This window comes from Zonotrichia leucophrys, chromosome 8 (assembly GCF_028769735.1).
Source record: "Zonotrichia leucophrys gambelii isolate GWCS_2022_RI chromosome 8, RI_Zleu_2.0, whole genome shotgun sequence".
NCBI lineage: Eukaryota > Metazoa > Chordata > Aves > Passeriformes > Passerellidae > Zonotrichia > Zonotrichia leucophrys.
In genome coordinates, this window is record NC_088178.1 from 29103606 (window position 1) to 29238856 (window position 135251).

Here is a 135251-nt window from a genome sequence, read left to right on the forward strand (position 1 = left end):
TCTGCTGTGTTGGGTCTGGTTCCCACATCCTGGAGCAGCTCCCTAGGGATTGCTCCTGCAGGGAGGGAGCACTGGGAACCCCAGCAGGAGCCGGCTCTGCCTGCAGGGCTCTGCAGTCAATGAGTTTGGGTTGTGCAGGAAAAGGTGAAACCTGTTCTGTGGGTTCCCTCACCACCAGCAGCATCCCGGGGCTTTGGGAGCACAAGGACAATTGGGCTCATTCCCTGGAGTTAGTTTATTAAAAAATGTCTATTTGTAGTGTTGACCTTGTGATGGGGTGCAGGAATGGGGTGACTTGGAAATCCTCGGAGCTCCAAATGCAGCTCTGGCTGCGACCTTGATTTTATAATTAATTATGTAACAAGGTTCAGATATGAAGTTTTCAAACATGTAGCTACATTAGAAACAAAATACTTTTTTTAAACTCTGGTTTAGCCAGGATATTGAAAAAACCACTTGGCTAAACCTTTGTGTCCGACACTGGTGAATCTAATAAAATAAAGTAAAATATAATATGAAAATGACCACTGCCAAGCGTGAATTTGGCTGCTTTGCCTCTTACTTGGACCCAGGGAAGATTTTCCAGCAGAAGTCCAGAAGTTTCAGCATGATGGAAAGAAAATATCCTTGACGTTCAGGTAGCAAAGGCTGCTTCAGCAATGGAAATACAAGGTAACAATTAGGGCAGCTTTGAGAGGCATCCTTTGGGTGTGGATTGCTTTGGCTAAACCAGGATTCTCAGGAATATTGGCTAAAAATAAAATAAAAGTAAAAATAAAAAATAGGCCAGGATTTTCAGGAATATTGACTAAAACTAAAATAAAAGTAAAAATAGGCTCATAAATCACCTAAATGAACAAAAGCTGATACAGTTTTTGCATAGGAAGAATTATACTTCATTTATTAAAATGAAATGAAAGAGTTTTGCTGATGTCCCTCAGAGATGGCAGCAGGTGCTGCTGGGGGGAGCAAATTTCACATCTCAGCTCCCATCCTTGACAAAGTGGGATGAGGAATTGCTGTGGGCACCAGCACCTGGGAGAAGTCAAAAAAAAATCAACCATTAGAGCAGACAGAAACCACATTTCAAGGAAATGGGATATGATTATAGTAAATAATACGTTGTATGAATGCTTGGAGGAATTGCTAACTCCTGGAATTCACTGCTACAGGACACAAGTGGCTCTGGTAGGACTCTTGAAAATGTAACTGTGCCATTGTGTCTCTACAGGCCAGATTTATTTAAACATTATCTACACCTGCACAATTATTAAGTGTTAATTAATGAAGAGTAAATCTGGAGGGTGTGTGTTTTGTGTGGGCCTGGTGTTTGGCTTCTTGGGCTTGATGATTTCTGGGAATTACCTCCAGGTCCAAAATTTATTCCTTGTTTGAGTTTTTCTAACACAACCTGGTGTTGTAGCTTGGTTCCTGATGGTCAGGAGTGGAGGTGGCACCTGGGGACATGGCTTGGTGTGCTGGGTTAATGGCTGGATTTGATGATCTTGGATGTCTTTTCCAATTTGCTTATTCTGCGATTCTGGATTTTGATGTGCTGCTACACGTTACTGGATGGGCTTGCTGTGTGCTTGTGCACACGGCATCCACACAGCTTTTACAAGGGCACAGTGATGGGACAAGGGGGGAATGTGTTTAAATTGAAGGGGATTAGGTTTAGATTAGAAATCAGGAATAAATTCTTCGCTGTGAGGATGGGCAGGCCCTGGCACTGATGCCCAGAGCAGCTGTGGCTGCCCCTGGATCCCTGGCAGTGCCCAAGGCCAGGCTGGAGCAGCCTGGGACAGTGGGAGGTGTCCCTGCCATGGCAGGGATGGCACTGGATGGGTTTTTAAATCCTTCAACCCAAACCATTCCACGATTCTGTGATTTCCTGCCCCAAAGGAGATGTTTCTCCAGGTATCTCGGCTTGTCGTTTTACCCGTGTCGCTTTCCAGGGGTGCAACAGTGCGTTTGCCGCCGTTCCTTCCATTCATTTATTTGTTTATTGCCCGTGTCAGTTGCACTACAAACATTTCCTCAAGGCTCTCTGCTCCACACGAGGCCGCGCTGGGCGGTGCCGTGGCCGGGGACGGATGGCTTCGGGGTTGCGAAAGGAGACGTCGAACACCGATAAAACAAAATAAATACAACAAAAGGGGAAGAAAAAAAAAAGTTTTAAAAGAGTTTAAGAAGATTTTTAAGAAACCCGAGGAGGCAGAGCGGCGACTGCTGGGAGCACACTCAGGGCCGATGGAAGCCGCCCCGCTCCGGGGGCACGGCGGCCTCCGGGGCGGGGCTGGCGCGGGGGGCCCGGCCCGGCCCCCGCCCGCAGCGCGGCGGCCCCAGACGCCTCCCCCTGCCCGCGGCGCCTCCGCTCGGCCCCGCCGCTCCCGCTCCTCCTCCGCGCCGCAGTTTGCGTCTCTCCGTCTCTCTCCAGCGCCGGGGCCGCGGAGCGCGGGCCCCGCCGAGCGCCGTGAGCGCGGAGCCGGGCGCGGGGCAGCGCCCGCCGCCGTCCCCTGCATGGCGGGCGGGCGCTGAGCGGGGTGAGCGGGGCAGGCGCTGCCCGCGGCCGGCGCTCCCCCAGCATGGCGCGGGGCGGCGGGCGGCTGCAGCCCCGCGCCGCCGCCGCTGCCCCTGCCCGGGGGGACCGGGGGCCGCTCGGCCTCCTGTGCCTGGCGCTGCTGTGCGCGCTGGGCGCCGCCGAGGCGGAGTTCTCCATCCTGGACGAGGCGCAAGTGCTGGCCAGCCAGATGAGGAAACTCGCCACCGAGGAGCTGAGGGTCGTCACCATGCAGGTACGGCCCGGCCCGCGCCTCGCCTGGTTTTCCCTCCTTCCTCCCTTCCTTCCTTCGCTCCCTCCTCCACACGCTCTTCCCGATTCCTGCCTTGCCCTTTCTCTCTCCGTTCCTTTCTTTCTTTCTTCCATCGGTTCTTTTCTTCTTCGCAAACTTTCCCTCCCCCCTGCGCGGGCTGCCCGGCTTCTTCTGGCCCCGTTCCCCTCAGCCCCGGCTTCCCCCGGCCCCGTTCCTCTCAGCCCCGGTTCTCCCAGTCCCGGTCCCGCTCCCTCAGCCCCGGCTCTCTCCGGCCCCTCTCCCCTCGGCCCCGATTCTCTCCGGCCACGGCTCCTCTCAGCCCCGGTTCTCTCCAGCCCCGCTCCCTCAGCCCCGGTTCTCTCCGGCCCCGCTCCCTCAGCCCCGGTTCTCTCCAGCCCCGCTCCCTCATTCCCGGCTCTCTCCGGCCCCGCTTCCCCCGCAGTGCCTCCCGCCCGAAGGCGAGCGGGGCCGTAGCGGCGGGGTACGGGCAGTTTCTTGTTTTATTTGCGATTTACACAATAGGAGCAGCCCAAACCGCCCCCCGCGGTCTCTGAGGGGCTCGGGGCTGAGCTCGCCGTGCCCCGGGGCAGCTCCGGGCGGGGGCTCGGGGCCGAGCCGGTCCCGGCCGAGCATCCCGCGGGCAGGAGTCGGGGTAGCGATGGCTCCCGGCCCCAGAGCGCGGCCGGAGGAGTGTGTTGCGATGCTGGATTCAGGGAAGGCTGTTCTGGCTGCCGGAGTTGTTGCTGTTTGCGGGGCTCTGGTGGGGCTTGCAGGGAGCGCCGGTACCTGCGCTGCAGCCGGCGGCTGCCGACCCTCTCCGGAGAGGGGAAAAGTGAAATCGGATCCCGGGCGGCTTTCAGGGGAAGGTATGGTCAGTAGCAAATGCAGTTTTAAAAGCCTCCCAGATTGAAAAGGAGACACTTTCATAGGATCAGCGGGGGTCTCTACCCAAATGGCCTTTTATCTCCTCTAAACTGGCTGCATTCTCTCACCTCTGGACCATCATTGTGCTGGGCGGCCTCCTAGGGCTCGTTTTGTCCGGGCAAACACTGAGCTGTCTCTTGTCCTTGATGCTGAGAAGACGCGGATTTAAATGACTTCACTTAACAAGGTACATTATTGATGTACTGAATTCAAGGAAGTCCTTTTTTTTCCCCCTTCTGCCGTGCATACGCATGTGTGTATTTCCCCTCAAAAGATATAAGCATAATCCTTTGCTTTGGTGGAGTCTCTGTTAATGCAAATTAAGGCAGTATAATTGCATTGCTAAATCCGTTTCTGGCGTTAAAAAAAATTACAATACGATCACCTCAACGCGTGTTGTATTTGAAAAAGCAGCTCACAGAAATATACATTGTTACAAGAATTAACCGTAGGACGAGCCAGGTTTTCTTTCCAAGAATTGCACCGATGATCCGAGCTTGGGAACAATCTGGATGCCAGTGCACGGAGATGCAAATAATGTTAAAATTCTGTTTACTATTAGTTGGATATTTAAGGCCCTGAAGTAATTTAATGTGGTGGAACTGGTAGTTAAACTGAAACCCTTTTCATACTCAGCTCTATTTTTATATGCTTCATATTTTGACTGTCTCAACTCTCATCACGCTAATGCCCAGCCTGTCCTTTGCTCCCCCCTGGAACATTGTTACAGCTGTTTAAGATTAAAAACCGGTGGGAACAAACCTCCCCTGATTTTAGAAGCTTTTTTTGCTGACCTCCTACAGTAGAATAAAAAATGTTATGACATGTGTCACTGCAGCCCGTGCTTCTCACTTGGTTTTAGGGCTGAAATTTCCAAAGCCTGCTCAGGCAGGGATGGGTGTAGCTGGCACAGAATTCCCCATTTTTTTCTGAGTGTTCAGGGCTGTGGGTGAATGGTGGTGAGTGCCTGGTGCCTGGTGCCACAGTGGGGATGCTTGGGATGGTGCAGACTGGTTGTGTTTGGAGAAAAAACAGAAAAGAAAGTGTGGGATTTGGCAGGAGAGTGAGAACACTTCTGTGCTTTAAAGGGATACAAATCCAAGAGTGTTGTCCTGGTTTGGAGGGTGGCAGGCCCCAAATCAGGACTGGTGAGGGGAAGCCGTGGTGGTGGCAGGAAGGGTTGACATCCAGCCGTTAGTTTTATTTGCTCCATAAACCAGAGAGGAGGAAGTGGCAGGATTGGAGCTTCCCTTGCGTGCTCTCCCCACGCTCTGTCCCTGCCAGCTGTGGCTCTCCACATCTGCACATCTGCTCACAGGCAGGAGGTGCTGGTGTCACCAGAGGGCTGTGCAGGAAGGGCTGGTCTGAGCTGGAGGTGGGCAGGAAGCATCCAATGAGTGCGGGAGCAGGTGGGAATGCTTCAGCAGAGCCAAGGTGAGAGGTTGCTGGGTGTGTTTTGAGTCTGGGAGGAGAGGAAGGTGTGGACAGAGCCTCTGGAGGTGCAGGATGAGCTGGAGACTCCAGAGCGGACACCAGAGGAGCAAGTGGAAGAGGTAAGAGGAGAAGGATGGAATTTGTGAGCCTTAAATGCCTGTGAGAAGGGGCAGGGAGCGATGGAAGCTGTGGGATTTGAAATAAATCAGATTTCTATGGGTGCACTGGCAGTGCTGTGAACCAGCTCCTTCTCTATCGGGTGTCTCCTTCTTGTGGCACCTTCTCCTTCTGCCTGTGCCCCACGGCACTGCCCCAGCAGCAGTGAGGACTGGCTGTTCCTCATCAAATCACATCATTTTGCATTGTTGGGAGGAGTGAGGTGCAGCTGGAAGAGAGGCTGAAGCTACAGGCAGACCGAGGATGAGAGAGGATTCTGGTGGCACACCAGTGTGACAATTGATTTTGGCTCCCACACCCCTGCTTTCTATTTCCAGAGCCTTGCATGAGGGCAGTGTCTGAGTGTCACCTTTGGGGAGTGCTTTGTTTCCTCGCCCATGCAAGTGCTCTGGTTTCATTTAGAAATGTATTCCCTGAATGGTGCTGCCTAGAGCAGCTGAGGATCATGTAGTGTAGGTGACAACTCGTGAGTTGCATCATTTGCTGCATGTGTTGAGCAGGAGCTTAAGGGTTTCTTATTTAAATTTCCAATTAGAATATACATGTTTGTGCCGTACCAGGGATGCCCTTAGTGAGAACGCGTGCGGGGTTCCTGGGTGTCTGCCTCTGTGCTCTTTCTCCAGGAGTGCTTAAATATTGAAAGTTCATCAGTTGTCTGATTTTCTCTGTTGCTCTGATTAATTATTGCTCCCCCTCTGTTTGACAGTTCTGCCGAACCCCCAGTTAATGATGTTAATTAATATTCTGTGTCTTCCCTTTCACATGCTGGAGTGTGAGTGGTGTGTACATACACATCTTTACAGGGGTTTTTGCCCTGAGCAGCAGAGGTGATCTGGTTTTTTCTGCCCAAAGTGATTTCCCAAATCCGGCAGAAACAACCACACCACAATCTCTTCCCTCCCTGTCCCTCCTGCAGGACGGAGGGAGCTGGAGAAGGATTGTGGTTTGTGCTGTACCACAGTCACCTGTAACTGTTCCTTTGTTTTTCAGCAGCCAGAGCCCGTTGGCAGCATCCCTGTGATTCCAGGGAACCCTCCTGGCAGCGGGCTGCATCCTTGGGAGGCACTCCCAGCTCCGTGTCCTTGTCATTCCTCAGCAAATTCAATATCCCATGGCATGGCTTGCCAAGGGCTGCAGCTCTGTCAGTGACCGCTTGTGTGACAGTCCTGTAATGTGTGCTGCTGGGCAGAGCTGGCACTCAGCACTAATTAAAAGTTAAGAGCCCTTTTTTAACTAAAATTATAACTGAATTGGTGGTTGTGGCATGACCTGGGCTGTGGGTGCAGTTTTGCCGTTGCTGTTACCTGGCTTGTCTGATCCCAGCTTCCCTGGCCTGGCTGAAATTACAGGGTAGGTTGTTGCTTGAAACAACTGAAATTCTTTAGCTGGGAGGTGAAGGCAGGAAAAGAATAAATCAGAACTTTTGTGAGCGGTTGGTTTGGTTTTGGTGAGGTTTCACCCTCTGAATCTGCTCTGCGTGAGGTGAGGAATATTTTCTGGTATTGTGGGTCAAGGTAACGTTTCCATCTCCAAAACAGGGATATAATACTTGCAGCCAGAGTTGAAAGGAATAAGAAATGCTTTGAAGATGAAAAGCATTAAATGCCTCTATAACTCTCAAAATGCACGTTGGTGTTTCCAGCCAGACAGTAACAAAAGTTGTAGGCCCAGAGGGCCTCGAATATTTGTGAAGGCAGCTCTGCCATCCTAATCCTTAGCTCCTGCTCTGAGAAGGAAGCACAGCCCCTTCTCATTGTCTGCTACTGATCTTGGGGCCTGGAATTAAAAAAAAAAATGCATTTTGAATCTGAGGAAAAAAAAAAAAAAGAAGTTTGGTCACTTATTTCCCTGTTTATTTTTAATATTAATACCGTGCAAACAATAATATATTAATACATCAGGTGATGCAGTGATGTGTAAAATAACAGCTTAGTACAGGCTTCTCCTGGTTGATTGGCAAGCATATTATTTATTTATTTCTCTCCCTAATAGCTTGTCTGGCCATATGTTTTTCTAGAAGAACAGATTGTGCTCAGACAAGCACAACACGGAGACAGAGACATGTCCAAGGGTTTATATGGGCTGAAAAATCCACATTCCTTGAGGATTTTTGGGTGATGGCAAAGAGTTGGAGTCACCAGAACTGTCCATTTATTCAATCTTTTTGAAAATGAGCGCTGACAGAATGCAGCATTATTTATTTTTTCTAATGGGATTGTCTTCTGGCTAATGGATTTACTGCTTAGAAGAAATAAATCCCATTTTGAGCTGTCCTGCAGACCAGTTTAAATGGCAGAATGGTGATCCCTCCATCTCTGAAATCAGGGGGTTTCACACATTTCTCCACTTCTTTTGATGGCTCTTTATAAATAAATCTGTGGTGACTGCACAGCAAGTGGTGTAAAACCCCACATCCTCCAGCTCTGCAACCTGCACCTTGTGCACTCTCAGCACAAAATCTGCTTATTTATTTTTTCCTGTTATTTTCATCTTGTGAAGCTGAAATACAAAAAGAAAAAAACAACCCATAAGTAAGGAAGGCTGTTAAGTGTTCGATTGTACCTTTTTGCGTTATTTTAATATTATTTGGCAGTAGTAATAATTTCAGAGCAGAAACCAGTGGAGCAAAACCTCATCTGTTTCCCATGATTGTGCCTTAGTTTGAGTCCAGCTACAGCAGCTTTATCCGAGCCTCTCTGACATCCCAAGTTTTTTATCCTTTTCCACACATATTCCTTTTTTTTCCTTACCATGAAACACTTCCAAAAGACAGCGAGAGGTCCTGGTGGAAGGGCAGGACCAAATCTGAATTTTTAATGATGCTTTGAGCCATTTCTTCAAAGGATCAGGGCACCCTCAGTGCCGTGGCATCAGCCAGGGCTGACATTGCACTTCAAAGGCCGGAATGCAGCTGGCCCGGCCCGATAAAAGCTGGGCAGTGCAGCAGCAAGGTGGGCTGGCAGATAATGAGCTGTGCCCCAGCATCCCGGGGACAGCAGGAATCCAAATCCCCCGGGAGGGCACGGGGAGCTCAGCTGTGCCAGCGCTGATAACGCACGGGAGGCTCACAGGGAAATGCACTCGGATTTTTTCTTTGGAGAACTTGGTGCCTGAGAGGCTGCTCTGCTGGCAATGGGGAGAAAAAACCCGAATTTTTGTAGTGAAAAACATTGAGAAATTGTCTTCTTTCAGAGAGGCGAGATGTGTTTGAATTGGAAAAAAAAAAAATTAAGTTTTCTTGTGCGTGTGTGTGCTTCCCAGTTTTTCTATCTATATTTTTACAGAGAGAATTAAGAATAAACAGATTTTTTTTTTTTGTTTGTCAGTTTTTGGGGAGGAATTGGCCAAGAAATGCTCGGAGCCTTGTCAGTTCATTGCTCTCCTGTATGGAACTGCCCAGCTCTAAGGAATTGCCCCAAATTTTGTTTATTTCCATTGCTGAGGCATTCCATAACTGGGACTGGGATTTGAGGCTACCTGAGCTTGGGTCTCTGTGAGCCTGGAAATGGCAACACTTCCTGGGTAAGGGTTGGATCATGGCCCAGGAATGATTTATTTTGATGCATCTGAATAGGAAAATACTAGATTTTTTTACTTTCTAATTTTTTTTTTCTGTAGATGAATAACATAACTTAATAATCGCAATTTTAGTGACTTATCCGATGCATCAGTCTTGGTTTTGTATGTCAAAAATTTTGCTGAGGTTTTGATTAATAGCTCTTGTATTGTAGGTTTAATGCAGAATAAAGTGTAAAAATATAGGGAGCCTGCATTCCTCAATCATCATTTTCCTGTAGCTTGTTGTTGTTCAATACCATGCAGTGTTAATGAAATCTGAAAGGATATCCTTGTGTTCTCTTTTCCATGGAAAGCAGTAGAAAAACACTACTCCTTATGCAATGTCTGTTGTGGAAATTTTCCTTTTCTGATATAAAACATCAGCCAAGTTATTGCTTGAATCTTGTGCATTGTGCAGAAATCTGGATGAAATTATGCGTCTGCATCAGCAGTGAAAATCTGAGCTGACTTTTGCAACAATCCTGGTGCCACAAATCAGGAGCACTCATTCCCAATCCCAGGAAAAGTGTTAATGGAGTCACTGCATCAGCTGCCTCCATGGAGAGCCTCCCGAGGGATTTTGCAGAAGTATATTTGCACAATTGCAATAATTAGTAAAAACAAACTGTTACATCTCCCTTTAGCAGCTTCCCAGCCAGGAGCAGCTGATAAAAACAGCTTTTTGTGGAGCTCTTGGCCTCTGAGCTCACAGATTTGCACAACTTGGACTGTTTGAGTTGAACTCCCTTCCACTTTTTGGATAAAAAACTGTAATTTTCCTTTCAGCTTGTCTGCAGAACTGTCCAGCCAGTGCTCCCTGTCCAGCTTGGACCTTCTCCTGCACATATCCCTGCGATGCTGCAGGAATTTCTGGCTGTACTTTGGCTTGTCACAGGTGGGAATGAGGCCAGGGGGGAAAAAAACCATTTAAAATAGACACATCTGGAAATTGCCGTAAAAGTTTCTAGGAGCTGGAATGCCTTAAACAGAATTTCTGGTGTGTTCACCCAGGTAGGGCTGTTTTGTGCTGTTTTTGGGGGATTTCACACCAAAAGGATTTCACACACATGGAGATAAGTTCAGCTTGGCAGAGGTGATGTGGTGGTGCCACAGCAAAGGGCTGAGGTGACCTCCCTGGCCCTGCTTCTCCCCCTTTCAGCAAAGGAAGAATTAAAAACATTTCATTTTTTCTTTTTTCTGTGTGTCACCTCAGGACTCACACCAGACAAACCCTGGGGAGGTGTTTGCAGGGGTTTTAGGATGAGGGTAGAGAGAAAATTTTGACTCTATGTTTTAGAAGGTTGATTTATTATTTTATGATATATATTACATTAAAAGAAAATGATATATTCAAAGTATACTAAAATAATAGAAGAAAGGATTTTATTAAAAGGCTAGAAAAGAATAGAATGATAATAAAATGTGACTGCTCACAGCTTCAACAGAAGTAACTGTCATTAGTGTCAGGTGGGATTGCTCCAGGGTGGGGTGATGGCTCAGCTCCTGGTGCTTCCCAAAACCTGGCAACTGGGATTGTTCATGATTAATTTGTATTTGAAGAGAAAAATGAGTGATGTGAGGCTTTTTGGGCTGCTGAGGTGTTGGATGTGCTGGAAGCCAGGAGAGCTTTTTGGGAATATCCTACAATGAACAATACCCCACCTTGGGGTGGCCATGGAATTGTGCATTTTGTGGGAGCAGAAGAAAATTCTCCAAAAAGTAAATTTTGCTTTTGGTGGTTGCCTGTCCATGGCAAACCAGCCCAGGGGCAGCTGCTGGTGGGAGGTGGGTACAGGAGGAGATCACATCCAGGATATTTTATTGCCTTGTTCGTGGTCAGTGAATGAACACATTGGTTTTCCTCTTTTCTCCTGTATTGAAATCACGTGGGATTTCTGACTTTTGATAAAGACTAATGGGAGAACAACAAAGGGGAAGGATCTCCCATCATTGCAAGGAGTGTGAAATGAGGAGGAAGAGCCTCTTCCACTGTGGATCCTAAATTGCAGTTTATATTTTGTTACTGGAAGCTAAAAAAACAAAAACAAAACAAACAAAAAAACAAAACCAAACCTCCAAAAAACAAACAAAAAAAAGGCATTTTCCCCCTCTATTCTCTATTTCCAGTTGGCAGCAATCTGGTCAAGCCCTCATGGACAGGTGCATTCCAGAGGGGCCAAACCAACATTTTGGAGACAGGATTTTTGTGTGGTGTGGAAGGCACAGAAGGATAAAAATAGAAGTGTTTTTAATTTGAGGTTAATCCATCTTAAAACTTAGCAGTTTTAACAATGAAAGGATATTTAATTTCAATCAGCTACAGCTGTAGGTAGTTTGACTTCCTTGGGCACATTGTTTGCCCAAGGAATTGTCTGGAATATGAATTTCAGAATTGTCTTGGATCCCTTGTGCCCGTGGCTGTCCAGGGCTGCCAGGTGTGCTGTGGGATTTGTTCACAGCATTTCAGAGGGAAAAATGCAGTTTTTGGAGCAGGCAGGAATAAGCACTGAGGATGCTTGTTTGTCACAGCTGTGGTCATGCAGCTGCCTTTAAACTGTACATTTCAGTCTTTGATCTCTGTGATTAAAATTAGAAATTCTTATTCCTGGCTACACAGTCTCTTGTGTCTTCCTTGAAGGAGGTTTTGGTTTTAAAAATGGAAGTTGATATTTGCATACATTGCAGGAGGAGGATGGGAATTGTGAACTTGTGAGAGTTTTTAGCTTCAGATGAGCTTCACCAAGGTGGAGGTTGCAAACCCAGACCTAATGGCACTACATAGCCAAGCTTCTCATTAGTGCAGGTGGGGAAAACAAGAAGTCTCCTCTTTAATTTTTTATTTTTGACTGAAATGAGGCTATAATTGTAAATGATCCTATTCTGACTCTTCCTTTTGAATCCTGCTGCTGTTATATTTTACAATCCCTAGATCATTTCAGTATCTGCTTTGATGGATGTGCTTGATGGTGTTGAAGTTGTTAAATTCAGTTCATGGTGATGCAGCTGCTCTTGGCAGAGAGGAGCCTCTGCTGTGCTGAGCTCACCACTGGGAACGCAGGATTTTATTCCAAAAGTTGTGTTTGGTTTCTGAAATTTGACATACTGACATACTGGTGATGCTGTATTTCCATTAGAACTGCTGCCTGCAGAGCCAAAATTAAAGCGACCCCAACTAGGCCATGATAGGAGATAACTTGTTTAATAGAAATAAATAGAAATGACCAGTTGTTTATTTTTATTTGGTGTGAAATTCAATCTCATGAATTTTAAAATATCGATTCACTGTGATGTCACATAAATAGAATTTTGCCTCCCCCTTCATTATTTATGTATTTATTCAGCAAGTGGTTGGCTGAAAGTCTAGAAATACATTTTTTTAAAAAAAAGCATATTCTGGTAATTGCAACCTCAGACTTTGAAATGCTGCTTTTTCCTACCTTTCCAAGAATAGAACCTCAGCCTCCAAAAATAAATGAAGCCCAACATCCATCCCCGTGGTGTTCAGAGCTTGGAATGGTGGATTTCTCCTGGAGGAGCAAAGGTGCAGCAGCTGTTTTGGGGAGGGGAGATGTGGGGTGGGGATGGAATGAATGCAGAGCTGCTCTGGGAGGGCCCCTTGGACACCTCAGACCTGCTTGGGGTGTGGGTGTTGTCTGAAAAGTCACAATAAAGAGGAGGAAAAATAAGCAGGGAAAGGGATATAGTGATTAAAATATTTAGTGAGGGCACTTGGCCTCGCTCTGCACAGCTGGGGTGGCCTGGTGGCAGCTCTGGTGTGGCAGGGACCTCCCCAACAGTATTATTTTTATATATATAATTATTTTATATAAATTATTATGTATATAAATTTTATATATATAAATATATAAATTATATATTATTATATAATTATTATTTATAATATATTATTAATTATATATTATATAAATTAATATTATATTATTATATACATTATTATTTTCTATACATTATGTATATAAATTATATATAATTTTTATATATTATCCATATATACATTATTTGTATCTACATTATTATGTATATAAATGATAGAAATAATTTTAACATATTATTTGTATATACATTATTATTATTTATATATACATTGTTACATTTAGTCTATACTATATACATTTGTATATACATTCTTATTATTATTATGTATATACATTCTTATTATATATATACATTATAAGAATGTATATACATTCTTATCTTATTATTATTATACATTCTAATTATTATATACATTCTTCTTATTATTATTACATTTAGTCTATACTATATACATTTGTATATACATTCCAATAGGGAATAATTGTTATTATTCCTATTATTATTATTATTCCAATTATTATTATTCCAGTAGGGAATGGAATAACAGGATGCCACCAGATCCCCTGGAATTTTGTGCTTGGTGGAAGATATCCGTGAGGGGCTTTTGATGGGCATGGAGGGATAGGAGAAGGAGAATGGCTTGAAACTGAGAGAGAGCAGGTTTGGCTGGGATATTTGGAGGGAATTGTTCCCTGTGAGTTCCTGGCACAGGAGCCCAGAGCAGCTGTGGCTGCCCCTGGATCCCTGCAGTGCCCAAGGCCAGGCTGGAGCAACCTGGGACAGGGAAGGTGTCCCTGCCATGGAATGGGATGGGATGGGATGGGATTGAAGGTCCTTCCAACCCAAACCATTCTGGGATTCTCTGTTGCTGCAGGGATGGATGGATGGATGATGGATGGATGGTGGATGGATGATGGATGGATGGTGGATGGATGATGGAGGGATGGATGATGGATGGATGGATGGATGATGGAGGATGGATGGATGATGGAGGGATGATGGATGATGGATGGATGGATGGATGATGGATGGATGGAGGATGATGGAGGGATGGATGGATGATGAGGGATGGATGGAGTGATGGAGGATGGATGGATGGATGGATGGATGGATGATGGATGGATGATGGAGATGGATGATGGATGGATGGATGGATGATGAGATGAGGGATGGATGGATGATGGATGGGTGAGGGATGGATGATGGATGGGATGGATGAGGGATGGATGGATGATGATGGATGGAGTGGAGGATGGATGAGGGATGGTGGAGGGATGGTGATGGATGATGAGGGATGGATGGATGGATGGGATGATGGAGGATGGATGGAGGGATGATGGATGGATGGATGGAGGGATGAGGATGGATGGATGGAGGGATGGATGGATGGATGGATGGGAGGTGATGGATGGAGGATGGAGGGATGATGGTGGATGGAGATGGATGGAGGATGATGGATGGAGGGATGATGGATGATGGATGGATGGAGTGGATGATGGATGGATGGATGGATGGATGATGGATGGATGGATGGATGGATGGATGGATGGATGGATGGATGGATGGATGGATGGATGATGGATGGATGGTGGATGATGGATGGATGGATGGATGGATGGATGATGGATGGATGGATGGATGGATGGATGGATGGAGCACACACCTGATGCTGGTGTGCGTGACAAACCCCAGCAGTTCTGCCACCATCAGCTCTTCCTCCTTGTCCCATGAGGAGCTGCACTGGAGTTTAGCTGCTGCTGGGAGAGGACATTTCAATTTAATCCTGCAATACATTCACAGCCTCTTTGGGATCCTTTTTGGAATCCTTGCTCGGAAATGAAGCTAGAACCAGTGTCAGCATCGGGCCCTGAGTCTAAAGATATATTTAAAATATGGAAACCTTGCTGAGCAAGGCTGTGGTTTGCACAGGCCGGAATGCAAAGCTGGCCCACAGCCACACCCATGCTATGGAGGATTCTCAGCTTCTGCCTTTGCTTTGATGATGTAGAAAGAAAAGATTTTTTTTTTTTTAAGATTCCTTTTTAAAAAACATTTCTTTGGAGGACAGAAGATAGCATTCTCTGTCCCAGAGCTGGCAGGAGTCTGTACCTTCCTTAGTTATTCAGAATCTCAGGAGATGCTGAGCCCCTGTGGGAAAAGGAAAGGGAGGCAAAAGATGGAGAAAGAGGATAAAGTGGCTGTGCACTGCTTTGGTGTTGGTAAGAGCAGGGGTGACAGCTCACCCATTCATCCTGATCCATGGTGTAACAGCAAGATCTGATCTGTTATTTCTGTTATTTATTTCTTTCTATTATTTATTTATTTATTTATTTTCTGTTTCCAACCTGCCAGAGCAGCAATTCCAGCATCCTCAGAGCATCACGTTTGGTGCAGGAGCACTGTCAGGGCTTGAATCCTCTTTTCCATGTTTTCCTAAGCAGTGTGAGGGGCCTGAGTGTCACCAAACAAAGAAATGAAAGCCTTAAAACATCCAAAATCCACCTTCAGCTGGGTCACCAGGCCCTCAGTGTTACTCAGAGGGGCTGTGCAGCATTCCCAGCTCCTCATTGCAAATCCCGGTTTTCCAGCGACAGACTTAAAAATCTCATTGTGCAGCTGAGTTAGTGACTGAGCCCTCACTTTATAATCACTTTATAAAGCGCATGCACATTAGCAGGACGTGTTTAATGGCCACACGGCCCAGATGAAAGGGCCCTTTGTGGCAGGAGCCTTTTGTGCCTTCCCGGATCCCTCAGCAGTTCCTGCCGCGCTTCCCAAGTCTGCCTGACACGGCGGGGCCAGGAAAAGCCCTTGTGGCTTTCAGCTTGAGTGGAGAATAATGGGGAGCAGGATGGCAGGGGGAGGGCTCCGGGCTCTGCATTCCCAATGACCTTCCCGCTCGTGTCCCCACACCTGGGGACACTGCCACACCTTTTCTTTATCTCCCAGGTTCATCTGTAATGGCCATGTACCACAACAGCATTTGATTTATTTAATATTTTTGTTATTTATTATTTTTGCCAACTGAGATTTGATGTTGTCTTTCATCTTCTGTTTAATCTCTCGGCTACGTTTTGTTTCCTGTCTGTAGTTCTTAAAAAAGCTTTTTCTAACCTTACTTTTCATCCTCAGAAAATAAGGCTGCAAGGTCATGGATGTGTGCTGCTTGGCCTGGCAATAATTTTAATGAAAACGAGAATTTAGTGGATATACATTTAGCTTTCCATTAACAAAAAGAGGGAAACTTCAGCAAAAAAAAATCCTGGATTGTCTGATAAAGAAAAAAATCCTGCTTGTTTGTTTTTGCTAATTCACGTGGTGCTTTGTGGGGTCACAGGCAGAGAGAGTTTCAGCTCCTGCAGAAACTTTGGGAAATCCATTCCAGTTTGGAAATTGCTGGGTGTAGTTGAAGTGAGAGAAGATTACGAACAAAAAGAAAAAAAAACCAAATGGTGGAGATGGGGGAACATACATGAGAAAATGCAGGTATTTAATTAAATTAGAAATTGGATAGATGTGATTGGAGAAGGGTTTCCTTCTGGTGCCCACCCTGAGCCATCCCTGGTGGGAAGCTCAGTGTGCAAACACTGTTTGTGTGTGTTCCCTGGAAAATATCCTGGTGAGGAACATCCAGGAGCTGCTTGGGCAGCTCCAGGTATTTGTGTGTGGATTCCACAGTGAACCTCCCCGTGCTCCTTGCCTTGGGCTGCCTGTCTCCATCTCATCCATGTGTTTGCTGTTGGTTTTCCACGCCGGAGATTCCATCATGTGGAGGGAGCCAAAGTTGTTCTGTCTGCCCTGAGCTGGGCATCTGCAGCTTGTGCAAGGGCAGAGCTGTTGGTTGTGGGGTGGCTGAGGGTGGAACCAAGGGCTGGGCTGCACCCAGGTGCCCTCAGAGGGGTTGGGAGGGAATTCAGCTGGGAAATGCTGCCAGGAGAACGTGCATGGCCATGGGGAACAGGAACGGGGTGAGAGGCAGAGGGCTGGGCTCTGTCCGTGTGGGGCTTGGGAGCATTTCTGTCCCAGGATCAACCAAGATGTTCTGCATTGGTGTCATGGAGCTCTGTCCTTGTGGAGCTTGGGAGCATTTCTGCCTCAGGATCAACTGAGATGTTCTGCACTGGTGTCATGGAGCTCTGTCCTTGTGGGGCTTGGGAACATTTCTGTCTCAGATCAACTGAGATGTTCTGCATTGGTGTCATGGAGCTCTGTCCTTGTGGGGCTTGGGAACATTTCTGCCTCAGGATCAACCGAGATGTTCTGCATTGGTGTCATGGAGCTCTGCTCTTCTGGGGCTTGGGAACATTTCTGTCTCAGATCAACCAAGATGTTCTGCACTGGTTTCATGGAGCTCTGCTCTTCTGGGGCTTGGAACATTTCTGTCTCAGATCAACCAAGATGTTCTGCACTGGTGTCATGGAGCTCTGTCCTTGTGGGGCTTGGGAGCATTTCTGTCTCAGGATCAACTGAGATGTTCTGCATTGGTGTCATGGAGCTCTGTCCTTGTGGGGCTTGGGAGCATTTCTGCCCCAGGATCAACTGAGATGTTCTGCATTGGTGTCATGGAGCTCTGTCCTTGTGAGGCTTGGGAGCATTTCTGTCTCAGATCAACTGAGATGTTCTGCATTGGTGTCATGGAGCTCTGCTCTTCTGGGGCTTGGGAGCATTTCTGTCTCAGATCAACTGAGATGTTCTGCACTGGTGTCATGGAGCTCTGTCCTTGTGGGGCTTGGGAGCATTTCTGTCTCAGATCAACTGAGATGTTCTGCATTGGTGTCATGGAGCTCTGTCCTTGTGGGGCTTGGGAGCATTTCTGCCTCAGGATCAACCGAGATGTTCTGCATTGGTGTCGTTGAGCTGAGGGAGAATTTAATCTGAATAATTGGAAGAAGCACTCACGGCCTTTTTGCCAAATGAACTTGTGGTGTTTTCTGTATAAACCAAGTGAGGACCTTCCTAGGTGTGCTCATAAATGGATGTGTGCCAGGTATTCCTCAATCTCCTCTCACAGAAGTCAGATCTGTGTTTTAATTCCTCTCTAAGAGGAATTTATTTGTATTTCCCTCTTTTCCCATCACTTAGATGTGTTTAAGAAATCCATTCTCGGGGAATTTGTGCAAATTTTTTTTCTCTCCCTCTTTTTTTCATCAAAATAGAAGAAAATTATTTTTTTATTTTTAATTACATCTATTTATGACTTATCTTTAGGCCAGAAAGCTCCCTGGTTCATGAACTTTCCTTTTTTTTCTGTTTTAGTTTTCAATGCTGTCCTTAGCTCATTAGCTAGAATCTCCTATATAATTATCTGTAATTTTCTATCCCACTTGCTCATGAAATACTTAGAGAAGCAAACAGTCTGGGGTAGTACTGTGAGCTGGGCTTTTAATTTTAAATTCTTCATTAATTTCACTGCACATTTGCTGCAAGTTTTGTGTTCTGCACGTGATCTTCAGTGTTTTAAGAGAGTGTTGAACATTGAATTGAAATCAGCTCCTGCTTTGTCAGATGAAGATTTCTCATGAAAAATAACATAATTTTCCTTTTCACACAGCTACTGCTTTGCAAGCTGGGATAACAAATACTATTTTTTTTTAATCAGCGAAAAAACCCTTCTATTATTGTTATTGCTATTTTATTTTTGGTGACTGTAAAACTGCAACAGGAAATGACCCCAGCCACAGTTTCCATGACACCCTGTCACTTGAATCCAGTTTTCATGCAGATGAAAGGCCCGAGCAGCCTTTTGATAGTGAGCAGCTAATTGGGTGCCTGATAGAGGCAGGTTCTGCTCTGGGAAAAAAATAAAGGAGCCAAGAAGTGGAACAGCTGTGTTTTGGTACATGTGTGTAATCCCAGATAAAACTCTCCAAGGACAAGGAAATACAGTAATACCCCACAGAAAGGAAAATTAAGAATCTTTGGAAACCTAAATGTGGCTTTTTTTGGGGGGGCAGCTCATACTTAAAATAATAATCTGCTGGAACGAGTGTGGTAATAAATTATGGAGTTGTAAAATCTGAGCAGAGCTTCTTGTTCTGTGAGATGTGGTGCTGGGATTTGTTTTTGTCTGGGCAAGAAAATGGCAATTTGGTCTTTTTTTGTGTGTTTTTTCCTTTGCTCAGTACATTTCTACCCCAAAAAACAAATGGTTGGAGGCTGTTTCCAGCTCTGCTGGTTTCAGATGAGCTGCAGGTCACGGACTCCTCTTCTGCCTCTGTGTGCTCAAAACGGCCCTGTGGAGAGGAAGGTAGAAATGTGTTTTTTTGGTGGAGAAACTGAAATCTGAGCAGCCTCTTCTGGTGGCTGTTGACCTCTGTGGTGAGGGACAATTGTCCATGGTGTGGCAAAGAGGATAAATATTCAAAACAGAGGAAATAAAATGACAGATTATTCTGAGTTGGGGAGGACCCATAAGGATCACCAAGTTCAACTCTTAAGTGAGTGGCTCATGCAGGGATCAGGCCTTGCTGTAGCATGAGGACTTTTTGGTAAATGGTTTGAATCTCAGGGCCTGGCTTTGATTGGAGGGGTAAATCCTGATGGAATCCCCTGAAATCTGAGTTGTGGAAGGAGCTGGGATTGCTGAGGGGTCAGATGATTGTGATTGTTCCTGCTGCAGCACCTGGGGGTGTCACAGAGCTGTGCCTGATGGTTTCTTGTCACCTTGTGTGCGTTACCTTGGTCTTCCTGGGAAATCTGAATTCCTGGGCAGCAAAGTTGTAGGAACAGTTTGAGATGGGGACCTTGCGTGCTCTCCATGTCCCTGTTGGTCCTGGAAGTGTTTCCAGCTCATCAGTGCTATTTCCAAGTGTTGTGTTCTCCTCCTCAAGTTTCCATGTAGAATATTTAATCTCCTTACTTCAGACTAAGTGAAATAATCTGGGTTTTATCTCGGGAGTAATGGAGCAGCCTGGTCTGGTGGGAGCTGTCCCTGCCCATGGCATGGGGTGAACTGGACGAGCTTCAAGGTCTCTTCCACCCCAAACCAGTCTGGGATTCCACAAATATCAAAGAAACCTCCTTTTTTGTTAATTCAGGGGTGTAAAATTAATGTAAAATGAATCTTCACAACAGGTGGAAGAACAGCTGATTAATAAGGGGGTTTGTGTTAAGCTTTGGGTTTTTTTAAAATCAATATCTCAGTTTTCATTGGAGTTTTGTCAGCAGTTGAATATGAACTTTTAATTGTAGGTTAATTATAACCACTCAGATTGGGTGGTGTTGTTTTTTGTGTGTTTGTTTTGGTTTGTCTTTCAGGGCAGTTTTAGTGCCTGATCAGGATAGGCCAAACTCTAAAAACAAAATTAATATTGCAACTTGTTAACTTACAATGGCATTGACATTGTCTCATTGTATCCCCTCTCTCCACAAGGAACACATCAAAATTAATTCAGGAACATTCTTTCCTCCAGTTTCTGCTGCACTTTATGTATTTTTTAGCTTCATTGTGGGAAGTGGGAGTCTCTTGCTCTTTTTTTGATTAGTTAAATGAGAGGATCCAATCACTTTTACGGAAATAGTAGCTTGTGATTAATAATGGTGGAAATTGGGTGTAAATACAAAAATATCCAATTAACATAAGCAATTAGTGATTGCTGAGATTTATCAATCAGAATGCATTCCTAAACTGTCCTGAATTCCAGTAATTCTCATTTATTAACCCCTGATTCGTGTTTGGGAGGATTGGGTTGGCATTCCCCGTTTTTCAGGCGAAAGGATTTGCCTTGCATGGCTCTGAGAATTTTCATAATTTACTTTTTCTTCATGAGAAATTCCATATTCTTTCAATTCATTCTGACTCGGGAATTCTCACCCTTCATTTTCATCCTCTGTGTTTGAGGACGGACATCACTTTTTGGAATGTTTTGAACTTTTTTATCTCCTGATGCTTTTGATTTTGTAGCCTTGTGTTTGTGTCCCTGTTAGGAGTGAAAAACCAGGATAAAAGTCCAGCTGGGGAGGTGAGACAGGAGTTTTGAGCTGTTCCACTGTCTGTCAGTTCCCAGTGCAAAAACTACATTGTGAAAACACACATGGAGATGGAAATTAAAATACAAGTTCCATGCTGAAACAGAGACCTAGATTAATTCCTGGGTATTAGCAATTTACTAAAGTTAAAATTTATTCATTAATTTGTGAAGATAAATTATCACTATCAACGTAATGAAAATTTTTCAGCTCGTTAAGTCTTTTTTTCCCCCCCCTCCCCATCCTGACAATCAAATCCTGCTGCCAGTGCAGGAGTAGCTGTGAGACAACAGGAATATTCATTCCCTGAGCAGCATTAATCCACTTCCATTCTCCATTCAAAGCAGCGTTAATGCCTTTATTTCTCCTTGGAGCCTGAAGTCGCTAATCCCGATCCCAAAGTGGATTATGGTGTCGTTCCTGCGTGTTCAGACAGATGTGCAACACACAGATAATTGCACAGAAAGGCAACAGAAAGGGAATTTCTTTCGTTGCCGAGCTGGAGGTGGTCTCTATCCAGCCTTAAATCCTTAATTCAATTTCAGGTTTGCCACTCAGTCCTGTTGGCCTCGTGCTCAGAACGAGTTCTAATTGGAAAACTGCTTGGACTGATCCATATTTTATGTGCATCGAAGCATCCTCGAGAATTAAATATGAATGCGTGTTAGGAAATGCTGAAATATTATGAAACATCTAATTTCCAGTGCAAATATCTGCCTAGGGATTCTTGAATATCTTTAATGAAGATGACACTACCCATGATCAGCACAAGTGCCTCTCAAATAAGAGAGTTCATGGTAGGAAATCACAGCAGAGATTTGTTTGGAGTAAACGAGCAGCCTTTTCTCCAGAGATTCCAAAATATTTTATTTAGACAAAGTTAAACATGACTGGAGATTAAAAAAGAGGTCAAATCATCCTCTCCTGTTTTGAAAGAGAAATTGGTTTGTGTTCATTTACCAGGAGCAGTGGATTTGCTTCGTAGTTTGTAAACATTTTGTGAAAAAGCAGCTTGTGATAATATTTATAGAGGGAATGAGAAATAATAATTGCCTCTGTCACTGCTTGAATTTTAACAATGTGTGTGCACTTGAGGCCTTTTTGATCTTTTTAATAGGTACAACCCAACTGGCAATGACATCACATCAGGAAAGGAATTAATGCTGCCACTGTCAACTTCCTGGCTTGTTTTTTATTTGAAAAGCTGCTTCCCTGCAGTTTAAATCCCTTTTTTACGGTAGAAATCTGCTCCCACATTCTGTTGGCTGCCCTGTCCTCGTGATGTTGTGCTCTGTTGGCCAGAAATTCCAAGTCTGTGTGGATGGGCAGGGACCCAGGGCTGTGCTTACAGGTTTGTGGCAAGATCTGCTGTGATTTAGGCTGCAGAACATGAATCTGATATCAATTTGAGATATTAATTCCATCCTCCACAGCTGGGATTGTGCACTTCTCAGCCCAGTCTCTTCCTGGATGTGTTTGCACTGGGGAGGTAAAAACAACTCGGAGCAGAGGAAAAAACAATGTGCCAAAAGAGCCCAGGCTGTTTCTAAACATCCTGAAAGCCGCTTTCTTTTTCCTCTTTGCTCTGCAGCTTTTTTGCATTGTGATTTTTGTGATTTCTCTGCCGTGTTTCCCTCAGTCTTTGATCAATAACACTCATAAAAAGCCCAAATGTGCAGTTTTTCCAAGCAGAGCTGAAGCTGCAGGTAGTGCATTTCTCCCTTGGAAACTTGAGGGTACCCAGTGGGAAATCTGGGATAACCCAGCAGAACTCTCCCCCTGCAGTGACCCCAAGGATGTGAGGCTGGGATTTGTGGCAATCTGGAGGCAAAGAGCATCCCTGGCATTGAAATAATTCACAAAGCTCCTCCCCTGCCTAAGGAGGAGATGCCCGAGTGGAAACTGAAAAAATCCTGCATAGGAGCTGAGGGCTTGTGTTTGCACAGGTGAAATGCCTGTAGGGAGATTTTTTGGGGGGCAGTTCTTACAAATTTCAGCTGCTAATTTGAGGCTAATTTCAGACACACAAATCATTCTGGGCTGTTAATGAGAGTTCCTCAAAAGAGCACACTGTGATGTTTAAATTGGAGTTGAGTGTAGCTTCTTGCTGCTTACTGTTTGAAAGGTGAATATATTCCTTATCATTTCAGCACTGCTCATTTTTAGAAGGCTGGGATCATTATATTTATTTAGGATAAATCATATTTCAAAAACTCTTCTCCATCCCTGCTGTGGTGGGACCATCCCAGAGCCAGGACCCCGGAGCCCCCACCCTTGGCTCGTTTGGAAAACAGTGAGGGGGCAGGAATAAAATATATAAAATCAATAAATAATAAAATAAATTTTATTTTTATTGAATAAAATCAAATCCCTGCTTTGCACAACATCTGATGGTTTTTTTGCTCCCAAAGGCTGGATGTAGCAATTCCTGTGGGATGGCTGAGAAAGCACCGAGGCGAGTTCTGCTCCTCTCCTTCATCCTTGCCTTCCCTCATTAAATCTGGAGCTTTCTCTCCTTTTTCTGGGTTGGAATCCACACTGTGCTTGATTAACACTGGAGGTTTTGTTTGAGTTTTGGTTGTTGGTTGTTTTTTTGGGGTTTTTTTTACTCCCCCCTCTTTCATGTAAATGATGTCTTGCTATTTTGCTTGCTTTTTCCCTTTTTTAATTAGAAGAATAAATGCTTGCATTCATGCACAAATTGCTTTGAAGTGCTGTAAGAATTCAATTCATGAGCTTCCTCCAGTCTCAACCTTTAATTTTTTTTTGCACACTGATAACATCTAATGGCTGTGCTCTTTCCAGGAGATTACATTTGTTTTCTGAGGGCTGCTCTGCCTCCTCCTGTGTCCCGAGATAATGAGTTCAACACAGGGAGAAGTTCAGCAGCAGCTCCCAGCGAGCATTCCCAAGGTTTTGGTACTGGGAATTTTTTTGTGCTGGGCCAAAAAAACGAGGGAGGGAGCAGTTCCAGGGGCTGTGGTGACCTCTGGGTGCTGTGGGACAGCTCAGCTCCTTGGAAAAGTGCTTCCTTCCAGGGATTACCTTCTTTGCTTTATTTACCCAGGAATTATTTGCTATTTTGCACCTGCCTGTTGTTTTTTTTTGGCTGCAGGATGCAGTTTGTCAGTGCAGTCAGTGTGTTTAGGGCGTTGGTGGTGATGCCTTGGGATTTTGGCTTTTCTGTTTTTCTGTATTTGTGATCCTGCAGTTCTTTAGTGCACAACTCTAAACTCCATATTCAGTGTGAGTTGTTGCTGCCCCATTTTGGGCAGACACAACAATTCCTCTCCAGGCCTGGCAATCAGGGGCTCCTCACTGCCTCAGGTCCTGAGAGATGGAAACAAAAGTGAGTTGGGGGGAGCAAACTTGGGGTAAATTAATTCATAATCTGAAGCTGTAATTGGGAAATTAACCCCCAAAATGGGGGAGTTAACATGGGCCAAACTGATATATAAAAACCTGTGACCCATGGTCCATTTTGGGTGTAACCCCTGAGGGGCTTTGTCTGCACAAAATGTACCTGAGTTTTCCAAGGAAACAAATTTATAAGAATTGTGCTCTCCTTTGCTCCTTTTACGTCTTGTGCCTGCTCCTCATCTCCCCTCTGAGGCCTGAAATGATCCCATGGGATTTTACCCCCCATAGCTGATACAGAGATGTTAACTGCTTTTGGCCATCAAAATTAAGATCTAACTTGAAGGCCCCTCAATAAATATAATCACATTTTATTCCCTTAGCTTTGTCTGGCCTGTGTTTTTGGGTAGCCCCAAAAAGGCATCAGTGGTTCCAGGTGGAATTGTGGCTCATGGCATGCCAAGCTGTCAGATCCATCACTGTGCTCAATGTCTGAGTTCATTTTTGCCCTGATTTGGGAGCAGAGGGGAAGAGAGCCCATTTCCAGTGCTGGTGGATGAGTAATTCCCTTTTCATTAGCGCTGAAGTGTGGCAAAATGGCGTTTCCTGGAGCCCACAGAGCCTCATGGGGGATTCCAAACCCCGAGGTCAGACCAGTGCAGCTCAAACGGCCTCTCCTCTGCTTCTGCAGGTGTTTGGAGACTGACCCCCCTTTTACATGTGGGGTCACAGCCCTGGGCTGGCCTGGTGTCCCCACAGAGCTGCTGGGGTGGCACCAGGGTGGCTGCGGTGGCACCAGGCCTGCTGAGGCCCTGCTAGGCCAGGACCCCTCTCCTGGTGTGCCTGCGGTCACTCTGGAATGCTGTTTTTTATTTGAAAATAACTTTACACCCAGGGAGTGATTGATAGAATTAATGCAAAGTGGTTTATCTTCTTGAGTTGTTTTTTAAAGTTCTTTTAAATTTCAAGTGAGGGATTCAACCTAAGAGTTTAAAATCGCACAGATTTGCATCCCCTCGTTTCTGCTCAGGAAAGGAAGGGTGGAGATTATATCAAATATAAGTAATATACAAATATTCAAATATACAAATATCATATAAAAATGATGCAGATGAGGTATTTAAGCAGGTGACCTTAAAACTTCTGTACTTATTAATACAACTAATACTGTAAATGAGAACAACCTTGTAGTTTTTATTGCAGACACTGACTCACAGGGAGATAATTATGTCCTGCCAGTCTTTTTAAGGTTACTACTCATAAATTATTTATCTCTTGACAAAAGTGTGGATGTTTTGGTGCAAGAACCTGCACGTGGACTGCAGTTTGTGTTAAAACTTCAAACGTGGGTGTCTCTCCAAGTGCAGGCACTGGGAGACAGCTCCTGTTCAGAGAGGTTGTAGGGAAGGCTTTTGGGACATTTATCCTGTGGATGCTGATGGTTTCCTGCTGAGAGATCCTGAAAAATTATACTCTTGGACATTTAAAGCAAACATTTCTGTAATTAGGTTGCCATCAGCCCATTTATTTCATGCACAGAAGTTCAGCCCTGTGATTTATGATCTTTAAATCCCTGGATTTAAGGTTGTCTGCTTGGGTATTGTTTTTTTAAAGTTCCTGTGCTGCAGCATTTCTTCAAGCAAAATCCTTAATTATGTAAAACTGATGAGGGAACAATCACCTCTCTTGGTGTGTCTGTCCCTTTGTGCTTGGGGATTTTTTCCTGACTTTACTGTAAAATTACAGAATCCTGCCTGGAATGTTGCATCAATTGATCCGTGGTTTTTCTGCAGACTTGCTGGACATTGACTTCATGAGCAAATTGGACAAGCACAGTAATTGCACTTAAAGTGGTATCAAACCCTTCTGGCTCTAGGATTGCAGCTATTTACAAGTCTTGTGCTTCTGCTTAACATTTTCCCAATTTTGAGTCATTTTGACATGAGTTTGAAAGCAAACCAGAAAACTGAAACCCAGAGCTCTCCCAGTAGAATGAAGGCTCTGCTCAATTTTGCTCCTTTGAAATGCTCAATTTTAGGTTCTTTTAAAATGAAAAGGAGCAACAAGATGCAGCAAGGTGAAAAGAGTTCACTAATCAAAATGTTCTCAATCTGAACAAAACCATAGAAATTATTTAAGTTTTACATCCTGGAGGCTGCAATGAGGAGTAAGTGCAGGGAAAAGAAATCCAATGCCATTGAGAAGCCCATCTGCTTTGTATTTTAAGGGTTGGGTAGCATGACTTTCTTTTTTTCTGCCATACACATTGTCAGGAGAATAACCTTAGTCAAGTTACATTGGCTAAATGAATAATCCCTTGAACATGTGGAACTCATTTTCTTGGGGTATTTTCCCCTCTCACCCTTTTTCCCTTCCTCTTCTCTGCTCCCTTGAAAAAGAAGACCAAAAAAAACCTGCTGGTTCCTGATTGCATGTTTTGGCACTTTCTCAGTTTTCCAGAGTTTTCTCTCCTTGCAAATGCCCAGAGTTTTCCAAGGAAACAAATTCATCAGAATTATGTTCTCCTTTGCTCCTTTTCAGTGTTGTGCCCACTCCCCATCTCCCCTCTGAGGCCTGAAATAGGATTTTATCCCCCACAGCTGATATAGAAATGTTAAATGTATATATTTATATATAAATATATAGATGAGATGCTTTTGGCCATCAAAATTAAGATCAAACTTGAACCCCAGTTCTCCTGTGTTGCCCAGAGTATTTTCCAGTGCTGCAGAAATGTGATGAGCTCCTGGTGGAAGGTGGTGGGAGCTTGAGCCTTATAGGGATAAGACTCAAAATTTGGGATAAATCCCAAATAGGGATTCGGTGAGCAATCTTCATGAGATGAAAAAATGGGAAAGGAGATGATGATTTCCCACTTAAAACCTTAAATCTTGGGGAATGTGTGCACTCAGAGGGTGTGTTATGAGCCTGCAATGTTCATTGGTTCTAACTCACATAATTCTCTTTATTAATTAGCATTCTACCCTCTGCTGGTTATTGATTTCTCAGTTCTCATGCTAATTAATCCACATTTTCCAGTATTTTTAGTATATTTTTAGTATATTTTTCCCAGACAGAGAGTTTACAGCACATGCTGATTGTCTTTGTTAGAATCTTCTTTACCTTCTGCTTTCTGCAGCATTTCCTTGGAGGGATGTAAAATCTGCATTTTAGGTGTCCAGTTCTCAGCCTCATTGAAGCTCATCAGGGTTAGTTCAGCAAAACTTCAAATTGTGCAATTTTCCAATCAAACTCCAACAATATGAGTTTGAGAAGAAAGGTAGCTACCTGCTGGCTAAAGTGGAAATCACACTAAAGTGGAAATCATGATTAATTAAAACAATTGATTAGAAAAGTGAATTAGAGGCATTAATTAGAAAAATGAATTAGGAAAGTTCTAATTTCCTGGAGCCTGTGAAGGCAGGGACTGAGCTGAGCTCGGCATCACTTTTCTCTCTGGTTTGGGTGTCTGTGGCTGCTCCACAAATCATGTAATGAGAAAGAGCATTAATTAGTTAAATCCCTTCTGTAAACATGTTTTTTTTCAAACCCACAGTAGGAGAAAGGCATTTGTGGGGTGGTGTTGGGATATTCCTTTCAGATCTGTAGCTGCTGCCCTCGGTGCTCCCATCCCTCTGGATTTTCCTTTCCCTGGGTTTTCCTCCAATTCACTCCAGCTTCTTCCACGTCTCACTGGAAATTCCTGGAGGAAAGCACAGAGCATGTCCCTGCTCTCCTGGGAAGGCTCTAGTTAATGTTCCTTGGTTTTAGAAAATGGTAACAAAACAGAACACGAGATGGCTTCAGACACTGCAAAAATAAACTCCACGGGTTTCCCTGAAAACAGCCTCACTGGGTGAGCTCCACCAGGAAAAGGATTTGTTGGGTATTTGTTGGCTCACCACTTTTTCAAACATTAACCTTTCATGTAGGAACCAGACCCTGCTTAGGGGCTGCTTGAAGTTTACAAAGTACCACAGCCCTGCTGAGCCGATTCTGCCTGTGTTTTACACACCTACATTTTATTATTCTGTGTAACTTCTTTAATATTATTGATTTTTGTCATGGAGTCCTTACCCAAATATGACAGCTAACAGCAGTCCATGCCCTAAACCTGCAGAAAGCTGGGTGTTTTGGGGTTTTTTTGTGGTTTTTTTGGTTTTTTAAATGGCTTGTATGCATGGTGAAGCGGCTTCAGTATATTTACAGCTCATTGGCTATTTTACTAATCCTGTGTTTGTTTTCCCTCATTCTCTTTGTCTCAAAAAAATGTTATTTTTGTTGTCAGGGAGATGGATTCGTGTCTTGTCTGGCAAGTAAAGTGATGTGCAAATGGTTGAGTGCTCTGCAGAGCAGTTGGTGCCTGTGTTTGGTTGGGGCCTTGGAGATTTGGGGGTGGTGGATTTTCTGTTTGTTCTGATGCTGTGCTGACAGTCAGGCTGGGCCTTTTGGAAGTGTTTTTCTCACTGCAGTGCATTTTCATCCTGAGGGAACGAGCCAGTTAACATTTCACTTTTTATGCAGTGCTTGGTGTAGAGTCTTCTCCCAGATTTAAAACAGAGTTGCCTTCAGTTTCAAATAAATAAAAGTCTCTCAAGTAAGGAGTTTTTAGGATGCCACAGAGGTGAATTCGAGCTTATCTCTGGCTTGGTGGGAAACCTGACTCCATCCTGCCCTGAGATGGGGTTTGGGTGCTGGGCCCATCCATCACTGTCAGACCCCACCTGTGCCAGGCATTGGATGCTGGTGGCCCAAATCTTCCCTGCCCCAGCCCCCTGCCCTGAATTCCTCATTCCTGCCTGATTCCTCTCTCCTGTCAAATACTTGTCCTGCTGTCCAAAGCTAAAAGCAGGCAGCTGGAGTCATTAAAGGGAATATGGAGGTACCACAGAACAATTCCCTAGGAAACTGCAGGTACTTTGATCCAGCCAGGTACTTCAAGAACTTGGGAAGGCTAGAGTGGAATTTGGGAATTTGTGTTTGGAAAAGAAACCTCAACTTCCTCAGGGCCCCATCCAGGGCTCCCTGCAGGCTCACAGGGCCACATCTCCTGGTTTTCCTGAGGAGCTCTCATGGATCCCTGGTGTGATCTCTGCAGATACCTGGGTTTTCTCAGTCCAGGCTTGTGTTTGTGTGGCCAGGCAGGAGGGCTGGGCAGGGTTAGGAGCAGCAGTGATGTGCCCAGGATTTGGGTGTTGCCAGAGGCCCAGGGATGGTTCAGGGCAGGGTTAGGAGCAGCAGTGATGTGCCCAGGATTTGGGTGTTGCCACAGGCCCCAAGGATGGTTCAGGGCAGGGTTAGGAGCAGGAATGATGTGCCCAGGTGTTGCCAAGGCCGGGTGTTGCCAGAGGCCCAGGGATGGTTCAGGGCAGGGTTAGGAGCAGGAATGATGTGCCCAGGATTTGGGTGTTGCCACAGGCCCAGGGATGGTTCAGGGCAGGGTTAGGAGCAGGAATGGTGTGCCCAGGATTTGGATGTTGCCACAGGCCCCAAGGATGGTTCAGGGCAGGGTTAGGAGCAGGAATGATGTGCCCAGGATTTGGGTGTTGCCACAGGCCCAGGGATGGTTCAGGGCAGGGTTAGGAGCAGCAATGATGTGCCCAGGATTTGGATGTTGCCACAGGCCCAGGGATGGTTCAGGGCAGGGTTAGGAGCAGGAATGATGTGCCCAGGATTTGGGTGTTGCCAGAGACCCTGGGGATGGTTCAGGGCAGGGTTAGGAGCAGCAGTGATGTGCCCAGGATTTGGGTGTTGCCACAGGCCCAGGGATGGTTCAGGGCAGGGTTAGGAGCAGCAGTGATGTGCCCAGGATTTGGGTGTTGCCACAGGCCCAGGGATGGTTCAGGGCAGGGTTAGGAGCAGGAATGATGTGCAGGATTGGGTGTTGCCACAGGCCCAGGATGGTTAGGGCAGGTTAGAGCAGCAATGATGTGCCCAGGATTGGTGCTGCCACAGGCCCAGGGATGGTTCAGGGCAGGGTTAGGAGCAGCAGTGATGTGCCCAGGGTTTGCACAGGCATGTTGCCACAGGCCCAGGGATGGTTCAGGGCAGGGTTAGGAGCAGGAATGATGTGCCCAGGATTTGGGTGTTGCCACAGGCCCAGGGATGGTTCAGGGCTTTGTGCTCAGCCCCTGGGAGCTGCACTGAGCCTAAACCTGAGCAGAGAGCTGCAGGTGCAGCCAGGCAGGTGCTGTGGCTCTCCAGTGTCTGAGTAATTCCAAAAGAATCTTTAGGAAGATTATAGTAAGTTTTGAAATAGTACAATTAGAGAATAATCAGGTTTGGATTTTAAGAGACCTTTAACATCATCAAGTCCAGCTGTTGACCCATCCCTGCTGGAACATTAAACCACATCTCCCAGATCCAGAACTCCTCAGGGATGGGGACTCCGGACCTCCCTGAGCAACCTATCCCAATGCCTGACCCCAAAAACAATGGAAAAACTTGTCTAGTATCCAACTTCAATCTCCTGTCTCAGTTTAAGGCTGTTTCCACTTGTCCTCTTGCTGTTGTGGAAAGTGTCAGGATAAATGAAACTCTCCAACACTGTTTTCTTAGTATTGGAAGGTAGACATTGCTTCAGACACAGCACTGGGATAATTCCACCAGGATGTAAAAATAAAGGGGTTTTCCCCAGTTAATTACTGCATGCAAAGGCAAATGAAGGAAAATAAGGTGGCATTTGAGGGCTTGAGGATGTGTGTGCTGGGATTTTGGGAGTGGAGATATTCCATGGTTGGGGGAGGAGCAGCTCAAGGGAAAAGGCTGAACCAGGGAAAGGGATGGATCCTGATCCAGAGGAGAGGCTGGAAGGTGATCCAGAGGAAGGGCTGGATGCTGAATGAGGGGAAAGGCTGGGTGCTGATCCAGATGCTGAGCTGGGGAAGGGCTGGGTGCTGATCCAGAGCAAAGGCTGGATACTGAATGAGGGGAAAAGCTGGGTGCTGATCCAGATGCTGAATGAGGGGAAGGGCTGGGTGCTGATCCAGAGAAAGGGAAGGCTGAATACTGAATGAGGGAAAAGACTGGATGCTGATCCTGAGGAAGGGCTGGGTGCTGATCCAGAGCAAAGACTGGATGCTGATCCAGATGCTGATCCAGATGCTGATCCAGCACAGCCTTCCCACATTGGAAGGGTGAGTGCTGATGGGTTATGGCAATAATGCCGGGCCAGCGTCTCATTAAACACGTGTGGGATTGTTCTGTGAGGGAGCTGAGCCTGCTGCCATCTGCTCCACAGAGCCAGTTCAGCAAGAGGGGTGGGGAGAATAAAGTACAGATGCTAATGTGCTGTGTAAACTGCAGGGCAAGTTCTCCTAAATATTTAGACTGTTTTCCTGAGGTTGTGTGTGGGGCTGACTTTCTCTCTGCTCTGTGAAGTTCCCTCCACTTCATTTGAGGTTGCCACTTCGCTCTGATTGTCTGGCTAAAGTTAGGGCACTTTTAAGTCAGTGAAATTAGCTTAAAGATGTTTTTTCCCCCTAGGGTGGGATTGTGCCCAGGAATTCTTGAATAGGGAGCAGATATCCTGAGTAGGGACTGGACCCAGGCAGGGGCTGAGCAGTTCATGTGTAGCCTCGGGGCTGGATTCTCAATCCTTACTCGATTTTTACTGTTGGTTTACTCATTATGTGTGTTTAGTTTGACTGAGGAATTCCTGCTCCCCCCTCTCAGCCATGCACGGTGCTTTTAATTAAAACAACAGAATATACCAGAGCGTTTTAAAGAAATGAACTAATTTAAAATCAAGCAAAATAGGTTAAAAACCAAGCCAAATAAATTCCTGCTGGCATCGTGACTCTTACATAACCATGGGCGATGTTCCCTGGCATTATTTTGCTAGTTCATAAATGGGCTACATGTGAAAAGGGTGGAAGAAGGTCAGCTTTGTGTTAGGGACAGAAAGCTCCATTCTCAGGAGCTGACAGTTGATTTCCTCCTCGTTCCTTTTGATGTCTGCACACTAAACGCTGCGTGGACAGAAAAATTCAATTCATTTAAAACATTTTGCATCAAAATGACATGCTTTAATGTATTTCCTTCTGATGTTTAAGTTATCTTTTCATCTCATGAGGGAGGGAAGAAAAAAGCCAACATGTTTGTAGTTAAAGTACCCAAGCAGAACTTTAAACAAAGGTCTCGATGAAGTCTCGATGTACAGGCAGCTTTTAAGAGTAGAAACCTTTTTTTCCCTCTCCCCTGCCCCCCTTTCTTGGCTCTCTGAGCCTTGTAAGCCAAGGAGATTTATTGCTGCCCTTCCAAATGCTTCTTCAGAATGGAGAGTTCACATTTTTGAAATTCCTCAAGTCCTCAGGAGGGAGAGGGATAAGGGCAAGTGATGATGGGGAGCACACCAAAGGACTTTCCAGGCTGGTTTTGCTGCCTGCGACTGTGCTGGGAGGGAATCAGCTGAACCTGCATCAAAAGAACTCCTGGAGCTGTGGACTCCAAGAGTTGTCAGGGAGATGAATTTGGATGAAATTGGAACTTTTTAGTGATTGCAGTTGTTAGTGCTGATAATGCAGTCCAGGGTGTTTTGGAATCCCTGTCCTTGGCCAGATGTAGCCACGTGTGTGACTCAGCACTGACAGAACTGGGCTCCATCCCCTCTGTGAACCCCCAGCTCTCCTGGAGAAATGTCTTTGCAGCCTAAATAACCTCCATTTATTGCCATTACAGCTATTGATACCGCTGATTGCTGTTAAGAGAGCAAAGGAATATTTTGGGGATATTGTACATTTTCCACTGTCCCCAAGGGGAAAGCTGCCCTTGGCAGTGGGGAATCTTGGAAAAGAAGCTCAGGTGATCAGGGAAACCTTTTAGTAAAGCTGTTGGTGTAACCCCAAATCTTTCCAGTCTTATTTTTCAGTCTGCAAGCAGACTATAGCAAGGTGTTGAGTGTATTTTCCTCTGTGTCTGTAAGCAGGGATGGCAGCAGGGCTGTCACCTGTCCCCCTGGGAGCTGAGCTTCCCACAGCAGGACACAGCTCTCACTTCTATCTTCTGATAAATCTCTTTTTTTTTTTTTCTATTAATGAGGTTGATCTGATTGTGTTCAATTTGGGTCTCACTTGTCTCTTTTCCACATATTAAATTTGTCTAAGTTTGGCTCCCAGCCTCTCATGTTTTAGTTGGAAAGAAGCATTTTTAAAAGTAGTTATATTGGGTTGAATGTTTAGCAAAAGAAGGGTCATAGTTTGCACGTGGAACTATTTTTAGCACCTTAGGTCAGTTTGGTAAATAAACAGATGTGTGGAAAAAACCCTGTTATGTCTTTGCCTTCCAAAGTCATGCAGATCCCACATGGAACGTGATTCCCTTGGGAAGCCTGGCACTGGGAGGGTCCCCAGGCCCTTCTCTGACCCCATTTCCTCACCCATCACCCCTTGGAGCTGCTTTCCTGGGGCATTTATACAGAAAAGCCTCTCACACTTCCTTTCTGCTTTTTCTTGCAGAGGATATTCAACTCCTTCGTGTACACAGAGAAAATATCAAACGGAGAGAGCGAAGTTCAGCAGGTGAGTCCAAAACCCCTTCACCTCCACTGGCAGAGCCAGCTCAGGGAATTCTTTCTGTCCCAGCCTCAGATCACTGCCAGGAACAGGATGGAAATGGGCATGGGTGCATGTGCTGATGGTGGTGTTGAGAATTCTGCAAAGCTTTTCCATTGCTCGGTGTGGGGCTGTCCCTTGGAAACAAAAGGGCCCTCTTGAAGAAGCTCCCATTAATTGTCAGCCTTTCATGTTGGAAGTGTCTCTTTTTGAATATAAAATTCAAAGTAAACCCATTGATATTATTATGATGTGGAAATATAGGACAGCTACAGCCTGGTGCATCATAGGTGTGCTTGAGGGGTGCTTGTAATTTTATGGGGTTTTACAGGAACACATTTCAACATTTAACACTGAGATACTGCATGGGCAGTTTGCATTTTAATACATGTGTATATTTTTAAAATTAATTTTGGATCAGTTTTCAAACAGATCAAGTAGATCATGTTTCCTTCTTTCAGAAATTAAAGTCCCAATTATGTTTGCGGTAAAGGTGACGGGTTTTGGTCAAAGAAATGGAACAAAGAACCAGCTTTTCTTCCCAGTCTGAGCATGGACTTGCTCAGCCTTCCTAGACCCCTCTCAAACCAGTTTTAATGTTCAGGAAAACCAGAGCTCCTCAGAGTGGGGCTTTCCCTGGGGAAGAGGGAGCTGCAGCTGCAGCCCCTTCCAGCTCCTCAGGGATTCTGCAGCCCCTGCCCGGCTCCTCAGGGATTCTGCAGCCCCTGCCCAGCTCCTCATGGATTCTGCAGCCCCTTCCAGCTCCCTCAGGGATTCTGCAGCCCCTTCCAGCTCCCTCAGGGATTCTGCAGGCCCTGCCCAGCTCCTCAAGGATTCTGCAGCTCCTGCCCGCCCTCAGGGATTCTGCAGCCCCTGCCCGGCCCCTCAGGGATTCTGCAGCCCCTTCCAGCTCCTCAGGGATTCTGCAGCCCCTGCCCAGCTCCCTCAGGGATTCTGCAGCCCCTGCCCGGCTCCCTCAGTGATTCTGCAGACCCTTCCCAGCTCCCTCAGCCTCTCCTGGATCCCCAGACCCTTCCCCAGCTTTTTGGCATGCCCAGGTTGGGTGCTTGCAAGCAGAGGGGCCATGGGAATGTAATTGTCACCTGAGTTTAACAATTTAAATCCCACCCCACGCCAGCATCCCCCAGGATGGGCCCTGTGGCTCTGTGCTGTGTAGGGCAGCATTTCCAGCAGTGTTTCTGGGTGGTCTGTGCGCCACAGAAGGGCCATGTGGGCTGGATCAGACGTATCAGATGGCTTTTGAAAGGCAAAACTGTTTTTGGGAAACCAAGAAACTGGATTAAAACTTCTTTGAAGTCCTGACTACGGATTCTCCGCTGAGGAAAAGACAGTCCTTGTTTCCCAGAGCAGATGTCTGTGTTCATCCCAAGTGGATTTAAAGAGCTGTCCAAACACTGGAGGTGGGGTGATGGATTTGGAGCTGTCAGGGGAGAAAACGGGGCTCTGCTCAAGTGTAATTACTGTGCTTAAAAGCTCTACACTGAAGTGGATGGAAGAATAATTGAGCACTTCTGGTTCATTAATAACCAGATCTTCCAGCCCTAACGAATCCCCAGCAACAGAACCTGAATTTTATAAGAGTGGGACATTGAATGGGATCATCTTGAGCAAAGGCAAACAAATGTAAGCAGATGAAATCCCCTGCCGGAGAAATCTCATTTCTGCTTTGCTCATTCATTAACAGTTTCGTAGCAACTGATATCCAAAGGCAGTTTTATGTCAGCTGGGATTTGGTTTTTTTGGCAGAGCACTGAATTGTTGTGGGGGTGGTGGGTTTTTTGTACCAAACCATGTAAATAATGACTCTCAGTTTATTGAAAAAGTGAAAGATTCCAGCTGTTGGCCTTCAGGCCTAACTGTTCAATACCTTTGGCTTTCTTTGTGCCACACAAGGAGCAGGTTTTCCTCTCAGCATTGAACTGGTTACACTTTTAATGTCTGCAGTTACAGAATTACTGTTGTTTCTGACAGGTAAAACCTTTTCTGCCTGATATAGGTTATTAAAAATGGGATGGCAATGGCCAAAACCGACTTGGATCCCTTCCCTGGGAGTTATTTCAGTATCAGAGAGCTCTCATATGAAATGAGAATGCAGTGCTGTGAGTTAGCGATGTAAATAAAGTGGGACAGGAGGAGTTTTATGAGGGGAAAATGTACATTAGCTGATTTCAAGGAAGTCAGTGTGTGTTCAGTGTCCTGCCAGACATCTGCTTTCCGTGATGTGGAGAGCAGGGATCTGGGCTCCACACAGGAGAGGGGGTGAAATGCTCTCAAACAGGAGTAGATTGACCAGCTTTGAGGAGAAAAGGCTTGAAAAGCTCAGGCCATGCTGCCATTGGGTTGGGTTTTTAGTTTGGTTGGTTTTGGACCGGGCAAAGAAGCCTTTGGGGAGGAAATAGATCTGAAATGTGCTGAAAAAAATTACATTTAGCTGTTGAGCACAGCACGTTCCCTGGCTGTGAAACGTGGTGTGTTCACACACATTAATGAATTGTGAGCCTCACAATAAAAGGCAATTATTGTGTGTTTAATGTACTTCCAGAATGATTCAGGAATTGTGACCTCTCTCTAGGTTTTGCTGTGCATCCTGCTTAACATCTTCCTTGGAATAAGTCTTGGGAGGCTTTGCCAAAGGTACTGGCCAGTAGAAAACCTCAAATGAGTGCTGGTTTCCGTGACAAAATGCACTTTGGAAAGTGGTTTCCTGCATCCTGGTTGCAATAATGAAATATATTCTCAGTGTCGTGCAGAGAAGCAGGAATGGGGGCTTTCCACAAGGGAGAATGGACTTAATGGAAGGAGGAGGGGAGGTTTAGATGGGATTTTGGGGAGAAATTCTGCCATGTGAGGGTGGGGAGGCCACAGAAGCTGTGGATCCCAGTGTGCCAGGCCAGGCTGGAGCAGCCTGGGACAGTGGAAGGTGTCCCTGCCCATGATGGGGTGGAACAGGATGATCCTTGAGGTCCCTCCCAACCCAAACCATTCCAGGATTCCGTGAATGGTTGGAATCCTTTAAAACAGAGGTGTGGGATGCAGCTGGAGATGATTCTGTGATCCTTCCCTGAGCCATGTCCCTGCTCACCTCTGGCTCTTCAGGGTTGGTACAAAACCAGTGGTTTCTTCAAGAGCCACGTAGATGAAAAATAAATAAATAACATTAAAAGTTTTCCAGATTAGGAGCCTGTGGATGCACAGTTGTGATAGAGCAGCAGGATGAATCCCTGGTAGGCGTTGGAGAGAGGGGATTTTTTCCAGATTTTTCTGGTTTACAGAGGGAATTTAAACCTCAAAATTCTAACTCAGCTCTTCCATGTGTAAGCAATCCTTTCCAAGGAGCTTGACAGTGTTAAATCCCTGTCTGTGAGTCCATCCCTGCCTGTCAACCCCACTGATGCATATTTTATATACAGGCTTGGAAACATGAAAAATACCTTGGCTTTCAAGCTGCAGCCAGAAATAAAACCTCACCTTGGAGCTCTGCTTTCCCTCAGAGCTCCCTGCAAAGGGAAGACTTCAGAGCTGTGGAGCTTTGAGGGGGAAGGAGCTTTAAAAAAAAGCTCGAGGGAACGATGCAAATGAGGGAAATGTCTCTGGGAAAATTAGAGGAGCTCAGTGATGTTGTGATGAAAGGTTGTCAGTGGAGATGGTGACAATTGAAGTGCATTACCCAGGGGTGCTGCAGTAATAGAAACAGGTGTTACAGTCCAACCTGTCTGCAAACCCAAGGGCTTTGGCTGCGTGTCAGCTGCCAGAGGAAATCCAGGGAAAACAGGGCTAATGGCTGCATTGTTCACAGAGAGCACTCTCTGCTCATTGTTTTGTTTATTAAAATCAAGGAGAAAACACAGAAATCTGAAAAATGCCCACAGCGGCTTCCCCTTGCTGCTGTTTTTGAGATGAGGCAAAAAGCGCTTTTTGTGGGATAATAATATTTATGTCAATCTCAAGGTATCCAGATTTATTTCAGTCTCCATTAAAATGGGCGAATTGGAGGATTTCTGTGGGAGCAGGAAATGTCTGTCACACTTGGTACCCACCCAGGTGTGGGACACCCCTGCCCCTTTCCTGTGCCTGATTGAGGGCAGGATTTTCCATTTTGCCTTAAAAATACTTCAGCAATTATGTAAGCATGGTTTCAGAGTTCAGCCTTCTGTCCTTTCATTATTTGTTATCTCTCTTTCTCTACTTTGGAGGTTTTGTGGGTCTGGCATCCATCAGCATCCAGCAGCTCTCCAGCTCCAGGCAGGTTAAAAAAAGCAGGCTGTGTGCTGGATAAAAACTTCAGGTTTTTATTTAGAAAGAGGAGAAGGTGATTTAAGCCTGCAGCTTTTCCTGTGACAGGCTCCAGCAGCCGAGTGCATCACCCTGCAAGGGGAATAAAGAAAGTTTGGGAGGGAAGTGAAGCCCAGCTATGGAAGAAAGGTTTGTTTTGTTAGGCTTCATCTGGGTGATGCTTCTCAGTTTGATTAATTAGAACCATTTGTTTCTAGTATTTCATTGGTGGTTTACCCTCAGTTTCTTAGCACAGTTTATTCATTTGAAGAACTTTTCAATGGAAAATTATTTTTGGATGGTCTTGTCCTCGGTGACTTTATTGGGTTTGCTGGTTTTGAAGCGGTCTGGATTGTTGGGAGCATTGTCTTGGTATCAGAGGGCAATATTTTTAGAGTTCTTTAGATTAGACCAAGTGAGATGCTGCAGCTGTGGGCAGGGATGGTGTCTGGAGCTCTGGGAGGTTTCAGATCCCTGGCTGCTGACACGCACTTGACTCCCGCCCCGACCGGGGCTGGATCCCCTTCCAGAAAAATAACGGAGTGACTTTGAGCCATTCGGAGCTTTTTCCATGGGAGACGCACTTTGGGAACAAAGCATTTGCTTTTTGTCAGCTTCTGAAGTACAGGATCTTCTGAAAAACACATTTGTCAGATCTTTAGACTCGGCACAGCAGGGTGAAATTCAAAGGCTGTGGGGTGCTTTTATCGTTCAACCTAGAAGGTGAAAACTCATCAACACCGAACCCTCAGCTTGAGCAGCATTCATTTATCAGAGAGCTGCTCTGATTCCAAACCAGAGGCCTTTTGTTCTGGGGCCCTGTGATGGTTTTATGACTGCTAATGATGCTCAGCAAACTTCAGCTCTCTCCCCTCCTCCTGATTTCAGGTAGGGAAACAAGAGGGAAATCTCAGATTCAAATATCTGGTTTGCCTTGGCATTTCATTTGAGAAGAGAACTTTGTACACACCAAATCTAAATGCTTTGATTTAGGAAACTTGGCCTGTGTTTGTTTGAGAACACAATTTGTGCTGTATGATTGCTGCACCATTCCCCCATCCATGATGGAGTGAGTTTGAAATTCTGGAATTCCTCATGCTGTCATTTAATCTGTGAAGAAAATGAGGATTTCTTTGCAAAATAGCCTGAGTTTTCTGCTACTTTGGATAAAAACAGAGAAGGCAAAACTCCAGAAGTGCCTCTTACCTTGTCCTCATCTCCTCCTACATTTCTGCCACACCAGTTTTTAATGGTGGGTTTTAAACAAATCCAGGAGAATCCACTTCTGAAGAACACATTTGAGGGGTACAGCCAGACACAAAGAAAGCTTACTGGAAAGCAGAGAAAGATCTCCCCAACAGCTTATTATCCTAACGACTGGGAACAATTTAACAGTGCTGGATGCCTAACGTGGAGGAGCCCATTAGCAGTCCTCTGGTGCCTTGGCAATAAATCATTCCACAGAACTAATTAGGTGTAATTCTGCAAGTCATTTGAGCAGGGTCCCATTAAACCTGTGCTCCTTGGAGCCCTGTCACGGTCGCCAGCATTCCCTGGAGCAGGGCAGTGCTGTTATCAGGGAGGCCTCCTGCCCCTCAGAGCCGAGTAAATCATGACAAAAGGGCCTGTTGGTGAGAGTCAGGACAGACATTTGTTAGTGCAGGGATCTGGAGAATCCAGGGCTGTTTGCCAGCACACAAGAGCAGCAGCACTGTTCAATCATCCCTGCAGGGTTTGGGGTGTGCAGGGAGCAGGGGAGAGGAGTGCCACGGATTGAGGAGATGATTTAGCTCTGGAGAAGTTTGCAGAAATGCAAAACAGGATTTCTGATTATCCAACACCTCTGTCTGTTGCTCAAGAGAAGATTCTTTCATTTGGGATGTGTCTGGCTGATTATGAAATATGTAATTGGTTGGTGTGAAAGGGATGCAGAATATGCAGAGCCAAATAAAAAAAATCCTGATCCATTTCATCAATTCCTGCCTTTGATGAAAGAGCAGGAGTGAAAGTCTCAGTAAATGTTCCTTGTGAAACCTGATGCCTCCTGGTAACTGTGTTCGCTGTCACGTTTGCTCCAGGAGCAGGCACAGATTTTCCTTTCCCCTTTTCCCGGGCAGTCATTAGTCAGGCTCGCTGGGAAGTGCCTAACGAAGGGACACAAACGAGCTCTCCTGTCACAGCACAGTCACTCCAGCAGCCTGGGACGTGTCCCAGCAGGCTCAGCCCTTCCCAGTGCCTGGAATCTGCCTGGCATGGAGAGGGCAGAGATGCCACAGGCACCACCAGCCCTCAGATCACGTCAGCTTGGCAGTATTTGCCAGCAAAAAGTCATTAATTTTACTTTTATTTTAATTTTTTGCAGAAGGATTTAAGAAGAAGGGCTGAAGTGCCCAATTTGCTATTTCCAAAGTGAACCATCCTAATTTTTTTAATGGTCTGAGAATTGCATGGGAGTGGCCACAACCTGTTTGTTTTCGCTTTCTGAAAGGAGCAAAATTGGCTCTTTCAAATCCCAGTGTCACCTCTAAACCTTGTCCTGATTTATAAGGAGTCCCTCTGACAACAAAAGGCTTCAGGAGGAATTTCACTGGTGCAAGACTTGTGTCATTATTTTCTTGCTGCTATAGTATAACATCAGTTAGAGACTTTTCAGTTTGTGGCTGAAGCTGTGGATTGTGAGAAGGCACAGTGAGCTCTGGATCGATGGGGAAACCACCCAGGCACTGCTCAGCCTCCCAGGAAAGCAGCAGGGAATGCAGCTGGAAAGCAAAAGCTGGGGTGGTTATTTTGCCCAAATCTCCATGAGAGAAATGGTGAAACACTTCTGCACAGATCCACCTGGTGAGGAGGCTGCTGAGGAACTCATGGCAATATTTGGGGTCATTTGGCTTCCTTGGATCCCGAGGATGCTCCCACCAGTGGGAGATTTGCTGTTGGCTCTTTGCTCCTGGAGCAGTAGCAGTTCTGTACAGTGAAGGCACCTCTAACACCATTATTTGGGCTTTCCTGAAGTGTCCATGTATAGAACTTCAACAAACTCACTCCTGGCCTGGTTTATTCTCCATCACATCCCTGTCAGGCCTTGGAGCAAGCACCTCACTGCCACATCCAGCTGTCAGTTCTTAGTAAAAAGGAAATTTATATAATGGAAATCACACTTCTCACTCATGCAAAACTCTGTTGAAGCACCCACTGCTGGATGGTAAATGTATTTTATTTTCTTGTATGGTCTCCTTGCCGCAGCCGATATTAATTACTTGACTTCTTGCTTGAGCCACAAAAATAAAAACGCAATGAGCAAATCAGAAAAAAATTGTCTTTAACACAGGTTCTAATTGCTTGTTAAAGAATGGGGGAGTTGATTTTAAAAAATTCCTCATGTTTTTTTTTTTTTTCAGTTGGCAAAAAAAATCCGTGAGAAGTTCAACCGCTACCTGGACGTGGTGAACCGGAACAAGCAGGTGGTGGAAGCCTCGTACACTGCCCACCTCACCTCACCCCTGACTGCCATCCAGGACTGCTGCACCATCCCCCCTTCCATGATGGAGTGAGTATGGAATCCTGGAACCCCTCCTGCTGTCTTTTCATCTGCCAAGGAAACTCAGTTTTCTTTGCAAAGTAGCCTGAGTGTTGGGAAGGATGAAAGTTTGACAAGGAAGGCTCACAGGTGCTTGGCAGAAAGATTTTTAAATGTAGAGTCTGAAGAAGGAATAGAGATGGCAGCAAGTTTTGATAGAGAAGAAAAGAATTGCTGAGCCAGCCTCACTGGATAACCAAGGAGGCAAAGGGTGTGTGAGTTAGAAGGGGTTTATATGGCTTAGAGCAAAGGATAAACCCACCCCAAACAAGAAAATGTTTTTACCAAGCAGGAAGAGAGCACAGGCAAACAAGGCAGCAAATGGTGCAAGTAAAAAAAAAGGTCTCAGAATTTTCCACTGCAAGAAAACTGAGAAACAACTTCTAGCTTAAACTGTAATGCACTGACTTTTAATGATTGGAGAACAGTGACATGAATATGGTAATTACAGTAGTTATGATAGGCTGTAGGTAAAAGTTAAGGTATAGATTGGTTCTGCTGTATTAAGATGCTCAGCAAAGAAAAGTAAATAATGCATTGGAACCAAAATTAAAGTATATAATGCATTGTAACCAAATTAAGGTATATAATGCATTGTAACCAAAATTAAAGTATATAATGCATTGTAACCAAAATTAAAGTATATAATGCATTGTAACCAAATTAAGGTATATAATGCATTGTAACCAAAATTAAAGTATAGAATGCATTGTAACCAAATTAAGGTATATAATGCATTGTAACCAAATTAAGGTATATAATGCATTGTAACCAAAATTGAAGGTATATAATGCATTGTAACCAAATTAAGGTATATAATGCATTGTAACCAAATTAAGGTATATAATGCATTGGAACCAAAATTAAAGCATATAATGCATTGTAACCTAAGCTAAAGATCTCCAGGCCTGCCTGCAGCTGGAGCTGCCAGCTGTAGGCACAGCTCTGTCACCCACCACCCTGCACTGCTGTAATGCCTTGGATACAATAAACTGCATTTTGGAGAGCATGGGAGTCCCACATCCCTCATCCAGGCTCTTACTCCTGAGTTTCCTGCTAGTTTGGGTAAAAATGAAGGTGGCAAAACTCCAAAGGTGCCTCTTATCTTGCCCTCATCTTCTTCTACATTTCAGCCACACCAGTGTTTAATGATGGGCTTTAAACAGGAGCTGGGAATCAGCTGGAAGCAGCAAAAGAAAGTTTGTTCACGGTGTTCTGTTCAAAAAGAGTCTGTCTAGATCCAAAACACTGTTTTTGCCCTGAATAACTCTCCTCAAGCTGGTCATGGGACCTTTTCCTGTCCTTTGAAGTAGCCAAAATCACGAGCTGGTCAGTCCATCACATGCTGACTGCACTGTGCTCCACTTTAATCAGGCTGACATGCTGCTGTTTGACAGCAGAGCTTGCATGAAATCGAGTCCATTGCTTGGAAACTGCATTTGTTCATGTTTAATTTGGTTTGGTTTTAAGTCCAGGAGTTTTGAGTAGGCTAAATCCAGGCAGTTGGTTGTCTTTAATAATTTCTGTTGTGCTGCATATTTGCAGAAATTTCTCTGGGTTTTCTAACTGTAAAATGGGTGATAGAAGCCCTGATTTTTCCAATTAAAGAGGAGTCATTTTCTTGAAATCCTGAACATTTTAAACATTTATGCAAACCTTGATTACAGACTGATTTTTACTGTTTATATCTCATTCTGATTTAAACCCATTTGAGAGGGAGGAAGGTAATTTGGGTCACCAGGTGACTCCAAGGGCACAGGTTTGGAATTTCTGTGCAGTTCCTGCTGGACAGGGTGCCTGTGGAAATTGCTGCCCCATCCAGGCTGTTGGCAGGGTGGACAAAAGGGTCAGGAATTCTTTGAGGATGAAAACCTTTCTGCCCTCTGCTCACAAAATCCATGCAGGAACCACCAGGCAGCAGGAACACCTTCCAAGCAAGGGCTGAGGGGAAGGAAAAATGGGATTTATCACCCCCTTGTCAGTGTGGCCTCATTTTTCTTCAAAAAGAGAAGTCTCCTTTTAGTCTGGAACTTTAGTGAATTCCTTTTCACTTTGTCCTCCAAAATTACATAGCTTGGAAGCCCTTCAGAAATTTCTTTACCCGTGGTGAACTTGCATAAGAATTCTTCCCAGTGAAAGGTTTAAAACACAAACAGCTGGCAAAGCAGAAGGGTGAATTTGCTGTTTGCACAGCTCCTCATTCAGGCTCTGCAATGGGATTCTCATCATTTAGTTGCTTGGATCAATAATTAAATAATTCCCAGAAGAGTTTATCAGCTGCAGGATGTTCTGGACCTTGGCAAGGCCTGGTTGAGGCTTATCTGGCCATTGGACACAGTGCTGTGTGTAGGAAATCATCTGCAAGACAAAAAAATATAATGTAAAAATATATTTTCTGTTTGAAACGCCCAAGTTTTAGCTCCAATGAACAAGGCTTTGTTCATTGTCCATTTTGTCTAAATGCTTGTGCCATCATTTCAGTTTTTCTCCTCTTTCTGCCTCTCCCATTTGCTGCTCTTCCTTTCATTTTCCTTCCCTGTGGCGTCACCTTTCTGGGAGATTCCCCATTTTGGTTAAATATCAGGAAAGAAGTTGATTCTCCTGGATATTGTGATCAGATTTTAAATCCTTCCATGTTTAATTTGTGGACTAACTGGGTCTGCACTTGCAGGAAGTTAAACTGGATGTGTTTCTGCTGATAACAGCTTATCCTTGGTGTTTAAAATGTTTAATGTTGGTGTTAAAGCAACGATAATGAAATTTTTTTGGTTAAAGTATTTATTAACTGCAAAGAGGTCACGTGGAAGAAGACCCAGATTTGTCTGTGAAAATCTCTTTTTTTTCCCCATGAGATCCTTTGCCTCAGATTGTGCCTTGGCCTTGTCTGAGTCCTCAGGGCTGTGGTTTTCCTTCTGGAGATTGTGAAATGTTTGTGTTGCAGCTCCTGAACTCTGTGTGTTTTCTTCTTCTGGCTGTTTCCTCATGTGGCCTCTGCATTGAGCAAACATTTGGAGCAAGAACTGTGTCAGAAGTGCATTATCTACATGGTATTTTTAGATATTTTAAAGTATTTTTAGGTATTTTTATGTATTTTTATTTTTGTGTTCTTTTTCTGGCTGTTGCCTCATGGTGGCCTCTTCATTGAGCAAACATTTGGGGCAAGAACAGTGTCAAAAGTGCATTACCTTCAATGTATTATTGGGTATTTTTAGGTAGATTTGAAGGTTTTCCCCAGAGTGTTTAAGGCTCTTTGTCACTTGGTGTTCAGCCTCTTATTGTCCAGCTTATTGATATTGAGTTGGGAATGCTGCAAGTTTGGGTTGGTCTGGGGAAAATTAACTTGGGAAGGATGAACTGTTCTGTAGGGAAAGGATTTTTAAATTGTTATTGTTCCTTTTTTTAATGGATTGCTGACTTCAGTTTGTATTTGTTGTTACCATTAAGAAAATGATCCGTGAGTTTGCTTGCATTTCTCCTGAAAATCCAAGCATTGGTTTGTCGTGTTGCTTGGGATAAGCTGTGAGATTTCCACACCTGGTGGCTATGAATAAATTATAGAAAACAGCACAAGCTGGGTTAGAAAACAAACCTGGCATTTAAATTGGTTGTTTAATGAGCAGTGAGATATGATAGAGAAAGCAATCTTTATTTTATTGCCATTACATGGTGCTGGCTCTTGCAGTGGAGAGCCCAAATGAGTGAGTTCCCATGTGATTCCAGTCTGGATTAAAATTCCCAGCCCGACTGTGCTTTTGGTGGCTGTTTTGTACCCCAAATATTCTGGTTTCACTGGTGTGAGAGCAGCAGCTGTGTCTGTGCCCCCTCCAAGGCAGGGTTGTGCAATGGAGCTACCTTGGTTTGGAAAGCGGTGAAAAGAAATAAATTGGAGCGCGCAAACCCAACTGGATGAGGCAGCACAGTTGGTGGCTATCGAGTGGTTTTGGCAAGGCCTTAATTCAACAAACATTTCCTGATAAAATTACCCTCAGCTGCTCTACCAAAGCCTCTAAATGTGCTTGGGCACAGGGAAATAATCCCACGACTAAATCCATGTGCAGGGGCTGCCAAGAGGGGTGAGCAGGGCAGGAATTGTGTTCCCCTGCTGGAATCCAAAGTGCAGGGAACTCTCAGAACGTTGGGCCTGTAAACCAAAGCTTAGAATCAAACCCAGGATTTGACCTGAGACCAAATTGAGGTGCCAGAAGCGAGAATGTGAACTTATAGTTTAAAGCAGACATGTTAAGCTAAATAAAAGAAAGTTTAGAGTTTTAGAGTTTAAGATATAGAAAAAATAAAAGTATTTGCAAAGGTAACAAGGAGTTTAGAATGCAGCACTGTAGGTTTGCTATGACATGATTGGCTAAGAAAGCTCACAGGAGTCCATAAGACCAAATGTATAAGGATTGGGTCAAAACCATAAATACCCTTGTGGGCAGTGTTTTATTGGTTAATAAACCCTTAAAAGGATTGTGACAGGAGGGCTTGTGACCCTCTGAGCCACGCAGTGAAGATGTGAGCCCAGCTCACCCTCCCTGCCTGTGCAGGAGATAAGAAAAATAAATCCCATCATCTGAAGCAGCTCAGAGGTCCCATCTCTAACTCATCCCAATTCCCCCGTTCCCCTTTGGTTTTTGCTGATCCTTTCTGCAAAGGCCGATGATCTCTGCTGGCATTTTCAGCCCTCCCTAACCAAGCTCTGGGAATGGCACAGGGAGCAGAGCTTCCCAAGCTCTGCCCACGTGGTTGGTGTGGAAATCGGTGCCTGTGTTTGTGTCCCTGGGGTCACACCTGGCACCAGCTCCATTTCCCAGGCACTGGGGGAGAGGCTGCTCCAAACAGAGTTAATCTGGATAAAGTGCTCCGGGCTCTCAGCAAACTGATGGGAGATAAGGAAAATGGATGTCAAGTGAGGTGCATCTTCTAATCCTGGAGGAAATCCCTGCTGGAAAAACAAGCCTTGTGTCCCTCACCACCACAGGCTGCTCCATAAGCCACGAGGAACGGATTTGATGCTGTCTCCAGACATCCCCTATCACGATGGAGCTGGGTGGTGATTTACCAGACAATGTTTTAATTCAAGTGTCTTTCTCTGAAGAGGATGAAAGCCTTTGTGTACAAGTTGGAGTCTCCTGGTTTTTGTGCCTGAAAGGCCTCAGCAGGTATTGAGGGAATCTTGGATCTGGAATGGGCTGATGGAGCAGCAAGAAGGGAGGGAAAGAATAAACAGAATTTATTTATTTATCACAAGTCCTGAGTACCTGCAGTGGGAACTCCTGGGATGTCTGTCAGTTCTGGGAAGTGTCTAAATAGGGATTTAGAAATGAGTTTTGTGAAGCAGATTTAGAAGCATTAGGGGGTTCTACCTCTGCAGGTCTGCATGGTCTGGCTTGGGAGTGATGACTGGAATAACTTCAGTCATAGGGATGTTAATATGCAAATGAAATTACATAAGTTTAACTCATATTTTGGATGGGATGGCAACAGGCAGAGAGGTGGTTTATATTGAATATTTGCAGCTGAAAGGAAATCAGACTCCTTCCACTCTAGGATTAAGTTGGATATGTGGGTAGTGGTTGAGTATTTGTCTCTACCCACTACACAAAATGTCTTTTTCTGGAGAAGTTGTGATCAATGCTCTCTTGTGGGAGACTTCCAGAAGGGGCTTTCTGTAGCTGCAGTTTTCCATTGAAGTTGGTTGTGTTAGTGCCCACAGAGCGCCTGCCAGTGGTTTCTAACACAGCAGTGGCTGCAGTAGGATCACCTTCCAGAAAATAGATTATTCAGATGCATTTGGGAGGAAATGCAGCTCTTCCTGCAGCTTTCCAACAAAAACCAGGTGATGCTTTTAAAGGGACATAAAAAGTCTTCCCTGAACTAACCTTGATCCGGTTTTGAGACCCATCACTCTGATGTGCTCCAGCATTTCAGGTCCTCAGCTCTGGGAGAGAAGGGAAATGCAGTTTCCATGGGATGTGAGCAGCTCCAGGAAGCTGCTCTTGCTCTTTATTTAGCTATGCTGATAAGAGCTTGGGGAATGCATTTATCCAAATTTGTGCAAGGAGCTGGAATGGAGAAATATTTGTTGGTAAAACACCCTACTTGGCAGTGGCGCATTGCAAACATGAATGGAGCTGTTTGGATAAGGGAGTTTACAAACCTCTATTTGAAAATCATTTACTCGCTGGCTGTGATACTGCCTTCAGAAGGGGTCTGGTTTTTTGCTTTTTTTTTTTTTTAACAGATGGTTAAATATTTGCTATTGCAGTTCAATTTTATCACAGCTCTTTCAGTGTTTATCTTTGCTCTCTGGAGCAGTTAAGTGGGAGATAACGGGAATCCATTCAGTTCCTTGACTTACCTGAAGAGCTGCACTTCCAGAGGAGGCCTGGGGGGGCCACAATAAATGAAATTTAACATGTATTTGCTGTTCTGACAGAGTTTCAGGCTGCAGTACAGCCCAGGGGGTTCTAGGAGATGTAGGGACTATGCACAGTCCTGGCATTTGTCCATAAAGTGCAAGCAGGTATTTAGGAAATTTCTCTCCTGTGCTCTTGCTTTTAGTTCTAATGTGGTCAAATTCCTCATGAAAAAATGGGGTTTGGAATAGAAATTCCTCATGAAAAAATGGGGTTTGGAATAGAAATTCCTCATGAAAAAATGGGGTTTGGAATAGAAATTCTTCATGAAAAAATGGGGTTTGGAATAGAAATTCCTCATGAAAAAATGGGGTTTGGAATAGAAATTCCTCATGAAAAAATGGGGTTTGGAATAGAAATTCCTCATGAAAAAATGGGGTTTGGAATAGAAATTCCTCATGAAAAAATGGGGTTTGGAATAGAAATTCCTCATGAAAAAATGGGGTTTGGAATAGAAATTCCTCATGAAAAAATGGGGTTTGGAATAGAAATTCCTCATGACAAAGTGAGGTTGGGAATAGTTTGCGTTCCTGAGTTGAATCCTCCTTCCAATTGTACATTCTCTTTACAGCTGAGAGCAGCTATACTTGGATTTTTCAAGAATGCTTGAAATAATGGGAGCAGCTTTGGTGGCTTGCCAGAAGGAATTGTGTAACTGAGCCATCAGTAGCTTTTTTTCTTTTTTTTCAGTTGAATTTATTCATAAAAACATTGTTTTCCAGCATTCTGTTTAGATGCAGTGGGAACCCTATATTTAAGTATTTATGTAAAATATGAGTTAAAATCTTGCCTTGCAATCAAGCAAACAAGGCCTAGCTGGGAATTTCAAAGGAAACCCTGAATTTTGAGTGAACTTATGTAATTTCATTTGCATATTAATGTCTGCTTGAATTTGTATGAAGGCAGAGAAAAGCAAAAAATGAGTGTTAAAACAACGCGAAGCCCCGAGCAGCTGCTCAAGCGCCGTTTTTATCCACATCTCCCTCGTTTTCCCCCCTAAACTCCAAACACACAAAAGAAGTTGATTTACACTGTAAATTCAGGCCGAGCAAAATCCAATTGGAGCTCACTGGAGCCCCGTTTTGATGTCAGATTCAAAGCTCCTGCAGATTCATTTTATCTCCTGCGCTCGCCCGGCTCCCGCTCGTAAATCCCGCGGAAGGAGAATGGAAATGAGCGCGGCCCGGTGGGAATTTCACGTGTGAAGTTCAAAGCAGTTTGCACATCAGAGGCAGCGTCAATCACGGCGGGCTCCGGGGAGGCAGCCGGGGAGCGTGGGGGCTCCGTGGGGACCCCATCAAAGTGGGAGTGGCGGCTCCGTTGGCTCCCTCGGGACGCGCCTTCCATCCCTTCTTCATTAAAGGGAATCCAGGAGCAGGACGGGGAGAAAGGGGGGTGGGAAAGCTGCCTTGGAAGTGAATCTCTGCCAATGGGTTTTGTTGGCTTTAAATCTGTTTAAAAAACCCACTCAGAGTTACAGCGCGGTCATGTCGGCGTGGGGATTTTGGTGGGGATTTTGGAGGGTTTTCTAAGTGTTGGCGTTCTGGAATATTTTGGGTGAAATCTCAAGAGGATTTTATTGGCCTTGTAGTGCTTCTGGGAAAAGTGGGAGACATTGGGGAAAATCAAGGGAGGCACTGGTGAATATCATGGGAGACACTGGTGAAAATCAAGGGAGACACTGGTGAAAATGAAGGGAGGCACTGGTGGAAATGAAGGGAGACACTGGTGAAAATGAAGGGAGACACTGGTGAAAATGAAGGGAGACACTGGTGAAAATGAAGGGAGACACTGGTGAAAATGAAGGGAGACACTGGTGAAAATCAAGGGAGACATTGGTGAAAATCAAGGGAGGCACTGGTGAAAATGAAGGGAGGCACTGGTGAAAACCAAGGGGAACGCTGGTGAAAATCAAAGGAAGCGCTGGTGAATATTGTGGGAAACACTGGTGAATATCAAGGGAAGCACTGGTAAAAATCAAGGAAGATGCTGGTAAAAATGATGGGAGATAATGGCAAGAATTTAGGGAGACACAGGTGAAAATTAAAGGAAACTCAGGTTAAAATTAATGGAGACGCAGGTAAGAATTTAGGGAGACAATGTGAAAAATTAAGGGAAATACTGCTAAAAATTAAAGGAGATAGTGGTAAGAATTTGGGGAGACACTGGTGAATATCACGGGAGACACTGGTGAAAATCAAGAGAGGCACTGGTGAAAATGAAGGGAAACACTGGTGAAAATCAAAGGAAGCGCTGGTGAATATTGTGGGAAACACTGGTGAATATCAAGGGAAGCACTGGTGAAAACCAAGAGAAACACTGGTAAAAATCAAGGGAGACACTGTTAAAAATGAAGAGAGATAATGGTAAGAATTTAGGGAGACACAGGTGAAAATTAAAGGAAACTCGGGTTAAAATTAATGGAGACACAGGTAAGAATTTAGGGAGACAATATGAAAAATTAAGGGATATACTGGTAAAAATTAATGGAGATAGTGGTAAGAATTCAGGGAGACACTGGTGAATATCATGGGAGACATTGGTGAAAATCAAGGGAGACACTGGTGAAAATCAAGGGAGGCACTGGTGAAAACCAAGGGGAACGCTGGTGAAAATCAAAGGAAGCGCTGGTGAATATTGTGGGAAACACTGGTGAATATCAAGGGAAGCACTGGTGAAAACCAAGAGAAACACTGGTAAAAATCAAGGAAGATGCTGGTAAAAATGAAGGGAGATAGTTGTAAGAATTTAAGGAGACACAGGTGAAAATTAAAGGAAACTCGGGTTAAAATTAATGGAGACGCAGGTAAGAATTTAGGGAGACAATGTGAAAAATTAAGGGAAATACTGCTAAAAATTAAAGGAGATAGTGGTAAGAATTTGGGGAGACACTGGTAAAAATGAAGGGAGATACTGGTGAATATCATGGGAGACACTGGTGAATATCATGGGAGACACTGGTGAAAATCAAGAGAAACACTGGTAAAAATCAAAGGAAGCGCTGGTGAATATTGTGGGAAACACTGGTGAATATCAAGGGAAGCACTGGTAAAAATCAAGGGAGACACTGTTAAAAATGAAGAGAGATAATGGTAAGAATTTAGGGAGACACAGGTGAAAATTAAAGGAAACTCGGGTTAAAATTAATGGAGACGCAGGTAAGAATTTAGGGAGACAATGTGAAAAATAAGGGGAAATACTGCTAAAAATTAAAGGAGATAGTGGTAAGAATTTGGGGAGACACTGGTAAAAATGAAGGGGGATAGTGGTAAGAATTTAGGGAGACACAGGTGAAAATTAAGAGAAACTCAGGTTAAAATTAGTGGAGACACAGGTAAGAATTTAGGGAGACACTGCAAAAAATTAAGGAACATACTGGTAAAAATAAGGGAGATGCTGGTGAAGATTTAGGGATATACTGGTAAAATTTAAGGGAGATACATGTAAGAATTTAGGAAAACACTGGTAAAAATTAAGAGAGGCACTAATAAAAATTAAGGGAGATCCTGGTAAAAAGGGGAGACACAGGTAAGAATTTAGGGAGACACTGGTGAAAATTAAGGGAGGCACTGGTAAAAGTTTTAGGAGACTTTGGTAAATATTGTCTGCTTTGTGCAGAGAAAAGGTGCTGGTCAATGCTTCTCTTCAAATATTAAAATAGAAATATTTTTGGTTTTTTAACTTTTTTTAAAGTGAGCGATGGGAAGGTCTGTACAGTTTGAAACTTGAGGGGAAAATGTGTGAGGTAGGAAAGGTGGAACCAGTATTTACAGCTAAAAATACAAACATGGGTTGGAAAGGCTACTTAGCAGTGCTGGGGTTTTGGTTTTAATTGTGGTTTTAATGGGGAAGATGCTTTTATATATTATATAAAATATATATAATAATATATAATTATATATTAATAATGCACCCTGAATGAACATTAGAAGCACGTGGAAAATTCTCCAGTGGCATTAAAATGATGACAAATATTGCAATGTAGATTTGCCCCAGTGCTGTTCAGCTGTGTTGGGAGCTGCTCTCTCCTCCAGGTCCTTGTGCCATTGAACCAAAACCATTCCATTGCAAGGCACAAAAAGTCAATTTTAAGGCAAAGAGCAGCTGAAAGGAGATTTGAGGCAGGCACCCCACCCAGCCCAGTCTGGGGCAGCCCTTGCTCAAGGCAGGCAGGTCTGGTCTTTCATTTATGGGATGGAAAACAATTTTTCATCTTTTATTTATACTTTTTTTCCTCATTAACTCTATTTCCTTTTTGCTGTAAGAAGGAGGGATGGGATTGGGCTGCAGGAATTTTTGTGTTTCGTTCTTCAGCCGTGCTGCAGATTATTTAGGCATCCACAAATTCATCTTCCTGGTGGGTAACTGACAGGGGCTTCCTGAGAAGAGCTGAGGCCTTGGATGATTTTTGGAGCATGTTGAAGCATTTTAATGCAATAAATGAATAATGTTGGTTGCTAACAAGGCATCCTGTTGCCATCACTAATAGATTTTGATGGGAGCTCTGGGACGATCCGTTTACATCCTGAAAAGTCATTATTTTTCACTGTGGGGTTGTTCCTCAGCCTTGCTCGGAAATATTTCTTTAGGATGGAGATGTTTAATGTGCAGTTTTTTGGGTTTGCCCCAAGACAAACACGGTTTTTGTGGAACCCATCCGTTATCAATCAATCTTAGGCTGGAGATTCCTCAGCCAACAAAATATCAGCAGCAGTTTTGCTGTCTTGGAAAGAGCCGTGATTTTTTTGAACTCTGTGTTACTATGAATAATTACTTACATTGAAACATTAAAAAGCTGTGTTTCCATTGTAAATGCAGGTTCAATAAATCATGTTTGATTGCTGATCCATTGCTGTCCTTCCAGATTTGATGGGAATTTCAGCACCAATCTCTTACTATTAATAATTATTTACACCGAAACATTAAAAAGCTGTTTTTCTATTAAATAAATCATCATTCAATAAATCATGTTTGATTGCTGATCCATTGCTGTCCTTCCAGATTTGATGGGAATTTCAACACAATCTCTTACTATTAATAATTATTTACACTGAAACATTAAAAAGCTGTGTTTGTATTGTAAATGTAGGTTCAATAAATCATGTTTGATTGCTGATCCATTGCTGTCCTTCCAGATTTGATGGGAATTTCAGCACCAATCTCTTACTATTAATAATTATTTACACTGAAACATTAAAAAGCTGTGTTTCCATTGTAAATGTAGGTTCAATAAATCATGTTTGATTGCTGATCCTGTTGTTGTCCTTCCAGATTTGATGGGAATTTCAGCACCAATCTCTTACTATTAATAGTTATTTACACTGAAACATTAAAAAGCTGTTTTTCTATTAAATAAATCGTCATTCAATAAATCATGTTTGATTGCTGATCTTGTTGTTGTCCTTCCAGATTTGATGGGAATTTCAGCACCAATCTCTTACTATTAATAATTATTTACACCAAAACATTAAAAAGCTGTGTTTGTATTGTAAATGTAGGTTCAATAAATCATGTTTGATTGCTGATCTTGTTGTTGTCTTTCCAGATTTGATGGGAATTTCAGCACCAATCTCTTACTATTAATAGTTATTTACACTGAAACATTAAAAAGCTGTGTTTGTATTGTAAATGTAGGTTCAATAAATCATGTTTGATTGCTGATCCTGCTGTTGTCCTTCCAGATTTGATGGGAATTTCAACACCAACGTTTCCAGAACCATCAGCTGCGATCGCCTCTCGACCACTGTCAACAGCAGAGCCTTCAATCCTGGACGTGACTTAAATTCTGGTGAGCAGCTCACTTCTACTTTGGGGCTTTTTTCCTTCTGTTGTAGGGCTTTTTTCCCATTAGACTCCAGCATTTCCTTGGCACAGAGAATTTGCATTGATTGCCATAGCAACAAGCTTTTATTTCTCCTTGCAAGTGTCACACTGCTCTTAATTTGAGATTTCATGATTGAAAGCTGATACCTAAAGTAATGCCCTTAGTCTAAGTACTTTATAAAAATGTCATGAAGATTTTATTCCAGCCTACCGTGGATAATTTTGTTGTGGTTTTTGCACTTTTTATTTCTTCCTTTTTATATTTTTTTTGCAGGGTTTTCTCCTTCCTAGGCCTGTCTGCTTTGGCATCAGCAGTGTCAGCTGCTGCAGGGGCCACACAGGGAAGTTTCTCTGATCTCCTTAGCTGAGTTCAGCCCATGTGAGGCTGCCTTTGCAGTGATATGCAAAAAAAACGACCAAATATGAGGGCATCTTAAAATATTCCCTGTCTTTGTCTTGTCAGGGCATTTTCTCAACACATTTAAGGACTTAGAAATATGCTTAGAACCAAAATACACACGATTTATCCCTGAAAAATTCAGCTTTTGGGCCTCTGCTGCCAGCGAGGTTTTCTTCTTTTTTTTTTGCATCCTAATCAGTGTGGATTAATACAGGGATTTCAGTTGGGTTTAGTCAGACTTTGCCCCAGTTCCATCTGACTTTTCAACTTTTTATGGTGCTCATTGTTGTAAATTAGGGAACGTTAACTGACTTTGTGGATTTCATTTTGGGGAGATGTTGTTTGTTCATTCTTTCGGGGGAATAATGCAGACTTGGGATTTGTTTTATTTTATTTTATTTTCATTTTCAGAGGTCTTTTGGAATAAAATGCTGATTTATTTCATTAACTTGACTGATGAAGTGGCAACCCTGCCATTCCACCCTCACCATCTCGCAACAAACGAGGAGGAAAGAACCCCAAATTTTTATAACCTCCTTTACTGTTTCATTCTTACAGCTTTGCTCTCTGGATTTCTAATGGAATATAAAAATGAGCAGTCCCCAGAGATTGTTTTCCATCCCATCCATGTCATCCCACATCTTGGATGCAGGTGCTGGCCAGGCTGATTTCCTGACAAGCCATGATTTGTGTGGTGCTTTCCATGCTGAAGCCAGGCACTCTTTGTTCACTCTCTGTGATTTGCTGGGCTTTGTTTTACTCATCTCTTTATTAAAAAACCAAACCCAAACGACTCATTAAAATAATGTTTAAATCACATGCAGTTGTTAATTAATCAGAATAATTTTTGAGGGCAAGTTTGGAGTCACTGTTGTAAGAGCAAAGCATACAATGAACCACTCCATGGTGTTTAATTAAATTAAATAAAAATCTTTTGCTACTGCAGAAGTTGGAGGTTAAAAAAGTATTCAAGAAATATTCCTTATTTTTGAGCGATGAAAAGCAAATAAGTTGCAGTTTCTTGTAAACATAATTGAAATTTTTGGTTGGAATTCTCAGAGAAGTAAAGTGAGTGAGTGTTCCGGGTTCCTGCTGTCCTGGCTCAGCAGTGAGGCTCAGGTGCCTCCTCTTCCCTTGCCTCTGGCTTGAAGGATTCCTGATGAAAGGAGAACCTTCAGAAGGTGGCATTGGCAGGAAAGGGCAGGAGAGGGGATTGGGGGAGAGTAAGAGCAGGGATTTATTGACAGCAGACTCTCCTCTGGCTCTCCTTTTACACAAACAGCCTTGGGGGGAGGTTTTGATTAGGGAGGAAATGTCTGTGAGAGAGAAATGGGATGGAAAGAGTGCATTGAGGCAGGAAAATGGGATGGAAATGGTTAATTTGAGGAGCAAAAGTTGGTACTGGGTGCACACCTAGTGAAGAGAGAAGTTTTGTGTAGGTGAGGCCAAGGAATATCCCTGGTCCTTGTTGTGTTTAAAAAAAATTCCCCTAATCCCATAATTTTCTTTCTTCTCTCATAAATATCCTCATGCAGAGCTGGGGAGGAATATCTGTTGCACTTTGGGTTTAGGCTCTACCTCTGCCTCATTTATTTTTATGCTTTAAAAACTGTGGGTCCATCTGGGTGTTCTCATCGTTGTCTTCTTCCTGAATGAGTTTTTCATTTCTCTCTGCACATAAAAGGCAAAATTCCCGTGGGTATCTCCCCTTTTCCCACAGGAGCTCTGCAGTTTAAATAATCCTGCCTATAAAAAGCTCCTGGCAAAACATAAATTTCAGCTCTGCTCGCTCGACCTCGAGCTCAGCTCTGGAAATGTTAATCTTGGCCCAGAGTAAAAAGTGGGATCGGAGTGCTGGAGCTGGAGGTGTTGGAAGGGAACGGAATTTGCACCACAAAGCCGCAGGAACAGAGCCTGGGAGAGCCCTCAGGGACACCAACCCCAAATTCCACCCTGGGCAGGGTGTTAAGAGGGGTGATGGAGCTCATGAAACTTTTAAATCTCTTTTTTTCCATTATTATTGGAAATTTTTTTTTGTTAAAACAAACATTAATCTTAGGGGAGGGAGAAAGAAATAGATGTGTCTCCTCAGCTTTAAAAAATATCACTTTTACCACTGTTTTTTCTTGATATTACGTGGCTTTTTAAATGTTGTTTCATGTCTTGAAAAGATTTTGTTTTATCTTGGTTGGAGTTTTGCATCTGGATTACTTTTAGCCATTACTACAAAAGAGATAAGGGGAAAGTCTTTATTCTCCAGATGGAGACACAGGCTTTGGGCAGTTAGATGAAGAGATCTGTCCTCACCACTCTGAATAGTCCTTTATTTATTAAATCTTCCCCAGAGCCTGTGCATTATGTTATCAGATTCCTTTGGAGGTTTTTTTGCCTTTTGAATAAACAGGGAACCAGTAAATCTTTCTCCTTCTCATCCTTCCAAGTGCTGAAATGTCTGTTCCAAGGCAGGCAGCTTTGGCAGGGCTCTCCTCCCCAGAAATATGCAGAGATGGCACCAATTGCCCAGCAAATTTTGTCTGTTTTACTCGAGGTGTTGATCATTTCAAATCTTAGAATCATAAAATATCTGGAGTTGGAAGGGATCATCCAGAATGTGGAATGTTCCTCAAATTGCTGTATTTTACACTGACTTTTGGCTGAGTTAAAATGGCTGGGAGTTGAGCAGAAGAGTTAAAACTCCTCCTTCCAAATGCTTTTAATGGAGGAATCTGGTCCCATTCCTTGAAATAAAAGGATTTTTAACTTCTTTTCCCTTCAGAGCCCTGAGGATTGAGCAGGGCTCTGTCCTGGCTCGTGCCACCAGCAGAATGTTAATTGTGGCTGAGCTTTTATTCCTGGTGACAACACAGGAGCTGCAGTTGGGTTTGACTTGGGAAATCCTGGATCTGATCTGTCTGGGGACTCAGAGGATGGCTTCACTCGTGCAATAAACACATTTCTTTGTGCTGTTTCTTCACCAGGAGGGTTCTTAATGGAGGGACTGGTCAGAGGAGAGCTGGAAATGAAACTCCCCTGGTTTTTGTGGGCTGGGATCCGAGGTCGGCAGCTCAGCAAATGCAATGCTAAAGAGGAGGGCTGTAAGAAACCCTTTTATAACGAGCAATTATGTTCAGTAGTTCCTTTTTTCCCCCTGACTGTTTGTGCTGTTCTTTGAAGATTAATTAGTTAATGATTTGGCTGTGCTTTGAAGATGTAAAGTGGTATCTAGAAGTGCTAAGTGTTATCATATCGCATTCCCTTTGAAGTTTTATAAACTCTATCACACAGGGCTTTCTTCCTAAAAGTCCTTTTTGCCTTGTGAGATATTTATAATTAGAGAGAGCCATCATTTCAAATGCTGTCATCTTAATATTTCCCAACTTTTCCAGCAGGATTTGGGGTCAGATTTTGCTGCAGGAGAAGTGGAGGGGACAGAGTGACCTGGCAATGCCACCTCATGGGCAGCTGGCCACTTTTATTCATAATCTGTGTCCAGAACTAAGGAACCAGCTTTTTATTTGGATGGAATAACCTGTCCAGGGGCTGGTTTTCCTGGGAGGAAGAGGTGGGAATAAACTGCAGGCACTGAGGGTGTGGAAAGTTTGGGGTAAGTGAGGTTTAGGTTAAAAAAATTCATCTACTGTGTGTCCTGGCAAGGAGCAAGAATTGAGGAAATATCTGCAGGGCATTCTTGCAGCTTGAGTGGATGGAAAATAAGAATGTGTTTAAAGAGAAAAAGTCTGGATTTTTCAGCCATGGCTTATCTGCAGGGAGATTGTGTGCTGTGGTCATAGGAAAATGAAAAAAAAGGGGGAAAAAGCAGAGTTTGGATAAAATTGGTGCTCCCTGGGGAGGGTGTTATTGAGCTAACACTCGCTGGAGGAAACATGAGCACAACTGTGTGAAAAGGAAGAACAGCAGAGCTTGAGTTTCAAAACCAATTGTTTTATGGGGAAAATGAATACTTCTAAATCCACATACTCTCGTGGGGAAATAAATACAGCTCGTGGCTTTGCAGGAATGAGAAGTTTATCTTTAATATAGCAAGGATTAAAAAAAGCAAAGCCTTTAAATTATAAACTCCCTTTATTTTAATGTTGTTGGTAAAATGAGACTGGACAAGTTGTTTGGTCCAGGCTTTAACTGGGTGTTCACATGTCAGCTTCGAAATTACATTTTTCAAGTTCTGTAACTCAAAACAAAAACTCCAGCACCAGAAATTCAGCCTCTTTATACAAAACAACTTCACCCTCAGAAGGATGAAATCCTGGTGGCTGGGCATAAAAAGAATGATTTAAATGTTTTATAGTCTCAAGGCCCTTCTGCCTGCAGGAGGAAGCAGCAGCTCAGAGAAAAAAAATAGATTTTGGAGGGGAATGAGGAATCTCTGGCAGTCCCTGGTCCATCCAGGCAGGGAATTGTTCTCATGAGAAGCTGCATTTTTGCATTTTTGCACAGAGCTCAGCAGTCCCAGCCCAGCATCCCAGTGGGATTTGTAGGCTCTGTGGGAAGTGTGAAATACTGTGGCAAAGAGGAGTGGGGAAAGCCCAGGACAGCGGTTTTTGCAGGGTAATTACACTGGGCTGGATGTGGAGAGAACATCCAGCCACAGCCAGACTGGGAAACCTGAGTAAGTGCTAAAGTGTGGAGGATGTGGAGCTCAGGCTGCCCTCTCTGTGGGTATTTGGGTGTAGAGTGTCTGGCTAAGGCTTGAATGTGCCCTGCAGTCCTTTCCAACCCAAATATTGGCATATTTGATAATGAGGGAGATGAAACTGGCCTATTTTCAGTGCCAGTCCTGAGGGAATGCTGGAGGGAAATGCTGAGCAAAAGGTGAAGCACTGGAAATCAGAGCCCCCCTCTGCCAGTTCTTTGAGTTCTGCAATCAAAGAACATGAAAGGAGAAATGGCAAAGAAATATTTTCTTTTTTTCATGCATTTTAAGCCTGTGCGATCCACTTTACTTGCTTGGTAAAAACTAAAGATTTGAAAAATCCACATTTTGTTTTCAGTCTGCTGCAAGCAGAGAGGGTGCTCAGCCCTGAGTGGGAAATAATCCTGTTCCTGCTGTGGTGCCTCATATGCCAAAGATATCCCATTCCCTCTCTCCTGAGAGCATTTCCCTTTTGTTTTAAAGGACTTAGAGCTGCCTGGGATCAGTGGTGTGGCAAAATTGGTGATTCCATGGATGAACATCAGTCCAGGCTGGAGGGAGAGCAGACAGGGTCTGTGGGACATTCCCACTGCGCCATGAGGCAGAAATCCCAATGTCTGTGGGATCTGTTCTTCCTAATGTCCATGGGATCTGTTCTTCCTAATGTCCATAGGATCTGTTCCCAGTGTCCATGGGATCTGTTCCTTCCCAGTGCCCATGGGATCTTTCCTTTCGTTGGTTATGAAGCTGTGAGCACCAAACCTGTTGAATATCTTGGAATTATTCCACTAAAAAGACCAGGATTTTTTGACATGAAGGCTTTTTCCTTTGTGGAAAGGATGTTGACAAGGTATTTATTATTACATGGAGATGTAGGGTGTATATATTATATATAATTGCCTTAATCTCTTCCTTCCTCACTCTGGCCTTGCCTTCCAGGACCTGGGGGTACTTCAGAGATTCAGGAACTGTCATCACATGTTAAACACAATCTATCCAATCCAGTGTTGAATTTCTTGAGCTGTCTGCAGACCAGTGAAGTTTCCCCAGTGTGTTTTCCCCATCCTAAGCAGAGCAGTTTGTGTTTCAGGTTGGGTTGTTCTTCTCCAAACTCCACCAGGGAGGCTCTGAGTAACAAACCTCTGAGTCTGGGCTGCCTTTGTAACTCTGCTTCTCTCTCCCTTTCCACCCTGCAGTCCTTGCTGACAACCTGAAGTCTAACCCGGGGATCAAGTGGCAATATTTCAGCTCAGAAGAAGGGATTTTCACCGTGTTCCCAGCCCACAAGTTCCGGTGCAAGGGCAGCTACGAACACCGCAGCAGGTGGGATCTGCCTCCTTCCAATTTCCTGGGAAAAGCACTCACACCGGGTTCCTCAGGCCCTGATTTCACTCACTCCTGTCCTTTGCCAAGCTGCCAACCTTCATAGAGTAATTTCTAATGGAGTCCCATGGGCTTTCTTAGGGCTGTTCTTTAAAGCACCACTTTCCACTTCTAAGGAACTAAACTAAAATTCCAAACAGGTTCCTCACCTCTCCCAAATTAAGTCAGCTGTAAACAGCAGCGACTTGGAAGTTGTAGGTCAGCCTGCAGGCAAAATCTGACTGATAATTTGACTCATGCCTGACCCCTGTTAATAAAGCAGTGAGCAGACATTCTGCTGATTTGTGCATCACTTGGGGAGGGAGGGGAGGGATCAGAGACTGGGAAGGGCACATAGGTAGGAGCATTTTCCTCCAGGTTCAGGTGGCACATCGTGGATAGCAGGGAAGCAGCAGTGAAAATTTCTTTCCACTAAAAGAAAAGAGTAAAAATAAAGCATCAGGTGGCAGGGTGGTGGCAAGATTTCCTGCACAGGGATTTCTGTTGTCTAAGCCAAGAATTTGAGGTCCAGTATTTTTCCCTGCTTTTTCTGTCAGTACCATGGGATTGATGCAGGCTCGAGGGTGGGAAGGTGCAGTGGCTTTAATGTCTCTGGTCATACATTAATTAATTGTACAAGTTAATCAGTCTGTGCAGGAGAAGCAGCAGCACATCCAGGGACCTTTTGGGGACACTAAGGAGGGTTTGGTTTTCTGTCAGGGTTGAGCAATCAAAAGTTGACTGATGGTATCTTCAGTGTGCCATCAAAGCACAGAGTTCTGAGCTTGACTGACTTTTCTGGGGCCTTGGAAAGGTGAGGGCTGAGGAGGTGAGAGCTGGGGGTGCCCAGTCCTGCTCAGAATTCGACACTAAAACCATCAGTGGTTGTATCCAAATCACTTGTCTGGGTCATAGTTCCTCCATGGCTAAATCAGGGGTCTCTTTTTGCTAATATTTACTTCAGAGGGTAGTTTGGGTGAATTAATTAGTTAATGCTTCAGTGCTTTGAAGATCAAAGGCCGTGTTTCAGTTGCAGGTATTAATCCAGGCTGGAGCTGCAGGCTGTTTTACAGTGGAGAACTGATTTGTGCCAGTTGTTTACTGCAGTGCCTTGTGTCAAATCTTCCCTTTCCTTTTAATAAGATTTCTGTGTCTGCCTTTGATATAACGAAATTTAGATCCCAAAACTCTCCCTTGACTGTAACTGGTTTTGTGTCTGGACTAAAGAGGAAAGAGAAACTTGCCATTTTATTTTAATCCTTCCTCCACGCTGAGCATCCTCCTAATTTATTCCAGGTTGAAACCTTGGCGTGAGAGCTTGTGAACTCTTTCACACCTCTCTCAATATTGAGCTGGATCTGCAAACAAGATTTTTGGTGTCAGCACAGACACATGGCAGCACTGAGAGTCCCCACTGGTGCTAGCTCACTTTGGGATGTGAAACTGGGCAGATCCAAGGGCTTGTGCAGCATGACCCGGGTGAGAGTCATCCCAGGGCACCCTGCCTTGGCCAGGGGCCTTCTTAGAGCAGCCCAAACACCCTGGGCTGATCATCTCCCTGCAGCTGCACAGGTTTTTACTTGTCTCGGCCCCAGCACATCCCCACCGTTGCTCCCAGTTCACGTGTGGGTGAAGTTCCCAGCAGCCAGGATTTACCTGGAGCATTTCTTGCTTCATTCACACCTTGCTGTGAACTGCTGCAGTGATCCCAAACGCTGCTGCTGTGTAAGCAGCAGGGTTAATTCCTGAAAGCTCTTGCTGTGACAGAGAGAGAAGAACCTGGTTAAAAAAATTCAGAAACTGAGGGGTATTTCTGCATGCTCAGATTCTCAGCTGGCCTTTCCTGGTACAAGTCTGATAAGGGAAAAAAATTCCTGTTATAATTCATTGTTTCTTTCTGTTTGCTTGCTTGGGTGTTCTAATTCCTGCCTGTTTCCACTGTGAGCACTGCAGTGGGGATGCAGGGTGCTGATGGTGATGATGATGGTGGTGGTTTGGGTGTTGTCCCTCCTCAGGCCCGTCTACGTCTCCACCGTTCGCCCTCAGTCCAAGCACATCGTGGTGATCGTGGACCACGGGGCCTCTGTCACAGAGACTCAGCTCCAGATTGCCAAGGATGCTGCCCAGGTCATCCTCAGCTCCATAGATGAGCACGACAAGGTGAGATTTTTCCAGACAAACCCTGCTTTTCTTGGGTTTTCAGCTCTCACCCAAAGTGGGGTTTCCAGGCTCCAGCAGATCTGGGAGCTGCCCCTGAGGGGTAACAGAGCCTTGAGTTCACTCTTTCAGCTGCAGGGGAAACATTTGGGGTCTGCAGGCTGGGAAAAAAGTGAAATCCCACTGATCTAAGGCAAAATCTTGTACCTGAGCAATCCCTAAAGGCTCCTCCATCTCAGCACATATTTCAGTGGTGGTCAACAGGAAGAAGAACCATGCTCCAAACATGATTCTTTCTCACATCCTAAACTGCTTTGAGCAACTCATTTCACCTCTGAGCCTCTCTTTTTGTCTTGTGAAAGTGGAAATTATTTATTCTCCTGCAGTACTGGTGTGAGCTGAAGCATAATTAGTGTTTGGAAGATTCATGGATAATTATGGTACCAGCAAAGGGCTGAGAAATCTGGGTTTGATTTCTTGCTCTGTCCCTGGTACTCATTTGACAGTGAAAAAGTCACTTAAACTGTATTTTTTCCATTACAGGCAACTGTGGACTCATAAAGTGGTTCTGTAAAAAGTCTGCAGTTTGGTCTTTTAGTAACTCTCTACTGGTGAGAGCTTCATCAGTCTCTCTGCTTGGGTTTTCTTTTGTGAGCAGGAGGAGTTTCAGTTAAATCAAATTGAAGAAAACTGATGATAATCTTTGCCTTAAGTCTTCTCATGAATAGTATGAGAAAACCACTTGTAACATGGTGCTTTTAAAGAGATTTAGTATGGTAAAGTAATCTCACAGTTCAGCAGGATTAATAGCACTTAAATTCAAGTGTCAGAAGGGTTTGTGTGAATACAGAGAATACATTTATACACCTATTCCTTGGTCAGTAGCTCAGTGGTTATAGAACCTGTTACACAGGTATCTAATTACTGCTTAATTCTGGAGCTGTCTTGCCTCAGCCATGCTTCCTAATGAAGTTTGTCACTCAATTAATGAGTCTGGTGTGTTAGATGTCATTAAGGCATAGAGGTAGCACTTGCATTAACTTACTTACAGGAAAAGCTGATGTCAGAGTCGCCTTGCTTTGACTGAAACATTAAAACAGCAAAAAGCTTTGGAGGGGTTGTTTTTTTTTTTTTTTAATTTCTCTGTGCACTCAGCTTCTCTCTGGGCTCTCCAGGCTTTCCTGGCAATGCTCTCTGCTGATTCCCTGTCAGCTCTCCCTGGCCCACTCAGGCTCTGCCCAGAGCAGTGCATTGACCATGGTGAGGGAGCAGAGTGAAGCTGACTCTGCTGAGAAACAAAGACCCAAATCTCTTTTCCTTGAACTCCACATAATCCTTTTGAAATCTGACAGCTTTATGCCTCAAGCATTTCTTTTCCAACAATGCAGTTTTAAAGCCACGGAATCTCCTCCGTTGGCTTCTCCAGTGTTGTGTGTCTGGGTGTGTAAAGATGATGCAAAGATGTGTGTTGTGCTCTCCATGCAGGACAACAGGACTCCAGGACAGCTAATCAATGCCATTAAGCAGAAGCCCCTTCATTGTTTACATTAAGCTCTATTTATACATTCTAACACTACTGCACAAACAATCACACATTTCTTGATTGGTGTCTCTACCTTGTCCACATGCTCTGCATGCACTTCTCAGGATATGTGATTGCTTACAGTCCAGTGCTTCAAGGCCCTCCTTTATCTAATTCTCGTGGTCTTGGCATTTTGTTTCTCAGCCTCTTCTTTCTTAACATAGCGCAGTTTTTGTCTTAGTAACCTTGAGAACCCCTGAGGCTTCTGATAAGAATAACTAAAAAACAGTTTGGCTGGAGCACACTGTGGCCTGGGCTGTTCAAACACATTGCTCCACTTCCAGGGGAGGTGATCCCATGGAACCTTTTCCTCATGGAATCTGTTCCCCATGGAACCCCTTCCCCACGGAATCTCTCTCTTCCCCATGGAGCCCCCTCCCCACGGAGTCTGTTCCCGGCAGATCTCGGTGCTGACGGTGGCGGACGCGGTGCGCACGTGCTCCCTGGACCAGTGCTACAAGACCTTCCTGTCCCCTGCCACCAGCGAGACCAAGAGGAAGATGTCCACCTTTGTCAGCAGCATCAAGGCGTCCGACAGCTCCACGCAGCACGCCCTGGGCTTCCAGAAGGCTTTCCAGCTCCTGCGGAACACCAACAACGGCACCCGGCTCCAAGGAAGTAAGGCCGCCTCTCGTGCAGGCCAGGCTGTTCCAGGCCTTGCCATGTTTGCTCATTTCACAGCCTCACTTTGGCAGAGCCAAGGGAGTGCAGTGTGTTCAGTAGGAACAGAAACGTGCTCCATCCCCATTTTTGTTTTAAGGAGCGTTTCCTTGGGCTGCAGTCCTCGTGAGGGCTGTTGGATGTGTCCATCTCCACGTGAGGGGCTGTGGGATATGTCCATCTCCATGTGAGGCTGTGGGATGTGTCCATCTCCACGTGAGGGGCTGTGGGATGTGTCCATTCTCCATGAGGGGCTGTGGGATGTGTCCATCTCCATGTGAGGGGCTGTGGGATGTGTCCATCTCCATGAGGGGCTGTTGGATTTGTCCATTCTCTGTGATGGTGTTCACAGGGGTCCCAGGATGAGGAAAGAGATGAGGATCTGACTCCATGTTTCAGAAGGCTGATTTATTATTTTATGATATATATTACATTAAAACTGTACTCAAAGAATAGAAGAAAGGATTTCATCAGAAGGCTTGAAAACAATAGGAATGGAACGATAATAAAATCTTGTGACTGACCACACAGTCTGAGCCAGCTGGACTGTGATTGGCCATTAATTAGAAACATCCACAGGAGACCAATCACAGATGCACCTGTTGCATCCCACAGCAGCAGATAACCATTGTTTGCATTTTGTTCCTGAGGCCTCTCAGCCTCTCAGGAGAAAAAAATCCTAAGGAAAGGATTTTTCATAAAATGTGTCTGTGACAATTCTCCACGTGAGGGGCTGTGGGATATGTCCATTCTCATTTGTGTCTCTTGCTGCCTTGCCTTTCTTTTGAATGGAAAGAGGAGAATGCAGGATGGATCAGCATGATAGCTCAGTTATTTCCTCAATCTGTATGAGGGAGCCTTTCCAGGAAAACTGCAGGTGTGCAGGTTCATTTAATGAGTGCTGGCACATTTGCATAGGGATGATGTGCATTACTGGAATCCTGGGGAAGTGGATCCCCTTGCTTCCCAGGGAAATGAGGCTTTGAGAATACCAATTATGGGTGATGTTTTGTGGAACACAAAGCTGTCCTGGCTAAATTTCCCTTCACCTCACAATAACCCCCCTGAACTCTGTGTACTCATTATGAGCTTTATCCTTCCCCTTCCCAAGACTGGGGTTTTTCTGGGTGTTCTTTGCAGTGAGGATGTGGTGAAAGACATGAAAAGATGGATGTGCAATTGGGTGGCAGATTTGCTTGCCAGGAAGCTGTGGAAGGCAAATCCTGTGCCCTGGGTGCTCCTTGGGTTTGAGTAACGCTGGCAGTGCCAGGGCAGGGTGGAGGGAGCAGCCCATCTCCATCAGGACACTCGGATTATGCAACTTCATTTCCACCCCTGGCCCTGTGCCTGCTCCAGTGAGAGCAGAGCCTGCAGCGTCCCAAAGGGCTCCAGCTCAGAGGCTGTGAGAGCCAGAGAGAGAGGAAAAGGCCAGGAGCTGAAGTGCTTTGGAAAGAATGAGGAAATACCCCCATTCCACGTGACTTTATGGAATGGTGCTTTTGCTACCAAAGGCTCAGCCAATTCCTGAGCTTCAGGCCATTGGCACAGGGAGATTTCGTGTGACTGGACAAGGGTAAGGTTGGCACGGGCAGGATTTTACCATCCTCTGGCAAAATGATGGCAGGGGAGCAACTCCAGCAAATGCAGAATGAACAGTGCAGGGCTGCTGCAGCTGGCTGGGATAAGATGAATTTGTCACCAGGATTTATTCCAAGAACATCAGCTGAGGAGTCTTGGAGCATCCTCCTGCATTTCCCCATTCCTGGAAGTGCCCAAGGCCAGCTTGGACAGGGCTTGGAGCACCAGGGATGGTGGGAGCTGTCCCTGCCCATGGCAGGGGTGGGATGAGATGAGCTTTAAGGTCCCTCCCAGCCCAAACCATTCCAGGATTCCATGTTTTTATGTTTGGCACTGTTTTATGTTTAGAAGTTTTGACATATTCATTTTTCACTAGGTTTCATATCAAGCAACTATTTTGGGGCACAAGCACAGAAAGTTAAAATGCAAATGCTTTGGATTTAGGTTTTCTCTCCATGTGGAAGATTGTGAACGTGTTTATGATGAATTTCAGAATTCCTGGGGTGAGACACAATAGGTTTGAGAAGAGGATGTTTATAAAACATGTCTCATTTTCTTGTAAATAGTCTTTTCATCTTTTAAAAAAAGAAAAACAAACCTAGCAAAAAAAAAAAAAAAATCCTTCATTTCACTGTTAATTTTCTAACATCCTGTTCCCAGAGAACAATGTGTGGGTGTGTCAGGGAAGCTGTTGAGATACAGCCTCAGTCCCAAATTCACACTGGCACAGCCAGAAGGGAACTGCTGGTGTGAGAGGGGAGAATTGTGGTGTTCAACACACCTGGATTTTCTGCTTCAGGTCCTACTGCAGTCCTGCTCAGCACATCCTCATCCCACAGGGTGACAGGATGCTCCAAAAGCTGCCTGCTCTGGTCCCTTTTGCAGATTTAGGACTGGCTCTTGTTGCACCATTTAGGCTGCAGCACCATGCCTGGCTGCAGATAAAATATCTCTGCTGTAGCCTAGGAAACACAGCAACAATTTTCCTAAAACCCCACCCAAAGATGCTTTTATACCTGGCTTTGCTTTTATTCCTACTTTTAGCCCTTACAGAAAACTATGGTAGAAATTCCCCCAAATTAACAGCACCTCCTGTTTGTGTCAAAATCTGATTCTGGCTGAAATTCTGGTCAAGCCATGAGGACAAAATGTGCAAGTCAAAGCATTGATACCTGTTTAATAAATCAGTACAGCAAATCCACCAAAAATCCAGGTGAAACAAGAAAGTTGGGACGTGACCACGTCAGCCCAGTGCTCTGCATTTCCTGTGGGTGATTTTGATCTGTATGTTCATTATAAACACAAACCACTCTCAGTGCTGAGATAAATGTGATGGAACAGGTTGGGGAGTCAGCACAGGGCTGTGGATTGTTGTGTTCAAAGGCTTTGGGGCAGGAGCATCCTCAGCCTGAAAAACGTGTTCTAGGGAAAGCGTGAGGGGCCAGGCCACATTGCAGAGAATGCCCAGAATTCCCAAGCTTTCTGCTCTGCCCTGCTCCATGGAGGGTGTCCTGTGCAGCCCCATGCCTTGGGATTGCAGGGCGGAAGGAGAACAGAGGGGCAGGAGATGAAAAGTGCAGGTTTTGACCTTGTGGAGCCTTTTCCATGGAATTGGAGCAGCTGCTGGATCTGTGTGCTCCTGCCTGGAGGCAGCCAAGCTCCTCACCTGGAGTTGAGAAGGATCCAGAGAGACCTTGGTGCCTAAGGAGAGCTGGAGAGGGACTGGGGACAGGGATGGAGGGACAGCACACAGGGAATGGCTCCCAGTGCCAGAGGGCAGGGATGGATGGGATGTTGGGAATTGGGAATTGTTCCTGGCAGGGTGGGGACAGGCTGGGATGGAATTCCCAGATTTGCTGTGGCAGCCCCTGGATCCCTGGCACTGCCCAAGGCCAGGCTGGACAGGGCTTGGAGCAGCCTGGGATGGTGAAAGATGGGACTGGATGGGGTTTAAGGTCCCTTCCATCCCAAACCATTCCAAAGCCAGAAGGTGCCTGTGGGGTTTGCTCAGGAGAGCAAGCCCCGTGCTCCTGGGTGGCCAACAGGAGTTTGGTGAGTGCCAAGAGTGAAACTTGAACCCCAAAGGCTGGAATCCATGTGGCTGCAGCGTGTTCATCCCCTGGAGGGGCTGTGGGTGCCTGGGAGAAGCTGCTGTGAGCAGATTCCAGGGCTCTCAGCACAAGAGTTAAATCCTGATGCACTTTGTGCTGTGATTGTGTTTCAGATACTGACATGGTCATCATTTATCTCTCGGCTGGGATCACATCAAAAGAGTCCTCAGAAGATGATAAAAAAGCCACTCTGCGTGTCATCAACGAGGAGAACAGCTTCCTCAATAACTCAGTGATGATCCTCACTTATGCCCTCATGAATGGTGAGAGATGCTTCTGATTTCCAGGCCATAAAATTCCCTTCCTGGCACAGCACAGCTCCTTTATTAAACTCATCCCAGGGTAATTCCAGGCCTTACTGGGAGCAGTTTGTTCATGGATTTTTGGCACATTTAATCCAGAAGCTGCATCCAGATGTTGTTACTTTGGTGTTTATAGCTGTGCCACTCTATCTTTGTGTATCCCAGTGCAGTTGCAGGGATATAAAATATACTGGCCTGGATTGTCCAGGCTGAGGTAAATTTGTTAATTATTGCAACGGCAAACCTTCCTGGGGGCGTCCAGGGGCAGCAAGCTGGGACTAAGTGTGACTTCATCAGCCAGGGAGGGTGAATGGGAGATCAAACCAGCTTTGGTAACCTGGGAACCAACCTGAGAGTGGAGTTAAACATGAAGATCACCCACCCATTTTCCAAAAAAGCATTTTCAGCACGAAGGCAGTTTGTTGTATTACTGAAAATAGCCCAGGAAATGAATGCTCAACCCAATGTATGATTTGGTTGTAAATTTAAATGTTCATTTGAGACTGGGGCGTGCAAAAGGCTTTGATTTGTGTGCAGAGGTTGAGCCTGGGACGAGAGTGAAGTGTGAAACTGGAATGGTTCAGCTGGAGAACAAAGGCTGTTATCTGCAGGGCTGAGGATTGCTCCTGGTCCTGCCTGTGGGCGAGCCACCCTGGAGAACAAAGAGCTGTCCTGTGGATTTATGGGGCACACTGCTCTTTGCTCCCCGGGCTTTGTTTAAAGGGGGGATGTGAACAGCATGGCAAATCTTTTGCACTGTGCAACAGCAGGGGAAAGGCAATCTCTTTAAATTTGGTGTTAGTAATTAATTTTCCTCAAACCAACCTTTAAGCACTTAAATAAGAATATGGAATTTTCAGTGCTGCGATACAGAGCGTGGATCATTCCTTTGGAGCAGGGGGCAGGAGCCTGGATGGGAATGGAGCTGTTGGACCAGTTTGCCTGTGTTTTGTGTCCCTGCAGAGGGGGTGACGGGGCTGAAGGAGCTGGCCTTCCTGCGGGACCTGGCTGAGCAGAACTCGGCCAAGTACGGCGTGCCCGACCGCAGCGCCCTGCCCGTCACCAAGGGCAGCATGATGGTCCTCAACCAGCTCAGCAACCTGGAGACCACCGTGGGCAGGTTCTACACCAACCTGCCCAACAGGATGATTGATGAGGCCGTGTTCAGCCTGCCCTTCTCGGATGAGATGGGGGATGGTGAGTGCTGCCCTTGGCTTTGGGGTGAAACCATCAGAGATCGGGTTCTCTTTGCTTTCATGTCCCCAGATACCCAGATACATGTAATCTGTGTCATAGCTGAGATGGAGGCAGTACAAATACACTCCATTTTCAGAAGGCTTCAAACTGGTTTTTTTTATACATTCTTACAAAACTCAGATGTTTACCCTTCACTCATTGGTCACAAGAGACAAGCAAAGTGCTCATTGGAATAGTTGCAGGATTCTCTTATTTATCCTTCTCTCTCTTGGTTTCTATGCCAACAACCTTGGTAGGAAATTCTTTCAGGGGTGAACATGGATCCTCTCACCAAACTTCTCTCTGGCTCTCAGAAGTCACTGTAAAACCTCTTCCACAATCCTGCAAGATTTTGGTTCTAGGTGTGTTCCCAAGCCTTGTTGTCTGTAGCATTTTCATCTGCAGAAGGTTTAGTTGTGAAAAAAGTGCTAACAAGACATGGAGTCAACAGATTTAGTTTGGATTCTTGTGGTGGAATTTGTTCCTCTGCATGAGTACACAGGAACAAATAATCCATAATTTAATCTGTGGAGAGAAACAACTCATCCCAGCTGTTGCTTTACAAGGACAAAGTCATTTCCTTCTACTTCCATCTTATTTTTTAATGGCCTTAAATTCTGTTAAAGGAGAGAATACTCTGTTGGCTTTTCACACAAATTTATTTTATATCTATAAGGAATCCACTTGGAGACTGACAACCTCTCAAAAATCAGTTGTGGTGTGTGTTCTAATAAATTGATGAATAAATTGATGTGTTCTAATAAATTAATGAATATACTTCAGGTCACTATCAGGAACACAGGTTAATTAGAGAGAATTGCTGACAACAGAAACCCTGCTGAGCTTCCCTGGCCATATTCCAGCAGGGAATAGATACAAAATTTAATTGTGTAGCATCTCAAAATGCTCTGTTTCCTCTCAAAATAATGAACCAGATGAATTTTCTGATGGTCTGTGGTGTTTCTCTCCCTCCAAGGCCTGATAATGACTGTCAGTAAACCCTGCTACTTTGGGAACCTCCTGCTGGGAATTGTTGGAGTAGATGTCAACCTTGCCTATATCTTGGAAGATGTCACCTATTACCAGGACTCCCTGGGATCCTACACCTTCCTCATTGATAATAAAGGTAATTTTGACTCACATCATCTCCTCTAGTCCCACTGAGCTCGTGAGCCACCAATTCTGAATTCTCACATTTCTGAGTAATGAATGATAATATTTATTAAAAATTAATTTGCATATTGGTGGTTAGTTCTGCCTGAATGTTGCTGGAGATTTTAGGTGGATCCATGACTTGAAAACTTCTGTCCTGGGGTTCTGATTTGGAAACTCTTGCTGCGGGGATTTCCTACACCTGTGACAGTCCGAGGTTTTCTGGGAAAGAGGGAAAACTGCTGTTAATGTGTGTGCCCAGCTCTTTCCCTCTGATCCAGCCTATTGTATTGCTGAATTTTTCAAGCTGCTTTTCATTTGCAACCCCTTTGATGACGAGGTTGTTTGGTCACTTGCCAAAATTCTATGTAATTACTGTATATTTGTTTTTCCCTCTAAAATGCCTCTCCTGGGCTCAGTTTTGTAATGCATCCCACGTTTGGGGCTGTGTGTTTGTTTTTCAGGGTACACTCTGATGCACCCCTCCCTGACCAGGCCCTACCTGCTGTCTGAGCCTCCCCTGCACACAGACATCATCCACTACGAGAACATTCCCAAGTTCGAGCTGGTGCGCCAGAACATCCTCAGGTAAGGACTGGATGCAGCACTGGGAGTATTTCTGGATTAATTTAAGAATATGTAAGGTAAAATTCCTTTTCCTACAATATCTGGATACTTGGATGGATTTTTTTCCCCCCATTAACAATTCTGGTTTGATTTTTCCTCCCAACTTTTTTCAGTTGTCGTTTGTTATGTGGTGTTTCCCAGCTGATCTGGGGAATATTCCTGCTAATCTCTCTCTTCCCTGTCAGGAAGATTTCCCACTGTTTGGTCTGGGTTTTTTCTTTATCCTTTGCCTATTCTGAGAATTTTCAAGCTCAAAATGTGAGGGTGCATAAGTGCATTTGCAGCACACACACAGGCTTCCCTTCACCAAGCACAAATAACAGTTAATTCCTTCAATTCTTATGATAATTGTAGAAACACACAATAGAAGGATTTTGCTGAAGTCCTAACAGTTTTGCTCAGTGTTTAATAAACCGCTGGGTGTTTTATCTGCCCCTGCAGCATCCCCTTGGGCAGCCAGATCATCACAGTTCCTGTGAACTCCTCGCTGTCCTGGCACGTCAACAAGCTGAGGGAAATTGGGAAAGAAGCCTACAATGTCAGCTATGCCTGGAAAATGGTGAGGACAGCAAGTGTGGGGTGGCACAGGGGGAATTCATGAATTCATGGCTCTGCTGCTGTCCCTCCTTCAGTCTGGGAATGTCTGATCACTCATCTCAGCCCTGGGGTTAAAATGGAATCTGAGGTTAAACATAATCCAGGCGAATTCACCGATGCCAGCAGGAATTTGTGCCAACAAACTCAAGAAGGCACTTGTGGATCATTTCACATTATTAAGTTAAATCCAACCTAAAGGATTAAGCTGAGCAGTTTTAAGAGATTAAATCTCTTAAAATCTGTCATTGTTTAACAGAAATTCACATAGGAAGGTGTCTGGAGTTGATTTTCTAAGATTGTAACAATGCATTTAATACCAAACTCCCTTTGCAGAGCAGCTGGGACACTCCAAGGTTTGCTGCTCTGGTGTAATTTAGAGTCCTTAAAACACCCAAACGAGTAAAACATGTGGCACATGCAGCACACAATTGAGAGTGGAAATAATAAAATCTTGCATTTGACAGTTAATTTGTCTGTACTCTCCATAAAGGTAACACCAGTGTGTGTCCAGCAACTGGAAATCTGCAACCTCTCCTCTGTTAGTGACAAAACATAACCATGAAACAGTGTTAGAATTAGAAATTATTGCTAATTGAGCAACAAAATGAAAGTCTTGTTTGGTTTTCAGGAAAAAAAATTACAGTGTTTTAATTTTCTGTGTTAACTGTGGCAAAGTTTATTTTGTAGAACTCAGTGGTTCTGAGACAGAAATTCTGTTCACCCCCCTCACTTTGGTTCTGTTTGGTGACTGGCTGGTGTTTTGCAGGTGCAGGACACGTCCTTCATCCTGTGTGTGGTGGTGATCCAGCCAGAAATTCCCGTGAAGCAGCTGAAGAACCTCAACAGCGTCCCCAGCAGCAAGCTGCTCTACCACAGGCTGGACCTGCTGGGCCAGCCCAACGCCTGCCTGCACTTCAAGCAGCTGGCCACCCTGGGTAGGGCTCTGCCAGCCTGGCCTGGCCCCCTCAGCTGGGAAACACCTCCAGGAGCCACTCCCAGCTGTGCCCGATCCCCACCCTGTCCCCAGCCCAGAGCTCTGAGTGCCACCTCCAGGGATGGGCACCCGAACCCCCCTGGGCAGTTCCACCCTTTCCATGAGGAAATTCCTGCTGGTGCCCACTCTGAGCTCCCCTGGCACAGTCACAGCCCCTGTGTGTTTCTGTGGAGTGTGGCAGCTCAAAGTGAAGCTCTTCTCACAAAACATGGGAAATACTCTTCCCTTGAGAAGGTTTTCTTTCCAAGGCTGGTGCTCTGATCAGCTTTTGCCTTCTCACAGCTCTCCTTGGTCACTGTGGCCTGCTCAGTGCTGGGCTCCAGGATCACAGCAGAGCCTGAGCTGGGTCCCACAGGGATTGTGGAGCTCTGCAGGGAAGGGCCCACCGAGGGGGTGAATCCAGAACTTTGCTGCCATCAGCACCAGGTTTTAACCAACAGATTCACTTCCTGCAGGACGAATGAGTGAGGGGCTGCTCAGAGTAGGGGATGAATGCCCTGGGGGTCCTGCAGGGTGCCTGGCAGTGCAGTGGGAGCAGGGAGGTTTCTCACCAAGCTCAACCCAGATCCTCTCCTGGCTCTGAAGCACCTCCCTGAGCAGTCCCAGAGTAGGATGAAGTCCCAGCCAGGTGTGCAGGGCTCTGCTGCTCTTTTGCCCTGGATTTGTGGGATTTTTCCACTGCCAGAAGCAGTGAATGCCTTCAGAGGCAGAGGTTGGGCCTGCTGGGGACAAGGAGAGCTTCAGTGCTCTGATGTTTGCAGACCCTCCTCACCTGTTCAAAACTCTCAGGTTTTGGTAGGCTAAAGTGGTTCTGCTCTTCCTGACTGATTTCAGACATTGCTGGGAAAAAGGGGGAATCTCCATGGCAGTTCCAGTGCCTGGGAAGGATGGAGAACTTAAAACCCAGAAATATCCCAAGAACAGAGGGGTTTTACATAAACATCCTGCACTGCAAGCTGTCATATTTAGGTATAGCCTTGGGAGGTCCCTCAAATCTGTACTGTAAGAAATTCTGAATTAAATACTTCTGCTTGTAGCAGGGTTTGAAGGTCTCATGGTGAATAAGTGACACAATTGTGGATTTTTCTTAGCTCTTTGGAGCCCTGCAGAATAGCTCAGTGAGATCAGACTGGAGGAGGGACCTGACAAACCTGTGGAAATTGCTTTGCCAGTTGTTTAAAACACAGGGATTTTTTTGTTGTTGTTGTTTAATGTGCTGCCTAATCTTGATTATCTTATATCCAGAAAGATACAAATGGAGAATATCCCAAAAATGCAGTACTAAGCTGTCAAGTGGAAAAACTTCATGCAAAGCAAAATCAGAATATTTGCTCTGGGAAGCAGATGAGGGGCTGGAGTAGAAGTTGGGAAGTGGGGACTGCAGCACATGTGTGGGGATGTGTTTGAGAGGAATGTGACTAAAAGCAGAACACTTCACATTCTGCACTGCAGCTTCTCCTCTGGACACCATTCCACACAGGGAATTTGGCTTCCACGGGTCACATCCTCAGAAAAGATCTTCTCAACCCTCAGCCCTGCATCATCATAATCACTTCTCTTTTTTAAAAAGGAAAAGCTGTCTGGTTTTGCAGATTTTGCATGATGAAAGTTTGCTTTTGAGTTTGTTCTGAAAGCCACTCCAGACAGCTGCACTTTTATTGGGGAGCTCCTCTTCTGCACTTGGGATTCTCCAGATGTTCATTCTCTGGAACTGAAAATGCTCATTTTCATTTTCCTCTGGGATATCTAACCTAAACAGGGTTACTTAATTTCTTCTTAAGCCCATCATCTTTTCTTGAGGGAAAACAGCTTCTGTAATCTCACAGAAAGCAGTAATTCAGAATTATTGAGGCTTTGGGAACAAAGGCATTAAATACCAAATGACACATGGAGATCAGAGGAGGGGGCTGATGCTGTGGCTTCTGTGTTTCGAGGCAAGAAAGGGAGGAATTAATGTTCAGCCTTAGTTTAGGATGAAACTCTGCTGGGAAGTGCTCTGGGTTGGGTGGAAAAATGGATGTTTGCCCTCCCTCCCAGTCCAGAGTGTCCTGCAGGAGCTGGGGGTTGTAGTTGAGATGGAGACAATACAAATACACTCCATTTCCAGAAGGCTTCAAACTGTTTTTATTATAGTATGAATGCTTTTTATACATTCTTACAAAACTCGTAAGTTTACAATTTACTCATTGTTCACGAGAGACAAACAAAGTGCTCATTGGAATAGTTGCAGGTTTCTCTTATTTATCCTTCTTTCTTTCTGGGTTTCTATGTCAACAACCTTGGTAGAAAATTCTTTCAGAGGTGAACATGGATCTTCTTACCAAACTTCCCTCTGGCTCACAGAAGTCACAGTGAAACCTGTTCCACATTTGGGCACTTTGTGTGCTGAGCTGTGGGAGAGCAGCAGGGTCATTTCTGCCCCGAGGGCAGCAGGACAGGGCCCCTCCCATGGTACAAACTGCCACACGTGCAGCTCCCCACGCTGACATTCCTGGTGTTTGGTGTTTGCAGAGAGCCCCACGGTGATGCTGTCTGCAGGCAGCTTCTCCTCCCCCTACGAGCACCTGAGCCAGCCCGAGACCAAGCGGATGGTGGAGCACTACACGGCCTACCTGAGCGACAACACGCGCCTCATCGCCAACCCCGGCCTCAAGGTGGGCACAGCAATCCCACCTGGGGCTGCTCTGCCAGCCCCACATCCAGCACTTTGCACTGGGAGGGACCTTAAAGCCCATCCCATCCATCCCATCCCATCCCATCCCATCCATCCCATCCCATCCCATCCCATCCCATCCCATCCCATCCCATCCATCCACCATCCGCACTCCATCCCATCCCATCCCATCCCATCCCATCCCATCCCATCCCATCCCATCCCATCCATCCCATCCCATCCCATCCCATCCATCCCACCAATCCCATCCCATCCCATCCACCCATCCCATCCCATCCCATCCCACCCACTCATCCATCATCCACCATCCACATCCCATCCCACCCATCCCATCCCATCCCATCCCATCCATCCCATCCCATCCCATCCCATCCCACTATCCCATCCCACCCCATCCATCCCATCCATCCCATCCCATCCCATCCCATCCCATCCCATCCACTCCATCCCATCCCATCCATCCATCCACCACCCATCCCATCCATCCCATCCCATCCCATCCCATCCCACCCATCCCATCCCATCCCATCCCATCCATCCATCCCACCCATCCCATCCCACCATCCCATCCCATCCCATCCCATCCCATCCCATCCCATCCCATCCCATCCCATCCCACTCCCATCCCATCCCATCCCATCCCATCCCTCCATCCCATCCCATCCACCCATCCATCCCATCCATCCCACCCATCCCATCCATCCCATCCCATCCATCCCATCCCATCCCATCCCATCCCATCCCATCCCATCCCATCCCATCCCATCCCATCCCCATCCCATCCCATCCCATCCCATCCCATCCCATCCCATCCCCATCCCATCCCATCCCACCCATCCCATCCATCCATCCCATCCCATCCCATCCCATCCCCATCCCCATCCCATCCCATCCCATCCCATCCCACCCATCCCATCCCATCCATCCCATCCATCCCATCCCATCCCATCCCATCCATCCCATCCCATCCCATCCCATCCATCCCATCCCATCCATCCCATCCATCCCATCCCATCCCATCCCATCCCATCCCACCCATCCCATCCCATCCCATCCCATCCCATCCATCCATCCCATCCCATCCCATCCATCCCATCCCATCCCATCCCATCCCATCCCATCCCATCCCATCCCATCCCATCCCATCCCATCCCATCCCTGCCATGGCCAGCACCTTCCACTAGCCCACGGTGCTCCTGATGCCTTGGGATTTTGGCTTTTCTATTTTTCTGTATTTGTGATCCTGCAGTTCTTTAGTGCACAACTCTAAATCCCATATTCAGCATGAGCTGCTGCTGCCCCATTTTGGGCAGACACAACAATTCCTCTCCAGGCCTGGCAATCAGGGGCTCCTCACTGCCTCAGGCCCCAGAGAGGGAAACAAAAATCAATTGAGGGGAGCAAACTTGGGGTGAATGACTTCATTACCTGAAGCTGAAATTGGGAGATTAACCCCCAATATGCAAATGGACCAAACTTATAAAAATATGAAAAATGTGACCCATGGTCCATTTTTGGCTGTAGCCCCTGGGGGGGCTCTGTCTGCCCAAGATGTACCTGAAGGCCCTGAGAAATGGAAACAAAAGTGAATTAGGGGGAGCAAACTTGGGGTAAATTACTTCATTACCTGAAGCTGTAACTGGGAGATTAACCCCCAATACACAAATGGGCCAAACTTATAAAAGTGTGAAAATTTCTGTCCCGTGGTCCATTTTGGGTGTAGCCTCTGGGGGCTTTGCCCAAAATGTACCTGAAGGCCCCTCAATAAACAGAACTGCTTTTTATTCCCCTGATTTTGTCTGCCCTGTGTTTTTAGGTAAGCCCCAAAATAAGCATCACTCCAGCCTGGCCTTGGGCACTTCTAGGCATCCAGGGATAGCCACAGCTTCTCTTGACAACCTCACCCTCCCAGCCTGGAATTCCTTCCCAACATCTGATCTAACAGTGGAGAGAGGAGGGGGCAGAACTTTGCTGAAACAAACCCTTGAAAAGTTAAAACCACGTTAAGCTCTTAGCAGAAACACCTTGGTGTTCCTAAGCATACAACTGAGAAATCTCTATTTTCTGTGCGAGCAGCACAATATTTATATTTACTCCAAGTTAAGCAAAGCCACAGAGACAACACCCCCAACATTTCACTCTAATAATCTGCTTGGAATGTGTGGTGTGAGAAGCCTTGAACCAAGTAATTGAGCCGGGATGATCCCCGGTGGCTCTGGGGGAAGCTTTTATTATCTTGCCATGCAAGTGCTGCAGGAACCCTGCCAGCTCTGCCTTTGTTTTGCAGTTCTCTGTCAGGAATGAAGTGATGGCAACCAGTCACGGCACGGATGAATGGATGACCCAGATGGAGATCAGCGGCCTCAACAGTTACATTGTCAGGCGTTACATAGCAACCCCCAATGGGGTGCTGCGCATCTACCCCGGCTCCCTCATGGACAAAGCGTTTGATCCCACCAGGAGACAATGGTCAGTTTTTAGGGTCCCTTCAGCAAAGCTTTGAATCGTCTCCCAGGGCAAGGAGGGAAATGTTTAGAGTTGATTTTGTGGAGTTGATTTCGTTTTTGGAGTTGGTTTCGTAGCCTGAGGGTTGTTTGTTGTTTTGTTTTTTTTAAATTTAGTTAAAAGTGTTTTCAGCATGGGGAAGAAACTCAGAGCCTAAACACAGTTCAAACTTTTTTTGGTTCTAATTTCAGGCCTTTTTATTTTGTGGTGTAGCTGGTGTTTCATAGCCCAGCTATGGCAGATGGGGACATAAATATTCAGAAAATGAGCATCCCCTTCAGGGATTAGCTAACTCAGGAGAGTTTGAGCTCCTTGGGCCCTTTTTGGTTGTTCCTATCTGAGCCTTTTTGTTTGTTTACTGTGGCTTTCCTCACTGCTTTCAAGGAGGGATTAATTGTGCAGCAGCATCTGATTTGGGCAGAGGGCTGGGGACATTCCAGCTGGGAGCAGCTCTGGGTGTGCTCCGAAGGCTGGGATCCCTGGAAGGAGCCAGCCAGGTGCTGCCACACTGGGAAAGGCACAGATCCCAGCCCTGTGGCTCTGCAGGGCTCCTGGCAGCTCTCCTGCCCCGTTGCCCTGAGATTTGGAGTGTTTTGGGAAGAAGGTGCAAGTGGGAATAAAGCAGAATTGGGTTAAGCTGCTTGTAGGTCGGTGCTCTGGCTAGGGAGAAGCAAAGCGGTCACTTTTTCTTACAGAAAAGTGTTGCCAAAAGTTTTATCAACTTTCCCATGACAGTTTTACCAACTCTGCTATGACTGTGACTTATTTTATGCTGATGGAAGTTTTAAGAGGTTGTAATTTATACTCACTGTCTGATATTTCTGAATTTTCTTGCCTCACTTCTGTTTTTTCTCCTCAGTTTGCAATGTAATCATTTTGCCAGGGTTGAGTTTGAGACTCTGCTGGCACCAAGTCCTGCATTGTTCTGGGGGAAAATGTCTGAAATTACATTAAATGTGTTCTGTGCAGAAGTAAACTGAGCTTTTTTAATGCAGCTGGATCTACTGGGGGACCATTTACTGAGCCAGTCTGGGTTAGTTTGGAGTCCCAGTTGTATTTAGGTACTTGTTTGATATTAAAAACCAATAATTTGGTGCCTGTTGTTCACAGTGGCCAAAATTCACAGTGTTATTTTGGGAAAGTCAAGGATTCTGTCTTGAACTTACAGACTTTGGCACGGATTGTGAGCATTTCTTTTGGCTTCCCTCAGGTACCTGCATGCAGTGGCCAATCCAGGACTCATCACCTTCACTGGGCCCTACCTGGACGTGGGAGGGGCTGGCTATGTGGTGACCATCAGCCACACTGTCCATTCCTCCAGGTGAGGGGCTCTGGGCCTTTGGGGCAGGCAGGAGGGCTCTGAGTTACCAGAGCTGGGTGGCTCTGGGTGCGTAAGAACTGAAAACCAGAGCTGCTCCTAAAGTGCTGCTGGTGAAATGTCATCTGAAAAAAATGGGGCATTGAAACGCTGGGAGAAATCCAATGTATAGGAATATGTGAATTCTGTGGCTTCATTGGTAGAGGAGTAATAATATTTTAAAAAAAAGGATTGATTGGTGGGAAAGTGCTCCTGGATGAACACGAGGTGGGATGTCCAAGAACTGGGAGGAGGAGAGGGATTGCTCTCCTGAGGCACTTTGGGAATTGTGTTCCCTCTCTTCTCTGCTGGGAGTTCAATCCTTCTCCATCAGGACTGCCAAGCTCCCCATCTCCTGGGGTCCCCCACATTCCACCTGGGGGGTTTTGAGGAGCAGGGAGTTGTTTGGAAGGGAACTGGAGCCACAAAGGGGGTTAAGGACAGAGCTGTCCCTACTCCAGGAATTGGGGAGCTCCTCTCCTGGGCTTCAGTCCAGCACTTCTGGGCTTCCAAAGCCTGTGGAACTCCAAGAGCCCTTCCAGGATTGCTGGGAGCAGCAGGGCCAGGAGCTGGGCTGGACGATCCCTGTGGGTCCCTTCCAGCTCAGGATATTCCATGGTTCCATGAAATGACTTTTTCCTGGAGGACCAGGCTGTTGCTGTTCCAGCTCCCTCCTGGCCAGGCCCCAGGCTGAGGCCAGGTTTAGGGATGCAGGATGTTTAAAGGAGCCCAGTTTATAAAACATGGACCCAACCTTGCTGTCTGTCCCGAGCTCTCCCAAATTCCCAGAACAGCAGTTGCCTGTTTTTACAGTTTTCACGTGGAGTCTCCTCCAGGCTCCCTCCCCAGCAGCCCCCCAGTACCAGCAGTGCTGCAGTGGGACCCCAAAGGAGCAGGGATCAGGACGTGGCTCCTCACTGTGCCAGAGATTCCCCTGCTCTGGGTGGCATTTCCCAGCTCTGCACCTCTGGCTGTGTGTTCTGGCAGGAGCATTTTCAGCCCCAGCCCCTGCGTGGTGCTTCTCACCCAGGAATTCACTTTGGGGAAACACTTCTGTAAAGGAGAGAAGTGCAATTAATCAAAACTCTGATTTTTATCTAGCGAGGGATGGTTTACTCAGCTCTAAGAACTTAAAGCTCCTGTGGGTTATTAGAACATGATTAAAGAGCAGTTAAACAAAGTTTGGCAGATGTGAGTGTGATTCCTGGGTAAATATGACCTCTGAAGCTCACAGTCACATGTGGTTATAATCCCCAAAGAGGCCTGAGCTCCAAATCCAGAGGGGTGGGGAGGAATCTGTGGAGTTAAGAGGAATTTTGGCATTAGGGACTGCTGGGAGGGTTTAAATACCCACATCAGGGCAGCCAGAGCTGACACCTCTCATTCCCATTTTATGTGGATCTTATTCCTTTTTATGGAGGCTGGGAAGAGAAGATTTATGCCTGATGTGGTTTAATGCAGTTGGCATCAGCAAAGCAGGAGGATTTAATGCTTGAAAATGAAGCTAAAATATTTACAACATCCTAATGGCTTTATGTCTGTTAGGACAGAGCAGAACTTCAGAGCCTGATGCCTTGTCACACATGAAATGTGTCTGTGCTGCTTCACTGCCATCCTTCCCTTCCTCCTCCAGGAAATGTGAACAATAAATCAAATGCAGGTTTTTAAAAATCTGTGTTTATCTGTCTACAAATGAGATTTGACTGCATCTCCAGTGCACCTCTCTGGAAAGCAAACAAACCTGAGCCCAGTAAACAGAGCTGGGTTTCCATGGAGCAGGGGTGGCCAGGGCTGTTTGTGCAGCCCAGCTGGGCCTTGCAGCATCTTCTTTTTTTTTTTTTTTTTTTCTTTTTCTAAACATTTTCATTCCTGTCTTCAGAGACTGAATAAAGGAGAAAAGTGAATTTTGAGGTGTAAGGTGCACATGGGTGCAAGTCCCACACCCCTGAGCTGATCCTTTTGTGTCCTGCAGGGGTGAGAGGGGACTGGTCTGGCTGTGGCCCCTCAGTGCTACTGGGAGCAAACTGGGAGCACTGGGGTGTTAGGAATGGAGGAAGGACACAATGCACACCACCACATCACAGGCTCCTTTTCATAACTCACCCTCAGAAATGTTATTTTCTTCTAATTTTCTGCCTGCCATTCACAATCACTCCCACACTCTGGAGTTTCAGGGGTTTAGCTCAAAGTCTGGCACCTTCACATTCACTCCTCCTGCTGGGGGCTGAGCACAGGGGGTGCAGGTAACTCCTCCAGCTGGGGGAATTGGAAAATACAGGGGCTGCATCCTCTTTGTTTGTGTGGATGGGGAATTTTTAATCCTCATTTCTGTCAGGATTTCAATGTCTGTAGGTGCTGAGGGTGTGTGTAGGGTGGGATCCACTCCTGGGCTTCTCCTGTGCTGGCTGTACAAGGGGTGACTAAAACAGGAATTATTATTATTGCCCTGAATAAGGACTATTTTTGATTATTTATAATATTTATCATTTTCCCTTTCCCCTCACTGCAGTGCTCAGATGTCCTCAGGACACTCCGTGGCCGTGATGGGCATCGACTTCACCCTCAGATATTTCTACAAAGTCCTCATGGACCTGCTGCCAGTTTGTAACCAAGATGGGGGGAACAAAATCAGGTAAAAATAAATAAAATATTTCTTTTCTTTAACCAGAGGTGATTTCCAACTTAATTTCTCCGAGGATTCTCTTACTTTTAGTGTGTGTTCTCTGATTTCCAGTAGAACTTGTGCTTGTCCTTCTCATAAAGATTATGTGGATGTTTTTGTTATTCCAGATCAAACTGCCATCAGCTAAATAAACAATCGGCAGGATTACAAAAGCAGAAGATAACAGATTTGATTTGATTTTTTTGGTTATATTTAGATTTCTTTGAAATTCTGGGTAGAAAAAACATTCCTTATTAAATGAACACACTTCCCAGTTCTCCTGTTTGTTTTAATTTAACCTATTTAGTTCCTGTGAGCGTGTAAGAGTGATACAGGATCTCAGTTATTTTAACTCCGATTATTCAAATACAACTTTGGGATGTTTTTCTCAGAAATCCATAGCACAGCCTAGGCAGAAGAAGCCTGATTTCATCTGGAGTATCCAATTTCAGTCAGACCCCTGGGTATCTTAATTGTTCCTTTTCTGAAAAATCCTGTGGGGGTGGGATAAATTCTGGTTTGGATCTGGAGTAACTTGATAACGTGGTTTGGGCATTGCTGTTGGTTCCTTGTTTGTTTTTAAACCTTAAATTTGGGAAGGGAAGTGGTTTTCTGTCGTCCTCCCAGTTCTTTTCTGGTTTGGGTATTTCTCTATATATTTTATGGCATATAAAAAAAAACAAATCAGGATTTCTGGTTTGGCATCTCTCCCTCCCAGTAAAAAACTGCTGCTGATCAGCAGGGTCAGATGCTTTATTCTGTTCCTGCATTCCCCAAATGAGGAATTTTGAGATACTTTTCAGACCATTCTGATGTAGAAATTGGATCCAACGTTTCCAGTCTCGATATAAACGCAGGTGTTTGGGGTTTTGTAGTGTTATCTCTCCTAAGCTTTTCCTGTCAGGAAAAAGAGCAAACACCACATCTCTACGTGGATTTCTAATGCAAACCCCCCAAAACCTCCAAGTTTGTGCCCCTGAAGAGCACAGAGGCTTCCCCTGCTCGCTGCTCCCCTGAGCTGCTGTGGGTGCCTGACACACACCATGGGAACCCCACTGACAGCTGCTCCAGGATCCAGCTGTGTCCCAGCTGTGCCAGGGCTGTGGCTGCCACCCTGCTGAGCTTTGGGGAACATCAAGAGGGGTTTTAAGCTCCCCCTGTCCCCTCTGTGGCCACCGAGTCCCTGATGTTGGTGCCACCCTGGTCCTGTGCCTTCCCCAGCGCTGCCGTCTGTGGCCATGGAAACAGGAGAGGGGAAAAGGGAAAAAGGGGAAAAGGGATGGATTGAACTGCCTGGATTCTGGATTGAACTGCCTGGATTCTGGACTGGGACACAGCTCCAACGTGGGAAGAGCTGAAAAGGGAGAGGAAAGCTTGGGAGTGCAGCAGGATTGATTTATCCCCCACTCAAATCTAATTCTGAAGGGGGAGGGCATTAAAGGAGAGTGTGAAATCTCTCTTTAATTAGCCACATAGTAAATTAATAAACCATTAAAGCTTTCCAAGTTCATTAGGCTCTGTTCATTTCTGGCTCTCCCCCAATCAGACAATGCACTGATGGCTTTTCCTTTCTGGTTTTAATCAGCTCTGTTTTCAACTCCTTGATGGCCCTGGCTCTCTGGAGCAGTAACAGATGGAAAAGCTTCGGGGAAATACCCAACACATTCTTTAAGGACATTTTGCAGGGAATTTCTTTCATGGCTGCGTTAAATGGAAACCTTTCAAAGCCCTTTAAGACCATGTTTTATTTCACCCCGTTGCCCTGAAGCACAGAGAGGTCTAACAGGAGGCTCTCACTGTGTTTTGGGGCAGGTGCTTCATCATGGAGGACAGGGGGTACCTGGTGGCACACCCAACCCTCATCGACCCCAAGGGCCACGCGCCCGTGGAGCAGCAGCACATCACTCACAAGGTCAGCCTGCTTTCCCTCACCCTATTCCACACCCCTCAGTCTGGGTCTGACTCCAAGGGCATCAAATGCTGCCTTTCCCCCTTAGGAGCCTCTGGTGGCAAACGACATCCTGAACCACCCCAACTTTGTCAAGAAGAACCTCTGCAACAGCTTCAGCGACAGGACCGTGCAGCGCTTCTACAAATTCAACACCAGCCTAGTGGTGAGCGTGGCTTCTCTCTGGTTTGGCTGTTGAGTGGGCTCTGCTTGGGTTGGGTTTCTCCTGGTTGGAAACACAAGTCCCTGCCAGGCTCAGCCTCCAGGGCTGGGAGCCAGCCTGCCTCTGCTCCCCTTCTGCAGACACAAACCAGGCTGCACACCCAGAGTCCCCTGACATCCTGGGGTTATGGATGTGAGCCCTGGCCGAGTGTGCCTGCTGCCTGCAGGGTCTCAGCCAGCACCAGGGGAAGAGGGCAGCTTGCTGTTGCTGGGTGAGGATTTTCCAGCTATGGCTGGGATGTGTTGCTTTGGATCTGAGCTGACCTCTGGCTCCAGCTCTGGCCAGTGTCACACCCTCCTGTCAGGTCTGTAATAACTGATCTTTAGGTGTCCAAATAAATCCATTTACTGGTGAGCATTCCCAGGCTGTCATTTGTGAGACTGAAATCTCTGGGGTCCTGCACACTCTGTGCTCTCCATGGATCCTGTGGGAGCTTCCCATTGTGAGGAGGGGGCTGTAAATAGGGGGTTGTAAATACAGCCTGTATTTAGCCTGTAATAGGCTGTAAATACAGCCCCCTAAACCAGGGGCTGTAATTCCTCACAGAGCCACAGATCCACCCTGCCAAAGTCCCTCCACAGTGACTGCAAAGCTGTTACACTGTGGGAGCAGAATGGAAAATATTTGCAAGTCATGTCAGAATACATTGATTTATGTCAGGTTGGCTTTAAACATTTTCCCCACACTTGAAATGCCAAGTGGGAAGTGTGATGTTGGGAAGGAAATTGTGTAGGACGGAGCAGAAACTTGTAGAAAGGAATCAGGAAGGAGTCTGCAGGAGCTGGGCAGTGCTGGGGTGGCTTTTCCTAAGGCTCAGGAAGTTTCCAGCACATGGTGGTGGCTCCCATCAGAGCCTTAGGGAGGTCACTGAGGGCTGGCACCGTGGGGATAGAGAGCGTGGGGTTAGACTCCTGGGAAGGAGTGAAATGTCACCTCTGCTGCCACATCTCATTTTCACAACTGAGCCAATTCCCTTCTATCTTCAGCAAAGCCTTTTCACCCAGAAGTATCTGGGTAGCAAAACTTACCCACTCCTTAATCAGCCTCTGTGTTGTGAGCGTGGCACTCCCTCACAAAACTCCTGAGGGGAGCCACCACCTCTGGAAGCCGTGGCAGAATCCGTGTCCCCACAGCTCTGTAGGGCTCTGGGGAAGGGAAGAGCCTTCAGCTCCCTAAAACAACATCTGACACCTTGTTCTTTGCCCAGGGTGACCTGACCAACCTGGTGCACGGCAGCCACTGCTCCAAGTACAGGCTGACGAGGATCCCGGGCACCAACGCCTTCGTGGGCATCGTCAACGAGACGTGCGACTCGCTGGCCTTCTGTGCCTGCAGCATGGTGGACAGGCTGTGCCTCAACTGCCACAGGTGACCGTGCTGGATGGGCTGGGACACTGCTGTCCTCAGCCCTGCTCTGGGGCTCAGGGCACTGCCACTTCATCCCTTCATTCAGGGGAAATCAGGGAAAATAGGAGTGCTCTGCCTGTGCTCCTGTGAGAGGTGCAGGGTATCAGAGAGTTTAACCCAGGGGAGTTTGGGTGGGTAATGCTGAAAGACACTGAGAGATTCAGTGGCTCAAGAGCAGTTACTGTGAGTGAGGTATAGAAATTCCCATGATTTTCCATGGACTGGGAGGTTTTCCTTGAGGGGATCCAGGAGGTTCTGCCCACACCACCCTGAGGTGTTTGTGGCACTGCCAGGAAGGATCCCTACATCCAAATGTGAGGCACTCCCTGCTTTTGGGCTTCCAGGGGTGGATCACCCTCAGTCCTGCTGCAGGACAGAGCAATCCCTGTTCCTGCAGAAGGAGCAGAGTCACTGCACAGCCTTTTCCATGGGAACTGCTGCTCCAGAGCTGCAGCACCATGGGGTTAAAATCCCAGAGGTGTCTGATGGGTTTTCCCTGTGCTTTGTGCCCTGCAGGATGGAGCAGAACGAGTGTGAGTGTCCCTGTGAGTGCCCACTGGAGGTGAACGAGTGCACTGGGAACCTGACCAACGCCGAGAGCAGGTGAGAGCCAGCACACTGCAGCAACAAACTCCCTGCTGGCCCTGCTGAGATCCCACAGGCAGGATTTGCAGCACAGTGAAGCAGGTGACATGCAGGAGGTGAAGGTGGTTTGAGTGGACTGTGCTCTGAGTGCCGTGTCCTTTGCTGCCATGCAGGAATCCCAGCTGTGAGGTGCACCAGGAGCCCATGACCTTCACAGCCATCGATCCCAGCCTGCAGGATGCACTCCCCCAGTGCATCAACACCCAGTGCAACCAGAGGACAGAGAGTGGGTAAGGTGGCCTTCCCCACCCCTTGGGATACTCTCTTGTGGAAATAATCCAGTGGAAATAGCTCTGCTTTAAATGTTTCAAAGGAAAAATAGAGAGGAAAAAAGCATGATGCCAGAATGAGGTTCTGTTCCTGGCACTGAGGGCTCATTTTTACTCGTTATGGGCAGCCTCCAAGGACCTGAGATGGGTAAAACACACCAAGCTCTGACCAGGCTGCCCAAATCCTTTCTTCCTTCTTCCAAAGGCTGCAGAGAAAGGCTGGAACTGCAGCCAGACTGTACCACACTGAGAAATGTCTTATTGGAGAAGTCACAAGTAGGATTCTCCATTTGCTCAGGCTGAGTTGTGCAGGAAAATACCAAAGCAGACAGAATTGGAAAAGGGGTGCTGGAAATGCAGCTTCCCTGTGTAACTTCCCTTGTGGTACTCGAGCACTCCCATGGGATTTTTCAGACTAAACTCAAGTACTTGAGGGTTTACAGATGCCTTTGGCCTCCCTCTGTCTCGTGGCTCTAACCCAGAGTGAGCTGTGCAGAGGAGGGGTGTTAAGCTGGAAAGTGACCGTGTCCCACTTGGGTGTTGGCATGCAGGGACTGCTTTGGAGTGCTGGACTGCGAGTGGTGCATGGTGGACAGCGATGGCAAGACCCACCTGGACAAGTCCTACTGTGCCCCTCAGAAGGAATGCTTTGGTGGCATCGTGGGAGCCAAGAGTCCCTATGTGGATGACCTGGGAGCAATAGGTAACTCTGCCCTTCTGAGCTGCTGCTGCCTTCAGCTCTTTGTGTCCCAGAACATGCAGCAGGTTCTGCACACAACATTTACCTCTTAGCCAGTGCTAAATCAGCATAAAGAGTGCACCAGGCAGCAAAGACCTGGTGAACATCCCCTTTTGGAAAATCCTATGTGGAGCTGAGTGTAACTGTGCATTCCTGTATTTCCTCTGAGTTCCTTCTCCTATTCCAAATGAGCACAGTCAGGTATCCAGAAATCTCTGCAGAGCTTCTCCATGTTCCATATTGTTGATTTAACCCTTCCTGCACCTCTCTGAGTTCTTTCTCCTATTCCAAGTGAGCACAGTCAGGCCCAGAAATCCTTGCAGAGCTTCTCCATATTCCATATTGTTGATTTAACCCTTCCTGCACCTCTCTGAGTTCCTTCTATTCCAAGTGAGCACGGTCAAGCACCCAGAAATCCTTGCAGAGCTTCTCTATATTCTGTATTGTTGATTTAACCCTTCCTGTACCCTGAGTTCCTTCTCTTCTCCATATTCCATATTGTTGATTTAACCCTTCCTGCACCTCTCTGAGTTCTTTTTCCTATTCCAAGTGAGCACAGTCAAGCACCCAGAAATCCTTGCAGAGCTTCTCCATGTTCCATATTGTTGATTTAACCCTTCCTGCACCTCTCTGAGTTCTTTCTCCTATTCCAAGTGAGCACAGTCAGGCACACAGAAATCCTTGCAGAGCTTCTCTATATTCTGTATTGTTGATTTAACCCTTCCTGTACCCTTTCTGAGTTCCTTCTCTTCTCCATGTTCCATATTGTTGATTTAACCCTTCCTGCACCTCTCTGAGTTCCTTCTATTCCAAGTGAGCACAGTCAGGCCCAGAAATCCTTGCAGAGCTTCTCCATATTCCATATTGTTGATTTAACCCTTCCTGTACCTCTCTGAGTTCCTTTTCCTATTCCAAGTGAGCACAGTCAGGCACACAGAAATCCTTGCAGAGCTTCTCCATATTCTGTATTGTTGATTTAACCCTTCCTGCACCTCTCTGAGTTCCTTCTATTCCAAGTGAGCACAGTCAGGCCCAGAAATCATTGCAGAGCTCCTCCACGTTCCATATTGTTGATTTAACCCTTCCTGCACCTCTCTGAGTTCCTTCTATTCCAAGTGAGCACGGTCAAGCACCCAGAAATCCTTGCAGAGCTTCTCTATATTCTGTATTGTTGATTTAACCCTTCCTGTACCCTGAGTTCCTTTTCCTATTCCAAGTGAGCACTGTCAGCCCCAGAAATCCTTGATTTAACCCTTCCTGTACCCTGAGTTCCTTCTCTTCTCCATGTTCCATATTGTTGATTTAACCCTTCCTGCACCTCTCTGAGTTCCTTCTATTCCAAGTGAGCACAGTCAGGCCCAGAAATCCTTGCAGAGCTTCTCCATATTCCATATTGTTGATTTAACCCTTCCTGTACCCTTTCTGAGTTCCTTCTCTTCTCCATGTTCCATATTGTTGATTTAACCCTTCCTGCACCTCTCTGAGTTCTTTCTCCTATTCCAAGTGAGCACAGTCAAGCACCCAGAAATCCTTGCAGAGCTCCTCCACGTTCCACGTTGGTTTAACCCCTCCTGCAGAGCACTGACGGTGTTGTTCTCCCTCTGCTTTGTCCCTTTTGCTTCAGGAGATGAGGTGATCACGCTGAACATGATCAAGAGTGCCCCGGTGGGCCCGGTGGCTGGAGGCATCATGGGCTGCATCATGGTGCTGGTGCTGGCCGTGTACGCGTACCGGCACCAGATCCACCGCCGCAGCCACCAGCACATGTCCCCGCTGGCAGCACAGGGTGAGCTCCACCTGGGGCTGGGGATGGAAACAACCCCAGCAGCACCACTAAACCCAAAGGAAAAGCAGTCCCAGAGCTGCCCCCCGGGGTTGTTGCAGTGTTTCCCTGGTTTCAGTCCGGTTGGAGCTGCAGGAGCCGGCCTGGCGCAGGGGCTGTGTCTTGCTGCCCTCTCCTGGGTACAGCCAGAGCTGCTGCTGCTGCCCAGGGAGCCTGCCCAGACCCAGAGGGAGATAAGCTAAGCTTTGCCAGAGCTCAGACACTAATCCCGGCTTTCTGCAGCTCGGCCCAGCAGATCCATCATGTGTTTATTCTGTGCAGCTGCTGGGAGTGACACACTTCTCACCCCCTCTTGCCTGGGGTTTGGCTTGTGTCTTCTTTCACTTGTGTTTCCTGGTTCTGGTCCATGTGATGTTCATGGAATGTCTGTGCTTAGAGAGATGAAACCACTGAAGTCTGAGAGGCAAAACTGTGCTGGGAAAAGGGATACTGGTACAAAGATAAAGATCCAGAGGTGAGCACACCTCCCTGGAAGTGTTCCAGGCCAGGCTGGACAGGGCTTGGAGCAGCCTTGGATAGTGGGAGGTGTCCCTGCCTGTGGCAGGGGCTGGAAAAAGATGGCTTCTAAAGCCCTTTCCAACCCAAACCATTCTGGGAATTTAAGTGTGATTGGAGCTAATTACCTCGATATTTGATCATCCCCCAGCTCTGCTGTAAATCAGAACTTTAAGGAGTCTCTTTCAGGGGAGGTGGGATCCGGCATTTCCTGCCATCCCAGCCCCAACCACGTTGGAGGAAGAGCCCCCCCAGCTCAGACCAGTAACACAAAGTGTTTCCACTCCTGTTCCTGGGGTGGCAGCTGGCAGTAAGGTGGTGCAGAACCTTTCTCTCACCAGCTGTATTTTCTGTTTGTAACTCTGTGTAGAAATGTCAGTGCGTATGTCCAACCTGGAAAACGACAGGGACGAGAGGGACGACGACAGCCATGAGGACAGAGGAATCAGTAAGTACCTAAAAAATGGGAAAAACTGTGAGATTCAATCAGCCATTTGTTTTTTAACGCTCTAGATTTGAATATGTGAGGGAGCCCTGTGCTGATCACCAGTAGAAAATGAAAGAGCAATGTTTTAATTCAGACATTTAGTGCACCTTCAGTCTCATGCTGAAAAATTACATTTTTCACTTTTAAAAGATTATTCTCCATTGGGTGTTGAGGAGTTTTGCCCCTTACAACCCCTTGTCATGAGCACTTCCAGCAATAGCTCTGATCAGCTTAAAAATTGCCACTGTGACAGCACAGGGTAGGGAAAACCCTTCCCCTTTTTTGGCCTTAGAAACCAGAAGCCAAGTCTGGCAAAAATGGTCAGCAAACATGGCACTAAATCCTTTTTGCATTGATTTGGGGTGCCTGTTGTTCTCTGCCATCCAATAAAAATGGCACTTTGCACGATCCTGGTGTGCTGTAAGTTGAGCTGGTGGACCCAAACTCCAGGGGACCTCCAGGTCAGAATGGATCCCTGGCTCTGGGCCCTCACTAAAACAATACTTGAGATCTGAAGCATATCTGAGTTCCATGGCTTGCACCCACTGCCTCTCCACGTCCCTTTTTGTTCCCTTCGGAGCCCTCACACTGTTGCCACGGGACCCCCGGCACCGGCACAGCCCAGCTGAAGGCTCCTGGCTGGATGCTGAGCCGTGTGCAGCCCAGCTCTGTGCTGCAGTGTGGCTGGGCAGTGCCCTGTGCAGCACAGGGCTGCAGGCTGCCGTGCTCTGAGCTGTTTGTGTCTGTCGCAGTCAGCAACACTCGCTTCATCGCGGCCGTCATCGAGCGCCACGCACACAGCCCCGAGCGCCGCCGCCGCTACTGGGGCCGCTCCGGCACCGAGAGCGACCACGGTGAGTGCTGGGCCCTCTGCAGCCTGGGGTTCCTTTCCCTCAGGACACTGGCTCTGGAAGGGCTGGGGGCTCCTTTCCCTCAGTGGGATGGCTCTGGCAGGGCTGGGGGCTCCTTTCCCTCAGCAGGATGGCTCTGGCAGGGCTGGGGCTCCTTTCCCTCAGGGCACTGACTCTGGCAGGGTCTGGGGGCTCCTTTCCCTCAGGACACTGGCTCTGGCAGGGCTGGGGGCTCCTTTCCCTCAGCAGGCTGGCTCTGGCAGGGCTGGGGGCTCCTTTCCCTCAGCAGGATGGCTCTGCAGGCCTGGGGTCTCTTTTCCCTCAGGACACTGACTCTGGCAGAGCTGGGGGCTCCTTTCCCTCAGGACACTGACTCTGACAGGGCTGGGGGCTCCTTTCCCTCAGGACACTGACTCTGACAGGGCTGGGGGCTCCTTTCCCTCAGGGCACTGACTCTGGCAGGCCTGGGGGCTCCTTTCCCTCAGCAGGCTGGCTCTGGCAGGGCTGGGGGCTCCTTTCCCTCAGCAGGATGGCTCTGCAGGGCTGGGGGCTCCTTTCCCTCAGGACACTGACTCTGGGAGGGCTGGGGGCTCCTTTCCCTCAGGACACTGACTCTGGCAGGGCTGGGGCTCCTTTCCCTCAGGGCACGGCTGGGGCTCCTTTCCCTCAGGACACTGGCTCTGGCAGGCCTGGGGGCTCCTTTCCCTCAGTGGGATGGCTCTGCAGGGCTGGGGGCTCCTTTCCCTCAGGACACTGACTCTGGCAGGGCTGGGGGCTCCTTTCCCTCAGGATGCTGGCTCTGGCAGGGCTGGGGGCTCCTTTCCCTCAGGACACTGGCTCTGGCAGGGCTGGGGCTCCTTTCCCTCAGCAGGATGGCTCTGGCAGGGCTGGGGGCTCCTTTCCCTCAGGATGCTGGCTCTGGCAGGGCTGGGGCTCCTTTCCCTCAGCGGGATGGGTCTGCAGGGCTGGGGCTCTTTTCCCTCAGGACGCTCACTCTGGCAGGGCTGGGGGCTCCTTTCCCTCAGCAGCTGGCTCTGGCAGGGCTGGGGCACCTTTCCTCAGGATGCTGGCTCTGGCAGGGCTGGGGGCTCCTTTCCCTCAGGACACTGACTCTGGCAGGGCTGGGGCTCCTTTCCCTCAGGATGCTGGCTCTGCAGGGCTGGGGGCTCCTTTCCCTCAGGACACTGGCTCTGGGAGGCCTGGGGGCTCCTTTCCCTCAGGACACTGGCTCTGGCAGGCCTGGGGGCTCTTTTCCCTCAGCAGGATGGCTCTGGCAGGGCTGGGGGCTCTTTTCCCTCAGGACGCTGGCTCTGGCAGGGCTGGGGGCTCCTTTCCCTCAGTGGGATGGCTCTGCAGGGCTGGGGCTCCTTTCCCTCAGGACACTGACTCTGGCAGGGCTGGGTGCTCCTTTCCCTCAGGACACTGACTCTGGCAGGTCTGGGGCTCCTTTCCCTCAGGACGCTGGCTCTGCATGGCTGGGGGCTCCTTTCCCTCAGGACACTGACTCTGGCAGGTCTGGGGCTCCTTTCCCTCAGGACGCTGGCTCTGGCAGGGCTGGGGGCTCCTTTCCCTCAGCAGGATGGCTCTGGCAGGGCTGGGGGCTCCTTTCCCTCAGGACACTGACTCTGGCAGGCCTGGGGGCTCCTTTCCCTCAGGACACTGACTCTGGCAGGGCTGGGGGCTCCTTTCCCTCAGGACACTGACTCTGGCAGGGCTGGGGGCTCTTCTGCCTCAGGATGCTGGCTCTGGGAGGCCTGGGGGCTCCTTTCCCTCAGGACACTGACTCTGGCAGGGCTGGGGCTCCTTTCCCTCAGCAGGATGGCTCTGCAGGGCTGGGGGCTCCTTTCCCTCAGGACACTGACTCTGGCAGGGCTGGGGGCTCCTTTCCCTCAGGACACTGGCTCTGGCAGGGCTGGGGGCTCCTTTCCCTCAGGACACTGCTCTGGCAGGGCTGGGGGCTCCTTTCCCTCAGTGGGATGGCTCTGCAGGGCTGGGGGCTCCTTTCCCTCAGGATGCTGGCTCTGGCAGGGCTGGGGGCTCTTTTCCCCCAGCAGGCTGCCTCCCTGCAGAAGCAAAGCCAGAGTAAACACTTTGCTCCTTCTGGCTTTGCTGTTGGGCAGTTCTGACTGGGTTTGTTCTGGGGGAGATCTCACTGGGGTACTCCACATCCTCCCGAGGGGCAGCTCTGCTCTGTGCCCCCTGTGACAGGGACAGGACCAGGAATGGCTGGAGCTGTGCCAGGGGAGAGTTGGGCTGGAGATCAGGAGAAGCTTCTTCCCCCTGAGGGAGCTGGAGGGACAGGACAAAGGGAATGGTTTCACACTGAAGGGGAGTGGGATTAGATCAGAGGTTAGGAAGGAATTGTTCTGCCCAGAGCAGCTGTGGCTGCCCCTGGATCCCTGGCAGTGTCCAAGGCCAGGCTGGTTGGGGCTTGGAGCACCCTGGGATAGTGGAAGGTGTCCCTGCCATGGCAGGGGTGGGATGGGATCATCTTTAAGGGCCCTTCCAACCCAAACCATTCTGGGATTCTGTGATCTTCCAGCACCTTTAAGCTGGGCACCATGAGGCTCAGGGGGTTGGGATGTGTCTCCCCTGCCCTGAGACTAAATCTCCGTAAATCTGGCAAGCTGCTAGAAGGGTGTAATGCTGTTGACCCATGAGGAGGTTTAATTTATTAGGAAATGAGGAGGAGGAGGGCTAGACAAGGCAGTCTGCAAGCTGTCAGCTCTGCAAGGCTGGGCACCTTCCAGCAGACCTGGGCCAGCACTAAGACTCTGTTCACTAATGGAATTGGGACAGGAAACCCAAAGGCCAAAGCCTTGGGACGTGGATGAACAGATGTCTCCCAGACAATCTTGCTCTAGAAGGAATTACCCTGGATTTGGGGTGAGATTACCTGTGCTGAGGCCGATTTGCCAGATTAATGCTCCCTTTGCTCCTTTTCTTGCAGTCCCAGCAAATCCTTCCCATCTTTTAGTCATCCTGGGTTAGCAGGGGAGCTGTCTACCTCCATCTGGAATGTGCACTGCTATTTTTAGTTTCTGTAATTCCATCTTCTTCAAAGGGCTGCCCAGGCTTCTTCCCCAATTCCTCCGTGCCAGCTCCAAGCCATGACTCAGAGCATGGCAAATGGGAGGCAGCTTTGGGGGCTCAGCTGCTATTTTTACCACCCTCCTTTGAGGTGTCTCCAGCTGAAAACCTGAGCAAGATGCTCAGGAGCACCAGCGCTTCCTCAGCCTTTAGTCCTTGCTTTTTGGAGAAGGATTTATTTCCAATTCAAGCAAGACCTCTTTCCTTTTAAATTTCATTTGGTTTTGCATTTAGAGATGCTGAGGGGGAGATGTTTGCCCTGCAGCCTGGTTTGGGTAGTAACAGCTGATTTGGATAAATCCAGGTTATATCTTAACAGATTTTTTGGGGGTGGTATCTTTGATGTTTTGGTTTGAAATCAGTGCCAGCAATTCTGTTGTTACAAACTGTTGAACACGTGGGTGCTGTTACTGTTTGGAGTGGCACAAACCCACAGATCCCCAAAGCTTTGAATGGCAGGGAAAGGGATCCAGTATGGACTTAGAGGACAGGATGGGTTTGTTGGGGTTTGTTCTGTCAAGAAAATTGTTTTATTTCCTCTCTAAGCACTGTGTGATTCCATGAAGGTGCCAGCCAGTCCACAATTCTGAGTGGCAGGGAAAGGGATCTGCTGTAGGCTTAGAGGACAGGATGAGTCTGTTGGGGTTTGTTCTAGCAAGAAAACACTTCTGTCCCCTCTCTAAGCACCCTGTGTTGATTCCATGATGGTGCCCAGCCAGCCCTGGGAGTTCTGAGCACCCAGCCTTGCTGTGCTCACTGCTGTCCATTCATTGCCAGGCTACAGCACCATGAGCCCCCAGGAGGACAGCGAGAACCCCCCCTGCAACAACGACCCTCTCTCGGCGGGCGTGGACGTGGGGACCCACGACGAGGACCTGGAGCTGGACACGCCCCCGCAGACGGCAGCGCTGCTGAGCCACAAATTCCACCACTACCGGCTGCACCACCCCACCCTGCACCACAGCCACCACCTGCAGGCCGCTGTCACCGTGCACACCGTGGATGCCGAGTGCTGAGGACAGCACAGCCGCCACCTGCAGGCTGTGCCACTGGGGACATCATAGCTGTGACCTGCAGGCTGTGCCACTGGGGACAGCACAGCCACCACCTGCGGGCTGCCATGGCCGTCACCTGCAGGCTGTGCCACTGGGGACAGCACAGCCACCACCTGCAGGCTGTGCCACTGGGGACAGCACAGCTGTGACCTGCAGGCTGTGGCACTGAGGACACCATGGCCACCACCTGCAGGCTGTGCCACTGGGGACATCACAGCCACCACCTGCAGGCTGTGGCACTGAGGACACCACAGCCACCACCTGCAGGCTGTGCCACTGGGGACATCACAGTCACAACCTGCGGGCTGCCATGGCCATCACCTGCAAGCTGTGGCACTGGGGACATTACACTTGCCACCTGCAGGCTGCCACAGCCACCACCTGCAGGCTGTGGCACTTAGGACACCATGGCCACCACCTGCAGGCTGTGCCACTGGGGACATTACAGCTGCCACCTGCAGGCTTTGCCACTGGGGACATCATAGCTGCCACCTGCAGGCTGTGACACTGAGGACATCACAGCCACCACCTGCAGGCTGTGACACTGGGGACACCATGGCCACCACCTGCAGACTGCCATAGCCACCACCTGCAGGCAGCTGGCACTGTGTACTGAGGACACCACAGCCACACCCTGCAGGCTGCTGGCACCGTGCACTGAGGACACCACAGATGCCACTCCAGGGCCATGGGGACTGTGCTGCTCCCCAAGGACAACCTCACAGGCTTCCCCACCAAACTGAGGCATCAGAGCTTTGCATTTTTACCAATGGAAGGTTGGCTCTGGCCTGCAAACGTGCTTGATGAATGGACCTGCCAAAACATGGAGAAAAATGGACCTCCAGGAACAGGGATGGGAGTTTATCCAGCAGCTGGAGTTTGTTGTGCTGAGCCAAGAGCAGACAGAGAGCATAAAGAGCCAGAGATGATTTGGTTTCCTTAACTGGAAGAGCAGGAATGTGCAGCTGGAGAGCCCAGAAGTGGCAGGCAGAGCAGGAAGGCTGCTGGTGGAGATCTCCCTGTGCCCACGTTGCTCTGCGGGACCCGGGACAATGCATCTCAAGATTTTTAAGTAAAGGATTATTTTTCTACTATTTATTGAACTTGAAACTTTGGGGGGAGGGAGGGGAGCAAACGTGTTAGGGATTCTCAACGAGTACCACGTGCATTCTGTGCTGGGGAAGGGGCTCTTCCCAGGAAAGCAGCTGTTCCCTGGGAGCTGACCTTCAGCCAGTGCCCCACTCTGCAAAGGGAAAATGAAGAAGCCCTCTCTGCCTCGCTGTTTACATTAGGATTGCTTTCTTTTCCACACTTCTTCCCTGTAAATATTACAGCCTGATTTCTATTCCAGTATTGTCTTCCTATCTGCAGAGGAGACATCCTGTACTCCGTTACTAAAATTCAGAGAATTCTGCCCAGAAACTTCTCCATCTTCATCTCTTCGCTCATCCTTAAAGGATTCCTGTGTGGAAGTAATAAAGAATTTCTTTAGCATTAGTTACCAGATAATCCCAAATGGAATCTGTGCCATTCTTCTGTTTCCTTGGACCACAAGTAGGGATAAACCAGTGTTTTGTAAAACTTGGGTTACTGTGGAAGAAACCTTGAAACCATAATGAGAAGCTGCTGCTGTTTGTCTGGAATTTTAACCTTGCTTGGTAATTCAAACAAAGATTAATCAATGTCTACAACAAAGGGCATCATAATTGTCAGTATGTTTTCAATCACAGTGTTGTATTTTAGATTCACATTTTGTGATTACAATGATATCAAGCCGTTCTTGCACTGTGCATATGGTAAACATGCATTTATATGTAGGTTTTTTTAAAAAAATCACTTGTTTTAATTAATATGGTACTTAATACTGTATTATGTAAAAAATTGGTTCTTAAACAGTACAGTAAAATAACTCTATGTGTGATACCAGGATATCCCTTTATACTATGTATAAAATTAAAATCTCTAGTGAAATAAACTGTATATAAGGATAGATCTGTGGAGAAGTGGCTGCACTGAAATGATTCTGCTTCAGTTTCCTTCTCTGGCTGAACAGGACTGAAAATTCACTCCAGTTCCTCCAGATTTACCAATTGAGAAATCTAAACTTTAAATACAAATGACAGTATTGATGGAAGTTGTAAAGCCTTTTTTTAGCTGGTTGGTCATTATTTGGGAAATGACTGTTTCTGGAAGTGGTCAGCCACTGCTTAGAGTCACCACAGCAAATAATTGAAGGGTTTTATTTCCTGATCCTCTGCTGAAACCTCAGTGGCTCTGGATTTGCTGTTGTGCTGTGTTTGTGCAGGATTTGGTGCAGGGTTTTGCTGAGCAGGCAGTGCAGGAATCCACTGAGCCTCTGCTTTGTGCTCTCAGAGCTCTCAGCTGATGGCCTGGGTATCAACCAGGCTGGGATTCGTTTCCAGTTTGGAATCCAGATTTGTGTTGGTGCTTGGATACCGTGGGACAAATAATTTTTGATGAAATGTATCAGAAATGTCATTAATAGCCACGTATATTGGAAAAAGTCATCAAGTTGAACTACAATATTCTTCAGGGGAGAGGATTTTTGGTGGTTGCTCACCCTCCCTGCCAGCAGAAGGTGCTTGCAGAGTTCTCTTGCAGTTCTGCCAGGAACACAGAAGCTTCCAGAACCTCTTGGAAGTCCAACAACCAAACCCCTTCTGCTTTTACCTTAAAAGCTTTTCGAGAGCTTCTCCTCGCTGCTGCTTCATCTCTTTTCTTCTGGGATCTCTTTTCTTCTCCCTGGTTTGCTCTGAACAAATGGTTCTTGATCTGAGGGGTCTGCACGGCCCTGCTTGACCTGCAGTGATGGGGAGAGCCCGAGCTCTTGCTGGTAAAAACAATGGCAGGGACAGCTCTGATTTCCAGGTGTGCCAAATGGCAGCTCCCAGAGCTGGCCCTGACCTTGTCCCACAGGAATAAATGGGATTCACTGCTGGTAATGGATGGGATTGGGGTTAGGAGCTGCAAGAGAGCCCTTCACTTTTATTGCCCGGGTTCTGCCGTGGCCTTCCCTCCCCAGCATTGTTTTACTGTATTGACTGAGGAGCAAGATCATAAAAGCAGCAGTTAAGAAGGAGGATAAAGTCTTATCCTCCTTCCTGATAAGACTTTATGGCCATTAATTTTCCACTTATTTCATTTTCCCAACTCGGCTGTGTTCATTTCCTGTAGGTTTTCTTTCATTCTCCCAACAACAAAAAAAAGGTTCTTTTAAAGTGAAAATGAGCATTGCCTTTAATTTGTGTTCATGAATTTTAAATTGACTCAATGCTTGCAGTATTTGAGATCTGCCAAGTGTATGGATTTTCCTATATCCAAGGAATCATGGAGAAGCATTTCTTTGGGCAGAATATATTGATTGAAAATGCATTGTGATTATTTTTTTTAAAATTTATTTATGCTATTGCTTGGCTCAAAAGTGGGATTTGCAAAGCCTGGTACAGTTTCCCCATGAACATTTTATAAGGCCACTTAAGCCATGAAATATTATCTTTATCCTTGCCCTTGGCAAGGGCAGGGAGGGGAGGATGCAGGGGAATTCAGGAGACGTTCACATGCAGCAGGACTTGTGACTATAACTGGGCAAAGGGAGATCTCTCAAAGGCTTTATTCTGTCAAGTGACCCAGAAATGGGCAAGAGCACAGAAAGTGGATTTGTCAGAGGAAAAACTATGGGAGTAAGCTGGCAGCAAATATGGAAAAGGAGAAAAAGCTAGGATGCAAAAGTCCTGGATGCAAGAGAGTGCAGGTAATCCAAAAGGCTGTTGGTGAGTTCCAAGATGAATTTGCAGCGTTCCCAGCTCTTGGCTGCCCATTTCAGCTGTTTGTAAAAGAGATTCCCAGCTATGGCTGGGGTTTTCAAAGGAGCCTGCTCTGGGCTGTCAGTGATGTTTGGAATATTAATTCCTGCAGCAGTTAACTCCAGAACCATTGGATTGTTTTGCTGTACAAATCCCCTTTGCCAGGGAGCCTAAGAGGGAGAAAGGAACATCAGTGCCATGGAATATTTCATATTCCTGCCTGGCAGCCCTTGGGCTGATGAGAGGTGATGATTTTGTGCTTTGTGCTCTGAGCTGAGCACGGAAGGACCTTGGCCCAGAAGGGCTGGCGTTCCTGGAGCCGAGGCTGCAGTGGAATTTGGACACTGCAGTCCAAGAGTGAACTTCTCCAAGCCCTGCCTCGTTAGTGAGGTGCCAGGCACAGCTGGGGTGAGTGCCAGCCCCTGCTCAGAAGCACTGCTGGTTCCTCCCTGGGAGGAGATCCCATGGGATCACTGACACCCTGTGGAACCAGGGAGGAGATCCCATGGGATCACTGACACCCTGTGGAACCGGGGAGGAGATCCCATGGGATCACTGACACCCTGTGGAACCTGGGAGGAGATCCCATGGGATCACTGACACCCTGTGGAACTGGGCAGGAGATCCCATGGGATCACTGACACCCTGTGGAACGAGATCCCATGGGATCACTGACACCCTGTGGAACTGGGCAGGAGATCCCATGGGATCACTGACACCCTGTGGAACCTGGGAGGAGATCCCATGGGATCACTGACACCCTGTGGAACTGGGGAGGAGATCCCATGGGATCACTGACACCCTGTGGAACGAGATCCCATGGGATCACTGACACCCTGTGGAACCTGGGAGGAGATCCCATGGGATCACTGACACCCTGTGGAACTGGGATGGGATCACTGACACCACGTGGGAATGGGGAGGAGATCCTATGGGATCACTGACACCCTGTGGGACTGGGCAGGAGATCCCATGGGATCACTGACACCCTGTGGGAATGGGGAGGAGATCCCATGGGATCACTGACACCCCTGTGGGACTGGGGAGGAGATCCCATGGGATCACTGACACCCTGTGGAACCTGGGAGGAGATCCCATGGGATCACTGACACCCTGTGGGACTGGGGAGGAGATCCCATGGGATCACTGACACCCCCATGGAACCGGGGAGGAGATCCCATGGGATCACTGACACCCTGTGGGACTGGGCAGGAGATCCCATGGGATCACTGACACCCTGTGGGACTGGGCAGGAGATCCCATGGGATCACTGACACCCTGTGGAACGAGATCCCATGGGATCACTGACACCCTGTGGAACTGGGCAGGAGATCCCATGGGATCACTGACACCCTGTGGAACCGGGGAGGAGATCCCATGGGATCACTGACACCCTGTGGGAATGGGGAGGAGATCCCATGGGATCACTGACACCCCTGTGGAACCTGGGAGGAGATCCCATGGGATCACTGACACCCTGTGGGAATGGGGAGGAGATCCCATGGGATCACTGACACCCTGTGGGACTGGGGAGGAGATCCCATGGGATCACTGACACCCTGTGGGACTGGAGAGGAGATCCCATGGGATCACTGACACCCTGTGGAACTGGGGAGGAGATCCCATGGGGTCACTGACACCCTGTGGGAATGGGGAGGAAATCCCATGGGATCACTGACACCCCTGTGGAATGAGATCCCATGGGATCACTGACACCCCTGTGGAACTGGGCAGGAGATCCCATGGGATCACTGACACCCTGTGGGACTGGGCAGGAGATCCCATGGGATCACTGACACCCTGTGGAACTGGGCAGGAGATCCCATGGGATCACTGACACCCCTGTGGAACAAGATCCCATGGGATCACTGACACCCCTGTGGAACTGGAGAGGAGATCCCATGGGATCACTGACACCCTGTGGGAATGGGCAGGAGATCCCATGGGATCACTGACACCCTATGGAACCAGAGAGGAGATCCCATGGGATCACTGACACCCTGTGGAACGAGATCCCATGGGATCACTGACACCCTGTGGAACTGGGCAGGAGATCCCATGGGATCACTGACACCCTGTGGAACGAGATCCCATGGGATCACTGACACCCCCATGGAACCTGGGAGGAGATCCCATGGGATCACTGACACCCTGTGGAACTGGGATGGGATCACTGACACCCTGTGGAACCTGGGAGGAGATCCCATGGGATCACTGACACCCTGTGGGACTGGGGAGGAGATCCCATGGGATCACTGACACCCTGTGGGAATGGGGAGGAGATCCCATGGGATCACTGACACCCTGTGGGAATGGGCAGGAGATCCCATGGGATCACTGACACCCTGTGGGATTGGGCAGGAGATCCCATGGGATCACTGACACCCTGTGGAACGAGATCCCATGGGATCACTGACACCCTGTGGGACTGGGGAGGAGATCCCATGGGATCACTGACACCCCTGTGGAATGGGCAGGAGATCCCATGGGATCACTGACACCCTATGGAACAGCCCAGCTGTGGGCAGAGGGGTGGCAATGTGATGCCACAGGCAGAACACACCCTGGATCTGGAGGTTCTCTTCAGCTCAGAGTGGCCTCTTCTAAATCCTGTGGAAAAAATGATCCCTGGGCTTGTTTGTGCTCTGGTTTGTTGGAGGTTTTGGAGCTGGCACTGGCAAATCCACCAGGCCAGCAGTGCCCTAGCAAGTGCTCTGTGCTGGGACAGCAGCAGGGACAGCAGGGAAGGGAACCTGCTGGCCAAGGGCACAAGGAATCCCTCCAGCTCACCTTCACCTGGCTCTGGAGCAACTCCATGGAGGAAGGGAACAGCCCCCAAAACTGCCAAGTCAACACTTTTCGCAGGAAAAAAATTCACTTTGCAGGAAAAAATGTGCAAAGAAGGTGTTGGCAAGGTCCTGACAAAACTGGTGGTCTTTCCTTAAATCCAGCTGAACCATCAGACTGCCAAGGATTCCCAGCTGGGCCAACACTGATGGATTTTTCCAATTTTAAATCTCCTCCACTGCACAGAGGTAATGAAATTGGGCAGACACCCCGAGATGGGCTGGCACAGGAGCAGGAAACTGGGAATGCAGTCAGAGAGTTTAATATCCTCCTTTTCACTCCTCCAACATTCTGACACTTCCACAAAGTTGCTCCCAATATCCATCCTCTCGGCATAATTCATGCAAATCACATGCAGGATTAAAGGTTGAGTAATGAACATGATCTAATTGCTGCAAAATAATAATAAAAACCTCCTTAATCATTTATTTCTATTGCAGCTAAGCCAAGAAAAATCTCCATAAACAAGGCAAAAAAACCTCAGCCAGGGAACCTGGAAAACAGGAAGGGGATGGATTTTTTTTTCACTCTGAACATGGAGAAATCAGGCACAGCACGTTGGGTGACAGTTCCTATGGAAACCTTTTATAACTGAACAGCAGAACATTTGAAAGGCTCATAAATTTTTTGGGAATGTTTCTCTTGTGTTACCTCCTTTAGGCCAGTTTTCCATATTGAACACAGGTTTTTTTTTTTCCCCATGTGTAACAAGTTTTTAAGGACAAAATATTGTGGGGGTGCTGGAAATTGCAGGCTGTGCTGGCAGGGAGAAATCGTGGGCTGGTTTATCTTCTCCAAACAAATTGCTGGTGCCGTGCCTGCTCCCTCCCAGTCCATCCCAGCTCCTCAGTTACTCCCAGCAAATTTCCTCCAGGTTTATGATTAGCCAGATCCAAGGAGCAGGAATGGAGAGGTATGGATTCACCCTGTGGAATGCTTTCACCCCTGGTTTGTGGTGGTAAATGATTTTGTAATTCCCTGTGAATTGTCACTGACAGTTCCCAGTTCCTAGAAAATTGGTGCTTTTAGGGAATCTGAGACTGATTTATTTGGAATTCCCATTTGCAGCACATTCATGGCCTGGCCAATAAAAACACCCCTGGTAAGAATGTGGGGTTGGACCTGCTTTTGCCAGGGATCCAAGCAACATTTGGATGTTTTTTAATGCTAAAATTGCCAAAATGCACTTGGTTCCAATAAGTAATGACTAAATTAGAAGCTGAATGAGGAAAAATAAAGCCTGCATGGGAAGGATGGTGATTTAAAGCAGGACATTGATTCAGGAGAAAGTGTTGCAGAGGTTCCCCAGTGAATATCTGGGCCATTTATTGAGAATTGTATTTGTTTGATCTCATTTTCCTTTGTTCTCAGTTATTATTCAAGAACTTGGCTTTGCTTTGTGGTGTTTATTTTAATATTTACTCTTTTTTTTTTTTTTGCTGCCTTTAAACACAAGCACGCAGATCAGCTAATGATGCACGAGGCAACAAAGGTTTGAAATTCTGCTGCAGAGACCACAGGTCCCAAAATAGCCCATGACAGCAGAGGCCAGCAATGATTTCCTTGCAGGAGTTACTCACTGTGCAAGTTCCAGCTCTGAACTCTCCCACCTTTCCACTGTTTGCTTGCAGGACTCTGAGTTAGAGTAGAAGCAAGGAGAAGCTGCTCAGCAGGCTGATCCTGGGAGAATCCACCATTCCCAAACTCAGGAGCAGCAAATTCACAGGCAGCAGGTCCCACTGCAAATGTTTGGCAAAGAGTTTTTGTGCCTGGGTGGAAGAGCAGGAGTAAAGAAACATCCCAAGTTTGGGCATGTCATGGAATGGTGCACTGAGAATGCCAGAAATGTTGGAATTTGTAGGGATAAAAGGATAAATTAACTCCTCTTGGCACCTCTGGTGTATTTTGGATGCAGAGTGCATTGTGAGGTGATCTGGGTGATCATCACCAAACGAATTATTGGTGTTGAAATGAAATCTGCAACTTCTGCATCTAAAATCTCAGTGTCTGAATGAAACACACACTGAGATTTTCAGATTTTCTCCCGATTCCTGCTGGAGCAGGAGGAGCAGGGACAAAAGGGAGTGCCATGGATTGTGTGGCTGACACGAGGTGTGATGGTAAAATCCATTTATCTGATGGGATGTGCAGCAGCTGCTGGGTCCCACATTCCCCTGCAGGAAACATTAAATTTTTTGATTTCTATTTCATTCATTTACCTAAGGAGCTCCAATACCTGGCAATGTCAGGTGGGGCTTGTGTCCAAGATCTGTTCTCAGTCTTGGCTTTCACCTTACGTGCACAGATCTGAGTTTGTTTGTACTTTTGGATGTAGAATCCCAAAAAAACCCCAAAATCCTGGACTGGTTTGTGTTGGGAGGGACCTTAAATCCCATTTCATTCCAGCCCTGCCATGGGCAGGGACTCCTTCCACCAAACCAACCTGGACAATTTTGCCTGACTGCACCTATAATTCCAAAAGAATGTTTAAATTTACAATTACAATTACAATTACAATTCCTACTCATTCCATAAAAATTACAAAATATATATGGCTGGTATGATTCAAAGCTGCAGAAGCACAGGGAAATTTATCTTTTTAAGAGACCTACAAATGCAACTGCTGGGGTTGAGTACATTATTCTTAATTAGCAAGGAATTTAATTAATTTAATTATTACAAGGTGGTTTATCAGTTGTGCAGCAGCACAACTGAAGTTACTGTTCTATTTTTTAATAATAGATTTAATTTAACAATGTTTTTTGTTTCTGCAGCAGTATTAAAACTCAATGAAAATATTTTAGAAAATGGGAAACTGTTTAGATCAAAGCATAAACGTGGAGGGTTTGGTTTGGAAGCTCCAGAAAAGGAGTCAAAGTCATATAAATATTTCATGGAAGCCTCTAATCAACAGGAGGAAATTCCTTAAGGAAATACCTGCATGCCTTGGCTCAGCCTCCTCTTCCTCCTGGAACAGCTCATTTTTGGAGGCTGGTATCACCTGGACATGAACACGGGGGAAAAAAATGAATAGTTTTACCTACAAAATACAATATTTTAAATATCTATCCCTAACCAAGAAAGAAAAAGGTCTATTTCTCTGATATTTTATATATTTTCTGAATATATTCCTATTTTCTGTAGTTTCTCTGGAACTATTTACTGCAGGAATTTTGTTTGTGCCATTAATACCAAACTATTCATTTCTGAATTCTTTCAGCAATGTACTTTAAATTTGAATGACTTAAATTCAGGGACAACTGCAACCCCTCAAAAATGACCAAAAAAAGGCAATTTTTGAGAAGGTAATTGCTGTAGGTAGAATTAATGAGCACTGGTTACAGGTGAAGCAGTGTCCACCTTCAAAGTGGAAAATTAATGGTAAAATTAATTACTCTGCTTGAATTCCTTCATTAGCATCACTGAATTTGATGATGTTTGAGCAGATCCATAATTTCTGCTGTAATAGCTTGATCTGGTGATAATTTTTGAGGAGATATTTCATGTTTCAGTATTCCTAGGAGAAAAGTGTTCCTTTTTCATGATCCCAGAATTATTTACATCCAATAATCGATGAATCTTTCACATCCTCTCATTTCCAATGATTTTATTAAAAAGAATGCAAATATTAGAAAAGGAGGAACATTACCTGTTTGAGAAAAAATTAGTGAAAAGGAAGCCCTTGAACAGAAGCTTGTCAGCTGTCAATTTTTAAATAATAAACCAAAAATCCCTTTGATCACTGTCATTTTAAGATTCATTTTTGAAGTAATGAAAGTCCAAGATACTTTGTGTTTCTAACTTGTTTTAGTTTGGGCTAAGGCAATTTCTAAAGTAATTTATTTGGTGGAGTTTTTTAATCTGTAACTGATAATTAAAATGGCACCTTGAACCTAGTCAAGAATTATCCATCAGAATTAGATTTTCTTGATAAGAATTGTTACAAACACCCAATTTAACTTCAAGTGTTCTTCCAATTTCCTTTTTAAGACTCTTTATGTTTCAGGTCTGGATTCTCTGTTGCCTGTTCTTTGTGCTTGGCCTCGTGTCTAAAAATGGCTACAAAAATTTAAATTATTCTTCACTCATTTATAGCAATGATGACAACGTTAAGAGCTAAATTTACTGGGCTGTAAATGACATTGCAAGAGACTGTGCTAGAGAAAAAATGGATTTTCCAAAAGAACAACCTATTTTATTTTTTAAAATGGGTGCTGAGTGAAATGTTTATATGGACAGAGACCTCATGGAAGTGGAAATTTATTTTATAGTGATTCCATGAAATATTGTCCTTCTGTTGTGATGCTGGGCTCCTTTTTATGGCAGGTCACAGCCCTGTGCCTGTCCCCGTGTCACCAGCACAGCAGCCAGGTGCTGTTTTCCCCATTTGCATGGATTTTAATCAATTTGCCACATTCCTGGTGAGGAATAAAACTGGGACAAGATCACTCTGGGCCACTGTGCCTGCTGATCTCCAGTGGAGTTCTTGGGTTCTCTTGGGATTTTAGGTTGGACTTGATGATCTCAGAGGTCTTTCCCAGCCTAACTTGGGATCAGGGATTTATTTTCTTGCTGTTCCATATTTCAGAATTTCCCACTAAACTATCTTTTCCACTTTCCCAGCCTAACTTTTTCTGTGGGATCAGCTTTATTTTGTTGCTGTTCTGTATTTCAGCCTCTCCAGTGGATCTGTATGCAGGGAAGGTGGCAGTGATGGGGATTTGGGGAATGATTTGCTGCTGGCCTTGGCTTCCATCAGGATGGATCCTGGGGCAATTCCCCTCACAAGAGAGCCGCGGCTGTTCTCCAGAGCACTCAAATCCTTCCCAAAAATCTGTCTGGAGATGGATTACTGTGGGATGAAGTGAGGAGAAGGGCCTGAGGGTGCTGGTGGACAACGAGCAGTCTCTGAGCCAGCAGAGTGTCCTGAGGGCACCTTCAGGAGGATCTTCAGGAGGAGCATTCCCAGCAGCTCAGGGGTGATGCTGGAGAACAGCTGGGGCTCTCTTGTGAGGGGAATTGCCCCAGCATCCATCCTGATGGGAGGCAAGACCAGGGCATTGTCCCTCTTCCTCACCCAGCAGCAATCATTCCCCAAATCTCCATCACTGCCACCTTCGCTGGGTACAGATCCAGCAGGTCGGGGAGGATCCTGCCCTGGGGACACCTCTGGGTGCTGTGCCCAGCTCTGGCTCCTCAGCACAGCAGGGCCAGGAGCTCCTGGAGCTGAGCAAGGGCCTGGAGCATCTCGGTGCCCAGGAAAGGCTGAGGGAGCTGGGGCTGCTCAGCCTGGAGAGGAGCCCCAGGGAGAGGGGCCTCAGCCCTGGCTGTCCCTGGGTGTCTGTCCCTGGGTGTCCCTGGCTGTCTGTCCCTGGGTGCAGGGAGGGGCAGAGCATGGCCCAGGTTCTGTCCCGGGCCCCAGCGCTGGCACCAGAGGAGCGGGCAGGAACCGACACCAGGGAGTTCCCCTGGACAGGAGGCAGAATTTCTTCACTGAAAGAAGGGTGACAGATTGTCCAGACAGGCTCAGGAGTCTCCTCACTGGGGCTACTACAGACCCGTCTGGACACAATCCTGTGCCATGTGCTCTGGGATGACCCTGTCTGAGCAGGGCGCTCGGACCCGTTCTGTGAAATTGCCGCTGCGTCCCGTTCATCCCGCACACCCCCCGGAGCTCCGTTACGGGCAGCGCCGAGCCCGCCCCGAGCCCGCTGGGCTGCCCCGCGTCGCTCCGGGGCTCGGCGGGCCGGGGTCGGGCTGCCGTGAGGGGCCGGGCCCGGGGGCTCCCTCAGGCTGCCCCGGGCGGGGCAGGGCGGGGGCGGCCCCAGCGCCGCGCTCCCCCCGCGGTCCCCGGCGCGCTGCAAGATGGCGGCGGGAGCCGAGCGCGGCGCGGCGCTGCCCGCGGAGCCGCCGCCGCTGAGCGCCGAGGAGGTGGCGAGGCGGCTGGCGAGCACCCGCCGCGAGCTGGGCAACCGCCGCAAGATCCTGCTGCGGAACCTGCCGGCCGAGAGCAGCAGCCAGGTACGGCCGCCAGCGCTGCCCGCAGCCGCCCGGCGGCGTGGCGCGCTCCCGCCCGCGCCTCAGGCGGGGGCCGGCAGCGGGGAGGGAGGCGCGGGGCAGCCCCGGGTCCCCCGCGGGGCTCCTCGGCCGCGGGGCGCTGCCTCCCCTCAGAGCTGCCCCTCACCACGGCGCTGGCTGCGTGGGGCGGCTTTGTTACCTGCGGAGAGCGGCTCCGGCTCGCCCGTCCACGCCCTCACCGGGGGCCACGCCGGGCTGGCCGGGCAGCACTCCCCGGGGAACGGCGGGGTCGCGGCCCGGGGCGTGAGGGAGCGAGCGGGGCTCGGTGTGGGGTGAGCGGGTAACGGGAGCGCCGCCGGAGAGGCGGCACCTGTGTGCGCACAGGTAGGGCACTGCAGCACAGCCGCTTTCCGTGCGAAATCTGGGAGAAAAAGCTTCCAGACTGGCTTCTTTTTTTTTTCATTATTATTGTGAGGTGAGCCAGACGTAGAGAGGGAAAGCGGTTTTCCGCAGTCTGACGGTGGTTTAGGAAAATTCCGCTCAAATTGCTGCTGTTGGTAGGAGATGATCGCTGAACTCTTCAACCGAGTGCTGTGAGTCAGATGCTGAGGTGATTTAGCTGCACAGTCACTTCACCAGCTCCAAGCACTCAACTTGATGCACGAGTATTAAAAAAAAAAAAAAAAAAAGAAAAGTAACAGCGCCTTTTGTTCTGCTCTGCTGATGGTGTGCCTCCCCCCTGTCTGAAGCACAGGTGGTTTTAGTACCTGCGGCTGAGAGCAGCACGTGCAGACTCTCGATTTCTGCACAGAAAGGGACTATTCATTTTGGAGAGGCTCTGGGGCGCTCGCAGTAACCCGAGCCGCAGCGCCCAGCTGGCCGCTGCACTTCGCGCTGTTTTGTTCTCTCCCGGTGCGTCTGGCCCGGCTCTGGCAGGTTCAAAGTTTGGAGCTGACAGCTTTGTTAGGGTGCTTTGGGCACCTCTGGTGATAGCAGCCCGATGAGCTGATCTACAGCAAACTCGCAGCTTGGCGAGCGCTGCTAATCTCCGTCTCTTCACGAAGCGGCGGTGTTGACAGAGAGGCTTTGCTGGAGTGTCACCAGATGCTCGCCCTGGATGGAGCCCTCTGTGACACTCTGTGACACCCCGGGTGTGTCCCTGCTCCCCTGCATGGGCTCCCATGTGGGAATTCTCCTCTCAGGTTTGGCGGTGCTTGCTCAGTCCGTGGGTGCTACAGGGAAATATCAACGTTAAGGTCAAGTTTGGCAGCCACGGAGTCTTCTGGAAGTTTGCCTTTTTGTTTTGAGGGCTTCAAAGCAGCGCTTAGATGCCTTTTTCTCCTATGTGTCAGGTTCTAATGTTGCCCTGGACACCGTGTACAGATCCTAAAGTGCACTTTACAAACTCATTTTTATTTTTAACGTTGATGAGCTGCTGGTGGTGGTAACAAAGGCAGAAGAATTGTGCTGTAGAGAGAAAGTTTCTGTCCTGGAGCAGTTTTGGAGAGAAGGGTGTTTGTGGTCAGGCATGTTAAGTCTACCTGTGTATTTGGCTTCAAAATTACTATGAAATTTAACTTTTTTTTTTGTTGCCAGTTAACACCCGTGGTAAACACGGGTTTGTCTTCGCCTTGCAGTAATTGGTGAGCCAAGTAAAATCAGATAAACTGTTTCTGACCTGGCCAGTTTTATTCACTGTCAAGAGGGAGATGAACATCACTGAAATGCAGCCAAGTCTCCCAAAATAGGTTTTCATAAATGTAACTATTCATCTCTGAGTGTTGGGGTGTTGGCTTTGCTGCCATTTGTTGTTAAGTGAAGAGTGAGGCCAAGATTTACCAAAATAGTTTTGATATGAAAAATGACTGTTTTGCTGATAGGGAGAGAGATTGGTGGAGATACTCAGTTTTGTCAGAAAAGTAGGAAAAAACTAATTTTATTAATATGGAGTTACATAACGCATATAATTCCTCTGCCAATTGTAGCTACATATTAACTTTATTATTGTACTTGTAATCTTCAATTACCTTTGGAGCCCCACCTGTGTTAAACTAAATTTAAAAAAATAAATTACCCTTGGGGCCACAGAAGAAATGTCCCTTGGCCACGAGGTTTCTGAAGCAGAAACAGGTTTAGAAACCAGAGCTCACCCTGCAAATAGATGCCTGCAGGATCAGTGTTTCTTCAGGCAATTCCCTCACTACAGCCATGGAGAAAGGATTTTTTGTGGCAGATCTGTTTTCCATCTTCACTCCTCTTGAAGGCACAGTCTCCATTTGCTGTTCAGCTGGCAAGCCAGTGGATGCTGAACTCTTCAGAGTAGTTCCCAAATTCACCCTCATGGGATTCCTCCAGCCCAGTACCAAATGTGTGGTGTGGTGCTGACCCAGAAATGGCCACAGGCTGCTGCTGACCTCTGTAACTCTTCAGGGCTTTGATACCTGCAGCAGTGACTGTGCCTTAAAGGCAGAATTCAGAACTGGGGGATCATGAGAGGCTTCCCTGTCTCTCCATGGAGCTTCCCAGGATACGTGCTCAGAGCAGGGATCCACTCTGCTGCCTTGGCAGGTCCCACTGCTCCAGCTGCAGTCCTTGGTGCCAGAGGAGAGCAGGGATCCACTCTGCTGCCTTGGCAGGTCCCACTGCTCCAGCTGCAGTCCTTGGTGCCAGAGGAGAGCAGGGATCCACTCTGCTGCCTTGGCAGGTCCCACTGCTCCAGCTGCAGTCCTTGGTGCCAGAGGAGAGCAGGGATCCACTCTGCTGCCTTGGCAGGTCCCACTGCTCCAGCTGCAGTCCTTGGTGCCAGAGGAGATATTTCATCTTTCACGTCACACAAATACTGGGATGTGTCCTGTGCTCTTGCAGCAGGCACTTAATGGCTTCATTAGGGCAGGGCAGTCCTGTGAGGAACAGCAGATCCTGGGCCTGTCCTTGTGGCACTAACAGCCTCTGGTGTGCTGCTGTGGTCGGGCTGATGCTTGCAGGAGACTTTAAAGGGAGCGTGGTTGTGGTGATGCCTTTCATGGTGATCCGCCTGCTGCTGCACCAGGGATCTCTTGGCTTGCCTTGTGTGTGTGCATCTCCCTGAGCCACATCCCTGATCCATCAGCCACGCCAGCAGCAAGGAACACGGCCCCCTGCCATGGTGGGAGAGCAGAAATTGCAGCCAGAAGGTTCCAGAACAATCCTAAAGCTGCTCCCAGTGCTCTGCAGGAGGGGCGCTGCTCTGAGCAGAGGGAGGGAAGGAAGCACCACCTCCCTCTCTCCTTTTCTGCTAAAGACATGCCAAGAACTTCAGGATGGAAGTGAAGTTGTACCTCACTGAACAGGAAGTTTTGAGTTTGTATTGGTTTTACCCCAGGCAACAAATAAGCACCACACAGCCACTTCTTCACTTCCTCACTTCTTCACTTCTTCACTTCCTCACTTCCTCACTTCCTCACTTCCTCACTTCCTCACTTCCTCACTTCCTCACTTCCTCACTTCCTCACTTCCTCACTTCCTCACTTCCTCACTTCCTCACTTCCTCACTTCCTCACTTCCTCACTTCCTCACTTCCTCACTTCCTCACTTCTTCACTTCCTCACTTCCTCACTTCCTCACTTCTTCACTTCCTCACTTCTTCACTTCCTCACTTCCTCACTTCTTCACTTCTTCACTTCTTCACTTCTTCACTTCCTCACTTCTTCACTTCTTCACTTCTTCACTCCTTCACTTCTTCACTTCTTCACTTCTTCACTTCCTCACTTCCTCACTTCCTCACTTCTTCACTTCCTCACTTCCTCACTTCCTCACTTCCTCACTTCCTCACTTCCTCACTTCCTCACTTCCTCACTTCCTCACTTCCTCACTTCCTCACTTCCTCACTTCCTCACTTCTTCACTTCTTCACTTCTTCACTTCTTCACTTCTTCACTGCTCTGGTGCTGGGGAGAGTCAGGGCAAAAGTAAAGCTTGGGGGTTAAGAACAGTTTAACTATTGAAACAAAATAAAACATATCTAAAATTAATATAACACTAATAAAACTAATATGAATTGTAATAATAATTAATTTGTAGCCGGATCTCCAGTGTTCTGTGCCAAGATCAGCTGCCCAGCAAGGGCTGTTGGCTTTTTGCTTCCCATTTTTTGCAGATAGGAGAAGATGCTGTGGAAGATGCTCTTGCTCCCAAGCATTTTGGGCTTGATTATCCCTAATTGCCACTATGTCACAGTTCTACAAAATAAACCTGGTGGAGGGGATGCTCTCCTTTAATATAGAACATGCAGCAAGTAGGGCTGGTTAATTATTTTAACACCCCGTGGTTCTCCTGGGGAGGGACAGAATCAGAGAACAATGAAACACTGAGGTGTTGATCCAAACCTGCTGCAGTCCACCTGGGACAGGGATTTATTTGGCATTTTGGAACCTCATGGACCCTTTCAGTTTTTTCTGGGCTGTCTGTTCCTGATCAAAAGCCAAATCCCTGCTTAGCATGGTGCTGTCTCTGGTGGGGTTGTGGCATTTTTCCCCCTTTCTCCCTGGATTAGCCATAATTTTCCCTGTTAGAGGGAAAGGCTCTAATGAGGTGTGATGGTTTGAGGAAGTGCTCTCTGCAATCTGTTGGATGCCAGAGCTTTAAGTAGAGGGGCCTTTGTGTTCTCATTCCTCCTCTGTCACACTGCCTGAACATGAAAGGCACGTTGTGGACAGGGAGCAGCTCTCATGCCTTAAGATGGAATTTTAACATTTCCTTTATTACTTTTGTTTTGCTTTGAGCTCTTGCTCTCTCAAGTTACTTCTTTCTATGTCTTTTTCCCCCTTTCATTTAGCTCTCACACCATCCAGTATACCCAGGATGATGGAATTAATTTCCAGTCCCATAAAGATCCTCTTAGCAACACTCCCAAAAGTCTCTGGAAGATCAGAGGAAAAAGTCTTTCATTGCACTGAGAAATTGTTGTTTTCCTGTCTTCACATTTTCTTACATTACCTCACTGAAGATCTTTGAGGGCTGTGATCTTACAAAAGTGAGAATCAATTCCCAAACACAGAGCTTTGCCCCAAAAGCAGTTTATGGCCTGGAGTGGATGCGTTTCAGGTTTCCTGGTTTGGGATTGTGGAGGTGAGGAGGGAAGGAGCTGGGCAGGAGCTTTGGGATGCTCCTCAGTGCTCGCTGTTCTGGCAGGTTTGAGCCCTGAGCCTCCAGCCTTGCTCCTCTGAGAATCCTTACTCAGCCCTGCAAACCTCCTGGGACCTGGGGGGGAGATGTGGTGAGCCCAATGCCTGAAATGTAACTTCTTAGGGGCAATTATCCAGCAATTAATGACATCTTGAGGCCCTCCTGCCTCTGTGATCTCTGATGGTCAAAATTGCACTTTGCATCAGTCCTTTTGTTTTTTATTAACCTCTTGTTGGTGCTGAGGGCTGCACTCGCTCTCCAGCACAGCTCTGGGTTTTCCCTTTAGTAACATACTATTTAAACTGTGTCAATATTCTCTTTTTTACTACTTCTTATTATTTATTTAATATCTGCAGTGAAATCCATGTGTCATGTCATGAACTCAGATATTTAGCAGTCTAAAATCTGAATCAAACGAACACCCTGTTAGATCATTTTGTAAATATAAAGCTTTTCTTCTGAGAAGTTCTCTTTTTCCTACCCTGCCTGCACAAATGGAACAAAGCCTTTTTCAGCTGGGAGATGATTTAAAACTTCTTGCTTAGCCAAGTAACTACTTTAAACTTAATTGATTCTCATTTCAAGGATATTCATGTGAAGTTCAGGCCTTCAGCTGCTCAGTGAGAGCCAAGTTATGGACCAGGCTTGGAGAGTGTTTATATTGGAGACTTCCCTAAAGCTCACTGCAGACATCTGGCCAGGCACCCTCAGAATTGTTAAATATTCTCTTGCCAGAACAGCACAATTATTACATTTCATATCAAGTCTAGTTTTGCTTCCAGAGAGAGAGCAGTGCTTGAGTTTGGTGTGCTGTAGGCTTTATATACATTATTATATATATCCTATGTATTGTTCCAGGTGAGTACTGAGAATTTCTTGGGTATTTTTCCCTTACACTGTGACAGTCTGAGTAGCACAAGCTGCTTTTATTAGAAATAAACCACTGAGCTTTACTAATTTGATAAATGTGCCTGTGAATGAGTCCCTTTCTAATTTGTGTTTAAAACAATGCAGGTACTAAACACAAAGTTCGAGGTGCAAATCTCAAATTGATAGTAAGAGCTGAAAACTCAGGTTGCCAGTTTTTCTACCCAAGAGAGGACACAGGGCAAGAACTGTGGTATTTCATGACCACATTTACAATAGTAAATAATACACTTCTTTAAAGGATAAAGGGTGATTTCTCTTAAACTCCCTTGGTTTTATTTGATTTTGCTTTTTCTGCTAATTTGCACGTATGATCGATAATTTCCTGATTACAATTTTAATTTGTATTGATGACAAGATTCTTGGCTTTTAAAGCTTTAAGGGGCTGTAGAGTGGCTATGCTTTATAGGTTATATTTCTGTTATTTTCCAAATATTCTATATATTTCTATATATCTATATATATCAATATATCTATGTATCTATATATATCTATATATCTATATATAGATATATATATATATATAGATATCTATATATCTATATATATCAATATATCTATATATCTATGTCTATATATATCTCTATAATCTATATATATCTCTATATCTATATATATCTATCTATTTTTTTTCTGTATATTGTATATTTTATTTCTATATATTGGTTATATTTCTGTCCCAGGAGCACAAAATCCTGGAAGGGTTTGGGTTGGAAGGGACCAGATAGAACTGCTTAAAATTTTTGTTGGCCATACATCAATTTATAAACAGGGGAGGTCCCAGGGGTGGGTACAATCTTTAACCAACTGGGAGAAGCTGGGGGTGGAACACAGGCAGGGAAATACAATGTTTAAACCAAGAGGGGATTGCAGGGGAGGAGAACAACTTCAACAAACCAATGGGGCCTCGAAGGACACAAAATGGATGGGGAAGTTTCTAGAGAAAGGGGCAGGCTTGGGGAGGGATTGGTGTTCAGTGGGAGGAGGAACAGGGAAAGGGAAAGGTCTTTGGGGACATGGACACTTACGGCAAAACCAGCAATCTAGGGGGGAAGGAGCAACCATAGAGAATAAAATATGCCATAACAGTACAGAATAGGAGTGGCTGTAAAACTGCCTGCTAGGACTGAATTACAGTCAGAACCTCCCACCAGAACAGGAGCGAGCAGCAGCAGTGGGAGCGGGCAGCTGCTGTTTGTTTGTGCCGTTCTCACGGAAACATCCCCGTGCTTACATTCCTCACAAGGGAGCGGGGTCACGGCAGAGCATCCACCTGCCTGGGCTGACCCTGGAGCAAACATTCCCTCATGCTCCTGGAGGGCTGCAGAGCATCTACCTGCCTTGGCTGAACCCTTCTCCTCCAGAGCAAGCATTCCCTCCTGGCCCTGGAGAGCTGCAGAGGATCCACCTGCCTTGGCTGAGCCCTTCTCCTGCAAATCAAACATCCCCTCCTGGCCCTGGAGAGCTGCTTGGAGCCCTGGGGTCAGAGCTGTCGTTCCCATTGCTTCCTGACCCTTCTGCCCTGAGCTGTGGGGAGTGAAACTGGGAACAGCAGCACAATGGGAGCTCTGTTCCTTCTTTTCCACCAGACCTGAGTGCTGGGAGATGCTGGAGGTGAAGTTTAGAGAGGTGCCTGGCTTAGCAAGCAGAGAAATCCCAGTGTAGCGCACAGATATTTACAGCTGTTTAATGGAAAGGAGTACACATTTCCCTGGGTGTGTTTTATCTTTGTAAATCCTCACGAGCGGTGTTTATGTGAGAAATGCTTTCACTGAAACACTGCCCAACCCCAGCTCCACAGGTGAAGCTCTCAGCCCTGCCAGGAGCCCACAAGAACCAGAACTTTCCTGGAAGAGCCCTTTGCACAAACCTGGCAGCGTTTGCAGCCCCTGTGGGAGCTGGTGTTAAAATCTTTACCGGATTTCTGTGCTTAAATCAGGCTTTATTTTAAATCTCCCTTACATTCTCATCAGTTTTTATATGAGATCTCATCATTATCCCCCTAAGACCTGTTCAGTAGGGGCTGTTTTCCTCTCAAAGTTTCAGGGCAATCATGTGGAATCATCTGATACACAGATGACTTTCAGAAGAGCGTGCAGAGCTGTTTGAAATCCAACTTCCTGCTACCTAATCATCATAGAAAACTTGCAGTGGTGCTCTTGTAAAATAATACAGGAAATCAAAAGGGCAAATATGTCCCTCTTTTGCTGAGTGGGACAGAAACAATGTTTTGGAATCTTCAGTGGCACAGCACAACAGGGCTGCCAGAAGTGTACAGAAAGTGTCTTCTCAGTCTCTTGTGTCTGAGGCAGAACCATCTCGTTGTTGTTTGAGAGGTGTCCACACTCAGATCCCTTGCCTGGCTGGAATTTTGGGCCTATCTTGCATTTCAGAAACCCCATCCTTATCACACCTTATTTGAGGACGTGTGGTGGCTGCAGAAATGCTGCCATATTTTATTGATGCAGTATTTGACAGCTGTTAAACAGTGAAACCAGAGATTGGTGCTCTCCTGACTAAAAGGTGTGCACCTGATACCCCTCACAGAGAACCCAATTAACCTTTAGGCTCCATAGATTGAATTACCAAACTGGCAGCTCCACTCAGCTGCTGGGAATCAGCTGCAATTAAACTTTCAGACAAAGCTGCTCGATTATTTTGCTTGCAGAAATCATCTTTGCACTCCTGTGTATGGGATTTGTCCAGCTGAAATATTATAAATATCCAGGTTATTACTCCTGGTTTTTCTTTGGGATGGTGAGTGCTCAGCTCTGCTTTCTCATCCCTGAATGACAATAATTTGTGGGGTTTTTGGGGGATGTGCACCTTGGTTTTTTGGGAATAGCTGTAGCAAACTCCTCTTAGACTTGCTCTTGGCCACCCCTCCTCTCTCCCCATTAATTAGTGGGAGCAAATAACACTCTGGGGGTTGATTCTCTGTTGAGCAGCTGTGCAGTCATTGACAGAGGATACTTTCCAGGGGGTGCTCTGGCCACAGTTATCTGCTGGGTGAAAGAATATCCATTATTAAGGGTGAAAATCTATTAAAGTGAACTTGAGCAGGGCACCAAAGCAGCTGTTGGGTTTTGGGGCAGCATTGTGCCCTCAGTAAGTTTGGTGATGTGATGCTGCCAGTGTTCCTTGTCCATGTGGCATTTTAGCTATGCCAGTTGTACTTCAGAGAAATGGAGAGGGTTTTGCTGTTTAATGAGCTGTGATGTTATTTGTCTTTATCAAAAGACAGTTACAGGACAGCCTTTTGTGTTTATGTCACCCCAGAGAATGAAAAGCGAATTAATCAAATTCAGCAAGCCAGTTTTTTATGGGAGATTAAAACATTGCTGCAGCAATGTGTAACCAACTCCTTTAAAAACAAATATTTGATAGCGTTTCTATGGTGAAATTTTCTGTTTGTTGGGAAAGATTTTGGTTTTGTTTGAAATGAGGATGAATTTATCCACTTGCTTGGTTTGGGGACTTATTTATGTGATGTTATTTGTACTCTTCCCTTGCAGGAAATCCATGACTTGTTTAAAGATTATGAAATCAAGTACTGTTATGTGGACAGGAATAAAAGAACAGGTGAGAACTTCAAACTTCCATTTATTTCAATTCTGTGAGGGACATCAAGTGCTGTGTGTGCCATCATGGATTGTCTGGCATCCCTCAGTGCCTTTTTTGTCACCTGCTACTGAAGCCAGTGAAAGCTGGAAGCTTTGTGGTGTTGATGTGATTTTTGGTCCCCTCTGGTCTCTCTCAGGAGCGTTCCTCAGTGAGTGTCCCTGCATGGCAGTGTGTGAAATGCCTGTGGACTGAAAAGCACAAAAAAAGATCTGTTAACCCCAAAGGGAGAGCTTGAGGATGTCATCAAAGAGATTCCATGGAATCTGTGATCTGTGTATTCCACTTCAGTGGAATATTTAATTTAGCAAAGAACAGTCTGCTAGTAGAATATTTAATTTAGTAAAGAACAGTCTGCTAGTAGAATATTTAATTTGGCAAAGAACAGTCTGCTAGTAGAATATTTAATTTAGCAAAGAACAGTCTGCTGGTAGAATATTTAATTTGGTAAAGAACAGTCTGCTAGTAGAATATTTAATTTGGTAAAGAACAGTCTGCTGGTAGAATATTTAATTTTGTTCCCCAGATACAGAATTGGTTGGGTTCCAGGTAGTGAAGTTGTGAGCGTCACAACACAGTCACTGAGTTAATTACTGCTCATGATGTTCAATTGAGATTTTAGGTATTATCTATAACAGATATATTTATTTGTTAAATCTTTGGGGTCAGTCTGTGGTTCCAGGGAAGGGAGAGATCTGCTAGTATAATATTTAATTTAGTAAAGAACAGCCTGCTGGTAGAACATTTCATTTTGTTCCCCAGATTGGGTTCTAAGTAGTGAAGTTGTGAGCATCACAGCACAGTCACTGAGTTAATCACTGCTCATGATGTTCAATTGAGATTTTCAGTATTATCTATAACAGATACATTTACCTGTTGGATCTCTGGGTGAATGGTGGTTCCAGGGGAGGGAGAGATCTGCTATATAATATTTAATCTAGTAAAGAACAGTCTGCTAGTAGAATATTTAATTTAGTAAAGAACAGTCTGCTGGTAGAATATTTAATTTTGTTCCCCAGATACAGAACTGTGTTGGGTTCCAAGGAGTGAAGTTGTGAGCATCACAGCACAGTCACTGAGTTAATTTGAGTTAATCACTGCTCATGATGTTCAGTTGAGATTTTCAGTATTATCTATAACAGATACATTTACCTGTTGGATCTCTGGGTGAATCTGTGGTTCCAGGGGAGGGAGAGATCTGCTAGTAGAATATTTAATTTAGTAAAGAACAGCCTGCTGGTAGAACATTTCATTTTGTCCCCCGGATTGGGTTCCAAGTAGTGAAGTTGTGAGCATCACAGCACAGTCACTGAGTTAATTTGAGTTAATCACTGCTCATGATGTTCAATTGAGATTTTAGGTATTATCTATAATAGATATATTTATTTGTTGGATCTTTGGGGTGAATCTGTGGTTCCAGGGGAGGGAGAGATCTGCTAGTAGAATATTTAATTTAGTAAAGAACAGTCTGCTAGTAGAATATTTAATTTAGTAAAGAACAGCCTGCTAGTAGAATATTTAATTTTGTTCCCCAGATACAGAACTGTGTTGGGTTCCAAGGAGTGAAGTTGTGAGCATCACAGCACAGTCACTGAGTTAATCACTGCTCATGATGTTCAATTGAGATTTTAGGTATTATCTATAATAGATATATTTATTTGTTGGATCTTTGGGGTCAGTCTGTGGTTCCAGGGGAGGGAGAGGTCTGCTAGTAGAATATTTAATCTAGTAAAGAACAGTCTGCTAGTAGAATATTTAATTTTGTTCCCCAGATACAGAATTGGTTGGGTTCCAGGTAGTGAAGTTGTGAGCATCACAGCACAGTCACTTTCTGAATTAATTGCTCATGATGTTCAAGTGAGATTTTCAGTATTGTCTATAATAGATATATTTACCTGTTGGATCTGTGGGGTGAATCTGTGGTTTCAGGGGAGGGAGAGATCTGCTAGTAGAATATTTAATCTAGTAAAGAACAGCCTGCTGGTAGAATATTTCATTTTGTTCCCCAGGCACAGAACTGTATTGGTTTCCAAGTAGTGAAGTTGTGAGCATCACAGCACAGTCACTGAGTTAATTTGAGTTAATCACTGCTCATGATGTTCAATTGAGATTTTCAGCATTGTCTATAATAAATACCTTTAGCTGTTGGATCTGTGGGTGAATCTCTGGTTCCAGGGAAGGGAGAGATCTGCTAGTATAATATTTAATTTAGTAAAGAACAGCCTGCTGGTAGAACATTTCATTTTGTCCCCCGGATTGGGTTCCAAGTAGTGAAGTTGTGAGCATCACAACACAGTGACTGAGTTAATCACTGCTCATGATGTTCAATTGAGATTTTCAGCATTGTCCATAATAAACACATTTACCTGTTGGATCTGTGGGTGAATGGTGGTGCCAGGGCAGGGAAGGTGTGGCTGAGCCCAGCTGGGCTGGCTGATGTCCCCTGCTCTCTCCTGCAGCGTTTGTGACGCTGCTGAACGGGGAGCAGGCTCAGAGCGCCATCAGGAGGTTCCACCAGCACTGCCTGCGTGGCAAGGAGATCTCGGTGCAGCTGCAGCCCACGGATGCCCTGCTGTGCATCACCAACCTGCCCCTTTCCCTGGGCATCGAGGAGTTTGAGGAGCTGGTGCGTGCCTATGGCAACGTGGAGCGCTGCTTCCTGGTGTACAGCGAGCTCACCGGCCGCTCCAAGGGCTACGGCTTCGTGGAGTACATGAAGAAGGACTCTGCTGCCAAGGCCAGGCTGGAGCTCCTGGGCAAGCAGCTGGAGGACAGCACTCTGTTTGCACAGTGGATGGATGTGAACCAGCTCACCACAAACCTCATTCACTCCAAGTGCCTTTGTGTGGATAAACTGCAAAAAGACTGCGCTGATTCCAAGGAGCTGCTCCAGGCTTTCTCCCTGAAGTACAAACCTGTCTTCTGCCAGGTAGGCTGGCTTTCTGTCTGATGGAGAACCAGGGCTGGGCTTGCAGCATTGCCTCTCTTCACTCTTGCTGTCTTCCAGTTTATTTTTCCTATTTATTTTCCTATTTTTCTTATTTATTTTGATTTTCCTATTATTTTTCCTATCAACTGTTGTGCCATCTGCACAGGGGTGGGAGCAGTGATGCTGAACTGCTCTGGGTGTGCAGTGTGTCCATGTTCTCTGGGAATTGTGGGAATTCTGCAGGATAGCACTCCAGCAGTGATGCTGATCTGCTCTGGGAGTGCAGTGTGTCCATGTTTTCTGGGAATTTTGGGAATTCTGCAGGATAGCACTCCAGCAGTGATGCTGAACTGCTCTGGGTGTGCAGTGTATCCATGTTCTCTGGGAATTCTGCAGGATAGCACTCCAGCAGTGATGCTGATCTGCTCTAGGAATGCAGTGTATCCATGTTCTCTGGGAATTTTGGGAATTCTGCAGGATAGCACTCCAGCAGTGATGCTGATCTGCTCTAGGAATGCAGTGTATCCATGTTCTCTGGGAATTTTGGGAATTCTGCAGGATAGCACTCCAGCAGTGATGCTGAACTGCTCTGGGTGAGCAGTGTATCCATGTTCTCTGGGAATTTTGGGAATTCTGCAGGATAGCACTCCAGCAGTGATGCTGATCTGCTCTAGGAATGCAGTGTATCCATGTTCTCTGGGAATTTTGGGAATTCTGCAGGATAGCACTCCAGCAGTGATGCTGATCTGCTCTGGGTGTGCAGTGTATCCATGTTCTCTGGGAATTCTGGGAATTCTGCAGGATAGCACTCCAGCAGTGATGCTGAACTGCTCTGGGTGTGCAGTGTGTCCATGTTCTCTGGGAATTTTGGGAATTCTGCAGGATAGCACTCCAGCAGTGATGCTGATCTGCTCTAGGAATGCAGTGTGTCCATGTTCTCTGGGAATTCTGCAGGATAGCACTCCAGCAGTGATGCTGAACTGCTCTGGGTGTGCAGTGTATCCATGTTCTCTGGGAATTTTGGGAATTCTGCAGGATATCACTCCAGCAGTGATGCTGAACTGCTCTGGGTGAGCAGTGTATCCATGTTCTCTGGGAATTTTGGGAATTCTGCAGGATAGCACTCCAGTGAAATACCAGCAGAATGTTTGGAAGACATCCCCTTATGTCATATTTATGTCCCCTTGTGTCATTACTGAAAACAGTTTGATCTTTGAGAGCTTTTCAAGTAAATATTGCTGAAGGTTTTGCTGCTCCAAGAAGGCCAGAGTGGATGAATACCACAAGTGCAACAGTTCAGATGATGCAAAATAAATCATATAATTAATATATGAGTATTTAACATGGTTTTCCCTAACTGAGGAAGGTTCTTGGCTGTTGTCAGGGATAGAAGCTGTCAGATAATCTGGGGTTGTTATCAGCTCCCCCAACAATTTTTCACCATCCTTTAAAAATTGTGAGCTTCAAAGAACAGCAGATTTCTTGGGGAAAGATGGGTTTCACTGACTGGCGGTTGGAAGCACTCAAAAATTGACTTTTTACCTTTTAAATCATAATAAATCTTGGGTAATACTTGGTGTGGGCAAGCAGAGTGTCTGCATTACATCAGTTCCTATAAAATACAGGAGGGTGGAGGTAGGAAAAGAAATAGTTGAGATTTGATAGGTGAAAAAGGGAAGAGAATGGTTGCTAATTAATTAGGGGTTTATGAGTGAGACAGCCTGAAAATTGAGGGCAAAGAAAGGAGGAGGAGAAAGAGCCAAGAAAAGGTGAACAAAACAAAAGGGAGGGATGTGATTGGTAGAGACAGAAAAACTGAGAGAACAGGGAAGCAGAAACCTCAGTTTGGGGGGAATTTCTATAGAGAATGACTGAGAAAAGTTTTGGTTTTTTTTTTCTGGAGAACTTTAATGCAGCTCTTGTGGTGCTGCCATGCCTTAGTTCTGCTGGGAGCTCATGCAGAATTTCATCACAATCCTTTGCCCAAAATTCTTACCTGAACTCATGAAATAAATTCTGGATTTCTTCATCTTATTCCAAAGTTACCTTTTTTTTAAAAAAATCATTTTGATTTCTCCTCTAGTGACAACAGAAATATTCTGTCAGGAGGAGCTGAAGCTAAATACTTGCACATGGATATTGGGAAAAATGTGTTTTGTCCTTTGTTTCAACAAAATGCACCAGAAAACCTCATTGCTTTCTTCTGTCAACTTTAAATTGTCACTAAAAGGTCTCCAGCCTGATTTGGATAGGAATAAAGAGCTTTTTTCCAGTAGCTCTTTACTTGGGAAGTTGAAAAGTTCCTGAATCCTTACAGGAATATTGGTGGCTGCACTTGGGATGTGTTAGGGGAGATTTTAACTGTGTTTCATTGCAGCTGAAACTAAAATACAAATGTTCCATAGCTTCAAACCCTTCTTTTCAGCAGCACCTCAGGTCTTTGCTGAACTGGTATCAAAATCAAATAGGAAAATAAAATGTGTTTATGTATGAAATACCTGTTCTGCAGAGCTGTAAAGCTCTGACCTCCCTCTTTTTCTTCCAGATATTTCACATTTCTATTTCAGTTGTCAGGGGAAGTTTGTGGGGCTGAGCTTGTTTTTATCTGGAGGAGGTTTTGTCTCTTCCACACCAGAGCTGGGATCAGTTTATCATCCCCATTCATCTGAGGACTGGAGATTTTTGCCTAAGCTTCATCCCTCCCTTCCCAGCCTGTTTTTTTGTTTGATTTAAATCTGCTCATTCTCTCCCAAAGTCTGCACACAAAGGCCAGGGCAGTGTTTGCCACGTAAGCCCTTTTCCAGTCTGCTTGATTGATCAGTCTGGCATCTTCTCTTGGCATCCCCCACAGGCACAGCCTTGCCCTGCTCCCAAAATGCACCAGCTCCTGCTGCATTGTTGCATTGTTGCATGTTTCAGCAGCTGTCCTGCACCCTGGTGAGCTGTCGGGTTTTTGGCTGTTTGGAGGGCCTGGAAAGGCCCGGGGTGGCCTTGGGGCAGCCGAGTATCAAAGGACGAGAAGAGGCTTCAGTTCTTCTTTCGGTTTTTATGTTTATTAATTGTTTATCTAAAAGATTTTCTTTCGGCCGACAGAGATCTGCTCAGCAGCCAGCCATGAGCACACTGTGCCGCCCTCCGGACAGCCACTATCTTTATACCCATTGTTACGTGTACAATATTTATCATTTTTCCCAATACCTTTACCCTTATTGCCCAGTGCACTTTAGTAATGACCAATCCCAAAGTGCCACCATCACCACAGAAGAGGGGAGGAGAAGAAGAAGAAGAAGAAGGACAGGACACGCCCCAATTCCTCCATCTTACTTCTCTTACAGAAATCCTAAACCCTGTGTCTCACCTCTAATTAACCAATCCCTTCACCATTCACCCCGGTGAAACCCTCCTGTCCTCATACAGGTGTCGTCTCCTGTGTGGATCAAATCCAGCCACCAGACACTTCTGGAACATTCCAGGACTCCCGAGCCCCCCAAGGGTGCTCTCGGTGGCACCTCAGTCCTGAGGGGCTGAGATCCCACAATCTCGGTGTTTATTAATTGTTTATCTAAAAGATTTTCTCTCGGCCCGACAGAGCTCTGCTCAGCAGCCAGCCATGAGCACACTGTCTGCCCTCCGGGCGGTCACCTATCTTTATACCCAAAAGTTACGTGTACAATATTTATCATTTTTCCCCAATACCATTTCACCCTTATTGCCTGTGCACTTTTAGTAATGACCAATCCCAAAGTGCCACCATCACCACAGAAGATGGAGGAGAAGAGAAGAAGAAGAAGGACAGGACAGCCCAATTCCTCCATCTTACTTCTCTAAACCCCCTGTACAGAAATCCTAAACCTGTGTTTCACTCTCTAATTAACCATCCCTTCACCATTCACCCCGGTGAAACCCTCCTGTCCTCATACAGGTGTCGTCTCCTGTGTGGGATCAAAGTGCAGCCACCAGACACTTCTGGAACATTCCAGGACTCCCGAGCCCCCCAAGGGTGCTCTCGGTGACACCTCAGTCCTGAGGGGCTGAGATCCGACAGTGAGCAGCACTTGGAATATGGCAGCCTGAAAAAAATGAAGAAGAACGAGTTTATAATTAAACCAAACTGGCTGCAGCATCCAGCTGTATTTACAGTTTGCTGCTCATTGCTGCTTTGCTGTTTGAGTGTGTGATGGATGCATTCCATGGCTGAGGTGGGAATGGGGGAGATAATGGAAGGAAGGAGCAGATAACATGGAGAGATAACCATGAGTCTGCAAACATGAATGCCAGGTAGATGAAGGTGTGATTTCCAACTTATTTCCAGTGTTTATAGAAAACAACCTCATCGTTTGGGGGAAATACTGACCTTGGTTGTGTCAGCTGTGCAGGATCTTGTAAGGGACAGGTGCAATATTGCAGGGCAGCTGCTGGAATTCCCATTTTCCACAAGATTTGTTGTTGCTGGAATTCCCATTTTCCATGGAGTGCTAGGACCTGTTATTGCTGGACTTGCCATTTCCCTGGCTCTGGAGCTGTTTCATTGCTGCAATTCCCATTTTCCATGGGCTCTGGAGCTGTTTTACTCCTGCAATTCCCATTTCCCTGCCTCTGGAGCTGTTCCATTGCAGGAATTCCCATTTCCCTGGGCTCTGGAGCTGTTCCCTTGTTGGAATTCCCATTCCTGGGCTCTGGAGCTGTTTTTACTCCTGCAATTCCATTTCCCTGCTCTGGAGCTGTTCTTTGCTGCAATTCCCATTTCCGGCTCTGGAACTGTTTTACCCTGCTGAATTCCCATTTTCCATGGCTCTGGAGCTGTTTTACTCCTGCAATTCCCATTTCCCTGGGCTCTGGGGGCTGTTACTGCTGCAATTCCCATTTCCCTGCCTCTGGAGCTGTTCCTTTACTGGAATTCCCATTCCCTGCCTCTGGAGCTGTTTTATTGCTGCAATTCCCATTCCAACTCTGGAGCTGTTCCTTTGCTGCAGTTCCCTTCCACTGGCTGCTGGAGCTGTTCCTTTGCTGCAATTCCCATTCCCTGCCTCTGGAGCTGTTTTATTGCTGCATTCCCATTTCCATGAGCTCTGGGAGCTTCTCCCTGCTTAATTCCCATTTCCCTGGCTCTGGGGCTGTTTACTCTGCAATTCCATTTTCCCCGCCTCTGGAACTGTTTTTGCTGCAATTCCCATTTCCCTCCTCTGGAGCTGTTTTTTGCGAATTCCCATTTCCATGGGCTCCGGAGCTGTTTTGTTGGAATTCCCATTCCCTGGCTGGGAGCTGTTTTACTCCTGAATTCCCATTCCATGGGCTCTGGAGCTGTTTTATTGCAGGAATTCCCATTCCCTGGCCTCTGGAGCTGTTACTCTGGAATTCCCATTTCCCTGGCCTTGGAGCTGTTTTTCTGCAATTCCCCATTTCCCATGGCTCTGGAGCTGTTTTACTCTTTGGCAATTCCCATTCCCTGGCTCTGGAGCTGTTTTATTGCTGCAATTCCCATTCCCTGGGCTCTGGAGCTGTTTTACTCCTGCAATTCCCATTTTCCATGGGCTCTGGAGCTGTTTTACTCCTGCAATTCCCATTCCCTGCCTCTGGAGCTGTTTTACTGCTGCAATTCCCATTTTCCATGGGCTCTGGAGCTGTTTTACTCCTGCAATTCCCATTTTCCATGGGCTCTGGAGCTGTTTTACTGCTGCAATTCCCATTCCTGCCTCTGAAGCTCCTCCTTGCTGGAATTCCCATTTCCCTGCCTCTGGAGCTGTTTTACTCCTGCAATTCCCATTTCCCTGGCTCAGGAGCTGTTCCATTGCAGGAATTCCCATTTCCCTGCCTCTGGAGCTGTTCCCTTGTTGGAATTCCCATTTCCCTGGGCTCTGGGGGCTGTTACTGCTGCAATTCCCATTTCTCTGGGCTCTGGAGCTGTTTTACTGCTGCAATTCCCATTTCCCTGCCTCTGGAGCTGTTTTATTGCTGCAATTCCCATTCCCTGCCTCTGGAGCTGTTTTATTCCTGCAATTCCCATTCCCTGCCTCTGGAGCTGTTTTACTCCTGCAATTCCCATTCCCTGCCTCTGGAGCTGTTTTACTCCTGCAATTCCCATTTCCCATGGGCTCTGGAGCTGTTCCTTTGCTGCAATTCCCCTTCCCTGGCTCCGGATCTGTTCCCTTGCAGTTTGCCCAGGACGAGGAGGGCGGCAGCGGGGACTTTGCGGTGCTGGAGTACGAGAGCGCGGAGCAGGCGGAGAGCGTGCGGGGCGCCATGGACGGCGCCACCATCCACGGCAGGAGGCTCCACGTGTCCTTCTGTGCCCCTGGAGCCCCGGGCAGGAGCACCCTGGCAGCCCTGATAGCAGCACAGAGGATGGTGAGACCCCTGGGAAGGTTTTTGGGATGGGCTTCTCATGCTTGAGCTGGGAGAAGGAGCCGGGCTTGGGGAGCATTTGGGGTTTATCAGAGCCAGCTTGGAGCAGCTGGGACAGTGGGAGGTGTCCCTGCCATGGCAGGATGGGGTGGGATATAAGGTCCTTCCCAAGGCAAACCAGTCTGGGATTCTGTGGGGTCAGCACTGTTGGGTCCCTGCTCATGGTAAAGGGCTTTAACCAACCCAACCCAAACCATTCTGGAATTCTGTGATTCCATGGGTCAGCACTGTTGGAGCCCTGCCCATGGTAAATGACTTTAACCAAGGAATTCTGTGATTCTGTGGGTCAGTGCTGTTGGATCCCTGCCCATGGTAAAGGGCTTTAACCAACCCAAACCATTCTGGAATTCTGTGATTCGATGGGTCAGCACTGTTGGGTCTCTGCCCATGGTAAAGAGCTTTAACCAACCCAAACCAGTCTGGAATTCTGTGATTCCATGGGTCAGTGCTTCCTGCTCATGGTAAAGGGCTTTAACCAACCCAAACCAGTCTGGAATTTTGTAATTCTGTGAAGTCAGTGCTGTTGGGTCCCTGCCCATGGTAAAGGGCTTTAACCAACCCAAACCATTCTGGAATTCTGTGATTCTGTGGGGTCAGCACTGTTGGATCCCTGCTCATGGTAAAGGACTTTAACCAACCCAACCCAAACCAGTCTGGAATTCTGTGATTCCATGGGTCAGCACTGTTGGGTCCCTGCCCATGGTAAAGAGCTTTAACCAACCCAAACCATTCTGGAATTCTGTGATTCTGTAAAGTCAGCACTTCCTGCCCATGGTAGAGGACTTTTACCAACCCAAACCATTCTGGAATTCTGTGAAGTCAGTGCTGTTGGAGCCCTGCCCATGGTAAACAACTTTAACCAACCCAACCCAAACCAGTCTGGAATTCTGTGATTCTGTGGGTCAGCACTGTTGGGTCCCTCCCATGGTAAAGGGCTTTAACCAACCCAAACCAGTCTGGAATTCTGGGATTCTGTAAAGTCAGCACTTCCTGCCCATGGTAAAGAGCTGTAACCAACCCAAACCAGTCTGGAATTCTGTGATTCTGTAAAGTCAGCACTTCCTGCCCATGGTAAAGGGCTGTACCCAACCCAAACCATTCTGGAATTCTGTGAAGTCAGTGCTGTTGGAGCCCTGCCCATGGTAAAGGGCTTTAACCACCCCAAACCATTCTGGAATTCTGTGATTCCATGGGATAAGCACTGTTGGAGCCCTGCCCATGGTAAAGGGCTTTAACCAACCCAAACCATTCTAGAATTCTATGATTCCATGGGTCAGCACTGTTGGGTCCCTGCCCATGGTAAAGGGCTTTAACCAACCCAAACCAAACCAGTCTGGAATTCTGGGATTCCATGGGTCAGCACTGTTGGGTCTCTGCTCATGGTAAAGGGCTTTAACCAACCCAAACCATTCTGGAATTCTGTGATTCCATGGGTCAGCACTGTTGGGTCTCTGCTCATGGTAAAGAGCTTTAACCAACCCAAACCATTCTGGAATTCTGTGATTCTGTGGGTCAGTGCTGTTGGAGCCCTGCCCATGGTAAAGGGCTTTAACCAACCCAAACCATTCTGGAATTCTGTGATTCTGTAAAGTCAGTGCTTCCTGCCCATGGTAGAGGACTTTTACCAACCCAAACCATTCTGGAATTCTGTGATTCCATGGGGTCAGCACTGTTGGAGCCCTGCCCATGGTAAAGAGCTTTAACCAACCCAAACCAGTCTGGAATTCTGTGATTCTGTGGGGTCAGCACTGTTGGAGCCCTGCCCATGGTAAAGGGCTTTAACCAACCCAAACCAGTCTGGAATTCTGTGATTCCATGGGTCAGTGCTGTTGGGTCCCTGCCCATGGTAAAGGGCTTTAACCAACCCAAACCAGTCTGGAATTCCATATAATCAGCCCAGTTCAGCCTCTTTCCCAAGCAAAGATGGCCAGGAAGAGGATTAATAAATATCCATAAAATCCCACGAAGTTGCACCCACATAGCTCTGGGATTTATTAAATGTAATCTCCTGTAAGAGAAATCATCCCAGCTCCAAACAAAAGTGACTGGGAATGAGTCACTGGACGAGCTAAAACTTGGTTTCAAACACAGAGGCAAGAATTTGTCAGCTTTAAGATAAATTTCAAGGCAGGAGAATCAGGTTCATTTCATGCTCGAGGTGGAAGAAAGCTCTTTACACCCACGTGTCTTATCCCATTATTTCCTAGGAAATTGGATGTGATCAGTGTTACATGGAGAGGCATCCCTTATTCTCCTCTGCTGATAACTCTGGGGTTAAAGGAAAAAAAAAGAAATGTGCTTGAAATTTTGTTGGAATCGTTTGTTAGGTGTTTCATTTGAGGGGAAAAAAAGCAGGAAACAGGGAAGGAAATGGGTTTTTGTCAGATGAAATCTGTACATTGCCATTGGAGTTGGAGGGATTTGAATGTATTTGTTGCTTTTTCTTGCTTCTAACACTTTTTCTCTCCTCACTGGAGATGAGGAACAATAGGAAAGGTTTGCTTCCAGAGCCAAATCCAGTGCAGATCATGAAAAGTTTTAATAATCCAGCAATGCTGCAGATGCTGCTGCAGCCCCAGCTGCGTGGCCACGCTGTTAAACCGGGTAAGCTGCTCTGAAATAATGCAAAACCAAACCCTGCTCTCAGTGCTGCAAGGCTTTTGCAGGGTAATTAAGTAGAAATAATATTTAATTTAATTACTGTTTCAGTGTGATTGTGCAGATAATTTCACCTTTTATGAAAGCAAAAGCAAGGGGTGCTTTGCTACACTCTTGTGTGTGGGGAAAATTCAGTGTTCCTACAAATACTGAATAAAGTATGAACTCTGTGGGCTCTGAATATTCACATTAGAAATGGCTTTAGAAAGAAATGTCTTTTACAAGGCTTGGTTAAACTTGAATCTGATTTTAGATCTGAATTTTGCAGCCTGAGTCTTTCTCCTGTTGCCAATGTAAATCTTGATTCTTTTGGCTGCTGCCACAGCTGTGCAGAGTATTTATTACAGCATCAGCCAGAATCATTTCTGTGTTCTAATTAGGATGGGAATAAACATAAACCCTAATTAATCACATTTGAAATGGTGAAAGTGCTCAGAGCAGGAACAGGTGATGGGGAGAGCTGAGTGTGGCTACAAAGAAACCCAGAAATGGGGTGAAGTGACCACTTCAGGGCAGAAACACTCCAGCTAAATCTGAATTTAAAGCACTTCAGATAAAGCTGAGCCTGCAATCAGCTCAGCAGTGAAACTCTCAGGTGTGGAGGAGCTCTCACATTCTGAAATTTTACATCAAAAGCTTTCATAACCTTTCCCAACCTAAACCAGTCCCTCGTTCCCTTGTGGTGATTTTGTACACTTGAAAATTTTCTGGAAAGCAAATTAAAAACTGCAGGATAATTCTAAAGACTTTTACTTGCCTAATTTGTAAAATTCACTGATTTCTTGTGTGTTTCTTAAACAGTTCTTGGAGCATCTGCAGGCTTACCTCACCTCATAAATTCAGCAGTTGGGCCACCTTTTTTGCAGTTGAATAAAGTTCATCAGGTATGTGACAAAAAACCTGTCATCGAAAGAGTTATCTGGGGAGAGATTCTAAAATTTTAAGGAATTTAAAGCCAAAATGAAGTGTTCTTGTTGGAGCTCTAAGGAAGGTTATGAGATGGGGAAGCAGGCAGTGCTAACTGTCCAAAATGCAGTTATTTTATCTAAATTTTGGACTTAAAACCTGCCAATGTAGGCAAAACTTGTCATTTCTGGCAGAAAATCCTTCTTTAAACAGCTCTCAAGGGGCCTGGCACATCCCTTTCCCTTGGAGCAGCCCATCCACACTCCTGGAGGGATTTTATGGTTTATCTGCTTCAAACCAACGAGTTCAGCAGCCTTGGCTTCATTTCCAAGCTCCAGGGACCCAAATGTGCTGCATGTGCCATAAAAACAGAGATTTGCTGATGTTATTTCTTACTGATGAATCCCCCAAATCCTCCTGTAATTCCAGATGGGCACCAGAATTCCTGAGAGAAAATGGGAAGGATCTTTGGGATGGGTTTGTGCTGGAAACTGAGAGAGGGAAAATGCACCCACAGCCAGAATTTCTGCCTTGAGCTCAGCTGCTCTCAGGGGTCAAAAATTGAATTTATTATTCGTGGTAGGGATTTACACAAATACCTACAAGGGACTGGAGTCCATCACTTGGCCTTATTATTTCTGATATTTCAGAAATTTCCATTTTAAAAATAAAATCCTTTCAGCATCAATTATTTCTGCAGTTCTTTTGGCAAACACAGGCTTAGAGATCTTTGAAAAGACCCAACTAAAATGCAAGAATATTCCCTATGTTAAACATATTGAGCTCTTCTATTTTTTCTCTAAAAACTGCTAGGTTAATCTATTAAATTTAATAAATTCTGCTTCATTTTGCCCTATATAAAATAGACATAATGCAGGAATATTCCCTATGTTAAGTATAAAATGCAGGAATATTCCCTATGTTAAGTATATTGAGCTCTTCTATTTTTTCTCTAAAAACTGCTAGGTTAATATATTAAATTTAATAAATTCTGCTTCATTTTGCCCTATATAAAATAGACATCATTCTTTGGGGTTTTTTTAAACTGAAATTACATTTTCAGTTGCTCTGTTGAAGTTCCTGCTGCTCTCTCTGGCTCTGGGAGTGTTTGGTGCTCCCAGCTGGAGCCAGGGATGTTTTCCACAATTAACAGTGGGATTGATGATGATCCAAAGGCTTTTCCAGTGGGTTTTGCCTTGGGAGAGCTGCAGCCAAACAACTCTGTGTTTTCTCTGTCCAGAGATTTAAAAATTTCATCTCCTTCCCTTCCTGGGAGCTTCCTCTCATTTAATGAGCTCCACACCTGAATTTTAGAAGGATTTGATGATCCCAGTTTCTCCTCTAAGGCACATTTTTCTCTTCTTGGGTGGTTTGTTTTGGGGTGTTGTCTAAAGCCAGAGGAGCAGATCACTGTTTTATTTATTTGTTTGTTTATTTGTTTATTTATTTATTTTGAAATTCAGTGTTGTCACTGAAAGCCCTCCCCAGCCACGCTGGTTTAGCTCCCTGCATGTCTCAGGTTTCTCTTTTATATTCAGGGCTTTGTGAAGTAACAGAATGAGAATAAATATTTAAAAATAATGATTTTAAAAGGGTTCAACAGAGAGGATTTGAAGGTTATTCACCCAGTAATTGTTCAACTTGAGGTAGCCTTATTTTCAACTTGTTTCTCTTAATTTCTCTTAGTTATAAATTATCCTGCCCCAAAATAATGCATTTTCAGGTTCCTCAGGGATATTTTCCTCAGACATCCAGCAATTTGTTAAATCTTGATTAATCCAGAGCCTTTCCCCTGAGGATTCTGACCAAACTGATTTTTTCCACTCTTTTATTTCTGAAAGTTTTGCAATAGAACCACTTTGCTTTGTTGCTGGAGCCAAGTTTAGAAGGAGCAGCCCCTGGCACTGGTGACAACAACCAGCCCTGCAAAATCTCCCCTGGAAATCACTGAGACAATGCAAATAGATGCATAACTGATCCAGATATGGCCCATCTTTGTTTGGAAAAACACATTTCTGAGCCCAGAAGATCATATTTTAGTCCAGAAGATCATGTTTCAGTCATGAAGGGTTTTTTCTCTAAGGAATTTAAGCCTGCCACCCAGACACAGCCAAGGCTTGGAAATACTTGGGAGATGTTTTGCTCTCTTCATTCCCTGGGTTTGGTGGTTAAAACAATAAAGGGTGAACTTGGCATGATCACAGTGTCCTGTCTGTTTATTTTAGTGCAACACCCTATAGAATAACCTGCATTTTACTGGCACTTCCAGGCCTGTAGCATAAATCATGATGGCTTTTAAGGTTTATTTTAAGCCTCAGAGCTGGCCAGAGCTCACAATGTTGAATATACCCATGGCAGAATCTGGAGAGGGTGCCCTAAAGTTCTTAATTCAGTGGCTCAGTTCTGGTGGCAAACTGCTCCAGAATATTCTGAATGAGCAATGTGAATATTTTATAGACTTGCCAATGTGCAGGCACTGTGATTTGTCAGGTTTTAATGCCTCTGGGCTAGGATTTCATGGAGATTGTTGTGGGGGGAAACATAGCTGTGTGGAGGAAATGATTGTCCTTAACTCAGAATGTTGAATTCCTTCAAGCAGTGCTGTGTGAAAATATTGGTGTGGCTGCCAGGTAACCCTTGTTTTTACTCCTTTGTCAGAGCTCACTGCTGGGGAGCACGTCCAGCCTGCTGCTGCAGAGCCCTGCTCAGCTGCCCCTGCCCCAGCAGCAGCTGCTGAAGATGGAGAACGTGCAGGCAAACAGTGTAAGGCCACCCCTGCAGCTCTGCCCTCCCTGAGCCCTCCCATCTTCCCTAAATAAATCATTTATATATTTATAAATATATATATAATCAGGTGCCCGTGATTTGAAGTTCCCTTCCAACCCAACCCATTCATGTTCTGTGATCCTTCAGTGCAGCTGAAGAGGTTGAGAGTGTGGAAGTTGAGCAGATAATTGTAATGATTTACACAGTTTTCTCTTCTTCCTTTTAGAAACCAGGTTTGCTGGGAGAGCCTCCAGCCATGCTGCTGCAGACAGTGCTGGGCATAGGGGTGATGCCAGCACTCAGCTCAGGCCTGGCAGCACGAGGAGAAGCTCTCAAGTGTAAATGACATTTCATTTCATCCCACACCTCTAGAAATGCCCAGCCTCACATTCTGCACCGACTTTCTCCCTGTGTAAAAAAGCATCTGGTTAAATACTCTGCTAGCTCAGTTATTCCTTTTTGGGTACACTTGGAATATGCTTTTATTTAGAGGTGACATTTTGTGGGGTTTTGCAAAGCAGGTAAATGGGAGTTGCTGAAGAGGCACCACAAATTTGCTCTTTGCCTTCATTTTATTAAGAAATGAGTTTTAGCAGCCAGTCTGTGACAGGTGTCAATTTGGAATGCAAATTCCTGTGCCACTGATGCCCTCAGTATTTATGAGGAAGGATCAGCTGGATCCTGGGGTGCTCCCCTGGAGAGGAGAAGGATCCAGGGAGAGCTCAGAGCCCTGGCAGGGCCCAAAGGGGCTCCAGGAGAGGGAGAGGGGCTGGGGACAGGGATGGAGGGACAGACACAGGGAATGGATTTAAAAGGGAAAAAGGGGGGATTTAGATGGGATATTGGGAAGGAATTTGTGGTTGAGAGGGAGGAATAGAATTGCCAGATTTGCTGTGGCTGCCCCTGGATCCCTGCAGTGTCCCAGGCCAGGCTGGACACCCTGGGGCAGTGGGAGGTGTCCCTGCCATGGCAATGGAGGATCCTTAAGGTCTCTCCCAGCCTGAACCATTGCAGGATTTTCTGCTCTTGTTTCCTCCACTGCTCCCTGTGTTCTGCAATCCTGGCCCTGCCCTGAGCCATGGCAGTTCCAGGAGCAGGGGAAAGGCATCCAGGGAGGGCAGAAAGCTCCTCCAAATACCCACATTGTCCTTTTGGAGAACACTTGCCAGTTTTCAGTGAAAGAAATTCTTCCCAAAGGCAGCTGAGGTGGGGTTTCCCCCTGTGCTCCCATCCAGCATCCTCCAGGATGTTGTTCCCAGTTTTTCTTTGAAAATGCCAGGAAGCACTAAGAAAGTTATCACAGGGAATGTTTAGAAAAGTCAGAGTTTTATTGAATCAGCTTGAAATGGAGCTGTTTGCCTGTGGGATGGGGAAGGAACAAAAAGCAGTGCAGCAGATCTGGAATTGTTCTCCTCCACCCTCGTTAACCCCACAGCAAACCCTCTGTAATAAATCCCGTGTAACAGCAGAGTTTCTCCATTTATGGCTGCCTGCAGCATCTAACCCAGCTCCCATTCCAGCAGCAGCAGCAGCAGCGGGGATGGGCATGCTGCCATTCTTCCCCAACCAGCACATGGTCGGACAGGCCCTGCCCGGGCCCAACGCGGCCGCTGCGGACAAAGGCGAGGCAGCTCCGCCCTTGGCTGCGGCCCTGGCCGGGCTGCCCGGGGCGCTGCGGGCCCAGGCTGCGGGGCAGGGCAAGGGCTGCGAGCCGGGCACCGGGGTAAGGGCGTGAGCACTCACACTGCTCCTTTCCTTCTCCTCCTTCTCCTTCTCCTTCTCCTTCTCCTTCTCCTTCTCCTTC

At 46.4% G+C, this 135251-nt stretch overlaps 2 protein-coding genes across 6 annotated transcripts in view; both read left to right on the forward strand.

The window, feature by feature from the left end:
* Positions 1–2535: 2535 nt before the first annotated feature.
* On the forward strand, positions 2536–97379 carry CACHD1 (cache domain containing 1). Of its 2 annotated transcripts, none has more exons than XM_064720379.1 (27): positions 2536–2795; positions 33524–33586; positions 41311–41459; positions 53587–53693; positions 59976–60102; positions 62157–62301; positions 64282–64498; positions 68343–68492; positions 69495–69728; positions 70744–70893; positions 71384–71507; positions 71988–72105; positions 72910–73078; positions 75649–75791; positions 78099–78280; positions 79527–79637; positions 82183–82305; positions 84148–84247; positions 84333–84449; positions 85714–85874; positions 86430–86516; positions 86672–86788; positions 87379–87530; positions 89191–89352; positions 90275–90352; positions 91144–91245; positions 95110–97379. In XM_064720379.1, exons 1-27 carry the CDS (start codon positions 2586–2588, stop codon positions 95346–95348), a joined length of 3837 nt encoding a protein of 1278 aa, XP_064576449.1. In that variant the 5' UTR covers positions 2536–2585; the 3' UTR covers positions 95349–97379. The 2 variants fall into 2 exon arrangements, with proteins under 2 accessions (XP_064576449.1, XP_064576450.1); XM_064720380.1 differs by lacking the exon at positions 2536–2795 and adding an exon at positions 5273–5290.
* Positions 97380–107913: 10534 nt separating this feature from the next.
* The window catches only part of RAVER2 (ribonucleoprotein, PTB binding 2), a 36757-nt gene continuing 9419 nt past the window's right edge, over positions 107914–135251 (forward strand). For 2 of the 4 annotated variants that reach the window (XM_064720381.1, XM_064720382.1), the window contains exons 1-9: positions 107914–108079; positions 117681–117747; positions 120246–120715; positions 126869–127060; positions 129595–129721; positions 130577–130659; positions 133340–133444; positions 133674–133785; positions 134968–135170. In XM_064720381.1, coding sequence (XP_064576451.1) covers positions 107924–108079; positions 117681–117747; positions 120246–120715; positions 126869–127060; positions 129595–129721; positions 130577–130659; positions 133340–133444; positions 133674–133785; positions 134968–135170 — 1515 coding nt within the window. In that variant the 5' untranslated portion in view covers positions 107914–107923. The remainder of the gene's footprint in view (positions 108080–117680; positions 117748–120245; positions 120716–126868; positions 127061–129594; positions 129722–130576; positions 130660–133339; positions 133445–133673; positions 133786–134967; positions 135171–135251) is intronic. The other 2 variants (XM_064720383.1, XM_064720384.1) reach the window with 1 other exon arrangement.

Bases quoted from the DNA above. Each gene is read 5' to 3' on its own strand.
- CACHD1 (XM_064720379.1), top strand. From the start codon at position 2,586: ATGGCGCGGGGCGGCGGGCGGCTGCAGCCCCGCGCCGCCGCCGCTGCC. The intron at 41,460-53,586 runs GTGAGTATGGAA...TTGTCCTTCCAG, and splicing joins ATCCCCCCTTCCATGATGGA to ATTTGATGGGAATTTCAACA. The intron at 84,248-84,332 runs GTCAGCCTGCTT...TTTCCCCCTTAG, and splicing joins AGCAGCACATCACTCACAAG to GAGCCTCTGGTGGCAAACGA.